The sequence below is a fragment of the Scyliorhinus torazame genome, chromosome 3, assembly GCF_047496885.1.
Source record: "Scyliorhinus torazame isolate Kashiwa2021f chromosome 3, sScyTor2.1, whole genome shotgun sequence".
NCBI classification, from domain to species: Eukaryota; Metazoa; Chordata; class Chondrichthyes; order Carcharhiniformes; family Scyliorhinidae; genus Scyliorhinus; species Scyliorhinus torazame.
This window is the reverse complement of record NC_092709.1, coordinates 350,717,356-350,845,245: the sequence shown is the minus strand read 5'-3', so window position 1 is coordinate 350,845,245 and position 127,890 is coordinate 350,717,356. Positions and strand designations below refer to the sequence as shown.

The 127,890-nt window shown below is 53.4% G+C and overlaps 2 protein-coding genes across 2 annotated transcripts; one reads left to right on the top strand and one right to left on the bottom strand.

The window, feature by feature from the left end:
• Positions 1 to 11,196: 11,196 nt before the first annotated feature.
• Positions 11,197 to 22,598, top strand: LOC140409335 (protease-associated domain-containing protein 1-like). Its single transcript, XM_072497749.1, has 5 exons — positions 11,197 to 11,334; positions 13,811 to 13,911; positions 16,517 to 16,626; positions 20,038 to 20,205; positions 21,537 to 22,598. Exons 1-5 carry the CDS (start codon positions 11,268 to 11,270, stop codon positions 21,655 to 21,657), a joined length of 567 nt encoding a protein of 188 aa, XP_072353850.1. The 5' UTR covers positions 11,197 to 11,267; the 3' UTR covers positions 21,658 to 22,598.
• A 1,034-nt stretch (positions 22,599 to 23,632) lies between these two features.
• Positions 23,633 to 119,964, bottom strand: smyd5 (SMYD family member 5). Its single transcript, XM_072497748.1, has 13 exons — positions 119,849 to 119,964; positions 103,957 to 104,065; positions 101,658 to 101,797; positions 66,598 to 66,719; positions 65,256 to 65,325; positions 63,125 to 63,229; positions 47,896 to 47,958; positions 47,457 to 47,527; positions 42,293 to 42,399; positions 41,298 to 41,354; positions 39,936 to 40,030; positions 37,994 to 38,064; positions 23,633 to 26,347 (listed from the first exon to the last, which is right to left on the bottom strand). Exons 1-13 carry the CDS (start codon positions 119,939 to 119,941, stop codon positions 26,209 to 26,211), a joined length of 1,242 nt encoding a protein of 413 aa, XP_072353849.1. The 5' UTR covers positions 119,942 to 119,964; the 3' UTR covers positions 23,633 to 26,208.
• Positions 119,965 to 127,890: the final 7,926 nt, after the last annotated feature.

The following is a 127,890-nucleotide window of genomic DNA, read 5'->3' as shown; positions in this document are numbered from 1 at the left end:
AGCACAAAAGAATTGACTTGATCGCTAAATTGCCCCTTCCCCAACACGTGTCAGCCCTCCGGTCGTTTTTAGGATTGGTTGGCTACTGCCGAAACCACATTGACGGTTTCGCCAGCAAGGCAGCACCCCTCTCAGACCTCCTAAAGAAAGGAGCCCCCTGGGAATGGCTTCCGCAGCATACGGATGCTGTGGACTCTTTAAAACAGACACTCATAGCAGCCCCCGCACTACAATTTCCTGACCCGCTTTCCCCTTTCGCCATAGAGGTAGCGACCACAGACCGCACCCTTTCGGCCGTGCTCCTGCAGGAACAGCACGACCAGCTAAGACCCGTAGCTTATGCCTCCCGAATTTTAGATGCTGTGGAGCAGGGATTCTCAGCCTGTGAGAGGCACCTGCTCGCAGTTTTCTGGGCAGTCCAGTACTTCTCATACATTACCGGACTGAACCCCATCACCATTTTGACCGAGCACACCCCCACCCAACTTTTACTAGACGGACGACTTAAAGACGGTACCATCAGCCAAATCCGCGCTGCTAGATGGACTCTTCTCTTACAAGGACGGGACATCACAGTAAAACGGACAAAGACTCACACATACTTAGCGGACAATCTACAGTACCCCGGAACCCCCCATGAGTGTGAAATCATCTTGCCCCACCATAATACAGGCCCCTTTATAGCTAAAACACCCCCCAGAAAACTAGCCACTCCACCTCAGAACCCCCCTCACCCGGACACGTGTGACCCCATTAGGATTTATGTGGATGGATCTTCCACAATCCTGGATGGGCAACGCATAACAGGTTGTGGGATTTATGTGGAGGACGCGCAGGGACGCGCCCTTGAGGAAATCACATTAAAATTAACCGGACACTTAGGCGCGCAGGCAGCAGAGCTTGCGGCCATCGCTTACATTGTAGAGCACCCAGAGTCCTTCCCCAACCCAGCAGACATATACTCAGACAGTCTGTACGTCTGCAACAGCCTCACCGAATTTTTGCCCCTCTGGGAAACAAGAGGATTCGTTTCAGCGGATGGAAAACCCCTCCCCTCAGCCCCATTACTCCGCCATATTCTGGAAAAGGCCAAGAACAGGACTTTTGGCATTATAAAAGTCCACAGCCACCATCGTTCCTCCCCCCCTGGAAATGTAAAAGCCGACGCGCTGGCTAAGGCAGGATCCAGGCATGGGTACTTTTGGAAGCCCCCCGGGAGCGCCCCAGTGAGTGCGCCAGTGAGTGCAGTTCAGGTCGCGCAGACTAGGATCGAGGATCTAGTAGTGGCCCAGAAGCAGGATAGTGCTCTCACTGAGATCGTGAAAGGGAAGTTTCCAGCCTCATACGAGAAGTTCCGGAATACCATAACCACACATGATGGTGTGGTGCTAAAAGACAGCCTTTACGTGGTTCCTGTACAAGATAGGAATCAGATGATCTGTCTATTCCATGACGGCCATGGACACCAGGGAATAGAATCCACCGCAGCCCACCTCAAGCAGCTTTGTTAGTGGCCTAATCTTAAAGAGGATGTATCCCATTACATCGAAAATTGCCTCATCTGCGCTCAGAACAACCCAGATAAATATGCCAAAAAGGCACATCTTAGCCACACCCGACCCGTTAACGGCCCCTGGACGAACCTCCAGATCGATTTTATAGGTCCATTGCCCCCTTGCAGGAATGGCTATAAATATGTTCTGGTGGTCATAGACACTTTTACAAAGTGGGTGGAAGCATTTCCAGCCCGCACCAACACCGCGAAAACCACAGCCAAAATCCTCACCACCACATCTTCACAAGATGGGGACTCCCCCGCAGTGTTGAGTCGGACCAAGGTTCTCACTTTACGGGACGGGTCATGCAGAACGTCCTCACGATATTTGGCATAACCCAAAAATTTCACATTGCGTACCACCCTCAGTCGAGTGGTATAGTGGAGCGCATGAATCGGACCCTAAAAACCACCCTTAGGAAAATGGTCCAGCAAAACAACACCACTTGGGATTCGGTCCTCCCCTTTGCGCTGATGTTTTTGCGTAACACTGTTTCCACCTCCACAGGTTTCACCCCACACACCCTCATGACCGGACGCCCCATGAAAGGGACAGAGTACTTGCTGGGTTTAGACCTAACCAGCCCCGAAGTCACGGCCCTCACCCACGAGAAGGCCGTGGAACAACTACTTGCAAATATAAAAAGGGCTCAGGGAGCAGCCGCTGTTAAACTGGGCACTAAAAGAAAACAGAGCAAGGCCTGTTTTGATAAGGCAGTACATGCTACGGAGTACAACATAGGACAGCAAGTAATGTTGTCCGTATACAACCCCAGCACGTTTCTGTCTCCGAAATACTCGGGTCCCTATTCAATTACGGACAAAATAAGCCGTCGGTATATAAAATTAAATACCAAAATGGTTAGACTGCGTGGTTTCACATAAACCAGCTCAAGGTTTATGGAGCACAGTCAAACCACTCCCACCACGTCATGCTTGACGCAGCCGACCAAACCCCGCCCACAGCCAACGTAACCACACCAACCCCTTCCACGTCCAGCCCAGACACGGACTCGCCCCCGGCTCCACCCACGAACTTTACGCTCCGCCCCGGAACGCCCACAGACTGCAGCAGCAGAGACAGCGACTGTGACTGTGACGACAGCCACAGCACGCCTCCCTACTATCCTGGTCCCACACCCAGCAACTCCGACCTCGACTCCAGTGACCCCTTCCTCATCACCTACTTAAATAAACCCCACCACCGACCACCGAACTACACGGACGACCCCGACTTTGTCCCCACCCAACTTGACACCACTCATTGGCACCGCGACAACTCCTGCAGGCTCGTCCGCAATGACGAGAGCGACCCCACTCACACCACGCAGCCCTTTCCGCCCTGATCCACTCCAGAGTTTGGCACCCGGGAGAAGGTGACGACCTCGGGTCTGACTCCCAAGCCGCCAACCCCTTTGCGACCCTGTTCGCAACAGAGAACTGAGGTGTCCACATGATGATTTAAAGGAGACACTTGGTGAAAAGTGTTGTCCTTCCTGATGGAACCTGCAGGATGTTTTCCGTTGTCTGTATGTTTGTTAAATGTTGTTCGTCCAACAGGAGAATGTTCTCACCGCCACACGCCCATTCACCTGAACTTTTTAACTTTTCCCACTGACACCCACCGCGGCCACACGCCCATTCTGCCGAAACCTCTGAGGACTTGCCTCAGACACCCACCGACACCAGACGCTTGTTCAGCGGAACTAACTTTTCAGCTGATACTTGTTCGGGTATCAGACGCCCGATCGTAACTGCCCTTCTGATTTGACGGGAGAATCACAGCAGTAACCCCACCATGATGACTACATTTTTGCCCGTTCTTGTCGGTTGCTCAGGCACTGGAGAAACGGCGTGAGACCCGCCCTGCCTGGGGACCCCCCCGTTGGTCAAAAACGCTCGGGTAGGGGAGATACGGTATTGGTAGCTGTCCTACCCGAGGACTCCACCCAAATCGTACCCGTCGCGGCCCATAAGCACCTCATTCGACCTTTTCCTTTCAAAAACAGTTTATTTATTTAGGCAACCTTTGGGTTGCTGCCGCATGCTATTTACATCCTGGAACATTTGGATGATAAAGTTAGCACTGGTCCACCATTGGGAAGTGTGCCGTGTCCAAACATTTGTTTTGAAAAAAAAAATGGGGGAGAAGTCACATATAGTGACCAATTATAAGGGTTTAATTGGCCCCAAGAAGGACAGACACACTAACACACCAGATATTAAACCAAGGTAGTTACAGATACTATGCTTGTTTTACAGAACTCCAGAAGCTCCAGGACTGGAAGAAAACAGAGAACACAGAGAAAGAAAAAGAAAGAGGACAAACATGAGGACATCTGTCATCGTGCTCAACATCTTTTTGGACATTTGGTTGCGCGGGAACGCGGACCCCATCACTCCAAACCTCCCTGCCGTTAATATTTCACTGCCCCGCAGTACCGAGGGCCCAGTCACCAGCCGCGCTGCATTATCCTGGTGTGCCAACTTCATAACCTGGTACTCCCTATCGTACGTCATTGAGGCACTGTTAGCATTGGCCATACTCTGCTGTGCAGTACAGACCATGCGCCTCCGCAAATGGAAAAGGAGAGCGTACCACGCTCGAACCCCGGTATATCGGATCCGATCCCCGATATTCGGTTATGACCAGACCCCAGACCCCCGCGACCTATGACACCAGAATAATAAAACATGCACTTGCGTTTTTCCTGTCAATAAAAAGAAATGTATGATCCTGAGCTTGACTGCCAAGCCAGGAAAGAATATATGGAATATTTTGATTGCTGTTGTATGTTTAGAGAGATAGGATTATGCAATGCTTGATGAGTGTTTTAGGTAAAATTAGAGGTTCCAAGTTTTTATTTTTTTAGATACATGCCCCTGCCTGACATAGCGCCCTCAAGAATTGTTTAGGTAAATTTTAGTGCATAGCTAGGGTCAGAGTAGTGGCCATGTAGGAGGTGTCCCCCCCCCCCCCCCCCCCCCCAGTCAGGGAACGGAAAGGACAACATTTATGTGATCCTTCACGCTTCGCGTTAGGATCACAAGGAGGACCTGTCGCCACCTAAAATGGCTGATTCCCTATTAATTTGGCCAAAACCCGATTTAAAATGGCTAACCGAAAAGGCTGATGGGAAAAGCAGCCAACAGGACACAAACGGACAGATGCAGACAGAATAGCGTATTCGGCTCTGGGGAAGTCAGCCCAGATCGATACTCAAGACCATTAGCAGCATATCAACCCAGACATCTGCAGTTTAATCGGCTATCCCCAGGAACCATTGCAACATATTAGCAATTGAATGCCGGGCCAGACCTGTCGGTGCCTGCAGTGGCCGAAACAAAGACAGGTGAGCGACCACCCCCCGATCGAGGAATCGCCCCGTTATTGGACATAGCGAACCCAGTGATTGGGAACAAGTCCAATCACTTGGGACTCAGGGTCAAGGGCCGCCCCGAGAGGCGGGAAGCCCCGGGGCCCTATAAAGTGAGGGGCCAAGTTCAGATCTCTCTCTCTCTCCCTTCTTCTCCTGCTCGAGACCGAGGCAAGAACATCAACCAGAAAATGTAAGTTTGACTCCAGCGATCGCTACCCGATAAAGACTCCTAGCCATCGACCTGTATCAGCCCTTTTGAATCCCGCGGGCCAGATCCAATTCGATAAGCCATTCGTTTCCCTGACCTGGTGGGCCCTTCCTAAAGTTAAGTATTGGTCGGTAGTGGTAGGTTTCTATATAGATAGTAGGATTATTGTGTAAGCATTACTTGTTGTATATAATAAATGACCGTTGATTTCAATCTTACTAAGCGGTGTGCTGACTTATTAATCATAACTCGAGCTTGAACCACTTGGCGGTATCAGAAAGATACCTGGCGACTCGTGAGCAAAGGTGACATAATCAGAGCTAATAGAACTAAGGCTAAAAAGAGCAACAATCTGTACACTTGGGAAATAGGGATCTGTACACTGGAGAAATAGGGATCTATACACTGGGGAAATAGGGATCTGTACTCTTGGGAAATAGGGATCTGTGCACTGGAGAAATAGGGATCTATACACTGGGGAAATAGGGATCTGTACTCTTGGGAAATAGGGATCTGTACACTGGAGAAATAGGGATCTGTACACTGGAGAAATAGGGATCTGTACACTGGAGAAATAGGGATCTGTACGCTGGGGAAATAGGGATCAATCCACTGGAGAAATAGGGATCTGTACACAGGGGAAGTAGGGATCAATACACTGGGGAAATGGGGATCTGTACACTGGAGAAATAGGGATCTGTACGCTGGAGAAATAGGGATCTGTACTCTTGGGAAATAGGGATCTGTACACTGGAGAAATAGGGATCTGTACACTGGAGAAATAGGGATCTGTACAGTGGAGAAATAGGGATCTGTACGCTGGAGAAATAGGGATCTGTACACTGGAGAAATAGGGATCTGTACGCTGGGGAAATAGGGATCAATACACTGGAGAAATAGGGATCTGTACACAGGGGAAGTAGGGATCAATACACTGGAGAAATAGGGATCTGTACACAGGGGAAGTAGGGATCAATACACTGGGGAAATGGGGATCTGTACACTGGAGAAATAGGGATCTGTACGCTGGAGAAATAGGGATCTGTACTCTTGGGAAATAGGGATCTGTACACTGGAGAAATAGGGATCTGTACACTGGAGAAATGGGGATCTGTACACTGGGGAAATAGGGATCTGTACACTGGAGAAATAGGGATCTGTACACTGGGGAAATGGGGATCTGTACACTGGAGAAATAGGGATCTGTACGCTGGGGAAATAGGGATCTGTACACTGGGGAAATGGGGATCTGTACACTGGAGAAATAGGGATCTGTACGCTGGAGAAATAGGGATCTGTACACTGGAGAAATAGGGATCTGTACGCTGGAGAAATAGGGATCTGTACACTGGAGAAATAGGGATCTGTACACTGGAGAAATAGGGATCTGTACACTGGGGAAATAGGGATCAATACACTGGAGAAATAGGGATCTGTACACAGGGGAAGTAGGGATCAATACACTGGGGAAATGGGGATCTGTACGCTGGAGAAATAGGGATCTGTACGCTGGAGAAATAGGGATCTGTACACTGGAGAAATAGGGATCTGTACGCTGGAGAAATAGGGATCTGTACGCTGGGGAAATGGGGATCTGTACACTGGGGAAATAGGGATCTGTACGCTGGAGAAATAGGGATCAATACACTGGAGAAATAGGGATCTGTACACTGGGGAAATAGGGATCTATACACTGGGGAAATAGGGATCTGTACACTGGGGAAATAGGGTTCTGTACACTGGAGAAATAGGGATCAATACACTGGGGAAATAGGGATCTGTACACTGGGGAAATAGGGATCAACACACTGGGGAAATAGGGATCTGTACACTGGGGAAATGGGGATCTGTACACTGGAGAAATAGGGATCTGTACACTGGAGAAATAGGGATCTGTACACTGTAGAAATAGGGATCTTGTACACTGGAGAAATGGGGATCTGTATACTGGAGAAATATCATAGAATTTACAGTGCAGAAGGAGGCCATTCGGCCCATCGAGTCTACACCGGCCCCCGGAAAAGTACCCTACCCAAGGTCAACACCGCCACCCTATCCCCATAACCCAGTAACCCCACCTAACACTAAGGCCAATTTTTGGACACTAAGGGGAATTTATCATGGCTAATTCACCTAACCTGCACATCTTTGGACTGTGGGAGGAAACCGGAGCACCCGGAGGAAACCCACGCACACACGGGGAGGATGTGCAGACTCCGCACAGACAGTGATCCAAGCCGGAATTGAACCTGGGACCCTGGAGCTGTGAAGCAATTGTGCTATCCACAATGCTACCGTGCTTCCCACAAATAGGGATCTATACACTGGAGAAATAGGGATCTAATCGACAGAGAACATTGACAAATGGTACATCGACAAACAGTGGTGGTTACAGTGCGGAACAAGGGCCAATAAGCAATACATGAGCAAGAGCAGCATAAGGCGTCGTGAATAGTGTTCTTACAGGGAACAGATCAGTCCGAGGGGGAGTCGTTGAGGAGTCTTGTAGCTGTGGGGAAGAAGCTGTTCCTATGTCTGGATGTGCAGTCCTTCAGACTTCTGTATCTTCTGCCTGATGGAAGGGTCTGGAAGAAGGCAAAGCCTGGGTGGGAGGGGTCTCTGCTAATGCTGTCTGCCTTCCTGAGGCAGCGGGAGAAGTAGGCAGAATCAATGGGAGGGTGGCAAGCTTGAGTGATGCGTTGGGCTGAGTTCACCAGAGTCTGCAGTTTCTTGCGATCTTGTGCCGAGCAATTGCTATACAAGCTGTGATACAGCTGGGTTTGGGGTTGGGTTGGGGTTTGGGGATGGGGTTGGGATTCGGGTTGGGTTGGGGATGGGGTTTGGGGTTGGGTTGGAGTTGAGGTTGGGAGTGGGGTTGGGGGTTGGTTTGAGATTGGGGTTGGTGTTGGGGATGGGGTTGGGGTTGTGGATGGGGTTTCGGGCTGGGATTGGGTGTTGGGGTTTGGGGGTTGGGAGTGGGGTTTGGGTTTGGGGTTGGGTTGGAGTTAAGGTTGGGGTTGGGAGTGGGGTTGGGGTTGGAGTTGGGGGTTGGGTTTGGCGTTGGGGGTTGGGTTGGGGTTGTGGTTGGGATTGGGTGTTGGAGTTGGGGATGAGGTTGGGTTTGGGATTAAGGTTTGCGGTTGGGTGTTGGGGATGGGGTTGGGTTTGGGATTAGGGGTTGGGTTTTGGTGTTGGGATTGGGGGTTGGGATGGGGTTGAATGGGGTTTGGGGAGTTGAGATTTGGGGTGGGATTGGGGATGGGGTTGGGTTTGGGATTGGGTTGGGGTTGTTTTAGGGATTGGGGGGTTGGGGTTGTTTTTGGGATTGGGGTCAGGGTGTGGGGATTGGGTGTTAGGGTTGGGGATGGGATTGGGGGTTGGGTTTGGGATTGGGGGTTGGGTCTGGGATTGGGGATAGGATTGGGGTTTGGGTTGAGGCTTGGGTTTGGGATGGGGTTGGGATTTGGGGATGGGGATCGGGTTGGGAGTGGGGTTGGAGATGGATTTGGGATTGGGGTTTGGGGCTTGGGTGTTGGGGATTGGGTTGGGGATGTGTGTTGGGGTTGGGGTTCGGGGATGGGCTGGGTTTGGTTTGGGGTTTGGGTTAGGTTTGGGGATGGCGTTGGGGATGTGGTTTGGCATTGGAATTGGGGTTTCGGGGTTGGGTTTGGGAGTGGGGTTGGGGTTGGAGTTGAGTTGGGGTTGGGGTTGAGGATGGGAGTTGAGGCTGGGGTTGGAGTTGGGGTTGGGAGTGGGGTTGGTTGGGATTGGGGGTTGGGAGTGGGGTTGGTTTGGAGTTGGGGTTTGTGGGTTGGGTTTGTGGGGTTGGGATTGGGGTTGGGTTTGGGATTTGGGTTGGGATTGGGGTTTGGGCTGGGGTTGGGGTGTTGGGATTAGGGGGTTGGGATTGGGGTTGGGTGTTGCGGTTGGGGATGGGGTTGGGATTGGGGGTTTGGTTTGGCGATGGGGTTGTTTTAGGGATTGGGTGCTGGGGTTGGATGTGGGGGTTGGGTTTTGGGGTTGGGGATGGGGTTGGGTTTGGGTTTGGGATTGATGGTTGTGTTTGGGTTTGGGTATGGGATTGGGGTTGGGATTGGGGGTTGGGTTTTGGGTTCGGGGATGTGGTTGGGGTTGAGATTGGGTTGGGTTTTGGGTTGGGATTGAGATTGGGGGTTGGGATTGGGGATGGGGTTGGTGTTGGGGATGGGGTTGGTGTTAGGTTTGGGTTGGGTTTTGGGTTCGGGGATGGGGTTGGGTTTGGGATTGAGATTGGGGGTTGGTGTTGGTTTGGGTTGGGTTTTGGGTTCGGGGATGTGGTTGGGGTTTGGGTTGGATTTGGGATTGAGATTGGGGGTTGGGATTGGGGATGAGGTTGGGGTTGGGTTTGGGTTTACGTTTGGGATTGAGGTTGGGATTGGGGATGAGGTTGGGGTTGGGATTGGGTTGGGGTTTGGGATTGAGATTGGGGGTTGGTGTTGGTTTGGGCTCGGGGATGGGGTTAGGTTTTGGGGTTGAGATTGGGGGTGGGTGTTAGGTTTGGGTTGGGTTTTGGGTTCGGGGATGGGGTGGGTTTGGGATTGGGGTTGGATTTGAGGTTGGGTTTGGGATTGGGGTTGGGTGTTAGGTTTGGGTTGGGTTTGGGGATGAGGTTGGGGTTGGGATTGGGTTGGTGTTGGTTTGGGATTTGGGGTTGGATTTGTGGTTGGGTTTGGGATTGAGGTTCGGGGTCGGGATTGGGGATTAGTTTGGGGATGGGGTTGGGATTGGAGTTGGTTTGGGATTTGGGGTTGGATTTGGGATTGAGATTGGGGGTCGGGATTGGGGATGAGGTTGGGGTTGGGATTGGAGTTGTTTGGGATTTGGGGTTGGGGTTGGATTTGGGATTGAGATTGGGGGTCGGGATTGGGGATGAGGTTGGGGTTGGGTTGGTGTTGGATTTGTGGTTGGGTTTGGGATTGAGATTGGGGGTTGGGTGTTAGGTTTGGATTCGGGGATGGGTTTGGGATTGAGATTGGGGGTCGGGATTGGGGATGAGGTTTGGGTTGGGATTGGGTTGGGGTTGGATTTGGGGTTGGCCTTGTGATTGGGGGTCAGGATTGGGGATGAGGTTGGGGTTGGGTTGGTGTTGGTTTGGGATTGGGGTTGGATTTGTGGTTGGGTTTGGGATTGAGATTGGGGGTCGGGATTGGGGATGGGGTTGGTGTTGGTTTGGGATTGGGGTTGGATTTGTGGTTGGGTTTGGGATTGAGATTGGGGGTCGGGATTGGGGATGAGGTTGGGTTTGGGATTGAGATTGGGGGTCGGGATTGGGGATGGGGTTGGGATTGGGTTGTGGTTGGGTTTGGGATTGAGATTGGGGGTCGGGATTGGGGATGGGGTTGGGTTTGGGATTGAGATTGGGGGTCGGGATTGGGGATGAGGTTGGGGTTGGGTTGGTGTTGGTTTGGGATTTGGGATTGGGGTTGGATTTGTGGTTGGGTTTGGGATTGAGATTGGGGGTTGGTGTTAGGTTGGGGTTTTGGGTTCGGGGATGGGGTTGGGTTTGGGATTGAGATTGGGGGTCGGGATTGGGGATGAGGTTGGGTTTGGGATTGAGATTGGGGGTCGGGATTGGGGATGAGGTTGGGTTTGGGATTGAGATTGGGGGTCGGGATTGGGGATGGGGTTGGGATTGGGTTGTGGTTGGGATTGAGATTGGGGATCGGGATTGGGGATGGGGTTGAGATTGGGGGTGTTGATTGGGGTTGGGTTTGGGATTGAGATTGGGGGTTGGTGTTAGGTTTGGGTTCGGGGATGGGTTTGGGATTGAGATTGGGGGTCGGGATTGGGGATGGGGTTGGGATTGGGTTGTGGTTGGGTTTGGGATTTGGGGTTGAGGCTGTATCAGGAATGGGGTGAGGGGGGCGGGGCAGTGGAGGGGCGGGTACTTCTGTGACGGACAGCGGCAGCAACCAATAGAGAGTGGGCCCTTGTTATTGACGGGCGTATTGACCAATGGGTGCAGGGTGCGCTGTGACGCGCACCCATCATGCATCAAATGGGAAGCGGGCCTGGAGGCGGGCTTTTGCCCGGGCCGGGCCGATCCCCGGGCGGCCGGCTGACAGCGGCTGCAGGGGGGGGGAGGATGAGGCGGGCGGAGGCAGCCTGCTTTGCAACGCTGCTCCTGCTCCAGCAGCCGCTGCTCATTGCAGGTGGGTTAATGCAGCGGACCCTGCTTATTGCATCGGATTGAAAGGCTGAGGCGGGGGCGCTGAGGCGGGGCTGGAGAGACCATTGCAGGCAGGTGTGTCTGACCGCCGGGCGCGCCCCTCTGAGGCCCTGAGCACCTCAATGGCAGCTCCCTGAGGCACAAGGTTGAAGTCCCACTCCCAGGGCTGACACTGCCAGTGTCTCATTGCATTTGATCATCACAGAATCAGCACAGAGTTTAGGTCAGGCTCCTGTTGGAATGAAATTCATTTCAGTATTTCATGTGGTCCAGTTAAATTTGTCAGTGGATGGCTAAACCATATCCTTGCAAGGTTTGGAAGGGGAATGTGGAGGGAGAGCGATATAAGGAAGCAATCAGAAATTGCCTTAACTGGGATTAATATCATAGACTTAACCATGTGGCAAGGTCAAGGGGCAAACTCCTGTTGGTCCATCCCAATCTAAACTGGAATACCCCATGATTATAATAGGTTGATTGATATTTAATATTTGTAATATCCTATATTCATACGTAAGGACCTGTTCTTTGCAAACAAAAGGAATCTGTTCAAGCTTTGCGCCTTTACCCAGGAGCTTGGGAAGACTATTATTCCCTGTTGCTTTCTCGATGGCAATGCCTTGGCCAATCCGAGTCAACTTGCCAACCAATCAGCGTCCTTCTCTCCTGTGGTAAACATTGTTGTGACCCTTTGAAATTTGGCATTCTTTTGTGTGTCCTGACAAGGGAGAGATGAAAAGCTTCAACAACATGTCTCAGAATTGTTACAGTGCAGAAGGAGGCCATTCGGCCCACCGAGTCTGCACCGGCTCTCCAAAAGAGCTTTATGACTTAGTGCCATTCCCCTGCCCTTCCCCCATACTCCGGGCAGCACATGTCGAGCAGCACGGTAGCACACGTGGCTAGATTGCTCTTAGTGTCCAAAAAAAGGTTAGGAGGGGTTATGGGGATAGGGTGGAAGTGAGGGCTTAAGTGGGTCGGTGCAGACTCGACGGGCCGAATGGCCTCCTGCACTGTATGTTCTATGTATCTATGTACTCCTGCACATTGTTACTTGCCTCAATTGGAAACCTCTTGGAAACCTCTTCTGCACTCTCTCCGAATGTGTTCACATACTTCCTACAGTGTGGCGACCAGAACTGTACTTCAGCTGAGGTCTAACTTCCTTTGGGCGGCACGGTAGCACAGATAGTTAGCACGACAGGGGCTGGTTTAGCACACTGGGCTAAATCGCTGGCTTTGAAAGCAGACCAAGGCAGGCCAGTAGCACGGTTCGATTCCCGTACCAGCCTCCCCGAACAGGCGCCGGAATGTGGCGACTAGGGGCTTTTCACAGTAACTTCATTGAAGCCTACTCGTGACAATAAGCGATTTTCATTTTCATTTCATTTCACTGTTGCTTCACAGCGCCAGAATCCCAGGTTCGATTCCCGGCTTGGGTGACTGGCTGTGCAGAGTCTGCACGTTCTCCCCGTGTCTGCGTTGGTTTCCTCCGGGTGCTCCGGTTTCCTCCCACAAGTCCCGAAAGACGTGCAGGTTAGGTGAATTGGACATTCTGAATTCTCCCTCAGTGTACCCGAACAGGTGCCGGAATGTGGCGACTAGGGGGCTTTTCACAGTAACTTCATTGCAGTGTTAATGTAAGCCCACTTGTGACAATAAAGCTTCTTATTACAACTCGTTCTCTGCTCCTGCACACTTTCAGAATTTTACCCCTTATTTTATATTGTCCCTCCATGTTCTTCCGACCAAAGTACATCACCTCACACTTTTCCACATTGAACTTTATCTGCTACCTATCACTTGTTTGTGTCCTATTGAAGTCCTAATCTTCACAGTTTTCAATACTTTTGTCATCTGTAAACTTTGAAATTGTCCCCTACACACCAAGATCTAAATCAGTATTATATATCTGGGCAGCACGGTAGCACAGTGGTTAGCACAATTGCTTCACAGCTCCATGGTCCCAGGTTCGATTCCGGCTTGGGTCACTGTCTGTGCGGAGTCTGCATGTTCTCCCCGTGTCTGCGTGGGTTTCCTCCGGGTGCTCCGGTTTCCTCCCACAGTCCAGAGACATTCAGGTTAGGTGGATTGGCCATGATAAATTGCCCTTAGTGTTGGGTGGGGTTACTGGGTTATGGGGATAGGGTGGAGGGGTTGACCTTGGGTAGGGTGCTCTTTCCAAGAGCCGGTGCAGACTCGATGGGCCGAATGGCCTCCTTCTGCACTGTAAATTCTATGACATCAGGAAAAGCGAGGGTCCCGATTCCGATACCTGGGGAAACCATTACAAATCTTACTCCATTGCTCTCTCTTTCCTATTACTCAACCAGTTCTGTATCCATGTTGCTACATGTTGTTAACTGTCCCTTTTCTCTCATTTCAACAATATTCAATAGATTGGTGATTGACGCCTTTCTCCTTGGTTTAACATGTATCTTTTTAAATCTTTCAAACAGGTCTGGGTGTCAACGAATATTTATATTTCCAAGTTCTGAGCCCTGGAGACATACGCTACATCTTTCAGACTAATCTGGCCAAGGACTTTGGCGGTATCTTTGTAAGTGCCGGCGAGTTTTTCAATAATGCTGTGGTTCTCCAGACCTCTGCTGACTCAGCCCCTTCCAATGTAACAAAGCGTACCGGCCACGTGAACATTCTTGGTCTTCCCATTTCTTGAACTCATTATGGAAGGACAGGAACCGTTTCCATTTATGAAATGACTTTCAAGCCCTCAGGATGTCCCAAAGCACTTTGCAACGAATGAAGTACTTTTGAAGTGTAGTCACTGTTGCAATGTTGGCAGACAGTGTGTACAAAGCAAGACTCTACAAACAGAGATAAGATAATAATCTCAATCTTTATTAGTGTCACAAATAGGCTTACATTAACACTGCAATGAAGTTACTGTGAAAATCCCCTAGTCGCCACATTCCGGCGCCTGTTTGGGTACACGGAGGGAGAATTCAGAATGTCCAATTCACCTAACCTGCACGTCTTTGGACTGTGGGAGGAAACCGGAGCAACCGGAAGAAATCCACGCAGACACGGGGAGAACGTACAGACTCCGCACAGACAGTGACCCAGGCCGGGAATCGAACCTGGGACCCTGGCGCTGTGAAGCCACAGTGCTAACCACTGTGCTACCGTGCCGCCCAGATTTTTTATGTGATATTGGTTGAGGGATAAATATTGGTCAGGATATTGGGGAGATCGCCTCTGTACTTCAAATAGAGGCTGTGGTATCATTTACACGTACCCGACACCGAGGCAGCACGGTGGCACAGTGGTTAGCACTGCTGCCTCACAGCGCCAGGGACATGGGTTCAATTCCGGCCTCGGGTGACTGTGTGGAGTCTGCACGGTTCTCCCCGTGTCTGCGTGGGTTTACTCCAGGTGCTCCGGCCTCCTCCCACAGTCCAAAGGTTTGCAGGTTAGGTGGGGTTACAGGGATAGGGGTGGGGGTTAGCCTAGGTGGGGTGCTCTTTCAGAGGGTTGGTGCAAACCCGATAAGGCCGAACGGCCTCCTCCTATACTGTAGGGATTTTGTGAAATGCAGATGGTTTGACAACACATCTGATACTCCTTCAGTACTCGTTACCTGCTTAAGTCTCTGGAGTGGACTGCACACTAAACCTGACTCGGGTGAAATCCCTGTCGCGCTGCTTTAAGGAGTGTCAGGAGTGAGCAAAGATCAGGAAGTGATTTGATTTGATTTGTTATTGTCACATGTTTTAGTATACAGTGAAAAGTATTGTTTCTTGCCTGCTGTACAAACAATGCGTACCGTACATAGGGAAGGAAGGAGAGACTGCAGAATATAATGTTACAGTTATAGCAAGGTGTAGAGAAAAGATCAACTTAATACGAGGTAGGTCCATTCAAAAGTCTGATGGCAGTAGGGGAGAAGCTGTTCTTGAGTCGGCTGGTACGTGCGTGGGGTCCTTAATTATGCTGGTTGCCTTTCCGAGGCAGTGGGAATTATAGCGGGAGTCAACGGATGGGAGGCTGGTTTGCGTGATGGACTGGGCTACATTCACAACCTTTTGTAGTTTCCTGTGGTCTTGGCAGAGCAGGATCCATAACCAAGCTGTGATACAACCAGAAAGAATGCTTTCTATGGTGCATCTGTGGAAGTTGGTGAGGGTCGTAGCTGACATGCCAAATTTCCTTAGTCTTCTGAGAAAGTAGAGTCGTTGGTGGGCTTTCTTAACTATAGTGTCGGCATGGGGGGACCAGGACAGGTTGTTGGTGATCTGGACACCTAAAAACTTGAAGCTCTCGACCCTTTCCACTTCGGGGACAAGTGAGGGGGACGAGATTGTGCCTAAGGTGCTCCCTTTGGGAGTTTATTAGAGCAGTGGGGACTGGTGGACGGGTGCCAGGGGGGGCCTGTGGGGTTGCGGATGACGATCGGGTCTGCGCGCGGCCGGCGCCATTTTGCATGGCGCGACCTCTGCTGGTCATCAGCCAGGCGCACGTGTGCCCAACGGCCCCGGCCATTTCTGGTGCGGGAGAATGTGGGCGCCTGGCTAGGAAGGCCAGTGCTTGTTGCGCAGCCCTGATCACCCTTCAACTGTGTGGCTTCCTCGGCCATTTCAGAAGCCTTTAAAAGTCAACCACATTGCTGTGGGTCTGGAGTCACGTGTAGTCCAGACCGGGTAAGGATGGCAGATTTCCCCTCCCGAAAGGACATTAGTGAACCAGACGGGTTTTTACGACAAACAACAATGGTCATCATTTGACTTCTATTTCCAGAGTCCAGTGACGGTGTCACTATGCCCCTGCCTTCCCTAGCCACTGGGCTAGTAATCCAGGGGCCCAGGCTCATGCTTTGGGGACGTGGGTTCAAATCTCACCCCGACAGGTGGTGGAATTTAAATTCAATGAATAAAACCCAGAATGGAAGATCACTGTCCGTAATGGCGACTGTGAAACTATCATTGACCAGGGGAGGTCATCTGGGGCCTGGACCTGGTCTGGCCTCTGACTCTGAGTCACAGGTTGAGTTTTAGCTGCCTTCTGAACTGGCGTAGCAAGCTACAGTTACAGAAAAGTGGGGGCAATTGTGGATGGGCAACAGACGTGGGGCTTCCGGCAATTCCCACATCCCGCAAGGACTGAGAAAAATGTTTGGAATGTTGACTGTGCATTTCTTCCCGCAGCACACGAGATATGAGCAGATCTACCTGGTCCCTGCTGACCCACCTCACGCCTGCAGTGACTTAAACAACGGAGCTTTCATTCAGGATCAGATTGGCTTGGTGGAGCGGGGGTAAGTTTTAGCAGCACGGTCCACTGCAGCAACTCGCCAAGGTTCCTCAGGCAGCACCTTCCAAACCCACGATCACTACCACCTAGAAGGACAAGAGCAGCAGACACCAGGGGACCCCACCACCTGGAGGTTCCCCTCCAAGTCACTCACCATCAATATCACCCCTCAATCTTTATTAGTGTCTCAAGTAGGCTTACATTAACGCTGCAATGAGGTTACTGTGAAAAAAAACCCTCGTCGCCTGTTCGGGTACACAGAGGGCGAGTTCAGAATGTCCAATTCACCTAACAGCACGTCTTTGGACTGTGGGAGGAAACCGGTGCGCCCGGAGGAAACCCACGCAGCCACGGGGGGAATGTTGGCCCGGCCCACTAACTTGCAATGATGTCTGTTGTTGGACCGCTAAATCTCATCTCCACAAAGATTCCTCCCTTCTAACCCTGTCGGAAATAGTCTTATCCATCTTTCTTAGGCCCAAAGTCGATGGCCCCATATGGAACTCCAACTGCCATATATTTGACAACTCACTTAATCTATCAATGTCCCGTTGCAACTTTCAGCTCCTTGTTATAATTCGTCGCTTATTCATTGCGAAAAGGGGAAACTGAAGCCAGTCTTTGCTTAACATGGGTTTATTCCCAACACCCAGAGAACGCAGGGACCAACTCCCCTTCGCTCTTTCCCCCCCCCCCCCCCTCCTTATTCTTATAGATACCCAAGAATAATGCCCTAACCATTCCTCAATTAATAACAACTGCTCTCACTTACAACTAGGGCATGAACTCTGACAGGATTGCAACATTAACACTCCTGGCTACACTATTTACAGTGTCGCTCAACATGACGTCACCAGCAAGCTGGGAGCTGTTCTGGGCCAGGGTTCGGAGAACCCCAAAGTGTATCATGGAGTTCACCTGACCCACAACCTTTAATAGATTGTGGTATGGGGAGCACACAGCCCACTCTACAGGTGTGGGACAGCAGCAATGGAAAATATTTTTAAAAGCAAAACAATGTTTATTCTATGAACTCAAGTTAACCTTTTTAAAACATACAGTGAACATCTTAGCAACCATTAATTCAAAAAACAAAGAACAAAGAACAAAGAAATGTACAGCACAGGAACAGGCCCTTCGGCCCTCCAAGCCCGTGCCGACCATACTGCCCGACTAAACTACAATCTTCTACACTTCCTGGGTCCGTATCCTTCTATTCCCATCCTATTCATATATTTGTCAAGATGCCCCTTAAATGTCCCTATCGTCCCTGCCTCCACTACCTCCTCCGGTAGTGAGTTCCAGACACCCACTACCCTCTGCGTAAAAAACTTGCCTCGTACATCTACTCTAAACTTTGCCCCTCTCACCTTAAACCTATGCCCCCTAGTAATTGACCCCTCTACCCTGGGGAAAAGCCTCTGACTATCCACTCTGTCTATGCCCCTCATAATTTTGTATACCTCTATCAGGTCGCCCCTCAACCTCCTTCGTTCCAGTGAGAACAAACCGAGTTTATTCAATCGCTCCTCATAGCTTATGCCCTCCATACCAGGCAACATTCTGGTAAATCTCTTCTGCACCCTCTCTAAAGCCTCCACATCCTTCTGGTAGTGTGGCGACCAGAATTGAACACTATACTCCAAGTGTGGCCTAACTAAGGTTCTATACAGCTGCAACATGACTTGCCAATTCTTATACTCAATGCCCCGGCCAATGAAGGCAAGCATGCCGTATGCCTTCTTGACTACCTTCTCCACCTGTGTAGCCCCTTTCAGTGATCTGTGGACCTGTACTCCTAGATCTCTTTGACTTTCAATACTCTTGAGGGTTCTACCAACCCCCAAAGAATACAACACTAAGTAATCCTTTAAGCTTTCCTTTTTAACATCCATAAGACCTGAAACACCTTTTACCAGAAGCACATCAGGTTAAAGTCACTACTGTTATTAGTTTTTAGAAACTAAAACACACCCTGCAGCAAACAGCCTAAAATGAAAGTAAAAAAGCTGACAGACAGCCCAGCTCCACCCACTCTCTGACATCACTGCAGTAATAAACACTAATTTCTTAAAAGTACTCTCACTACAGATATTTATATACACACCCATTTATAAACACCCATTTCTTAAAGGTACTCTCACTACAGATATTTATATACACACCCATTTATAAACACCCATTTCTTAAAGGAACTGTCACATGACAGAGGTGAGGGTCTACCTTTCTCCATTGAGAAATGTAGTGAAAAGCTGAGGACTTATTTACAACTGCTTGGGGGACATCCCGCCAAATAGCCCTTTTGTCTATCTTCCACCTCCCAACCAACTCCGTACTGTTGCAATGCAGGAAGTACAGCAGCCAATTTGCACACTAACATCCCATGAACATCAGTGAGATCTCAGCACCCTGGCCAACATTGCTGCCTTAACCAAACAAAGCCGACTAACTAGCTCTTTGCATATTTGCTTTTTATGTGACCTTGCTGTGCACAGACCAGCTGTGACGTTCCATTCTGGAAAAGAAAAGCATTGTCTGCGAGGACCTTTGAAACGTCATGGTGCTGCGAGGCTCCGTACAACGGGCTAGCTTCCAAATGTTTCCATTTATTTACCCCTAACTTCTGCGGCTGGAACCTAAATGGTCACCATGAACAAATTGATTAGTTTGGGTTTTATTAACTTCCATCAGATCATTTGGAAGTCTTGATCTGCTGATTGGCTAGTATTAGAATCTCTGAGTTCAGAATAATAATCCTCAGCCTAGTTCTTTGATAGATTTTGCTTCTGCACTGTCTTCCTGAGCACCTTTGAGTTGCTGCTTTGATGCCCCCCCCACGGCAGCTGAATGGGTTAACGCATGGCGGCACAGTAGCACAGTGGTTAGCACAGTTGCTTCAAAGCTCCAGGGTCCCAGGTTCGATTCCCGGCTTGGGTCACTGTCTGTGCGGAGTCTGCACATCCTCCCCGTGTCTGCGTGGGTTTCCTCCGGGTGCTCCGGTTTCCTCCCACAGTCCAAAGAGGTGCAGGTTTGGTGGATTGGCCGTGTTAAGTTGCCCTTGGGTGGAGGTGTGGACCTTGGGTAGGGTGCTCTTTCCAAGAGCCGGTGCAGACTCGATGGGCCGAATGGCCTCCTTCTGCACCGTAAATTCTGTTCCGTCACGCTCAGAAAATCGGAGCCTCAATCATGGGGCACCCATCCCTGCTGAGGGGTGGATATCGGGGCAGGCTTGGCCGCAGAGGCCGAAGGGCCAACCTGCAGATGAGGGCTTCGACCCCCTTGTCCGAGGCTGTGAAGAGAGTCAGGGACCCCGTGGAAAATGTACTCACAGCGAGAGAGAGAGAGGGCCCTTCACAAGGAGAGGGGAGGAGTTGGGAATCAGTGAAATATGTTTGTGTGTCTCTGTGTCCCACAGGGCTTGCTCGTTCTTGTCCAAAGCGCGGGTTATTCAGGAACACGGTGGCAGGGCGGTGATCATCTCGGACAACATGTACGACAACGACAGCTCGTATATTGAGATGGTGCAGGATGGTACGTCCAGGGACAGCGAGATCCCAGCTCTGTTCCTCCTCGGGAAGGATGGGTGAGTTGGGCGGCAGTGAGAACTTTTGTCCGCACTGGGGCTAACATCCCCACTAACTTCTGGAAAAGGGACGTCTAGCGGAACTGGTGTAAACTGGAAAATATTAACCAAGCAGGGAAATTACGCTGAACCTTTATAGAACTCTGGTTAGACCACAACTAGAGAGTTGCGTCCACTTCCTGTCACCATACATTAGGACTTCCAGGAAGGGTGGAGCGGAGATTTACCAGGATGGTTCCAGGAGGGAGGGATTTTAGCTCCAAGGTTAGATTGGAGAATCTGGGGTTGTTCCCCTAGGAGCAAATGTGCTGGGGAGAGATTTGATAGAGGTGTACAAAATTATGATGAGGTAGACAAATACAAGCTGTTCCCATTAACTGATAGGACAGGGACTAGGGGACACAGATTTAGGATTTTGGGAAAGAGATGCAAGGGAATGTGAGGAAGAGCGTTTACACAGTGGGGTAATGAGTTGGAACAGTACAAGGGTCCCGTTTTGGGCCCCGTATCTCAGGAAGGACGTCTTTCATTGGTTAACACAGTTGCTTCAAAGCTCCAGGGTCCCTCCAATCTGCTGGAAGTCATAAATTCTGTGTTCTTCTGCCCAAAATACAAACTTCATTACACACTATACTAGTTTGACACTTTGAGTTCCTTACTTCCTCTGCTCGAATTAATGGTATGTCTCCATTAACAATCCATGGACCAGAAATGTTAAAGACAAAGGGCAGCATGAAGGGCATGGTAGCACGCGTGGCTAGCACTGTGGCTTCACAGCGCCAGAGTCCCAGGTTCGATTCCCCGCTGGGTCACTGTCTGTGCGGAGTCTGCACGTCCTCCCCGTGTCTGCGAGGGTTTCCTCCCACAGTTCGAAGACGTGCAGGCTAGGTGGATTGGCTATGCTAAATTGCCCTTAAAAAAGGTTCGGAGGGTTTATTGGGTTACGGGGATAGGGTGGAAGTGAGGGCTTAAGTGGGTTGGTGCAGACTCGATGGGCTGAATGGTCTCCTTCTGCACATGTTCTATGTAACTACAAGAAACAGGAACTAAGGGAATCACCAGGAAGTGTCCTCACAATGGAGACAGGGCATTGAGACTAGTTGTATAGATTTTTTCAGACACAGGTATGATGGGCCAAATGGCCGCATTCACCATCAATCTATGATTAGTCCCAATGGATTTTTTGATGAAATGTTGCTCAGGTCGCCGTTAGAGCACTGGCTGCAATTTTATTATGTCCCCTTATTGAAAGGGCCTCTCCCAAACTAGTGCAAGTCCAGTTTTTACAATGTGACTGGAGACTGACACGGTTTTCTTTCCCCGCTGGGCAGGTACATGATCAGACGATCGTTGGAGTTGCATGGCCTCCCGTGGGCTGTGATCTCGATACCGGTGAACGTGAGTGGGATCCCGACATTTCAGCTCAAACAGCCACCATGGACCCTCTGGTGAACACAGATCTTGGTCTCGACCTACCCGTTTGCACTAGTCCCGTTTTCCAATAGATTCTCTCCCAATCAAATGAAGAATTTGTCATGTCAGTGGTTTCACACTTTATTTAATAAATAAATCTGCTCACTTTCACCCCCTCCCTGGTGTCTTTCTCACTGGAGAGGTGCTGACTCCTGTGGGAGCACCGGTTCATGACTATACTCACGCTCATCTTCCATCTGCTCTTCAACAAGTGGACCCAGGTGCTGACTACTCAGGGAGCATCATCAAATCCTGTACTAATTCCTCTTTGACCAGCCATAAAAAGTTTTTTTTTCTTCTTTTATTTGTTTATGGGCTGTGAGCACCTCTAGCATTCGAACCCAGGTTCCCAGTCCAGCGACAATACTACACCACTGCCTCCCCTAACTGTGGTTACAAGAGCAGGTCAGAGGCTGGGAAACCTCCAGAGAGTATCCCAACCCCCCCCAAAGCCTGTCCACCATCTACAAGGCACAAGTCAGGAATGTGACGGAATACTCTCCATTTGCCTGGATGAGCGCAGCTCCAACAACACTCAAGCTCGACATTGTGGTGATATGCATTACTATAAATACACTACGACTAAGTAAACACTAGAGGGGAGCACCAGTGACGTCATGGACATGCAGACATACAGCTAATAAACACACAGGACACGCCCAATGGGCAGTCAAGACACCCAGAGGTGACACTACCACAAGGGGGCATTACACAACCCATTTTTCAGGACGGGGCACACATGCTCTGTCTCTTTCCACAGGCAACACTCCGAGAGAAGGACAGGGGCAGATCAGAAGCATCACACCCACTGCATGGCATAGAGCAGACTGGTTAGTTAGACTGAGTTACTATAGCAAGATTAGCAGGAGAGTCGAACTCCGAGAACTGTGCTAATGGCTCAATAAATCACATTGAACTTACTTCAAAGTCTGGAGTATCTTTTGGTCAAAGCTGCATCGAGTTGCAGCCTGTGTTATCCCAGAGTACTTAACACATCAGACACCATCCAGGACAAAGCAGCCCGCATGATTGCTCCCCCTTCCATAAACATTCAAACCCTCCACCACCGATGAACAGTGTCAGCCGTGTGGACCATCTACAAGATGCACTTCAGTAACTCACCAAGGTTCCTTAGACAGCACCTTCCAAACCCACGACCACTAAGGGCAGCACGGTCGCATTGTGGATAGCACAATTGCTTCATAGCTCCAGGGTCCCAGGTTCGATTCCGGCTTAGGTCACTGTCTGTGCGGAGTCTGCACATCCTCCCCATGTCTGCGTGGGTTTCCTCCGGGTGCTCCGGTTTCCCCCCACAGTCCAAAGATGTGCAGGTTAGGTGGATTGGCCATGATAAATTATGTAGTGTTGGGTGGGGTTACTGGGTTATGGGGATTGGGTAGGGTGCTCTTTCCAAGAGCCGGTGCAGACTCGATGGGGCGAATGGCCTCCTTCTGCACTGTAAATTCTATGATTAGACAGCACCTTCCAAACCCACGCCCACTACCATCTAGAAGGACAAGAGCAGCAGATACCTGGGAACCCCACCACCTGGAGGTTCCCCTCCAAGTCACTCACCATCCTGACTTGGAATATCGTCGTTCCTTTAATCACGGGGTTAAAATCCTGGCACTCCCTCCCTAACAGCACTCTGGATGTACCTACACCATAGGGACTGCTCAAGGCGGCAACTCACCACCACCTCCTGCAGGGCAATAAATGCTGGTTAGGCCAGTGATGCCCACGCGTGAATGAATAAAAAGACGCGCACTAGCCTTTGCAGCAACACTCATCCATTGAGATGGTCTGTGACTATTTATTTACTTTTTAAACACCCCCCCCCTCCTCCCCCGGCCCCGGGAATTGTGCATGTGTGTTTTCTCACAGCTGGCCATTTGCGCAGAGCAGCAAACTGAACGAAGACAACAGCAAGACTCGGGAAAGACCGCAGACTTAATTGTGTTGTTCAAACCTTTATTGAGTACATGCAAGATCGCACCTCGAGAGCTTGGCGAGGCTGCAATGATTTGATTGGCAGCTAACACATCGCTGACCCAAGTCACAACCTATCTTAAAGCAAAGTATTTATATAGAATTTCTCTCTAGCTCATATGCCACATTTAAAAAAGGTTCCGCCAAATCGCTCCCCACCAGCAGCAGCATTTTTGACCGGGGGGGGGGGGGAGAAGCCTGTCCCCATACTCCACGTGCACCCCCCCCCCCCCCCCTCCTCTGCTCTCCCAGACCTCCATTGCAGGGCTCCTGAGCACGATCACTGCTCAAAGCCTGGCACACCCATCAGCCCTGCTCCGTGCTGTGAGAGCGACATGACAATGGATGCAGCGTCCCACTCGCTCCTGACCTCCGAGAAGTTGGCGACATCACAGACCAACCTGCCATGGGTTCATGTTGACAGGGTGAGAGCTGGAGAGAATTGGGAAAAGGCTTGTGGAGCACAAACCCAGCAGTGGGGCTGAAATGTCCATTTCTCGGCTGCAAAGCCCTATGTAAACCAAACATGTCGCTTCATATCCAGTGCCTGCTTCCATGGCCTCCCGTATCTGCACAGGCAGAAGAGGGGCCATGAGTATGGTGACAAGTAAAGAATTATCCAGGCCCTGGGTGTTGGTGGATCACAGACCATGCAGATGATAGCATTCCCTCAGATTGACGGTGACATCTCCGAAGAAGCTGCTCCGACTTACGGGGGCTTTACAATATTATGCCTTCGACCGAGTCAACAGGGTACCCCACCTCATTCCCAAGACAGAAAGTGGGATAGACACACGTGGACATAGACACCCACCCCACACCCAGAGACTCGATAGGGACCCACACGCACACAGCAAGACACGAGCAGACAAAGAGATACACACATACCCAGACATAGAGACCCACACACAGACAAGGAGAGAAACCTAGACAGAAACAGACAGCATAGCACACACACAGACCCCAACAAACAGTTAACAGACCACTAGGCACAGACAGAAACCCACACAGGCACTCACAAAGGCATGCAGACATCATGTTCACACAAGCAGACATCCTGCTCGCACACGCAAACAATCCGCTCGCACATGCAGACATGCTCACGCACGCAGACTTCATGCTCGCACACGCAGACCAGACATCATGCTAGCACACGCAGACATGTTCGCAGACGCAGACGTCATGCTCGCACATGCAGACAATCCGCTCGCAGACATGCCCGCGCACGCAGACCAGACATCATGCTAGCACACTCAGACCAGACATCATGCTAGCACACGCAGACATGCTCGCACGCGCAGACGTCATGCTCGCACGCGCAGACGTCATGCTCGCACACACAGACATCATGCTCGCACATGCAGACATCATGCTCGCACACGCAGACACATCGCACACAGACATCATGCTCGCACACGCAGACATCATGCTCGCACACGCAGGCATCATGCTCGCACACGCAGGCATCATGCTCGCACACGCATACATCATGCTCGCACACGCCGACATCATGCTCGCACACGCCGACATCATGCTCGCACACGCATACATCATGCTCGCACACGCCGACATCATGCTCGCACACGCCGACATCATGCTCGCACACGTCGACATCATGCTCGCACACACAGACATCATGCTCGCACACACCGACATCATGCTCGCACACACAGACATCATGCTCGCACACACAGACATCATGCTCGCACACACAGACATCATGCTCGCACACACAGACATCATGCTCGCACACGCAGACACATCGCACACAAGCTGAAATGGGGCTGAATGCACTTTTGATCTGTTGAAAATTCCCTTACAGCTGGAGAGTGTTACACCACAATAGAATGCAATAGTTAGCCTCACAGTGAGCGGAATCCACTCTCCGTCCTCCCCGGTTCCTCATCCCTTACTTACTCTTTGGATGCCTCATAATATCCCCAAACCTCTCCTGTGTAAGAGTCCCAGTCTGTGCTTTGATGACAGGCTATTGCACTGGGGGTGGCATCACCCTCACAGGACCGGGACAGAAACACTGGCCGCGGCTCAAATCCATCTCGCTGCTCCTCCATGCCCCACCCCCACAGTCCCCTGCCCTGCCCCGCGACCAACCAGCGACCTAAACTCAGGCCAGTGACCTCCTACGCCTGTAGGTCACAAGACCGCCACCAGCGGGCGGTCTACGGAGACAGGAAGTACCAGCACGCACCCGCAACGTTCGGAGGGGGCAATGGGGCCATCAGCAGAGGGAGCCTGTCCCTTAGCAAGAGAAGGTGGGGCGAGGGTAGAGGGGCAGCGATGGGGTGTAGCCTCCTGCTCGTGCCATCTGCAACAACAACCCCCTTCCCAAAACAGCGATTATTCTTTCCCTCTCATGAAGCAGCTGGTGTGATTAATTGACCAGCCTGCCCATGAGTTAGAGCCAGTGCTTTGTACAGAGATTGGTGTTTATTAATGGATCCTAGGTGTGGCGATTGCATTGGTGACAGAGGTGTTCCCCAACAGCCCCCTTCCAGTTGAAGTTTCCATTCTGCATCTGCCTTAGACGTCTGTCATCTCATCTTCGAGCACAGCGCTCTCTGCGTCAGCCTCGAGCTCCTCCTCTTCCTCGGAGGTCAGGTCAGGGTCATCCATCTGAGCCACGCACTTGGGACAGGAGCAGATGAATAGATAATTGTCCCTTCAAAAATAACACAGGTGTCAGCCACAACCCAGGTTAGATACAGAGTAAACTCCCTCTACACTGCCCCCTCACTCCCGGGACAGGTACAGCATGGGGTTAGATACAGAGTAAAATCCCTCTACACTGTCCCATCAAACACTCCCAGGACAGGTACAGCACGGGGTTAGATAGAGAGTAAAGCTCCCTCTACACTGTCCCATCAACACTCCCAGGACAGTACAGCACGGGGTTAGATACAGAGTAAAGCTCCCTCTACACTGTCCCCATCAAACACTCCCAGGACAGATACAGCACGGGGTTAGATACAGAGTAAAGTTCCCTCTACACTGTCCCCATCAAACACTCCCAGGACAGGTACAGCACGGGGTTAGATACAGAGTAAAGCTTCCTCTACACTGTCCCCATCAAACACTCCCAGGACTGGTACAGCACGGGGTGAGATACAGAGTAAAGCTCCCTCTACACTGTCCCCATCAAACACTCCCAGGGCAGGTACAGCACGGGGTTAGATACAGAGTAAAGCTCCCTCCACACTGTCCCCATCAAACACTCCCAGGACAGGTACAGCACGGGGTTAGATACAGAGTAAAGCTTCCTCTACACTGTCCCCATCAAACACTCCCAGGACTGGTACAGCACGGGGTGAGATACAGAGTAAAGCTCCCTCTACACTGTCCCCATCAAACACTCCCAGGACAGTACAGCACGGGGTTAGATACAGAGTAAAGCTCCCTCTACACTGTCCCCATCAAACACTCCCAGGACAGATACAGCACGGGGTTAGATACAGAGTAAAGTTCCCTCTACACTGTCCCCATCAAACACTCCCAGGACAGGTACAGCACGGGGTTAGATACAGAGTAAAGCTTCCTCTACACTGTCCCCATCAAACACTCCCAGGACTGGTACAGCACGGGGTGAGATACAGAGTAAAGCTCCCTCTACACTGTCCCCATCAAACACTCCCAGGGCAGGTACAGCACGGGGTTAGATACAGAGTAAAGCTCCCTCCACACTGTCCCCATCAAACACTCCCAGGACAGGTACAGCACGGGGTTAGATACAGAGTAAAGCTCCCTCTACACTGTCCCCATCAAACACTCCCAGGACAGGTACAGCACGGGGTTAGATACAGAGTAAAGCTCCCTCTACACTGTCCCCATCAAACACTCCCAGGATAGGTACAGCACGGGGTTAGATACAGAGTAAAGCTCCCTCTACACTGTCCCCATCAAACACTCCCAGGACAGGTACAGCACGAGGTTAGATACAGAGTAAAGCTCCCTCTACATTGTCCCCATCAAACACTCCCAGGTTAGGTACAGCACGGGGTTAGATACAGAGTAAAGCTCCCTCTACACTGTCCCCATCAAACACTCCCAGGACAGGTACAGCACGGGGTTAGATACAGAGTAATGTTCCTTCCACACTGTCCCCATCAAACACTCCCAGGACTGGTACAGCACGGGGTTAGATACAGAGTAAAGCTCCGTCTACACTGTCCCCATCAAACACTCCCAGGACAGGTACAGCACGGGGTTAGATACAGAGTAAAGCTCCCTCTACACTGTCCCCATCAAACACTCCCAGGACAGGTACAGCATGGGGTTAGATACAGAGTAAAGCTCCCTCTACACTGTCCCCATCAAACACTCCCAGGACAGGTACAGCACGGGGTAAGATACAGAGTAAAGCTCCCTCTACACTGTCCCCATCAAACACTCCCAGGGCAGGTACAGCACGGGGTTAGATACAGAGTAAAGCTCCCTCGACACTGTCTCCATCAAACACTCCCAGGACAGGTACAGCACGGGGTTAGATACAGAGTAAAGCTCCCTCTGCACTGTCCTCATCAAACACTCCCAGGACAGATACAGCACGGGGTTAGATACAGAGTAAAGCTCCCTCTACACTGTCCCCATCAAACACTTCCAGGACAGGTACAGCACGGGGTTAGATACAGAGTAAAGCTCCCTCTACACTGTCCCCATCAAACACTCCCAGGGCAGGTACAGCACGGGGTTAGATACAGAGTAAAGCTCCCTCGACACTGTCCCCATCAAACACTCCCAGGACAGGTACAGCACGGGGTTAGATACAGAGTAAAGCTCCCACTGCACTGTCCTCATCAAACACTCCCAGGACAGGTCCAGCATGGGGTTAGATACTGAGTAAAGCTCCCTCTACACTGTCCCCATCAAACACTCCCAGGACAGGCACAGCACGGGGTTAGATACAGAGTAAAGCTCCCTCTACACTGTCCCCATCAAACACTCCCAGGACAGGTACAGCACGGGGTTAGATACAGAGTAAATCTCACTCTACACTGTCCCCATCAAACACTCCCAGGACAGGTACAGCACGAGGTTAGATACAGAGTAAAGCTCCCTCTACACTGTCCCCAGCAAACACTCCCAGGACAGGTACAGCACGGGGTTAGATACAGAGTAATGTTCCTTCCACACTGTCCCCATCAAACACTCCCAGGACAGGTACAGCACGGGGTTAGATACAGAGTAAAGCTCCCTCTCCACTGTCCCCATCAAACACTCCCAGGACAGGTACAGCACAGGGTTAGATACAGAGTAAAGCTCCCTCTACACTGTCCCCATCAAACACTCCCAGGACAGGTACAGCACGGGGTTAGATACAGAGTAAAGCTCCCTCTACACTGTCCCCATCAAACACTCCCAGGACAGGTACAGCACGGGGTTAGATACAGAGTAAAGCTCCCTCTACACTGTCCCCATCAAACACTCCCAGGACAGGTACAGCACAGGGTTAGATACAGAGTAAAGCTCCCTCTACACTGTCCCCATCAAACACTCCCAGGACAGGTACAGCACGGGGTTAGATACAGAGTAAAGCTCCCTCTACACTGTCCCTATCAAACACTCCCAGGACAGGTACAACACGGGGTTAGATACAGATTAAAGCTCCCTCTACACTGCCGCCATCAAACATTCCCAGGACTGGTACAGCACGGGGTCAGATACAGAGTAAAGTTCCCTCTACACTGTCCCCATCAAACACTCCCAGGACAGGTACAGCATGGGGTTGATACAGAGTAAAGCTCCCTCTACACTGTCCCCATCAAACACTCCCAGGACAGGTACAGCACGGGGTTAGATACAGAGTAAAGCTCCCTCTACACTGTCCCCATCAAACACTCCCAGGACAGGTACAGCACGGGGTTAGATACAGAGTAATGTTCCTTCCACACTGTCCCCATCAAACACTCCCAGGACAGGTACAGCACGGGGTTAGATACAGAGTAAAGCTCCCATCACACTGTCCCCATCAAACACTCCCAGGACAGGTACAGCACGGGGTTAGATACAGAGTAAAGTTCCCTCTACACTGTCCCCATCAAACACTCACAGGACAGGTACAGCACAGGGTTAGATACAGAGTAAAGCTCCCTTTACACTGTCCCCATCAAACACTCCCAGGACAGGTACAGCATGGGGTTAGATACAGAGTAAAGCTCCGTCTACACTGTCCCCATCAAACACTCCCAGGACAGGTACAGCATGGGGTTAGATACAGAGTAAAGTTCCCTCTACACTGTCCCCATCAAACACTCACAGGACAGGTACAGCACAGGGTTAGATACAGAGTAAAGCTCCCTTTACACTGTCCCCATCAAACACTCCCAGGACAGGTACAGCATGGGGTTAGATACAGAGTAAAGCTCCGTCTACACTGTCCCCATCAAACACTCCCAGGACAGGTACAGCATGGGGTTAGATACAGAGTAAAGCTCCCTCTACACTGTCCCCATCAAACACTCCCAGGACAGGTACAGCATGGGGTTAGATACAGAGTAAAGCTCCCTCTACACTGTCCCCATCAAACACTCCCAGGACAGGTACAGCACGGGGTTAGATACAGAGTAAAGCTCCCTCTACACTGTCCCCATCAAACACTCCCAGGGCAGGTACAGCACGGGGTTAGATACAGAGTAAAGCTCTCTCTACACTGTCCCCTATCAAACACTCCCAGGACAGGCACAGCACGGGGTTAGATACAGAGTAAAGCTCCCTCTACACTGTCCCCATCAAACACTCCCAGGACAGGTACAGCATGGGGTTAGATACAGAGTAACGCTCCCTCTACACTGTCCCCATCGAACACTCCCAGGACAGGTACAGCACAGGGTTAGATACAGAGTAAAGCTCCCTCAACACTGTCCCCATCAAACACTCCCAGGACAGGTACAGCATGGGGTTAGATACAGAGTGAAGCTCCGTCTACACTGTACCCATCAAACACTCCCAGGACAGATACAGCACGGGGTTAGATACAGAGTAAAGCTCCCTCTACACTGTCCCCATCAAACACTCCCAGGACAGGTACAGCACGGGGTTAGATACAGAGTAAAGCTCCCTCTACACTGTCCCCATCAAACACTCCCAGGGCAGGTACAGCACGGGGTTAGATACAGAGTAAAGCTCCCTCGACACTGTCTCCATCAAACACTCCCAGGACAGGTACAGCACGGGGTTAGATACAGAGTAAAGCTCCCTCTACACTGTCCCCATCAAACACTCCCAGGACAGGTACAGCATGGGGTTAGATACAGAGTAACGCTCCCTCTACACTGTCCCCATCGAACACTCCCAGGACAGGTACAGCACAGGGTTAGATACAGAGTAAAGCTCCCTCAACACTGTCCCCATCAAACACTCCCAGGACAGGTACAGCATGGGGTTAGATACAGAGTGAAGCTCCGTCTACACTGTACCCATCAAACACTCCCAGGACAGATACAGCACGGGGTTAGATACAGAGTAAAGCTCCCTCTACACTGTCCCCATCAAACACTCCCAGGACAGGTACAGCACGGGGTTAGATACAGAGTAAAGCTCCCTCTACACTGTCCCCATCAAACACTCCCAGGGCAGGTACAGCACGGGGTTAGATACAGAGTAAAGCTCCCTCGACACTGTCTCCATCAAACACTCCCAGGACAGGTACAGCACGGGGTTAGATACAGAGTAAAGCTCCCTCTGCACTGTCCTCATCAAACACTCCCAGGACAGGTCCAGCATGGGGTTAGATACTGAGTAAAGCTCCCTCTACACTGTCCCCATCAAACACTCCCAGGACAGGCACAGCACGGGGTTAGATACAGAGTAAAGCTCCCTCTACACTGTCCCCATCAAACACTCCCAGGACAGGTACAGCACGGGGTTAGATACAGAGTAAATCTCACTCTACACTGTCCCCATCAAACACTCCCAGGACAGGTACAGCACGGGGTTAGATACAGAGTAATGTTCCTTCCACACTGTCCCCATCAAACACTCCCAGGACAGGTACAGCACGGGGTTAGATACAGAGTAAAGCTCCCATCACACTGTCCCCATCAAACACTCCCAGGACAGGTACAGCACGGGGTTAGATACAGAGTAAAGTTCCCTCTACACTGTCCCCATCAAACACTCACAGGACAGGTACAGCACAGGGTTAGATACAGAGTAAAGCTCCCTTTACACTGTCCCCATCAAACACTCCCAGGACAGGTACAGCATGGGGTTAGATACAGAGTAAAGCTCCGTCTACACTGTCCCCATCAAACACTCCCAGGACAGGTACAGCATGGGGTTAGATACAGAGTAAAGTTCCCTCTACACTGTCCCCATCAAACACTCACAGGACAGGTACAGCACAGGGTTAGATACAGAGTAAAGCTCCCTTTACACTGTCCCCATCAAACACTCCCAGGACAGGTACAGCATGGGGTTAGATACAGAGTAAAGCTCCGTCTACACTGTCCCCATCAAACACTCCCAGGACAGGTACAGCATGGGGTTAGATACAGAGTAAAGCTCCCTCTACACTGTCCCCATCAAACACTCCCAGGACAGGTACAGCATGGGGTTAGATACAGAGTAAAGCTCCCTCTACACTGTCCCCATCAAACACTCCCAGGACAGGTACAGCACGGGGTTAGATACAGAGTAAAGCTCCCTCTACACTGTCCCCATCAAACACTCCCAGGGCAGGTACAGCACGGGGTTAGATACAGAGTAAAGCTCTCTCTACACTGTCCCCTATCAAACACTCCCAGGACAGGCACAGCACGGGGTTAGATACAGAGTAAAGCTCCCTCTACACTGTCCCCATCAAACACTCCCAGGACAGGTACAGCATGGGGTTAGATACAGAGTAACGCTCCCTCTACACTGTCCCCATCGAACACTCCCAGGACAGGTACAGCACAGGGTTAGATACAGAGTAAAGCTCCCTCAACACTGTCCCCATCAAACACTCCCAGGACAGGTACAGCATGGGGTTAGATACAGAGTGAAGCTCCGTCTACACTGTACCCATCAAACACTCCCAGGACAGATACAGCACGGGGTTAGATACAGAGTAAAGCTCCCTCTACACTGTCCCCATCAAACACTCCCAGGACAGGTACAGCACGGGGTTAGATACAGAGTAAAGCTCCCTCTACACTGTCCCCATCAAACACTCCCAGGGCAGGTACAGCACGGGGTTAGATACAGAGTAAAGCTCCCTCGACACTGTCTCCATCAAACACTCCCAGGACAGGTACAGCACGGGGTTAGATACAGAGTAAAGCTCCCTCTGCACTGTCCTCATCAAACACTCCCAGGACAGGTCCAGCATGGGGTTAGATACTGAGTAAAGCTCCCTCTACACTGTCCCCATCAAACACTCCCAGGACAGGCACAGCACGGGGTTAGATACAGAGTAAAGCTCCCTCTACACTGTCCCCATCAAACACTCCCAGGACAGGTACAGCACGGGGTTAGATACAGAGTAAATCTCACTCTACACTGTCCCCATCAAACACTCCCTGGACAGGTACAGCACGAGGTTAGATACAGAGTAAAGCTCCCTCTACACTGTCCCCATCAAACACTCCCAGGACAGGTACAGCACGGGGTTAGATACAGAGTAAAGCTCCCTCTACACTGTCCCCATCAAACACTCCCAGGACAGGTACAGCACAGGGTTAGATACAGAGTAAAGCTCCCTCTACACTGTCCCCATCAAACACTCCCAGGACAGGTACAGCACGGGGTTAGATACAGAGTAAAGCTCCCTCTACACTGTCCCTATCAAACACTCCCAGGACAGGTACAACACGGGGTTAGATACAGATTAAAGCTCCCTCTACACTGCCGCCATCAAACATTCCCAGGACTGGTACAGCACGGGGTCAGATACAGAGTAAAGTTCCCTCTACACTGTCCCCATCAAACACTCCCAGGACAGGTACAGCATGGGGTTGATACAGAGTAAAGCTCCCTCGACACTGTCCCCATCAAACACTCCCACGACAGGTACAGCACGGGGTTAGATACAGAGTAAAGCTCCCTCTACACTGTCCCCATCAAACACTCCCAGGACAGGTACAGCATGGGGTTAGATACAAAGTAAAGCTCCCTCTACACTGTCCCCATCAAACACTCCCAGGACAGGTACAGCACGGGGTTAGATCCAGAGTAAAGCTCCCTCTACACTGTCCCCATCAAACACTCACAGGACAGGTACAGCACGGGGTTAGATACAGAGTAAAGCTCACTCTACACTGTCCCCATCAAACACTCCCAGGACAGGTACAGCACGGAGTAAGAAACAGAGTAAAACTCCCTCTACACTGTCCCCATCAAACACTCCCAGGACAGGTACAGCACGGGGTTAGATACAGAGTAAAGCTCCCTCTACACTGTCCCCATCAAACACTCCCAGGACAGGTACAGCATGGGGTTAGATATAGAGTAAAGCTCCCTCTACACGGTCCCCATCAAACACTCCCAGGACAGGTACAGCACGGGGTTAGATACAGAGTAAAGCTCCCTCTCCACTGTCCCCATCAAACACTCCCAGGACAGGTACAGCATGGGGTTAGATACAGAGTAAAGCTCCCTCTATCCTGTCCCTACAAACACACACAGGGTAGGTACAGCACGGGGTTCGATACAGAGTAATGTTCCTTCCACACTGTCCCATCAAACACTCCCAGGACAGGTACAGCATGGGGTTAGATACAGAGTAAAGCTCCCTCTACACTGTCCCCATCAAACACTCCCAGGATAGGTACAGCTCGGGGTTAGATACAGAGTAAAGCTCCCTCTACACTGTCCCCATCAAACACTCCCAGGACAGGTACAGCACGGGGTTAGATACAGAGTAATGTTCCTTCCACACTGTCCCCATCAAACACTCCCAGGACAGGTACAGCACGGGGTTAGATACAGAGTAAAGCTCCCATCACACTGTCCCCATCAAACACTCCCAGGACAGGTACAGCACGGGGTTAGATACAGAGTAAAGTTCCCTCTACACTGTCCCCATCAAACACTCACAGGACAGGTACAGCACAGGGTTAGATACAGAGTAAAGCTCCCTTTACACTGTCCCCATCAAACACTCCCAGGACAGGTACAGCATGGGGTTAGATACAGAGTAAAGCTCCGTCTACACTGTCCCCATCAAACACTCCCAGGACAGGTACAGCATGGGGTTAGATACAGAGTAAAGCTCCCTCTACACTGTCCCCATCAAACACTCCCAGGACAGGTACAGCATGGGGTTAGATACAGAGTAAAGCTCCCTCTACACTGTCCCCATCAAACACTCCCAGGACAGGTACAGCACGGGGTTAGATACAGAGTAAAGCTCCCTCTACACTGTCCCCATCAAACACTCCCAGGGCAGGTACAGCACGGGGTTAGATACAGAGTAAAGCTCTCTCTACACTGTCCCCTATCAAACACTCCCAGGACAGGCACAGCACGGGGTTAGATACAGAGTAAAGCTCCCTCTACACTGTCCCCATCAAACACTCCCAGGACAGGTACAGCATGGGGTTAGATACAGAGTAACGCTCCCTCTACACTGTCCCCATCGAACACTCCCAGGACAGGTACAGCACAGGGTTAGATACAGAGTAAAGCTCCCTCAACACTGTCCCCATCAAACACTCCCAGGACAGGTACAGCATGGGGTTAGATACAGAGTGAAGCTCCGTCTACACTGTCCCCATCAAACACTCCCAGGACAGATACAGCACGGGGTTAGATACAGAGTAAAGCTCCCTCTACACTGTCCCCATCAAACACTCCCAGGACAGGTACAGCACGGGGTTAGATACAGAGTAAAGCTCCCTCTACACTGTCCCCATCAAACACTCCCAGGGCAGGTACAGCACGGGGTTAGATACAGAGTAAAGCTCCCTCGACACTGTCTCCATCAAACACTCCCAGGACAGGTACAGCACGGGGTTAGATACAGAGTAAAGCTCCCTCTGCACTGTCCTCATCAAACACTCCCAGGACAGGTCCAGCATGGGGTTAGATACTGAGTAAAGCTCCCTCTACACTGTCCCCATCAAACACTCCCAGGACAGGCACAGCACGGGGTTAGATACAGAGTAAAGCTCCCTCTACACTGTCCCCATCAAACACTCCCAGGACAGGTACAGCACGGGGTTAGATACAGAGTAAATCTCACTCTACACTGTCCCCATCAAACACTCCCTGGACAGGTACAGCACGAGGTTAGATACAGAGTAAAGCTCCCTCTACACTGTCCCCATCAAACACTCCCAGGACAGGTACAGCACGGGGTTAGATACAGAGTAAAGCTCCCTCTACACTGTCCCCATCAAACACTCCCAGGACAGGTACAGCACAGGGTTAGATACAGAGTAAAGCTCCCTCTCCACTGTCCCCATCAAACACTCCCAGGACAGGTACAGCACAGGGTTAGATACAGAGTAAAGCTCCCTCTACACTGTCCCCATCAAACACTCCCAGGACAGGTACAGCACGGGGTTAGATACAGAGTAAAGCTCCCTCTACACTGTCCCCATCAAACACTCCCAGGACAGGTACAGCATGGGGTTAGATACAGAGTAAAGCTCCCTCTACACTGTCCCCATCAAACACTCCCAGGACAGGTACAGCACGGGGTAGATCCAGAGTAAAGCTCCCTCTACCTGTCCCCATCAAACACTCACAGGGCAGGGACAGCACGGGGTTAGATACAGAGTAAAGCTCACTCTACACTGTCCCCATCAAACACTCCCAGGACAGGTACAGCACGGAGTAAGAAACAGAGTAAAACTCCCTCTACACAGTCCCCATCAAACACTCCCAAGACAGGTACAGCACGGGGTTAGATACAGAGTAAAGCTCCCTCTCCACTGTCCCCATCAAACACTCCCAGGACAGGTACAGCATGGGGTTAGATACAGAGTAAAGCTCCCTCTATCCTGTCCCTACAAACACACTCAGGGTAGGTACAGCACGGGGTTAGATACAGAGTAATGTTCCTTCCACACTGTCCCATCAAACACTCCCAGGACAGGTACAGCACGGGGTTAGATACAGAGTAAAGCTCCCTCTACACTGTCCCCATCAAACAATCCCAGGACAGATACAGCACGGGGTTAGATGCAGAGTAAAGCTCCCTCGACACTGTCCCCATCAAACACTCCCAGGACAGGTACGGCACGTGGTTAGATACAGAGTAAAGCTCCCTCTACACTGTCCCCATCAAACACTCCCAGGATAGGTACAGCACGGGGTTAGATATAGAGTAAAGCTCCCTCTACACTGTCCCCATCAAACACTCCCAGGGCAGGTACAGCACGGGGTTAGATACAGAGTAAAGCTCCCTCTCCACTGTCCCCATCAAACACTCCCAGGACAGGTACAGCATGGGGTTAGATACAGAGTAAAGCTCCCTCTATCCTGTCCCTACAAACACACTCAGGGTAGGTACAGCACGGGGTTAGATACAGAGTAAAGCTCCCTTTACACTGTCCCCATCAAACACGCCCAGGACAGGTACAGCACGGGGTTAGATACAGAGTAAAGCTTCCTCTACACTGTCCCATCAAACACTCCCAGGATAGGTAAAACACGGGGTTAGATACAGAGTAAAGCTCCCTCTCCACTGTCCCCATCAAACACTCCCAGGACAGGTACAGCACGGGGTTAGATACAGAGTAAAGCTCCCTCTACACTGTCCCCATCAAACACTTACAGGACAGGTACAGCACGGGGTTTGATAGAGAGTAAAGCTCCCTCTACACTGTCCCATCAAACACTCCCAGGACAGATACAGCACGGCGTTAGATACAGAGTAAAGCTCCCTCTATCCTGTCCCTACAAACACACTCAGGGTAGGTACAGCACGGGGTTAGATACAGAGTAATGTTCCTTCCACACTGTCCCATCAAACACTCCCAGGACAGGTATAGCACGGGGTTAGATACAGAGTAAAGCTCCCTTTACACTGTCCCCATCAAACACGCCCAGGACAGGTACAGCACAGGGTTAGATACAGAGTAAAGCTCCCTTTACACTGTCCCCATCAAACACTCCCAGGACAGGTACAGAACGGGGTTAGATACAGAGTAAAGCTCCCTCTACACTGTCCCCATCAAACACTCCCAGGACAGGTATGGCACGGGGTTAGATACAGAGTAAAGCTCCCTCCAGACCCTGGGGGGGCAGGGACGAGGTTGAGAGGGTGTTGGGCCATGAAAAAGGGGCAGTGAGGAGGTGGTGGTGGTTGGGGCGGGGGGGGGGGGGGGGGGGAGGGGGGGGGGGGGGGAAAGAGAGAGATGGTGGGGAGATGGGGGAACAGTACCTGAGGATCCTGTGTCGTGTATGTCTGCTCCGATCACGTTGGCAGCAGTCCAGATATGTGATGCACACCTCCTGTCAAAACCCAATACATCCGCCGTCAATTCCTTGTCCTCCACCCCACTCCGCGTCATCCCTCGACACACACCGAGAAACAGGAGGCGACCATTCAGCCCTCAAGACTATGGTGTTATACAATCAGATCCCAATTGAATTTACCCACAAGAGGTTCTGTAACCCTCAGGTTTTCTGGTAAGGTCACCGTCAATCCCAGTTTTAAGATGATTTACCAGTAGTGAGGAAGGGAAATCCATGAACTACTGGGGTAATAAACAAGAACCAAGCTGGCAATGTCTGCAGAATCACCTGCTAATGGGCTGGGAGGAGATTCCAGGAACCTAAGCAACAGGTACCATATTCCCTCAGTCGGGTCCCAATTCCATTAAGATAATCCTGCGGCCCAGTGGCTATTTATTTGCTGATATTGTCACTGGACTAGAGACGCAGAGACCCAGAGCCTGGACTTGAATCCCATTCCGGCAGATGTTGAAATTTGAATTCAAGAAAATTCTGGAACTAAAAGTCCAACAACCATCATGAAATCATTGCTGATTGTCGTTAAAACCCATCTGGTTCACTGATGTCGAGGGAAAGCAATCAGCCATCGTGAGCTGGTCTGGCCTACACGTGACTCCAGACCCACAGCAAGGTGGTGGACTCTTAAAAGCCCTCCGAAATGGCAAAGCGAACCACTCACTTTGTATCAAACTGCTACAAAAAAGGAATGAAACCGGACGGACCACCCGGCTCCGACCCAGGCACCGGAAACGACAACGACAAACCCAGCCCTGCCGACCCTGCAACGTCCTCCTTACTAACATCTGGGGGCTTGTGCCAAATCTGGGAGAGCTGCTCACAGATTAGTCAAGCAACAGCCTGACATAGTCACACTCACAGAATCATAGCTTACAGGCAACGTCCCAGACACCACTATCACCATTCCTGGGTATGTCCTGTCTCACCGGCAGGACAGACCCAGCAGAGGGGCCGGCACAGTGGTATACAGTCGGGAGGGAGTTGCCCTGGGAGTCCTCAACATCGACACTGGACCTCAAGAAATCTCACGGCTTCAGGTTAAACATGAACAAGGAAACCCCCAGCTGATTACCACGTACCGGCCACCATCAGCTGATGAATCAGTTCTCCTCCATGTTGAACACCACTTGGAGGAAGCACTGAGGGTGGCAAGGGCACAGAATATACTCTGGGTGGGGACTTCACTGTCCATCACCAAGACTGGCTCGGTAACACCACCACAGACCCAGCTGGCCGGGTCCTAAAGGACAGAGCTGCTAGACTGGGACTGCAGCAGGTGGTGAGGGAACCAACAAGAGGGAAAACATTCAAATAAAAGCAACTTGCTGCGATTGCGGGAAATCTGAAATAGAAACTGAAAATGCTGGATAAACGCAGCAGGTCTGGCAGCATCTGTGGAGAGGGGAACAGAGTTAATGTTGCGAGTCCATAAGACCCAGCTGTAGAACTGAAAAGAGGTAGAAACGTGATGAGTAAAATAAAAGCCAATCACTGCGGGTGCTGGAATCTGAAACGAAAGAGAAAACGCTGGAAAATCTCAGCAAGTCTGGCAGCTTCTGCAGGGAGAGAAAAGAGCTGGCGTTTCGAGTCCGCTGCCTCTTTGTCAAAGCTCTGTCAGAGCTGAGAAGTGGACTCAAAAGGTCAGCAGTGGGTCACTGGATCGCTAAGAACCTCCTCTATTCTCTCTCCCGCTGTCACCCCCAGCACCAGCCCCTTGGCCTTGACTGTTAAATACAGCCTGGATATAGAAGCTGGGCCATTGCTGGGCAGTTTGAGTCAGTTACCTTGAACCACAAAGTAGATGTACATCATGCTTACAAAGGCAGGCACTTCCTGCAATGAGCCTTTACCTCGCCGGCTTTGATGTCTCGGAGCGCAGTCAGGTGGAGAAGGAAGTTGTTTTCCGGGAAGGAGGTTTCAGCGTTGGGGTCACAGCTGTGGTTACCTGCAACAGAGGGTCAAAGGTTACAGCCCCACACAAACCCAACATTCTCATCCCCATCTTTCACCTTCAGGAACAGGAACTGCACCAGTGAACATAAGATGGTTCTTTCAATAAAGCTCCCTCGACACTGTCTCCATCAAACTCTCCCAGGACAGGTACAGCACGGGGTTAGATACAGAGTAAAGCTCACTCTACACTGTCCCCATCGAACACTCTCAGGACAGGTACAGCACGGGGTTAGATACAGAGTAAAGCTCCCTCTACACTGTCCCCATCAAACACTCCCAGGACAGGTACAGCACGGGGTTAGATACAGAGTAAAGCTCACTCTACACTGTCCCCATCAAACACTCCCAGGACAGGTACAGCACGGGGTTAGATACAGAGTAAAGCTCACTCTACACTGTCCCCATCAAACACTCCCAGGACAGGTACAGCACGGGGTTAGATACAGAGTAAAGCTCCCGCTACACTGTCCCCATCAAACACTCCCAGGACAGGTACAGCACGCGGTTAGATACAGAGTAAAGCTCCCTCTACACTGTCCCCATCAAACACTCCCAGGACAGGTACAGCACGGGGTTAGATACAGAGTAAAGCTCCCTCTACACTGTCCCCATCAAACACTCCCAGGACAGGTACAGCACGGGGTTAGATACAGAGTAAAGCTCACTCTACACTGTCCCCATCAAACACTCCCAGGACAGGTACAGCATGGGGTTAGATACAGAGTAAAGCTCCCTCTACACTGTCCCCATCAAACACTCCCAGGACAGGTATAGCACGGAGTGTGGGCAGCATGATAGGACAGTGGTTAGCAGTGTTGCTTCACATTGCCAGGGTCCTAGGTTTGTTTTCCGTTCGGGTCACTGTCTGTGCGGAGTCTGCACGTTCTCCCCATGTCTGCGTGCGTTTCCTCCGGGTGCTCCGGTTTATAGAACATAGAACAATACAGCGCAGTACAGGCCCTTCGGCTCACGATGTTGCACCGAAACAAAAGCCATCTAACCTACACTTGTGGGTTTCCTCCCACAAGTCCCGAAAGACGTGCTGTGAGGTGAATTGGACATTCTGAATTCTCCCTCAGTGTACCCGAACAAGCGCCGGAGTGTGGCGACTGGAAGCTTTTCACAGTAACTTCATTGCAGTGTTAATGTAAGCTTACTTGTGACACGAATAAAGATTATTATTATTAAAAGATACAGAGTTAAATTGCAACAAATAAATCTGTATCGCTACTGTGTTGATTCAGACCCTAGTTACTTACAGCAACTTTGCAAAGTGTACAGGCCGGATCCCTCGCAGTTCAGGAATTCTCCGCTCTCTGTGGAGGATCAGAACTGTCAGTCCAGCAATTTACACCCCCCCACCCGCCCTTCCCCCCCTCAACTTGTTACTCAGCCTGGACATGTTGAATACGCAAAGACACAGAATTGTACAGGGGGCTGAGGGGTTTCAGACATGAGGAAACAATCGCTGGGTTATGGGGAGTGGACCTCAGTGAATTGCTCTTCCAAATGGCCAGTGGAGACTCAATGGGCCGAATGGTCCCCCTCTCTGCACTGGACAATTCCACAATTCTAGACTGGAGGGGCTAGAATTGTGCAGAGAGAGAACGTTGGATGTTCTAAATTACGCAAGGTATTGATGAAATAGTTAAGGTGGAGCTGTTTCGAATGACAGTAAGGTTGGTGATTGGGGTTCAGAGAGTTAATGTCAACCAGCGAGATGAGAAAATCTTTCTCTGCAATTTGAGTCGACGTGATCAGGAATGCACTGACTGAAAGTGTGTTGAAGCAGATTCAATAGTAACTTGCAATAGAAAATTAGCCAAATGCTGGGAGGGAAGAACATTTGCTGGGTTGTGGATAAAAGTCAGTGCGAGTGGGACTAATCAGTGCCAGCCCAAAGGAAACAAGTTCAGTCCTTTCCAATCCAATCTTACACACCCCAACCTCACCCACAAGAGAACAGAGTGGGATACAATCATTTCTCAGGATATGGGCAGCGCTGGCTAGGCCAGCATTTATGGCCCAGCCCTAATTGCATTTGAGAAGGTGGTGTTGAGCTGCTTTCGTGAAGCCCTGCAGTTAATGTGGTGTAGGTACACCCACTGTGCTGTTAGGGAGGGAGTTCCAGCATTTTAGATATATCCAGCAGCAAACACTGTACAGGCTGCATAGAAACACACGCACACAGTGCAGGAGCAGGCGGGCACTCAACAATTACAGGAACACACATATCGAAAGGGTTCGTTCCTACCTTTCTCAATGTCTTTGTACAGTTGGTCAATGAAACCATCCAGCTCTTCCCTCGTCTGTGTAGGAAGCTGGAGTGCATCACAGCCATGGACCCATTGACTCAAGGAGCTGTCAGGAAATCAAACACAACTCTCTTGTAGAACCAGAGGAGGCCATTCAGTCCGATACATACAAATAGGAGGAGGCCATTCAGCCCCTCGAGCCTGTCTCACAGGAACAGGAGGAGGCCATTCAGCCCCTCGAGCCTGTCACACAGGAACAGGAGGAGGCCATTCAGCCCCTCGAGCCTGTCTCACAGGAACAGGAGGAGGCCATTCAGCCCCTCGAGCCTGTCACACAGGAACAGTAAAAGGCCATTCAGCCCCTTGAGCTTGTTACACAGGAACAAGAATTGTGTGCAATTTTGGTGTCCAGGGCCAGGATTCTCCCCTACCAGGACCCCGGAGCCCGCCCGTGGCGCCAGTCCCGCCGGTAAGGGAGGTGGTTTAATTCACGCCAGTGGGACTGGCATGACAGCAGCGGGACTTCGGCCCATCGCGGGCCGGAGAATCGCCGGGGGGGGGGCCCTCCGACCGGCGCGGCCCGATTCCCACCCCCGCCGAATTTTCGGTGCCGGAGAATTTGGCGGCCGGCGGGGGCGGGATTCACGCCGCCCCCCGGCGATTCTCCGACCTGGCGGGGGGGTCGGAGAATCCCGCCCCTTATCTGAGGAAGGATGTTCTCGCTATGGAGGGAGTGCAGCGAAGGTTTCCCAGGCTGATTCCTGGGATGGCGGGACTGTCATATGAGGAGAGACTAAGTCGGTTCGGGTTATATTAATTGGGGTTTAGAAGAGTGAGAGGGGATCTCACAGAAACTTATAAAATTCTAGCAGGATTAGACAGGGTAGATTCAGGAAGAATGTTCCCGATGGTGGGGGAGTCCAGAACTAGGGGTCATAGTTTGAGGATAAGGGGTAAACCTTTTAGGACTGAGGTGAGGAGAAATTTCTTCACCCAGAGAGCAGTGAATCTGTGGAATTCACTACCGCAGAAAGTAGTTGAGGCCAAAATGTTGTGTAATTTCAAGGAATTAGATATCGCTCTTGGGGCTAAAGGGATCAAGGGATACGGGGGAAGGCGGGATCAGGGTATTGAACTTGATCAGCCATGATCATAATAAATGGCGGAGCAGGCTCGAAGGGCCCAATGGCCTCCTCCTGCTTCTATTTTCTACAGTAAGAAGTCTTACAACACCAGGTTAAAGTCCAACAGGTTTGTTTCAAATCACAAGCTTTCGGAGCACTGCTCCTTCCTCGAGTGAATGAAGAGGTATGTTCCAGAAACATATATATATATAGACAGATTCAAAGATGCCAAACAATGCTTGGAATGCGAGTATTAGCAGGTAATTAAATCTTTACAGATCCAGAGATCTTCATTCACCCGAGGAAGGAGCTCGTGATTTGAAACAAACCTGTTGGACTTTAACCTGGTGTTGGAAGACTTCTTACTGTGCTCATCCCAGTCCAACGCCGGCACCTCCACATCAATTTTCTATGTAAGAGGAGGCCATTCAGGCCCTTGAACCTATTCTGCCACTCTTGCAGGTCATGCTGATCTGTGTCGTAACTCCATCTACCGCCTTGGTTCTGGAACTCGAAACATGCTGACCCAACAAGAATGCATCAATCTAACATAGAACATTCCAGCGCAGTACAGGCCCTTCGGCCCTCGATGTTGCGCCGACCTGTGAAACCACTCTAAAGCCCATCTACACTATTCCCTTACCGTCCATATGTCTATCCAATGACCATTTGAATGCCCTTAGTGTTGGCGAGTCCACTACTGTTGCAGGCAGGGCATTCCACACCCTTACTACTCTCTGAGTAAAGAACCTACCTCTGACATCTGTCCTATATCTATCTCCCCTCAATTTAAAGATATGTCCCCTCGTTCTAGACATCACCATCCGAGGAAAAAGGCTCTCACTGTCCACCCTATCCAATCCTCTGATCATCTTGTATGCCTCAATTAAGTCACCTCTTAAACTTCTTCTCTCTTACGAAAACAGCCTCAAGTCCCTCAGCCTTTCCTCATAAGATCTTCCCTCCATACCAGGCAACATTCTGGTAATCTCCTCTGCACCCTTTCCAATGCTTCCACATCCTTCCTATAATGCGGCGACCAGAATTGCACGCAATACTCCAAATGCGGCTGCACCAGAGTTTTGTACAGCTGCAACATGACCTCATGGCTTCGAAACTCAATCCCTCTACCAATAAAAGCTAACACACCGTACGCCTTCTTAACAACCCTCTCAACTTGGGTGGCAACTTTCAGGGATCTATGTACATGGACACCGAGATCTCTCTGTTCATCCACACTGCCATTAGCCCAGTACTCTGCCTTCTTGTTATTCCTTCCAAAATGAATCACCTCACACTTTTCTGCATTAAACTCCATTTGCCACCTCTCAGACCAGCGCTGCAGCTTATCTATGTCCCTCTGTAACTTGTAACATCCTTCCGCACTGTCCACAACTCCACCGACTTTAGTGTCATCTGCAAATTTACTCACCCATCCTTCTACGCCCTCCTCCAGGTCATTTATAAAAATGACAAACAGCAGTGGCCCCAAAACAGATCCTTGTGGTACACCACTAGCAACTGGACTCCAGTCTGAACATTTTCCATCAACCACCACCCTTTGTCTTCTTCCAGCTAGCCAATTTCTGATCCAAACTGCTAAATCACCCTGAATCCCATGCCTCTGTATTTTCTGCAGTAGCCTACCGTGGGGAACTTTATCAAACTGTTTAGCACAGGGCTAAATCGCTGGCTTTGAAAGCAGACCAAGGCAGGCCAGCAGCACGGTTCGATTCCCGTAACAGCCTCCCTGAACAGGCGCTGGAATGTGGCGACTAGGGGCTTTTCACAGTAACTTCATTTGTAGCCTACTTGTGACAATAAGCGATTTTCATTTTTTCATTTCATTTTCAAACGCTTTACTGAAATCCATATACACCACATCAACTGCTTTACCCTCATCCACCTGTTTGGTCACCTTCTCAAAGAACTCAATAAGGTTTGTGAGGCACGACCTACCCTTCACAAAACCGTGTTGACTATCTCTAATCAAATTATTCCTTTCCAGATGATTATACATCCTCTCTCTTATAAACCTTTCCAAGATTTTGCCCACAACAGAAGTAAGGCTCACTGGTTATAGTTACCGGGGTTGTCTCTACTCCACTTCTTGAACAAGGGGACAACATTTGCTATCCTCCAGTCTTCTGGCACTATTCCTGTAGACAAAGATGACTTAAAGATCAAAGCCAAAGGCTCAGCAATCTCATCCCTAGCTTCCCAGAGAATCCTAGGATAAATCCCATCCGGCCCAGGGGACTTATCTATTTTCACACTTTCCAGAATTGCTAACACCTCCTCCTTATGAACCTCAAGCCCTTCTAATCTTGTAGCCTGAATCTCAGTATACTCCTCAACAACATTGTCTTTTTCCTGTGAGAATACTGACAAAAAATATTCATTTAGCACCTCTCCTATCTCCTCGGACTCCAAGCACAACTTCCCACTACTGTCCTTGACTGGCCCTACTCTTACCCTAGTCATTCGTTTATTCCTGACATATCTAAGTTATTTGTTTTCCATCGACCCCAGTCACCAGTCAGTTTGGGAAAGAGCCATTTCAAATGGTCACACCCCTTTGTGAGAGGGAATGCTTCCTGACACCCCCCCCCCCCCACCCACCCCCCCCTAAATGACCTGGCTCAAAATTTAAACTTCCGCCCCCTTGTTCTCGAGTTCCATGTGGGCCAGGCTGGTGAATCAGATAAAACTCCGAGGCTAAACATCAACTTTTAAAGTCCTTCTTGTTCAACAACATGCCCACTTGGGATTAGAACTCACAACACTCAGCTGTTCCCGAGAAGTGTACACGACACCACTCTCTCGCCTCGGAGTCAGAAGGCTGGACATTCAATCCCACTCCAGCGATTCGAGCCCAGAATCATGGTTCCGCTTTTTTTAAAATAAAGAGTACCCAATATTTTTTTTCCAATTAAGGGGCAATTTAGCGTGGTCAATCCACCTAACCTGCACATCTTTGGGTTGTGGGAGTGGAAGCCCACGCAGACACGGGGAGCATGTGCAAACTCCACACGGACAGTGACCCAGGGCCGGGATTCGAACCGGGGTCCTCGGCGCCGTGAGGCAATCGTGCTAACCATTGTGTCACCGTGCTGGTTTAGCACAGGGCTGGCTGGTTTAGCACAGGGCTAAATCGCTGGCTTTGAAAGCAGACCAAGGCAGGCCAGCAGCACGTTTCAATTCCTGTACCAGCCTCCCCGAACAGGCGCCGGAATGTGGCGACTAGGGGCTTTTCACAGTAACTTCATTTGAAGCCTACTTGTGACAATAAGCGATTTTTATTCATTCATTCAGAGGTTCCGCTTTTTGGATGGGACGTTCAACTAAGGTCCCGTCTTGACCTCTTGGGTCGCTGTAAAAGATCCCACAGCCATAATTTTGAAGAACAAGGCGGTTCTTCCCATTGCCCTGGTCCAATATTTATCCCTCATCACTAAACAAATCAGAGGATTGGCCCATGATCACTTGTTGTCTGCGGGAGCTTCCTGTGAGTACATTAGTTGCTGCATTTCCAAATTTACAACGCTGTGACCACACTCCAGAAAACATCTCATTGGCTGTAAAGCTGTTTTTAATTCAGTCAGGGGATGTGGGCATCCCTGCTGGACCAGAGTTTATTGCCCCGTTGCCACTTGCCCTTCAGAAGGGGAAAAGCCAAATCTGCACAGCAAGGCGATGATCCATGGACCATGAGGTGAACGGACTGATGTCAGCTGGGGATGATTCAGGAGTAGATCAGTAGGAGTTCGCACAGGCCTAATTTTCATTTTCAAGACTCTGCTGTAAGTATGGGCGAGTCAGCCAAGGGCAGGATTGAGCTCAGCAGTGGTGCCGCCACAGTCAAATAGCCGGACAAGACTTGTGATGTGGGCTCGATGAAAATGGCCAAGTTGGTTGAGATAATGACTAACCGTGCCCACGGAACAAGAACAGCAGCGAAGGATGAGAGCATTCCAGGGAAAGGGATTTGACTGTACCGGCGGCACTCGCGCCCAGTCCAAATTGGGAGACAACCCACCTGGTTCCGATGCCTTGCCCGTTCGTTCCGACCAAAGCGAAGAGCGAGCGAAATCCCTCCGGCGTGAACCACTGTGAGTGCAAGAGAGAGAGAGAGAGAAAGGCAGAGACATCGAGGGACACAGCAAGAATGGGCGAGAGACAGAACGAGGGAGAACAGGAGAGGGAAGGGGCAATGGGGAGAGATAATGGGGGGAGAAGGAGACAGGGAGGGAGAGCGAGAGAGAGAGAAAGAGACAAAGAGAGGGGGAAGAGATCAAATCACATGGTTGGGGAAATCCGTGAGATCGTTTCTTGAATTTGATCAGTTGGTTTGCCTCGCTATGTTAAGCTGGTTTGATTGCTAAGCTTACCCAGTTAGTTTATGTCGCTTATGTTACTATACTAAACCAGTTTTCAGTCACAATGCTGTGCTAACTGGGTTAAGGTTGCTAGCTTACCCGATTGAGGCTATCCTCATAGAGAGCTTTGGTGAAGAGCTGCCGTAGTGTTTCCAACTGACCCTGAAAGAGAACAGGAGAGATATGATGCAGCCTGCAAGAGATGGGAGGGTCTGACAGCAAGCAGCAGGAAAAGGAGGCGGCCAATCAGCCCTGGAAACCGACCCTCCCATCTAGGCCCACGCCCCCCCCCCCCCCCCAAGCTATCCCGTAACCCAGTAATCCCATCTAATCTTTGAGACACTAAGGGGCAATTTAGCAAGGCCAATCCACCCAACTTGCACATCTAGGGACTGGTTTAGCTTAGTGGGCTAAATAGCTGGCTTGTAACACAGAACAAGACCAGCAACGCGGGTTCAATTCCCGCTCTGGCCTCCCCGAACGGCGCCGGAATGTGGCGACTAGGGGCTTTTCACAGTAACTTCACTGAAGCCTACTTGTGACAATAAACGATTATTCAATTACATCATGACCAATATGTGCCACAACTCCATTTGCTCACCTTGATTGGGTATCCGTCAATATTTTTACATAACTTACAAAATAGCAGCAATAGGCCATTTGACTCTACGGTCCTGCATCGCTGTTCAATATGATCATGGTTGGTCCTCTATCCCAACGCGCCCTCCCCATACCCCTTTGACACCTCTAGTGTCTAGTGGGGCGGCACAGCGGTTAGCACTGTTGTTTCACAGCGCCAGGGACCCGGGTTCAATTCCGGCCTTGGGTCACTGTCTGTGGGGAGTCTGCACGTCCTCCCCGTGTCTGCGTGGGTTTCCTCCGGGTGCTCCGGCTTCCTCCCACAGTACAAAGATAATAATAATAATAATTGTTTATTGTCGCAAGTAGGCTTCAGTGAAGTTACTGTGAAAAGCCCCTAGTCGCCACATTCCGGTGCCTGTTCGGGGAGGCCGGTACGGGAATTGAACCCGCGCTGCTCCCTTGTTCTGCGTTACAAGCCAGCTGTTTAGCCCACTAAGCTAAACCAGTCCCAAGATGTGCAAGTTAGGTGGATTGGCCTTGCTAAATTGCCCCTTAGTGTCTCAAAGATTAGATGGGAATACTGGGTTATGGGATAGCTTGGGGGGGGGGGGGGGGGGGGGAGATGTAGGCCTAGATGGGAGGGTCGGTGCAGACACGATGGGCTGAATGGCCCCCTTCAGCACTGTAGCGATTCTATTAAATCTAATTTTTCCTACTTAAATATGTTCAGTGATTTGAGCTCCGCAGCCTCGTGTGGCAGGGAATTCCACAGTCAAACCCTCAAAGAGGTTTCTCCTCAGCGCAGTCCTAAATGGCCTTCCCTTATCCTGGGACTGTGAGCCCTTGTTCTAGACCCTCCAGCCAGAGGAAACAGCATCCCGTCTGCCCAGCCAGAATAGTATACTATTCTAAAAGGGATATTAGATCCCCTTTCACTCTTCTAAATTCAGTGAATGCAGGCCCCAATCTCTCCTCATACGCCAATCCTGCCACCCCAGGAATCAGTCTGGTGAACCTTCGCTGCACTCCCTCTATAACAAGTGTACCCTTTCTTCCACCAGCTGTGGTCTCACCAAGGATCTTGTACAGCTGCAGTAAGACATCCTTGCTCCTGGTCTCAAGTCCTCTTGCACTGAAGGCCAACATACCATTTCCCTTCCTAACTGCTTGTTACACCTGCATGCTTACTTTCCGTGACCGGTGTACTGGGACACCCAGGGTCCCTTTTGCATGTCAACAATTTCCCAACCTCTCGCCATTTAAATAACACTCTGCCATTTTTGTTTCTCCGTCCGAAATGAATAACTTATTTTTCTCCGACAAAACCCACGAGTGCTCAAGCTGGTGAACAGGATAGCCAACGTTTCTGAAGAGTGACATTTCTGCCGAAACTTCCAAGTCTTGAACTCATCAAGAGAAACACAGGAATACCCAATTTCAAAGGATCGCAACAATTTAAACTACAGGAGAAATTATTGATTGGCGATCGTCGTGGAGCGCGAAGAGTTTTACAGCACGGGAATAGGCCCTTCGGCCCAGCGCGTCCATGCTGACTGTCAAGTGGAACAAAGAACAAAGAAAAGTACAGCACAGGAACAGGCCCTTCGGCCCTCCAAGCCCGTGCCGACCATGCTGCCCGACTAAACTACAAGTACCTAACTAGTCTAATCCCATTTCACAGCACTTGGTCCGTAGCCTCGTGGGTTATGGCATTTCAAGTGCTTATCTAAATACTCATTGAATATTATCAGGGTTCCAGCCTCTACCACCCTTTCAGTCAGTGACCCCTCCGCTAAGGGGAAAAGTCCCTTCCGATGTCCCTCATAATTTCACACACCTCAATCAGGTCCGCCCTCAGCCTTCTCTGCTCCAGGCAAAACAACCCCAGCCGAACCAGTCTCTCTTGACAGCTGAAACTCTCCAGCCCAGGTAACATCCTGGTGAATCTCCTCTGCAAGGCGATCACCTCCTTCCTATAGTGTGGTGATCAGAACTGCACACAGCACTCCAGTTGGGAGCTAACCAGCGTTTTATACAGCTCCAGCATAACTTCCCTGCTCTAATATTCTATGCCTCGGTTAATAAAGGCAAGGATCCCCAGGCCTTCCTAGCCATCTTATCTACCTGCCCTGCTGTCTTTAGAGATCTGTGAACCTGCCCACCAAGGTCCCTTTGTTCCTCCGTACTTCCTAAGGTCCGACCATTCATTGCATATTCCCTTGCCTCATTAATCCTCCCAAAATGCATTGCCTCACACTTTGCATGGTTAAATTCCATTTGCTATTCTACTATTTGATGTAATTTCATGTTTGGCTGAACAACCCTAAGTGCGCAAATAACTAAATTAACAACCAATAGAAGATAATGAGTTGAGCTTGTACCATGACTCTCTTGCTAGAAGCAATATAACCTGGGGCGAAATTCTCCGTTATCGGCGGAAAGTCCGACGATCGGCGCAAAAAACGGCGCAAATCCGACTTGCGTCACGTTGGAAAAATGGGTCGAAAGTCTCCGGCCCGAAATGGGCTAGCAGCGACGTGACGGGATCCGCGCTTGCGCAGTGGTTCACGCCGTGCAGCGTCATACGCGCCGCACGGCGTGACGGCTCATAAGGCCGCGCAGCTCCCCCCCACCCGACCGGAACACCCGACCGCAACACCCGACTGGATGGCTGGCCGCCGCTCAGCCCCGAGGTTCGAGTCACGCGATGTGGAGGCGCTCCTGGACGCGGTGGAGCAGAGGAGGGACGCCCTGTATCCCGGGCACGGCCGCAGAGTTGCCCCACGCCACAGCCGGCGTCTGTGGAGGGAAGTGGCAGAGGCCGTCACCGCTGTGGCCCTAACACCACGGACAGGCACCCAGTGCCACAAGAAGGTGAACGACCTCGTCAGAGCAGGCAGGGTGAGCCTCCCCCATATCCCCCCCTCCCCCATATCCCCCCCTCCCCCATATCCCCCCTCCCCCCATATCCCCCCCTCCCCCCATATCCCCCCCTCCCCCCATATCCCCCCCTCCCCCATATCCCCCCCTCCACCCATATCCCCCCTTCCCCCATATCCCCCCTCCCCCATATCCCCAAGTGAATCCAGCCCTAACCTTAACCTCTGCAATGCACGCGCAACCGATGGTGTGCATTCATATACCTGCCTAACAGTGTTGCCTTTTACCCCTGCCACCCCCCCCCCCCCCCCCCCCTCCACAGGATAAGCGCACACACAACTATAGGGAGCATGTGAGGACTGGAGGAGGCCCCGCTGATGAGAGGCCACTGACCGAACACGAGGAAAGGGCCCTGGAACTGGCTGGCGGACCTGACGACCGGGAGGTTGCTGATGCAGAGGTCGGGGGCGTAGTAGCAAGTGAGCCACCGACAGCCCGTCCCCATATCCCCCCTCCCCTATATCCCCCTCCCCCATATCACCTGATCACTGCCTGATGTCTAACCATGCATGCATCATTGTGTATCGCAGGACCAAACGTCCAGGCACCCAGCCCCGCAGATGCAGACCGCCCGCAGGATGCCCCTCGGAGGCCACGGGAGACGGAGAGACACGAACCCTCCAGCATGCGACGCCCACAGGATGCCCCTCGGAGGCCACGGGAGACGGAGAGACCCGGACCCTCCAGCATGCGGCGCCCGCAGGATGCCCCTCGGAGACCACGGGAGACGGAGAGACACGGACCCTCCAGCATGCGACGCCCGCAGGATGCCCCTCGCACACCACGGGAGACGGAGAGACCCGCACCCTCCAGCATGCGACGCCCGCAGGATGCCCCTCGCACACCACGGGAGACGGAGAGACCCGCACCCTCCAGCATGCGACGCCCGCAGGATGCCCCTCGCACACCACGGGAGACGGAGAGACACAGACCCTCCAGCATGCGACGCCCGCAGGATGCCCCTCGGAGGCCACGGGAGACGGAGAGACCTGGAGCAACAGGGAGACGACACCCCAGTCACGTGCGGGAGCGACCACCCAGCGACGAGGGGGGCAGCCACAGGCCCCCGTCACATCCGAGCCGGGACACCACTACCCGGGACACCACTACCCGGGACACCACTACCCGGGTCACCATTACCCGGGGCAGCACTGCCCAGGACACCCCTACCCGGGACAGCACTACCCAGGAAGACGAAATACCGGACAGTGACTCAGAGTGGATGGGTGGAGACGAACCCCCACCCCAAAGTGCCATGGACTCAGAGTGGGACGAAGAGCACGACACAACGCCACTGCTGTCACCAACACCCTCCACCATCGCAGAAACACTCACCTCGGTTGGGCACTTTAGTGATGAGGCGTCTGGTACACTCACTGGTGCGCACAACACAGCCGTCCCGGTACAGTAGGTGGAGGTAGGAGCAGCAGAGGGGCCGGACGGTCGGAGAGCAGCCCAGCCCAAGCAAACATCTGCCGCCCAGATGGATCCCGGGTTCCTGGAGTTACCACACCCACACATAGATCCGATGCAACCACCGACCCGGAGACGAGCGAAGAGGGTGACGGGCGGCTTGCGGCGGCTGCAGTCGCAGGTGGAGGAGTCCCCCCGCGTCCAGGAGCTGGGAGTGGTGCCGGTCATACGTGCCACCCAGGCCGACACCGCACGGGTGGCGTCCGCGGTGGAGGCAATGGGTGCGACGGTGTCAGACATGGGGAACGGTTTACGAGGCTTGGGGCTTTCCGTGCAGGCGGCGTCTGTGGCCCAGGACATGGCTGCCCTCTCACAGGAGGCCATGAGCCAGTGCCAGCGGCAGATGGCAGAGGCGCTCAACGCCATGGCCCAGTCTCAGCAGGCCATGGCCCAGTCTCTGCAGGCCATGGCCCAGTCTCAGCAGGCCATGGCCCAGTCTCAGCAGGCCATCGCTGAGGGCATCGGCGCCAGTGGCCATGTGCGAGCCGGCGTCGCACTGTCACAGACAGGGTTTGCCAACCCCCTGGGCTCCATGGCTGCAAACCTGCAGACCCCTGTCAATACCAGCACGGGCCTCCAGGACTGGCAGCGCCAGATGTCGGGGGGGGCGTCGGATGGCCAGTCCGTTCGCATCCCCCACCCATGTAGAGGCCTGGGGGCCATCGGGCACCCCGAGGGAGGAGGAGGTGGTGTGGTCCGTCCCGGCTCCCCCTGTAGGGGAGGTCCCGGTACACCGCGACACCTCGGACTCCCCCCCTTCCGTCCCAGGTGCATCGGGTGGGCAACGGGCAGGACAGGCTGGCAGCTCACCATCCCAGTCGCCCGGGCCGCAGCCTGGCCCATCTAGGCCAGGAGGCCCCAGGAAACGGCCGCCAAAGGGATCCAGTGTCAGAGGGCAGGAATCACAGGAGTCCACCTCCAGTTCTGCTGTACCGTCTGGGGAACCACGTAGACGTAGTCAAAGGGCCCGTAAGGCCAAACAATTAGACACTGAGTAAGTTGGCACGGGTGCAGGGCACAGATGAGTTTTAGGGGCTAGGGCACGTGCATGAACTCCTTTGGTTATTAAAGTCAATGTTACACCTACAGAAGCTGCCTTTGTGCTCTGTCCAAAGCGTGCGGGGGTGTCATGTACGTTGAGCGCAAGTGTGTGTGTGAGGGGTGGTCTTACCTCAGCCCCAGGTGAGTCTGCCCCCGTCCCCCTGGGCCGCCATCAACATCCCCCGGGCAGAGGACGGGACCGTGCGCTGCAGTGTCACAGCCGCATGCAGGGATGGTCCGGGTGGATGGTGGTACTGTGGCCATGGGTCAGACATAGTCCAACGATGTAGAGCCAGGAGCTCACCGCAGGGCGGGTTGTCATCATCCTCCATGGCCTGCAATAGACACGCGTCCACCCGCAACTGTGTGAGCCCGGCCCGTTGTGCCGCAGGTGGATCGGCAATGGGGGGGGGGGGGGTGGTGTGCATGCGGGTGGGGTTGGGGAGGGGGGTGAGGGTGCTGGGTGGGTGGATGGATGGGGGGTGTGGGTGGTCGGCTGTTGCCATGGTCTGCGGTCTGTGGCCATACTACCCGATTCCCACGCCCATCTAGTCAGTGAAGCGGGCGGCTATCAGTCTGTCCCGTGCCCGCTGGGCCAGCCGGTAACGGTGGACAGCCACCCGCCTGTGTCTACCCCGTCTGCACTGACCATTACCCCCAACCCCCTCATCTGGGGAGGACTCCGCCGCTTCCTGCTGCTCCTCCACTCCGCCCTCCTCTGCCTGCGGCACATCGCCCCTCTGCTGGGCTATGTTGTGCAGGACGCAGCACACCACAATGATGCGGCCGACCCTATCTGACCGATACTGGAGGGCGCCCCCAGAGAGGTCCAGGCACCTGAAACGCATCTTCAGCACGCCAAAGCACCTCTCTATCACTCCCCTTGTCGCTACATGGGCATGTCATCATTGCCCATATCCCCTCCTCCCCCCAGCTAGGTGGCATGGACCGCATGGGTCCAACTGTTGGAGGCTGGCACCTGGCCAGGTGGACCAACTCACTTGCCCTCGCATCCCCCTCCCCGGCACGGACACCCCCCATCCCCCTCCCCGGCACGGACCCCCTCTCGGCACTCCCCCGGAGCCCAGCCTACTCTAACCACCCCCCCCCCGCCCTCGCCGCACACACACACAACCCTAGACACACCTCTCCTCACGCATTCAGACTGCGGCCACGCCATCGCCTGCCCAGAGCCAACCCCCCAGGCCGTCACTCACCTCCACGCTGGTCGGCGTGAACCTGGAGCACAGGGTCACGCCGATGAAAAGGAGGTTTAATTTACGTCGACGTGAACGGTCATCACGTCGACGGGACTTCGGCCCATCCGGAAGGGAGAATATCGGCAGGCCGAAAATCGGCTGCCTTGCGCAGACCCGTGCCATTCTCCGACGGCAGCGGCGACATTAACGCCCCGCCGACTTTTCTCCCTTCGGAGACTTCGGCAACCGGCGGGGGCGGGATTCACGGCGGCCAACGGCCATTCTCCGACCCTCTGGGGGGTCCGAGAATGACACCCCTGTTCTCTGCAAACAAAAGGAATAAGTTCAAGTCTTGCACCTTTTTTTGAATTACCAAGCTTGTGGAGCGTAAAGCTCCCGGTTACATTCTCCGCGGCCATGCCTTGGCCAATCAGTAGACTTGAAAACCAATCGGCACTCTTTTCACCTTTGGTATAGGTTGTTGTGATCATTAAAAATGTGGAATTCTTGCATTTATTTTATGCCTCTCTTTTCAGTAATGTTCAAGGTCTGTATCACCATGCGGCTGATAGAAAATGTTTATCTGGAATGCTGCATCAAACCTAAACTGTGACAGTGGCTCAAGGTTGTTCCGTGTTAAACTGGGAAAAGGCATGTGTGAACTGGCTGACACTGGGCGGTTTGCCAGGTCCAGCAACTCAGCCATGAGGTCGCCTCCCAGTTGTCTGGAGAGATATATCAGTGCAATGGTTGGAAGTGCAGGTCAACACCACCTTCACAATGGCAACTGGGAATGGGCAATAAACTAGCAACACTGCCCACAACCTGGCAATGGGCAATAAACTACCAACACTGCCCACAACCTGGCAATGGGCAATAAACTAGCAACACTGCCCACAACCTGGCAATGGGCAATAAACTAGCAACACTGCCCACAACCTGGCAATGGGCAATAAACTAGCAACATTGCCCACAACCTGGCAATGGGCAATAAACTAGCAACACTGCCCACAACCTGGGAATGGGCAATACACTAGCAACACTGCCCACAACCTGGCAATGGGCAATAAACTAGCAACACTGCCCACAACCTGGCAATGGGCAATAAACTAGCAACACTGCCCACAACCTGGCAATGGGCAATAAACTAGCAATACTGCCCACAACCTGGCAATGGGCAATAAACTAGCAACACTGCCCACAACCTGGCAATGGGCAATAAACTAGCAACACTGCCCACAACCTGGGAATGGGCAATAAACTAGCAACACTGCCCACAACCTGGCAATGGGCAATAAACTAGCAACACTGCCCACAACATGGCAATGGGCAATAAACTAGCAACACTGCCCACAACCTGGCAATGGGCAATAAACTAGCAACACTGCCCACAACCTGGAAATGGGCAATAAACTAGCAACACTGCCCACAACCTGGCAATGGGCAATAAACTAGCAACACTGCCCACAACCTGGCAATGGGCAATAAACTAGCAATACTGCCCACAACCTGGCAATGGGCAATAAACTAGCAACACTGCCCACAACCTGGCAATGGGCAATAAACTAGCAACACTGCCCACAACCTGGGAATGGGCAATAAACTAGCAACACTGCCCACAACCTGGCAATGGGCAATAAACTAGCAACACTGCCCACAACCTGGCAATGGGCAATAAACTAGCAACACTGCCCACAACCTGGCAATGGGCAATAAACTAGCAACACTGCCCACAACCTGGAAATGGGCAATAAACTAGCAACACTGCCCACAACCTGGAAATGGGCAATAAACTAGCAACACTGCCCACAACCTGGCAATGGGCAATAAACTAGCAACACTGCCCACAACCTGGCAATGGGCAATAAACTAGCAACACTGCCCACAACCTGGCAATGGGCAATAAACTAGCAATACTGCCCACAACCTGGCAATGGGCAATAAACTAGCAACACTGCCCACAACCTGGCAATGGGCAATAAACTAGCAACACTGCCCACAACCTGGCAATGGGCAATAAACTCGCAACACTGCCCACAACCTGGCAATGGGCAATAAACTAGCAATACTGCCCACAACCTGGCAATGGGCAATAAACTACCAACACTGCCCACAACCTGGGAATGGGCAATAAACTAGCAACACTGCCCACAACCTGGGAATGGGCAATAAACTAGCAACACTGCCCACAACCTGGCAATGGGCAATAAACTAGCAACACTGCCCACAACCTGGGAATGGGCAATAAACTACCAACACTGTCCACAACCTGGCAATGGGCAATAAACTGGCAACACTGCCCACAACCTGGCAATGGGCAATAAACTAGCAACACTGCCCACAACCTGGCAATGGGCAATAAACTACCGACACTGCCCACAACCTGGCAATGGGCAATAAACTAGCAATACTGCCCACAACCTGGCAATGGGCAATAAACTAGCAACACTGCCCACAACCTGGCAATGGGCAATAAACTAGCAACACTGCCCACAACCTGGGAATGGGCAATAAACTACCAACACTGTCCACAACCTGGCAATGGGCAATAAACTGGCAACACTGCCCACAACCTGGCAATGGGCAATAAACTAGCAACACTGCCCACAACCTGGCAATGGGCAATAAACTACCGACACTGCCCACAACCTGGCAATGGGCAATAAACTAGCAATACTGCCCACAACCTGGCAATGGGCAATAAACTAGCAACACTGCCCACAACCTGGCAATGGGCAATAAACTAGCAACACTGCCCACAACCTGGGAATGGGCAATAAACTAGCAACACTGCCCACAACCTGGCAATGGGCAATAAACTACCAACACTGCCCACAACCTGGCAATGGGCAATAAACTAGCAATACTGCCCACAACCTGGCAATGGGCAATAAACTAGCAACACTGCCCACAACCTGGCAATGGGCAATAAACTAGCAACACTGCCCACAACCTGGCAATGGGCAATAAACTAGCAACACTGCCCACAACCTGGCAATGGGCAATAAACTAGAAACACTGCCCACAACCTGGGAATGGGCAATAAACTAGCAACACTGCCCACAACCTGGCAATGGGCAATAAACTAGCAACACTGCCCACAACCTGGCAATGGGCAATAAACTAGCAACACTGCCCACAACCTGGCAATGGGCAATAAACTAGCAACACTGCCCACAACCTGGCAATGGGCAATAAACTAGCAACACTGCCCACAACCTGGCAATGGGCAATAAACTAGCAACACTGCCCACAACCTGGCAATGGGCAATAAACTAACAACACTGCCCACAACCTGGCAATGGGCAATAAACTAGCAACACTGCCCACAACCTGGCAATGGGCAATAAACTAGCAATACTGCATTTAAACCTGGCAATGGGTAATAAACTAGCAACACTGCCCATAACCTGGGAATGGGCAATAAACTAGCAACACTGCCCACAACCTGGCAATGGGCAATAAACTACCAACACTGCCCACAACCTGGCAATGGAAAATAAACTACCAACACAGCCCACAACCTGGCAATGGGCAATAAACTAGCAACACTGCCCACAACCTGGGAATGGGCAATAAACTAGCAACACTGCCCACAACCTGGCAATGGGCAATAAACTAGCAACACTGCCCACAACCTGGCAATGGGCAATAAACTAGCAACACTGCCCACAACCTGGGAATGGGCAATAAACTACCAACACTGCCCACAACCTGGCAATGGGCAATAAACTACCAACACTGCCCACAACCTGGCAATGGGCAATAAACTAGCAATACTGCCCACAACCTGGCAATGGGCAATAAACTAGCAACACTGCCCACAACCTGGCAATGGGCAATAAACTACCAACACTGCCCACAACCTGGGAATGGGCAATAAACTACCAACACTGCCCACAACCTGGCAATGGACAATAAACTGGCAACACTGCCCACAACCTGGCAATGGGCAATAAACTACCAACACTGCCGACAACCTGGGAATGGGCAATAAACTAGCAACACTGCCCACAACCTGGCAATGGGCAATAAACTAGCAACACTGTCCACAACCTGGCAATGGGCAATAAACTAGCAACACTGACGACAACCTGGGAATGGGCAATAAACTACCGACACTGCCCACAACCTGGCAATGGGCAATAAACTAGCAACACTGCCCACAACCTGGGAATGGGCAATAAACTAGCAATACTGCCCACAACCTGGCAATGGGCAATAAACTACCGACACTGCCCACAACCTGGCAATGGGCAATAAACTAGCAACACTGCCCACAACCTGGCAATGGGCAATAAACTAGCAACACTGTCCACAACCTGGCAATGGGCAATAAACTAGCAACACTGCCCACAACCTGGGAATGGGCAATAAACTACCGACACTGCCCACAACCTGGCAATGGGCAATAAACTAGCAACACTGCCCACAACCTGGCAATGGGCAATAAACTAGCAATACTGTCCACAACCTGGCAATGGGCAATAAACTACCAACACTGCCCACAACCTGGCAATGGACAATAAACTGGCAACACTGCCCACAACCTGGCAATGGGCAATAAACTACCAACACTGTCCACAACCTGGCAATGGGCGATAAACTAGCAACACTGCCCACAACCTGGCAATGGGCAATAAACTACCAACACTGTCCACAACCTGGCAATGGGCAATAAACTAGCAACACTGCCCACAACCTGGCAATGGGCAATAAACTACCAACACTGCCCACAACCTGGCAATGGGAAATAAACTACCAACACTGCCCACAACCTGGGAATGGGCAATAAACTACCAACACTGCCCACAACCTGGCAATGGGCAATAAACTAGCAACACTGCCCACAACCTGGCAATGGGCAATAAACTACCAACACTGCCCACAACCTGGCAATGGGCAATAAACTAGCAACACTGCCCACAACCTGGCAATGGGCAATAAACTACCAACACTGCCCACAACCTGGCAATGGGCAATAAACTACCAACACTGCCCACAACCTGGCAATGGGCAATAAACTACCAACACTGCCCACAACCTGGCAATGGACAATAAACTACCAACACTGCCCACAACCTGGCAATGGACAATAAACTACCAACACTGCCCACAACCTGGCAATGGACAATAAACTACCAACACTGCCCACAACCTGGCAATGGACAATAAACTACCAACACTGCCCACAACCTGGCAATGGACAATAAACTACCAACACTGCCCACAACCTGGCAATGGACAATAAACTACCAACACTGCCCACAACCTGGCAATGGACAATAAACTACCAACACTGCCCACAACCTGGGAATGGGCAATAAACTAGCAATACTGCCCACAACCTGGCAATGGGCAATAAACTAGCAACACTGCCCACAACCTGGCAATGGGCAATAAACTAGCAACACTGCCCACAACCTGGCAATGGGCAATAAACTAGCAACACTGCCCACAACCTGGCAATGGGCAATAAACTAGCAACACTGCCCACAACCTGGCAATGGGCAATAAACTAGCAACACTGCCGACAACCTGGCAATGGGCAATAAACTAGCAACACTGCCCACAACCTGGCAATGGGCAATAAACTAGCAACATTGCCCACAACCTGGCAATGGACAATAAACTACCAACACTGCCCACAACCTGGCAATGGACAATAAACTACCAACACTGCCCACAACCTGGCAATGGGCAATAAACTAGCAACACTGCCCACAACCTGGGAATGGGCAATAAACTAGCAACACTGCCCACAACCTGGGAATGGGCAATAAACTAGCAACACTGCCCACAACCTGGAAATGGGCAATAAACTACCAACACTGCCCACAACCTGGCAATGGGCAATAAACTACCAACACTGCCCACAACCTGGCAATGGGCAATAAACTAGCAACACTGCCCACAACCTGGCAATGGGCAATAAATTAGCAACGCTGCCCACAACCTGGCAATGGGCAATAAACTAGCAATACTGCTCACTACTTGGCAATGGGCAATAAACTAGCAACACTGCCCACAACCTGGGAATGGGCAATAAACTAGCAACACTGCCGACAACCTGGCAATGGGCAATAAACTAACAACACTGCCCACAACCTGGCAATGGGCAATAAACTAGCAACACTGCCCACAACCTGGGAATGGGCAATAAACTAGCAACACTGCCCACAACCTGGGAATGGGCAATAAACTAGCAACACTGCCCACAACCTGGCAATGGGCAATAAACTAGCAATACTGCCCACAACCTGGCAATGGGCAATAAACTTGCAATACTGCCCACAACCTGGCAATGGGCAATAAACTACCAACACAGCCCACAACCTGGCAATGGGCAATAAACTAGCAACACTGCCCACAACCTGGCAATGGGCAATAAACTACCGACACTGCCCACAACCTGGGAATGGGCAATAAACTAGCAACACTGCCCACAACCTGGCAATGGGCAATAAACTAGCAACACTGCCCACAACCTGGCAATGGGCAATAAACTAGCAACACTGCCCACAACCTGGGAATGGGCAATAAACTAGCAACACTGCCCACAACCTGGGAATGGGCAATAAACTAGCAACACTGTCCACAACCTGGGAATGGGCAATAAACTACCAACACTGCCCACAACCTGGCAATGGGCAATAAACTACCAACACTGCCCACAACCTGGCAATGGGCAATAAACTAGCAACACTGCCCACAACCTGGCAATGGGCAATAAACTACCGACACTGCCCACAACCTGGGAATGGGTAATAAACTACCAACACTGCCCACAACCTGGCAATGGGCAATAAACTAGCAACACTGCCCACAATCTGGCAATGGGCAATAAACTACCGACACTGCCCACAACCTGGCAATGGGCAATAAACTAGCAACACTGCCCACAACCTGGCAATGGGCAATAAACTAGCAACACTGCCCACAACCTGGCAATGGGCAATAAACTAGCAACACTGCCCACAACCTGGCAATGGGCAATAAACTACCAACACTGCCCACAACCTGGCAATGGGCAATAAACTACCAACACTGCCCACAACCTGGCAATGGGCAATAAACTAGCAATACTGCCCACAACCTGGCAATGGGCAATAATCTAGCAACACTGCCCACAACCTGGCAATGGGCAATAAACTACCAACACTGTCCACAACCTGGCAATGGGCAATAAACTACCAACACTGCCCACAACCTGGCAATGGGCAATAAACTAGCAACATTGCCCACAACCTGGCAATGGGCAATAAACTAGCAACACTGCCCACAACCTGGCAATGGGCAATAAACTAGCAATACTGCCCACAACCTGGCAATGGGCAATAAACTACCAACACTGCCCACAACCTGGCAATGGGCAATAAACTAGCAACACTGCCCACAACCTGGCAATGGGCAATAAACTAGCAACACTGCCCACAACCTGGCAATGGGCAATAAACTACCAACATTGCCCACAACCTGGCAATGGGCAATAAACTAGCAATACTGCCCACAACCTGGCAATGGGCAATAAACTACCAACACTGCCCACAACCTGGCAATGGGCAATAAACTAGCAACACTGCCCACAACCTGGCAATGGGCAATAAACTAGCAACACTGCCCACAACCTGGCAATGGGCAATAAACTAGCAACACTGCCCACAACCTGGCAATGGGCAATAAACTACCAACACTGCCCACAACCTGGCAATGGGCAATAAACTAGCAACACTGCCCACAACCTGGCAATGGGCAATAAACTAGCAACACTGCCCACAACCTGGCAATGGGCAATAAACTACCAACACTGTCCACAACCTGGCAATGGGCAATAAACTACCAACATTGCCCACAACCCCAGAGCTGCCCACAACCCCAGAGCTGGAGTTGGGTGCTTAAGGACAACAGCAGCCCTCAGTAACCCCGCAGCACTCATTAATTTGTGTTATTTATTGACCCTTTGTTGACATTGTCAGGTGGGTCATTTGGTGACCTTCAGACTGGATCTTGTTGGTTGGGTTTGATTTTCCAGACCGCTGCTGGACACACGATGATAAGATGGAGAATGAGGACAGGCCGACGGCAACACGTACCTGGAATTTGTCTCCAATCAGTTTGTGAACTATCTCCTCCTCCTCGTTGGCCGTCCTGCTGCAGAACTGGGAGAAGAGCTTCTTCCAGCGGCCCTTGTCTTTAGCCTTTGGATAGAAAGAAGAAAGCAGAAATGAGGGAAGTTTAAACCCAAACTCTGTCATTGATAACACAGCTCCAAATGTCAGACGTAGTTGGCAGGATAAGCAAACTGGCCCCAGCTACAGGCCAGCTCCCACATCGGATATCGGAAAGACGGCATAACTGAGAAATCAAGAAAAAGGATCATGACTCATAGAGCAAGACAGCACCAACATCAAACAAATTCAGAACATTTAGTGCAATACCCCCAAACGACTTGAGACATAGAAATTCCCAATTGATTAAAACCCAGGATCAACCTTGTTCACCTTGTATCATCTTGGTAGTCACATGATGAAACTATAATAGAGTTGCTGAATGTTGCTGAAAAGAGAGACACGTTGTTGAAGCTTTTCCTCTTATACTCATCAGGACAAACACAAGAATGTCAAATTTCAAACGATCACGACAATTTACACTCCAGGAGAAAAGGGTTCTGATTGGTTGGCAAGTTAACTCTCGATTGGTCAAGGCGTTGCCATGGTGAAAGCAACAGGGATCTATCGGCTCTCCAAGCTGCTGGGTAATTAACAGAAATGCTATCCATGGCAGACCAATCAGCACCCTGTTCCCCTGGAGTACAAGTTGCGATTGTTTGAAATTTGGAATTCTCGCATTTGTCCCGATGAGTGCAAGATGAAAAGCTTCGGCAATATGCCTCTTTTCAGCAGTCTGCAAATTCTGACTTGCCAGGTGACTGATTATAATGGAGTTGCTGCTTAATCGCATGAATCAATCTGTATCAATGACCCAGACATGAGGGGAGGAAACTCCCGTTGTAGAGAGCTTTCGGAGTCTTGGTCCAAAGTCACCTGTCTCTCCAAAGCAGGTTACACACCGCACACATCATGTCCCAAAATGTTATGTTCGACAGGAAATCTGTCCAATTCCTGTCTGAGTGAATTAATACTATCTGCTTCCACCGCCTCTGCTGGCACCCTGTTCTGCACAATGTTCACAGCGTGAACTATGACTAATATTTATAGTCACAGACGTTATATGGGAAACGCAGCAATCTTTAAATCAAGACACGTCTGATCCAGCCACTCTTGTTTTTTGGTGATGTTGGCTGACGGGTAAAGGACAGTGGGTAGAACTTCCCTGTTCTGCTTTGAAATAGTGCCACTGGATCCGATACAGATGGGGTTTGGGGTTAACTTCTCATCTGAAAGATGGCACCGGCGGCAGTTGCCGCACTCTCCCAGGACTGCACTGGGAATGTCAGCCTGGGTTAAGCACTCAATCCTCTGGAGCAGGGCTTGAATCTGCTGACTCATAAGGTGAGTTTTCTACATCAGAGGCACAGCTGAAAGTGTGGGGTTATTTCATACATTGAAAGGGCTAGATAAATACTGTAAGAATAGGGCAGCACGGTGGCGCAGTGGGTTAGCACTGCTGCCTCATGGCGCCGAGGACCCAGGGTCGATCCCGGCTCTGGGTCACTGTCCGTGTGGAGTTTGCACATTCTCCCCGTGTTTGCGTGGGTTTCGCCCCCACAACCCAAAAAGATGTGCAGGTTGGGTGGATTGGCCACGCTAAATTGCCCCTTAACTGGAAAAAAAATGAATTGGGTACTCTAAATTTATGAATAAATAAATAAATACTGTAAGAAGTCTCACAACATCAGGTTAAAGTCCAGCAGGTTTATTTGAAATCACAAGCTTTCGGCACGCAGCTCGTTCATCAGGTGAAGTGGAGGCAGGTTCACTAACACACCATATATAAACAGAGACACAATTGCAAGAGAATTACCGACTGGAATGTGAAGAATGTAATCTGCAATCCAATACTTCTTACTGTGCCCACCCCAGTCCAACTCCGGCATCTCTACATCATATATAAATTCAGGTAGCCAACTAACTCAGCACAGATATAGAATAACCAACCTGACTTTGTTTAACTTAATTCTCACCATTTTCTCTATCTCGTTCGGTAGAGGAAACCAATTAACCATCAGCTTAGATACAATAATCTGGGGATCTCCTTATTTACCTGTTTCACCATGGCAACCATCCTAGCCATCAGCATAATGCTGGCCGTTTCTGGAGGATAATGCATGTTCCTGTAACAAAAAGGAGATTTTGTTTAAAGTCCTGCCTCCCTCTCGCCGCATCATCCGCTTGCTGCCTTTCCCACCAGCCATGACACTGCACATGGAGCAGGGAGGTGGTGGTGTAGTGGTATTGCCGCTGGACTAGAAATCCAGAGCTCCAGAATAATGCTCGAGGGACCTGGCTTCGAATCCCACAAGAGTCGATGGCGGAATTTGAATTCAATAAAAATCTGGAATTAAAAGCGACCATTAAACTATCGTCAATTATCGTAAAAAGCCATCTGGTTCACAAATGTCCTTTCGGGAAGGAGATCTGCCGTCCTTACCCGGTCTGGCCTACCTGTGACTCCAGACCCACAGCAATGTGGTTGACTCTGAACTGCCCTCAGTTCAAGGACAATCAATAAATGGTGTCCTTGCCAGCTCCACCCACACATGAATGAACAAAAATTATATATTTTTTTTAGAGGAAACAGACCACCGTGAGAAGATATGATTCAGTCTCCATTCCAAAATCATATTATTACTGTACAAATTTCTACATGCACATTACATATGTAAACTTGTCACATTGTAGTTACACCCTCCTACCATTGGTGGCGCTGCCACCACCCGGCATAGACTTGTGTCCGTTTTTTAAAAGGTCGTTCACAGGGTGTGGGCATCACTGACAAAGCGAGCACATGCCGCTCGTCCCTAACCGCCCTCACGCAGGTTGTAATGTATCAACTCCTTGAATACAAGAGGCTTGCAAGGTCATTTCAGGGGGGCAGTTCAGAGTCATCCACATTGCTGTGCGTCTGGAGTCGCAGGTAGGCCAGACCAGGTAAGGACGGCAGTTTTCCTTCACTGCACTAGTTGCCTGCTGAATGCTGTAGTTACATTTCTGAAGAGTGCAACTCAAAGCCAGTCAGATTTCCCCCCCCCCACTACAACCAAAGCTCTGGTTACATTCCGGAAGATTTTTCTCATAAGAAAAAATACGTTGAAATGCTGTATCCTGTTTGAAAATACTGTAGATTCCTAAATTCCTGTACTGCTAAATGAAGTAACTTTAAATATAAAATAAACTTTAGAATCTAAAAGGTATGCCAACTCTTTCGACCAACCTTGCTGACCGCCTCTCCTGCTCACTAATCCCCCCTCTCGCCGCATCATCCGCTTGCTGCCTTTCCCACCAGCCCTGCCTCCCTCGCACACCCACGGATGGTCTCGCCCACACACTGACCCCCCTCCTGCTGAAACTCCTCGCTGCCGAGCTCGGGCCTCTCGGATACTCACCGCCATGCTTCCTGCAGCTGGTTCAGGGGGTGCTGAGGGTCATCTTTCGAGGGTCCGAGGCACAGAACCTGGTGGTCCAGATTCAATGCAGCCTTCCGGCACTCAACGCTGCAGTACAACTCCTAAAGGAAAACGTATCGTCACTTCGAGGGTCTACCCTACCTCGGGCACCACCCCTCCCACTGTCAAAAACATACAAATTGGGCAGAGTAGGCAACTCGGCCCCTCGAGCCTGCTACGCCATTCAATAAGATCCCGGCTGATCGGTTTGTTCCCTGAACCCCACATTCCGTCCCCCGGCAACCTTTCACCCCCACGTTAATCAAAAGCCTATCTCGCACGGCCTTCAAAATATTCGGTGACCCTGCCTCCGCCACCCTTTGACAAAGAGAGTTCCAAAGACTCGCGACTCTGAGGGAAAATCACCCCCCACCCCCCTCCCTCCTCTATCCCAAATGGGAGGCTGGTTATTTTGTAAACTGTGCCCCCCACTCTGCACAAGGGGAAACATCCTTTCAACATCCACCCTGTCCAGTTCTCTCAGTACTTTACATGTTTCAAGAAGATCACCTCTCATGGGGATAGAGCAAGCGGGGGGGGGGGGGGGGGCTCCACACTGCCTCTGACACCACCTCACTCACTGTTAGAGAATTCACACTCCCTATGACACCACCTCACTCACTGTTAGAGGATTCACACTCCCTCTGACACCACCTCACTCACTGTTAGAGGATTCACACTCGCTCTGACACCACCTCACTCACTGTTAGAGGATTCACACTCCCTCTGACACCACATCACTCACTGTTAGAGGATTCACACTCCCTCTGACACCACCTCACTCACTGTGAGAGGATTCACACTCCCTCTGACACCACCTCACTCACTGTTAGAGGATTCACACTCCCTCTGACTCCACCTCACTCACTGTTAGAGGATTCACACTGCCTCTGACACCACCTCACTCACTGTGAGAGGATTCACACTCCCTCTGACACCACCTCACTCACTGTTAGAGGATTCACACTCCCTCTGACACCACCTCACTCACTGTGAGAGGATTCACACACCCTCTCACACCACCTCATTCAGTGTTCGAGGATTCACACTCCCTCTGACACCACCTCACTCACTGTGAGAGGATTCACACTCCCTCTGACACCACCTCACTCACTGTTAGAGGATTCACACTCCCTCTGACACCACCTCACTCACTGTGAGAGGATTCACACTCCCTCTGACACCACCTCACTCACTGTTAGAGGATTCACACTCCCTCTGACACCACCTCACTCACTGTTAGAGGATTCACACTCCCTCTGACACCACCTCACTCACGGTTAGAGAATTCACACTCCCTCTGACACCACCGTACTCACTGTTAGAGGATTCACACTCCCTCTGACACCACCTTACTCACTGTTAGAGGATTCACACTGCCTCTGACACCACCTCACTCACTGTGAGAGTATTCACACTCCCTCTGACACCACCTCTCTCACTGTTAGAGAGTCCACACTCCCTCTGACACCACCTCACTCACTGTCAGAGGATTCACACTCCCTCTGACACCACCTCACTCACTGTGAGAGGATTCACACTCCCTCTGACACCACTTCACTCACTGTTGGAGGATTCACACTCCCTCTGACACCACCTCACTCACTGTGAGAGGATTCACACTCCCTCTGACACCACCTCACTCCCTCTGACACCACCTCACTCACTGTGAGAGGATTCACACTCCCTCTGACACCACCTCACTCACTGTTAGAGGATTCACACTCCCTCTGACACCACCTCACTCACTGTGAAAGGATTCACACTCCCTCTGACACCACCTCACTCACTGTTAGAGGATTCACACTCCCTCTGACACCACCTCACTCACGGTGAGAGGATTCACACTCCCTCTGACACCACCTCACTCACTTTGAGAGGATTCACACTCCCTCTGACACCATCTCACTCACTGTTAGAGGATTCACACTCCCTCTGACACCACCTCACTCACTGTTAGAGGATTCACACTCCCTCTGACACCACCTCACTCACTGTTAGAGGATTCACACTCCCTCTGACACTACCTCACTCACTGTGAGAGGATTCACACTCCCTCTGACACCATCTCACTCACTGTTAGAGGATTCACACTGCCTCTGACACCACCTCACTCACTGTTAGAGGATTCACACTCCCTCTGACACCACCTCACTCACTGTTAGAGGATTCACACTCCCTCTGACACCACCTCGCTCACTGTTAGAGAGTCCACACTCCCTCTGACAGCACCTCACTCACTGTTAGAGGATTCACACTCCCTCTGACACCACCTCACTCACTATTAGAGAATTCACACTCCCTCTGACACCACCTCACTCACTCTGACACCACCTCACTCACTGTTAGAGAGTCCACACTCCCTCTGACACCATCTCACTCACTGTTCGAGGATTCATACTCCCTCTGATACCACCTCACTCACTGTTAGAGGATTCACACTCCCTCTGACACCACATCACTCACTGTTAGAGGATTCACACTCCCTCTGACACCACCTTACTCACTGTTAGAGGATTCACCCTGCCTCTGACACCACCTCACTCACTGTTAGAGGATTCACACTCCCTCTGACTCCACCTCACTCACTGTTAGAGGATTCACACGCCCTCTGACACCACCTCACTCACTGTGAGAGGATTCACACTGCCTCTGACACCACCTCACTCACTGAGAGAGGATTCACACTCCCTCTGACACCACCTCACTCACTGTGAGAGGATTCACACTCCCTCTGACACCACCTCACTCACTGTTAGAGGATTCACACTCCCTCTGACACCACCTCACTCACTGTGAGAGGATTCACACTCCCTCTGACACCACCTCACTCACTGTTAGAGGATTCACACTCCCTCTGACACCACCTCACTCACTGTGAGGGGATTCACACTCCCTCTGACACCACCTCACTCACTGTTAGAGAATTCACACTCCCTCTGACACCACCTTACTCACTGTTAGAGGATTCACACTCCCTCTGACACCACCTTACTCACTGTCAGAGGATTCACACTGCCTCTGACACCACCTTACTCACTGTTAGAGGATTCACCCTGCCTCTGACACCACCTCACTCACTGTTAGAGGATTCACACTCCCTCTGACTCCACCTCACTCACTGTTAGAGGATTCACACGCCCTCTGACACCACCTCACTCACTGTGAGAGGATTCACACTGCCTCTGACACCACCTCACTCACTGTGAGAGGATTCACACTCCCTCTGACACCACCTCACTCACTGTGAGAGGATTCACACTCCCTCTGACACCACCTCACTCACTGTTAGAGGATTCACACTCCCTCTGACTCCACCTCACTCACTGTGAGAGGATTCACACTCCCTCTGACACCACCTCACTCACTGTTAGAGGATTCACACTCCCTCTGACACCACCTCACTCACTGTGAGGGGATTCACACTCCCTCTGACACCACCTCACTCACTGTTAGAGAATTCACACGCCCTCTGACACCACCTCACTCACTGTGAGAGGATTCACACTGCCTCTGACACCACCTCACTCACTGTGAGAGGATTCACACTCCCTCTGACACCACCTCACTCACTGTGAGAGGATTCACACTCCCTCTGACACCACCTCACTCACTGTTAAGAGGATTCACACTCCCTCTGACACCACCTCACTCACTATGAGAGGATTCACACTCCCTCTGACACCACCTCACTCACTGTTAGAGGATTCACACTCCCTCTGACACCACCTCACTCACTGTGAGGGGATTCACACTCCCTCTGACACCACCTCACTCACTGTTAGAGAATTCACACTCCCTCTGACACCACCTTACTCACTGTCAGAGGATTCACACTGCCTCTGACACCACCTTACTCACTGTTAGAGGATTCACCCTGCCTCTGACACCACCTCACTCACTGTTAGAGGATTCACACTCCCTCTGACTCCACCTCACTCACTGTTAGAGGATTCACACGCCCTCTGACACCACCTCACTCACTGTGAGAGGATTCACACTGCCTCTGACACCACCTCACTCACTGTGAGAGGATTCACACTCCCTCTGACACCACCTCACTCACTGTGAGAGGATTCACACTCCCTCTGACACCACCTCACTCACTGTTAGAGGATTCACACTCCCTCTGACACCACCTCACTCACTGTGAGAGGATTCACACTCCCTCTGACACCACCTCACTCACTGTTAGAGGATTCACACTCCCTCTGACACCACCTCACTCACTGTGAGGGGATTCACACTCCCTCTGACACCACCTCACTCACTGTTAGAGAATTCACACTCCCTCTGACACCACCTTATTCACTGTCAGAGGATTCACACTGCCTCTGACACCACCTCACTCACTGTGAGAGGATTCACACTCCCTGACACCACCTCACTCACTGTTAGAGGATTCACACTCCCTCTGACACCACCTCACTCACTGTTAGAGGATTCACACTCCCTCTGACACCACCTCACTCACTGTGAGAGGATTCACACTCCCTCTGACACCACCTCACTCACTGTTAGAGGATTCAAACTCCCTCTGACACCACCTCACTCTGTGAGAGGATTCACACGCCCTCTGACTCCACCTCACTCACTGTTAGAGGATTCACACTCCCTCTGACACCAACTCACTCACTGTTAGAGTATTCACACTCCCTCTGACACCACCTCACTCACTGTGAGAGGATTCACACTCCCTCTGACACCACCTCACTCACTCTGACACCACCTCACTCACTGTTAGAGAGTCCACACTCCCTCTGACACCATCTCACTCACTGTTCGAGGATTCATACTCCCTCTGACACCACCTCACTCACTGTTAGAGGATTCACACTCCCTCTGACACCACCTCACTCACTGTGAGAGGATTCACACTCCCTCTGACACCACCTCACTCACTGTGAGGGGATTCACACTCCCTCTGACACCACCTCACTCACTGTTAGAGAATTCACACTCCCTCTGACACCACCTTACTCACTGTTAGAGGATTCACACTCCCTCTGACACCACCTTACTCACTGTCAGAGGATTCACACTGCCTCTGACACCACCTTACTCACTGTTAGAGGATTCACCCTGCCTCTGACACCACCTCACTCACTGTTAGAGGATTCACACTCCCTCTGACTCCACCTCACTCACTGTTAGAGGATTCACACGCCCTCTGACACCACCTCACTCACTGTGAGAGGATTCACACTGCCTCTGACACCACCTCACTCACTGTGAGAGGATTCACACTCCCTCTGACACCACCTCACTCACTGTGAGAGGATTCACACTCCCTCTGACACCACCTCACTCACTGTTAGAGGATTCACACTCCCTCTGACTCCACCTCACTCACTGTGAGAGGATTCACACTCCCTCTGACACCACCTCACTCACTGTTAGAGGATTCACACTCCCTCTGACACCACCTCACTCACTGTGAGGGGATTCACACTCCCTCTGACACCACCTCACTCACTGTTAGAGAATTCACACGCCCTCTGACACCACCTCACTCACTGTGAGAGGATTCACACTGCCTCTGACACCACCTCACTCACTGTGAGAGGATTCACACTCCCTCTGACACCACCTCACTCACTGTGAGAGGATTCACACTCCCTCTGACACCACCTCACTCACTGTTAAGAGGATTCACACTCCCTCTGACACCACCTCACTCACTATGAGAGGATTCACACTCCCTCTGACACCACCTCACTCACTGTTCGAGGATTCACACTCCCTCTGACACCACCTCACTCACTGTGAGGGGATTCACACTCCCTCTGACACCACCTCACTCACTGTTAGAGAATTCACACTCCCTCTGACACCACCTTACTCACTGTCAGAGGATTCACACTGCCTCTGACACCACCTTACTCACTGTTAGAGGATTCACCCTGCCTCTGACACCACCTCACTCACTGTTAGAGGATTCACACTCCCTCTGACTCCACCTCACTCACTGTTAGAGGATTCACACGCCCTCTGACACCACCTCACTCACTGTGAGAGGATTCACACTGCCTCTGACACCACCTCACTCATTGTGAGAGGATTCACACTCCCTCTGACACCACCTCACTCACTGTGAGAGGATTCACACTCCCTCTGACACCACCTCACTCACTGTTAGAGGATTCACACTCCCTCTGACACCACCTCACTCACTGTGAGAGGATTCACACTCCCTCTGACACCACCTCACTCACTGTTAGAGGATTCACACTCCCTCTGACACCACCTCACTCACTGTGAGGGGATTCACACTCCCTCTGACACCACCTCACTCACTGTTAGAGAATTCACACTCCCTCTGACACCACCTTATTCACTGTCAGAGGATTCACACTGCCTCTGACACCACCTCACTCACTGTGAGAGGATTCACACTCCCTGACACCACCTCACTCACTGTTAGAGGATTCACACTCCCTCTGACACCACCTCACTCACTGTTAGAGGATTCACACTCCCTCTGACACCACCTCACTCACTGTGAGAGGATTCACACTCCCTCTGACACCACCTCACTCACTGTTAGAGGATTCAAACTCCCTCTGACACCACCTCACTCTGTGAGAGGATTCACACGCCCTCTGACTCCACCTCACTCACTGTTAGAGGATTCACACTCCCTCTGACACCAACTCACTCACTGTTAGAGTATTCACACTCCCTCTGACACCACCTCACTCACTGTGAGAGGATTCACACTCCCTCTGACACCACCTCACTCACTCTGACACCACCTCACTCACTGTTAGAGAGTCCACACTCCCTCTGACACCATCTCACTCACTGTTCGAGGATTCATACTCCCTCTGACACCACCTCACTCACTGTTAGAGGATTCACACTCCCTCTGACACCACCTCACTCACTGTGAGAGGATTCACACTCCCTCTGACACCACCTCACTCACTTTGAGAGGATTCACACTCCCTCTGACACCATCTCACTCACTGTTAGAGGATTCACACTCCCTTTGACACCATCTCACTCACTGTTAGAGGATTCACACTCCCTCTGACACCACCTCACTCACTGTTAGAGGATTCACACTGCCTCTGACACCACCTCACTCACTGTTAGAGGATTCACACTCCCTCTGACACCACGTCACTCACTGTTAGAGGATTCACACTCCCTCTGACACCACCTCGCTCACTGTTAGAGAGTCCACACTCCCTCTGACAGCACCTCACTCACTGTTAGAGGATTCACACTCCCTCTGACGCCACCTCACTCACTGTTAGAGAATTCACACTCCCTCTGACACCACCTCACTCACTCTGACACCACCTCACTCACTGTTAGAGAGTCCACACTCCCTCTGACACCATCTCACTCACTGTTCGAGGATTCATACTCCCTCTGACACCACCTCACTCACTGTTAGAGGATTCACACTCCCTCTGACACCACATCACTCACTGTTAGAGGATTCACACTCCCTCTGACACCACCTTTCTCACTGTTAGAGGATTCACCCTGCCTCTGACACCACCTCACTCACTGTTAGAGGATTCACACTCCCTCTGACTCCACCTCACTCATTGTTAGAGGATTCACACGCCCTCTGACACCACCTCACTCACTGTGAGAGGATTCACACTGCCTCTGACACCACCTCACTCACTGTGAGAGGATTCACACTCCCTCTGACACCACCTCACTCACTGTGAGAGGATTCACACTCCCTCTGACACCACCTCACTCACTGTTAGAGGATTCACACTCCCTCTGACACCACCTCACTCACTGAGAGGATTCACACTCCCTCTGACACCACCTCACTCACTGTTAGAGGATTCACACTCCCTCTGACACCACCTCACTCACTGTGAGGGGATTCACACTCCCTCTGACACCACCTCACTCACTGTTAGAGAATTCACACTCCCTCTGACACCACCTTACTCACTGTTAGAGGATTCACACTCCCTCTGACACCACCTCACACACTGTTAGAGGATTCACACTCCCTCTGACACCACCTCACTCACTGTTAGAGGATTCACACTCCCTCTGACACCACCTTACTCACTGTCAGAGGATTCACACTCCCTCTGACACCACCTCACTCACTGTGAGAGGATTCACACTCCCTCTGACACCACCTCACTTACTGTGAGAGGATTCACACTCCCTCTGACACCACCTCACTCACTGTTAGAGGATTCACACTCCCTCTGACACCACCTCACTCACTGTTAGAGGATTCACACTCCCTCTGACACCAACTCACTCACTGTTAGAGTATTCACACTCCCTCTGACACCACCTCACTCACTGTGAGAGGATTCACAAACTCTCTGACACCACCTCACTCCCTCTGACACCACCTCACTCACTGTGAGAGGATTCACACTCCCTCTGACACCACCTCACTCCCTCTGACACCACCTCACTCACTGTTAGAGGATTCACACTCCCTCTGACACCACCTCACTCGCTGTGAAAGGATTCACACTCCCTCTGACACCACCTCACTCACTGTTAGAGGATTCACACTCCCTCTGACACCACCTCACTCACTGTGAGAGGATTCACACTCCCTCTGACACCACCTCACTCACTTTGAGAGGATTCACACTCCCTCTGACACCACCTCACTCACTGTTAGAGGATTCACACTCCCTCTGACACCACCTCACTCACTGTTAGAGGATTCACACTCCCTCTGACACCACCTCGCTCACTGTTAGAGAGTCCACACTCCCTCTGACAGCACCTCACTCACTGTTCGAGGATTCACACTCCCTCTGACACCACCTCACTCACTGTTAGAGGATTCACACTCCCTCTGACACCACCTCACTCACTGTTAGAGAGTCCACACTCCCACTGACAGCACCTCACTCACTGTTAGAGGATTCATACTCCCTCTGACACCACCTCACTCACTGTTAGAGGATTCATACTCCCTCTGACACCACCTCACTCACTGTTAGAGGATTCACACTCCCTCTGACACCACCTCACTCACTGTTAGAGGTTTCACACTCCCTCTGACACCACCTCACTCACTGTTAGAGGATTCACACTCCCTCTGACACCATCTCACTCACTGTTAGAGGATTCACACTGCCTCTGACACCACCTCACTCACTGTTAGAGGATTCACACTCCCTCTGACACCACCTCACTCACTGTTAGAGAGTCCACACTCCCCCTGACACCACCTCACTCACTGTTAAGAGAGTCCACACTCCCCCTGACACCACCTCACTCACTGTGAGAGGATTCACACTCCCTCTGACACCACCTCACTCACTGTTAGAGGATTGACACTCCCTCTGACACCACCTCACTCACTGTTAGAGAGTCCACACTCCCCCTGACACCACCTCACTCACTGTGAGAGGATTCACACTCCCTCTGACACCACCTCACTCACTGTTAGAGGATTCACACTCCCTCTGACACCACCTCACTCACTGTTAGAGAGTCCACACTCCCTCTGACACCACCTCACTCACTGTTAGAGAGTCCACACTCCCTCTGACACCACCTCACTCACTGTTAGAGGATTCACACTCCCTCTGACACCACCTCACTCCCTGTTAGAGGATTCACACTCCCTCTGACACCACCTCACTCACTGTTAGAGGATTCACACTCCCTCTGACACCACCTCACTCACTGTTAGAGGGTCCACACTGCCTCTGACACCACCTCACTCACTGTTAGAGAGTCCACACTCCCCCTGACACCACCTCACTCACTGTGAGAGGATTCACACTCCCTCTGACACCACCTCACTCACTGTTAGAGGATTCACACTCCCTCTGACACCACCTCACTCACTGTTAGAGAGTCCACACTCCCTCTGACACCACCTCACTCACTGTTAGAGAGTCCACACTCCCTCTGACACCACCTCACTCACTGTTAGAGGATTCACACTCCCTCTGACACCACCTCACTCCCTGTTAGAGGATTCACACTCCCTCTGACACCACCTCACTCACTGTTAGAGGATTCACACTCCCTCTGACACCACCTCACTCACTGTTAGAGGGTCCACACTGCCTCTGACACCACCTCACTCACTGTTAGAGAGTCCACACTCCCTCTGACACCACCTCACTCACTGTTAGAGAGTCCACACTCCCTCTGACACCACCTCACTCACTGTTAGAGGATTCACACTCCCTCTGTCACCACCTCACTCACTGTTAGAGGATTCACACTCCCTCTGACACCACCTCACTCACTGTTAGAGGATTCACACTCCCTCTGACACCACCTCACTCACTGTTAGAGGATTCACACTCCCTGTGACACCACCTCACTCACTGTTAGAGAGTCCACACTCCCCCTGTCACCACCTCACTCACTGTTAGATGATTCACACACCCTCTGACACCACCTCACTCACTGTTAGATGATTCACACTCCCTCTGACACCACCTCACTCACTGTTAGAGGGTCCACACTGCCTCTGACACCACCTCACTCACTGTTAGAGGATTCACACTCCCTGTGACACCACCTCACTCACTGTTAGAGAGTCCACACTCCCCCTGTCACCACCTCACTCACTGTTAGATGATTCACACTCCCTCTGACACCACCTCACTCACTGTTAGATGATTCACACTCCCTCTGACACCACCTCACTCACTGTTAGAGGGTCCACACTGCCTCTGACACCACCTCACTCACTGTTAGAGGATTCACACTCCCTCTGACACCACCTCACTCACTGTTCGAGGGTCCACACTCCCTCTGACACCACCTCACTCACTGTGAGAGGATTCACACTCCCTCTGACACCACCTCACTCACTGTTAGAGGATTCACACTCCCTCTGACACCACCTCACTCCCTCAGACACCACCTCACTCACTGTGAGAGGATTCACACTCCCTCTGACACCACCTCACTCACTGTTAGAGGATTCACACTCCCTCTGACACCACCTCACTCACTGTGAGAGGTTTCACACTCCCCCTGGCACCACCTCACTCACTGTTAGAGGATTCACACTCCCCCTGACACCACCTCACTCACTGTTAGAGGATTCACACTCCCCCTGACACCACCTCACTCCCTGTTAGAGGATTCACACTCCCTCTGACACCACCTCACTCACTGTTAGAGGATTCACACTCCCTCTGACACCACCTCACTCACTGTGAGAGGATTCACACTCCCCCTGACACCACCTCACTCACTGTTAGAGGATTCACACTCCCTCTGACACCACCTCACTCACTGTGAGAGGATTCACACTCCCCCTGACACCACCTCACTCACTGTTAGAGGATTCACACTCCCTCTGACACCACCTCACTCACTGTTAGAGGATTCACACTCCCCCTGACACCACCTCACTCACTGTTAGAGAGCCACACTCCCTCGACATAGATCGGAGTATTTCCGGTTATATAGGGGAACAAGACAGGGATGCCCGCTGTCTCCATTGTTGTTCGCGTTGGCAATTGAACCTCTGGCCATGGCGTTGAGAGACTCCAGGAAATGGAGAGGGGTGATTAGAGGGGGAGAAGAACACCGAGTCTCGTTATACGCAGATGACCTATTGTAATACTTGTCGGACCCAGCGGGGGGGGGCTGATAGAGGTTATGCGAATTTTGAGGGGTTTCGTGGAATTTTCGGGGTATAGGCTAAACATGGGGAAGAGTGAATTATTTGTGATACATCCAGGGGACCAGAGTAGAGAGATAGAAGGCTTACCGCTAAGGAAAGTGGAAAGAAACTTCCGATACCTGGGGATTCAGATCGCTAGGAGCTGGGGAACCTTGCACAGACTTAATCTGACACGGTTGGTAGAACAAATGGAGGAGGACTTCAAGAGGTGGGACATGCAGCCTCTATCGCTGGCGGGCAGGGTGCAAGCAATTAAGATGATGGTCCTCCCGAGGTTCTTATTTGTATTTCAATGTCTCCCTATACTAATCACCAAGAGCTTTTTTAATAAAATAGACAGGAGCATCACGAGCTTCGTGTGGGCAGGGAAAGTTCCGAGAGTGAGGAGGGGGTTCCTTCAGCGTAGTAGGGACAGAGGAGGACTGGCACTACCGAACTTGAGCTATTGGGCCGCCAATGTGGCAATGATACGTAGATGGATGATGGAGGGTGAGGGAGCGGCGTGGGAAAGACTGGAGAGAAAGTCCTGTAAAGGGACGATTTAGAGGCGCTGGTGACGGCGCCGCTACCGTTCTCACCTAAAAAGTTTACCACGAACCCGGTGGTGGCGGCAACACTGAATATCTGGGGGCAGTGGAGGCGACAGAGAGGGGGTGCGGGGAGCCCTGGTAGGGTCCCCTATCAGGAACAACCATAGGTTCGCCCCAGGAAGAATGGATGGAGGATTTCAGAGCTGGTACCAGTTGGGAATGAGGAAGGTGGGAGATTTATTTATAGATGGGACTTTTGCGAGCTTGGGAGCATTGGAGGAAAAGTATAAGTTGCCCCGGGGAAATTTCTTGCGATATATGCAGGTGAGGGCGTTTACTAGACAACAGGTGAGGGAATTTCCGTTGCTCCCGACACAGGGGATACAGGACAGTGTGCTTTCAGGGGTGTGGGTCGGAGAGGGCAAGGTGTCAGAGATTTACCGAGAGATGAGGGAAGAGGGGGAGGAGTCGGTGGGTGAACTAAAAGGAAAGTGGGAAGAAGAATTAGGGGAGGAGATAGAGGAGGGTATGTGGGCTGATGCCCTAAGCAGGGTAAATTCCTCTTCCTCATGCGCCAGGCTTAGCCTGATTCAATTTAAGGTACTACATAGAGCACACATAACAGGGGCAAGATTGAGCAGGTTCTTTGGAGTGGAGGGCAAATGTGGGAGGTGTGGCAGGAGCCCGGCAAACCACGCACATATGTTTTGGGCGTGCCCGGCACTGGAAGGGTATTGGAAGGGAGTGACGGGAGTGATTTCGCAGGTGGTGAAGGCCCCGGGTCAAACCAGGCTGGGAGTTAGCTCTATTTGGAGTTGCGGAAGAGCCGGGAGTGCAGGAGGCGAAAGAGGCCGATGTCGTGGCCTTTGCGTCCCTCGTAGCCCGGCGCAGGATCCTACTCATGTGGAAGGAGGCGAAACCCCCCGGACTGGAGGCCAGGGTAAACGATATGGCGGGGTTCATTAAACTGGAGCAGATAAAGTTTGCCCTGAGAGGATCGGCTCAAGGGTTCACCAGGCGGTGGCAGCCATTTCTCGACTACCTAGGGGAACGTTAGAGGGAAGACAGATGCCCAGCAGCAGCAACCCGGGGGGGGGGGGGAGGGGGGTTAGTTTAGTTTAGGTCAATAGACAATGGGGTTTTGTTACCTGTATATTGTTAAAAATTTCTGTTTTGTTATTGTTTCGTTTGCTTTGTAAGAGGGGAAAATTGTTGTTTGGAAAAAATTTTCAATAAAATATATTTAAAAAAAAAAGAGAGCCACACTCCCTCTGACACCACCTCACTCACTGTTAGAGAGTCCACACTCCCTCTGACACCACCTCACTCACTGTTAGAGGATTCACACTCCCTCTGACACCACCTCACTCACTGTTAGAGAGTCCACACTCCCTCTGACACCACCTCACTCACTGTTAGAGGATTCACACTCCCTCTGACACCACCTCACTCACTGTTAGAGTATTCACACTCCCTCTGACACCACCTCACTCACTGTTAGAGTATTCACACTCCCTCTGACACCACCTCACTCACTGTTAGAGGATTCACACTCCCTCTGACACCACCTCACTCACTGTGAGAGGATTCACACTCCCTCTGACACCACCTCACTCACTGTGAGAGGATTCACACTCCCTCTGACACCACCTCACTCACTGTGAGAGGATTCACACTCCCTCTGACACCACCTCACTCACTGTGAGAGGATTCACACTCCCTCTGACACCACCTCACTCACTGTTAGAGGATTCACACTCCCTCTGACATCAACTCACTCACTGTTAGAGGATTCACACTCCCTCTGACACCACTTCATTCAGTGTTCGAGGATTCACACTCCCTCTGACACCACCTCACTCACTGTTAGAGGATTCACACTCCCTCTGACACCATCTCACTCACTGTGAGGGGATTCACACTCCCTCTGACACCACCTCACTCACTGTTAGAGGATTCACACTCCCACTGACACCACCTCACTCACTGTGAGAGGATTCACACTCCCTCTGACACCACCTCACTCACTATTAGAGGATTCACACTCCCTCTGACACCACCTCACTCACTATTAGAGGATTCACACTCCCTCTGACACCACCTCACTCACTGTTAGAGGATTCACACTCCCTCTGACAGCACCTCACTCACTGTTAGAGGATTCGCACTCCCTCTGACACCACCTCACTCACTGTTAGAGGATTCACACTCCCTCTGACACCATCTCACTCACTGTTAGAGGATTCACACTCCCTCTGACACCACCTCACTCACTGTTAGAGGATTCGCACTCCCTCTGACACCACCTCACTGACTGTTAGAGAGTCCACACTCCCTCTGACACCACCTGACTCACTGTTAGAGGATTCACACTCCATCTGGCACCAACTCACTCACTGTTAGAGGATTCACACTCCCTTTGACACCACCTCACTCACTGTTAGAGAGTCCACACTCCCTCTGACACCACCTCACTCACTGTTAGAGAGTCCACACTCCCTCTGACACCACCTCACTCACTGTTAGAGGATTCACACTCCCTCTGACACCACCTCACTCACTGTTAGAGGATTCACACTCCCTCTGACACCACCACACTCACTGTTAGAGGATTCACACTCCCTCTGACACCACCTCACTCACTGTTAGAGGATTCACACTCCCTCTGACACCACCTCACTCACTGTTAGAGGATTCACACTCCCTCTGACACCACCTCACTCACTGTTAGAGGATTCACACTCCCTCTGACACCACCTCACTCACTGTGAGAGGATTCACACTCCCTCTGACACCACCTCACTCACTGTGAGAGGATTCACACTCCCTCTGACACCACCTCACTCACTGTGAGAGGATTCACACTCCCTCTGACACCACCTCACTCACTGTTAGAGGATTCACACTCCCTCTGACACCACCTCACTCACTGTTAGAGTATTCACACTCCCTCTGACACCACCTCACTCACTGTTAGAGGATTCACACTCCCACTGACACCACCTCACTCACTGTGAGAGGATTCACACTCCCTCTGACACCACCTCACTCACTATTAGAGGATTCACACTCCCTCTGACACCACCTCACTCACTGTTAGAGGATTCACACTCCCTCTGACACCACCTCACTCACTGTTAGAGGATTCACACTCCCTCTGACAGCACCTCACTCACTGTTAGAGGATTCGCACTCCCTCTGACACCACCTCACTCACTGTTAGAGGATTCACACTCCCTCTGACACCATCTCACTCACTGTTAGAGGATTCACACTCCCTCTGACACCACCTCACTCACTGTTAGAGGATTCGCACTCCCTCTGACACCACCTCACTGACTGTTAGAGAGTCCACACTCCCTCTGACACCACCTGACTCACTGTTAGAGGATTCACACTCCATCTGGCACCAACTCACTCACTGTTAGAGGATTCACACTCCCTTTGACACCACCTCACTCACTGTTAGAGAGTCCACACTCCCTCTGACACCACCTCACTCACTGTTAGAGAGTCCACACTCCCTCTGACACCACCTCACTCACTGTTAGAGGATTCACACTCCCTCTGACACCACCTCACTCACTGTTAGAGGATTCACACTCCCTCTGACACCACCACACTCACTGTTAGAGGATTCACACTCCCTCTGACACCACCTCACTCACTGTTAGAGAGTCCACACTCCCTCTGACACCACCTCACTCACTGTGAGAGGATTCACACTCCCTCTGACACCACCTCACTCACTGTGAGAGGATTCACACTCCCTCTGACACCACCTCACTCACTGTGAGAGGATTCACACTCCCTCTGACACCACCTCACTCACTGTTAGAGGATTCACACTCCCTCTGACACCACCTCACTCACTGTTAGAGTATTCACACTCCCTCTGACACCACCTCACTCACTGTTAGAGGATTCACACTCCCTCTGACACCACCTCACTCACTGTGAGAGGATTCACACTCCCTCTGACACCACCTCACTCACTGTGAGAGGATTCACACTCCCTCTGACACCACCTCACTCACTGTGAGAGGATTCACACTCCCTCTGACACCACCTCACTCACTGTTAGAGGATTCACACTCCCTCTGACACCACCTCACTCACTGTTAGAGTATTCACACTCCCTCTGACACCACCTCACTCACTGTTAGAGGATTCACACTCCCTCTGACACCACCTCACTCACTGAGAGAGGATTCACACTCCCTCTGACACCACCTCACTCACTGTGAGAGGATTCACACTCCCTCTGACACCACCTCACTCACTGTTAGAGGATTCAGACTCCCTCTGACACCACCTCACTCACTGTGAGAGGATTCACACTCCCTCTGACACCACCTCACTCACTGTTAGAGGATTCACACTCCCTCTGACATCAACTCACTCACTGTTAGAGGATTCACACGCCCTCTGACACCATCTCACTCACTGTGAGGGGATTCACACTCCCTCTGACACCACCTCACTCACTGTTAGAGGATTCACACTCCCACTGACACCACCTCACTCACTGTGAGAGGATTCACACTCCCTCTGACACCACCTCACTCACTATTAGAGGATTCACACTCCCTCTGACACCACCTCACTCACTATTAGAGGATTCACACTCCCTCTGACACCACCTCACTCACTGTTAGAGGATTCACACTCCCTCTGACAGCACCTCACTCACTATTAGAGGATTCACACTCCCTCTGACACCACCTCACTCACTATTAGAGGATTCACACTCCCTCTGACACCACCTCACTCACTGTTAGAGGATTCACACTCCCTCTGACACCACCTCACTCACTGTTAGAGGATTCGCACTCCCTCTGACACCACCTCACTGACTGTTAGAGAGTCCACACTCCCTCTGACACCACCTCACTCACTGTTAGAGGATTCACACTCCATCTGGCACCAACTCACTCACTGTTAGAGGATTCACACTCCCTCTGACACCACCTCACTCACTGTTAGAGAGTCCACACTCCCTCTGACACCACCTCACTCACTGTTAGAGAGTCCACACTCCCTCTGACACCACCTCACTCACTGTTAGAGGATTCACACTCCCTCTGACACCACCTCACTCACTGTTAGAGGATTCACACTCCCTCTGACACCACCACACTCACTGTTAGAGGATTCACACTCCCTCTGACACCACCTCACTCACTGTTAGAGAGTCCACACTCCCTCTGACACCACCTCACACACTGTGAGAGGATTCACACTCCCTCTGACACCACCTCACTCACTGTTAGAGAGTCCACACTCCCTCTGACACCACCTCACTCACTGTTAGAGAGTCCACACTCCCTCTAACACCACCTCACTCAGTGTTAGAGGATTCACACTCCCTCTGACACCACCTCACTCACTGAGAGAGGATTCACACTCCCTCTGACACCACCTCACTCACTGTTAGAGGATTCACACTCCCTCTGACACCACCTCACTCCCTCTGACACCACCTCACTCACTGTGAGAGGATTCACACTCCCTCTGACACCACCTCACTCACTGAGAGAGGATTCACACTCCCTCTGACACCACCTCACTCACTGTTAGAGGATTCACACTCCCTCTGACACCACCTCACTCACTGTTAGAGGATTCACACTCCCTCTGACACCACCTCACTCACTGTGAGAGGATTCACACTCCCTCTGACACCACTTCACTCACTGTTAGAGGATTCACACTCCCTCTGACACCACCTCACTCACTGTGAGAGGATTCACACTCCCACTGACACCACCTCACTCACTGTGAGAGGATTCACACTCCCTCTGACACCACCTCACTCACTGTTCGAGGATTCACACTCCCTCTGACACCACCTCACTCACTGTTAGAGGATTCACACTCCCTCTGACACCACCTCACTCACTGTTAGAGGATTCACACTGCCTCTGGCACCACCTCACTCACTGTGAGAGGATTCACACTCCCTCTGACACCACCTCACTCACTGTTAGAGGATTCACACTCCCTCTGACACCACCTCACTCACTGTTAGAGGATTCACATTCCCTCTGACACCACCTCACTCACTGTGAGAGGATTCACACTCCCTCTGACACCACCTCACTCACTGTTAGAGGATTCACACTCCCTCTGACACCAACTCACTCACGGTGAGAGGATTCACACGCCCTCTGACTCCACCTCACTCACTGTTAGAGGATTCACACTCCCTCTGACACCAACTCACTCACTGTTAGAGTATTCACACTCCCTCTGACACCACCTCACTCACTGTGAGAGGATTCACACTCCCTCTGACACCACCTCACTCACTCTGACACCACCTCACTCACTGTGAGAGGATTCACACTCCCTCTGACACCACCTCACTCCCTCTGACACCACCTCACTCACTGTGAAAGGATTCACACTCCCTCTGACACCACCTCACTCACTGTGAGAGGATTCACACTCCCTCTGTCACCACCTCACTCACTGTTAGTGGATTCACACTCCCTCTGACACCAACTCACTCACTGTGAGAGGATTCACACTCCCTCTGACACCACCTCACTCACTTTGAGAGGATTCACACTCCCTCTGACACCACCTCACTCACTGTTAGAGGATTCACACTCCCTCTGACACCACCTCACTCACTGTTAGAGGATTCACACTCCCTCTGACACCACCTCACTCACTGTGAGAGGATTCACACTCCCTCTGACACCACCTCACTCACTTTGAGAGGATTCACACTCCCTCTGACACCATCTCACTCACTGTGAGAGGATTCACACGCCCTCTGACACCACCTCACTCACTGTGAGAGGATTCACACTCCCTCTGACACCACCTCACTCACTGAGAGAGGATTCACACTCCCTCTGACACCACCTCACTCACTGTTAGAGGATTCACACTCCCTCTGACACCACCTCACTCACTGTGAGAGGATTCACACTCCCTCTGACACCACCTCACTCACTGAGAGAGGATTCACACTCCCTCTGACACCACTTCACTCACTGTTAGAGGATTCACACTCCCTCTGACACCACCTCACTCACTGTGAGTGGATTCACACTCCCACTGACACCACCTCACTCACTGTGAGAGGATTCACACTCCCTCTGACACCACCTCACTCACTGTTCGAGGATTCACACTCCCTCTGACACCACCTCACTCACTGTTAGAGGATTCACACTCCCTCTGACACTACCTCACTCACTGTTAGAGGATTCACACTGCCTCTGGCACCACCTCACTCACTGTGAGAGGATTCACACTCCCTCTGACACCACCTCACTCACTGTTAGAGGATTCACACTCCCTCTGACACCACCTCACTCACTGTTAGAGGATTCACACTCCCTCTGACACCACCTCACTCACTGTGAGAGGATTCACACTCCCTCTGACACCACCTCACTCACTGTTAGAGGATTCACACTCCCTCTGACACCAACTCACTCACTGTTAGAGTATTCACACTGCCTCTGACACCACCTCACTCACTGTTAGAGGATTCACACTCCCTCTGACACCACCTCACTCACTCTGACACCACCTCACTCACTGTGAGAGGATTCACACTCCCTCTGACACCACCTCACTCCCTCTGACACCACCTCACTCACTGTGAAAGGATTCACACTCCCTCTGACACCACCTAACTCACTGTTAGAGGATTCACACTCCCTCTGACACCACCTCACTCACTGTGAGAGGATTCACACTCCCTCTGACACCACCTCACTCACTGTGAGAGGATTCACACTCCCTCTGACACCACCTCACTCACTTTGAGAGGATTCACACTCCCTCTGACACCATCTCACTCACTGTTAGAGGATTCACACTCCCTCTGACACCACCTCACTCACTGTTAGAGGATTCACACTCCCTCTGACACCACCTCACTCACTGTTAGAGGATTCACACTCCCTCTGACACCACCTCACTCACTGTGAGAGGATTAACACTCCCTCTGACACCACCTCACTCACTGTTAGAGGATTCACACTGCCTCTGACACCACCTCACTCACTGTTAGAGGATTCACACTCCCTCTGACACCACCTCGCTCACTGTTAGAGAGTCCACACTCCCTCTGACAGCACCTCACTCACTGTTAGAGGATTCACACTCTCACTGACACCACCTCACTCACTGTTAGAGGATTCACACTCCCTCTGACACCACCTCACTCACTGTTAGAGGATTCACACTCCCTCTGACATCAACTCACTCACTGTTAGAGGATTCACACTTCTTCTGACACCACCTCACTCACTGTGAGAGGGTCCACACTCCCTCTGACACCACCTCACTCACTGTTAAGAGGATTCACACTCCCTCTAACACCACCTCACTCACTGTTAGAGAGTCCACACTCCCTCTGACACCACCTCACTCACTGTGAGAGGATTCACACTCCCTCTGACACCACCTCACTCACTGTTAGAGAATTCACACGCCCTCTGACACCACCTCACTCACTGTTAGAGAGTCCACACTCCCTCTGACACCACCTCACTCACTGTTAGAGAGTCCACACTCCCACTGACAGCACCTCACTCACTGTTAGAGGATTCATACTCCCTCTGACACCACCTCACTCACTGTTAGAGGATTCACACTCCATCTGACACCACCTCACTCACTGTTAGAGAGTCCACACTCCCCCTGACACCACCTCACTCACTGTTAGAGAGTCCACACTCCCTCTGACACCACCTCACTCACTGTTAGAGAGTCCACACTCCCTCTGACACCACCTCACTCACTGTTAGAGGATTCACACTCCCTCTGACACCACCTCACTCACTGTTGGAGGATTCACACTCCCTCTGACACCATCTCACTCACTGTTAGAGGATTCACACTCCCTCTGACACCACCTCACTCACTGTTAGAGGATTCACATTCCCTCTGACGCCACCTCACTCATTGTTAGAGGGTCCACACTGCCTCTGACACCACCTCACTCACTGTTAGAGAGTCCACACTCCCTCTGACACCACCTCACTCACTGTTAAGAGTCCACACTCCCTCTGACACCACCTCACTCACTGTTAGAGGATTCACACTCCCTCTGACACCACCTCACTCACTGTTAGAGGATTCACACTGCCTCTGACACCACCTCACTCACTGTTAGAGGATTCACACTCCCTCTGACACCACCTCACTCACTGTTAGAGGATTCACACTCCCTCTGACACCACCTCACTCACTGTGAGAGGATTCACACTCCCTCTGACACCACCTCACTCACTTTGAGAGGATTCACACTCCCTCTGACACCATCTCACTCACTGTTAGAGGATTCACACTCCCTCTGACACCACCTCACTCACTGTTAGAGGATTCACACTCCCTCTGACACCACCTCACTCACTGTTAGAGGATTCACACTCCCTCTGACACCACCTCACTCACTGTGAGAGGGTCCACACTCCCTCTGACACCACCTCACTCACTGTTAGAGAGTCCACACTCCCTCTGACACCACCTCACTCACTGTTAGAGAGTCCACACTCCCTCTGACACCACCTCACTCACTGTTAGAGGATTCACACTCCCTCTGACACCACCTCACTCACTGTTGGAGGATTCACACTCCCTCTGACACCATCTCACTCACTGTTAGAGGATTCACACTCCCTCTGACACCACCTCACTCACTGTTAGAGGATTCACACTCCCTCTGACGCCACCTCACTCATTGTTAGAGGGTCCACACTGCCTCTGACACCACCTCACTCACTGTTAGAGAGTCCACACTCCCTCTGACACCACCTCACTCACTGTTAGAGGATTCACACTCCCTCTGACACCACCTCACTCACTGTGAGAGGATTAACACTCCCTCTGACACCACCTCACTCACTGTTAGAGGATTCACACTGCCTCTGACACCACCTCACTCACTGTTAGAGGATTCACACTCCCTCTGACATCAACTCACTCACTGTTAGAGGATTCACACTCCTTCTGACACCACCTCACTCACTGTGAGAGGGTCCACACTCCCTCTGACACCACCTCACTCACTGTTAGAGAGTCCACACTCCCTCTGACACCACCTCACTCACTGTTAGAGAGTCCACACTCCCTCTGACACCACCTCACTCACTGTTAGAGGATTCACACTCCCTCTGACACCACCTCACTCACTGTTGGAGGATTCACACTCCCTCTGACACCATCTCACTCACTGTTAGAGGATTCACACTCCCTCTGACACCACCTCACTCACTGTTAGAGGATTCACACTCCCTCTGACGCCACCTCACTCATTGTTAGAGGGTCCACACTGCCTCTGACACCACCTCACTCACTGTTAGAGAGTCCACACTCCCTCTGACACCACCTCACTCACTGTTAGAGGATTCACACTCCCTCTGACACCACCTCACTCACTGTTAGAGAGTCCACACTCCCTCTGACACCACCTCACTCACTGTTTGAGGATTCACACTCCCTCTGACACCACCTCACTCACTGTGAGAGGATTCATACTCCCTCTGACACCACCTCACTCACTGTTAGAGAGTCCACACTCCCTCTGACACCACCTCACTCACTGTTAGAGGATTCACACTCCCTCTGACACCACCTCACTCACTGTTAGAGGATTCACACTCCCTCTGACTCCACCTCACTCACTGTTAGAGAGTCCACACTCCCTCTGACACCACCTCACTCACTGTTAGAGGATTCACACTCCCTCTGACACCACCTCACTCACTGTTAGAGGATTCACACTCCCTCTGACACCAACTCACTCACTGTTAGAGTATTCACACTCCCTCTGACACCACCTCACTCACTGTGAGAGGATTCACACTCCCTCTGACACCACCTCACTCACTCTGACACCACCTCACTCACTGTTAGAGGATTCACACTCCCTCTGACACCACCTCACTCACTGTTAGAGGATTCACACTCCCTCTGACACCACCTCACTCACTGTTAGAGAGTCCACACTCCCTCTGACACCACCTCACTCACTGTTCGAGGATTCACACTCCCTCTGACACCACCTCACTCACTGTTAGAGAGTCCACAGTCCCTCTGACACCACCTCACTCACTGTTAGAGGATTCACACTCCCTCTGACACCACCTCACTCACTGTGAGAGGATTCACACTCCCTCTGACACCACCTCACTCACTGTTAGAGGATTCACACTCCCACTGACACCACCTAACTCACTGTTAGAGGATTCACACTCCCTCTGACACCACCTCACTCACTGTTAGAGGATTCACACTCCCTCTGACACCACCTCACTCACTGTTAGAGGATTCACACTCCCTCTGACACCACCTCACTCACTGTTGGAGGATTCACACTCCCTCTGACACCACCTCACTCACTGTTAGAGGATTCACACTCCCTCTGACACCACCTCACTCACTGTTAGAGGATTCACACTCCCTCTGACACCACCTCACTCACTGTTAGAGGATTCACACTCCCTCTGACACGACCTCACTCACTGTTAGAGGATTCACATTCCCTCTGACGCCACCTCACTCATTGTTAGAGGGTCCACACTGCCTCTGACACCACCTCACTCACTGTTAGCGAGTCCACACTCCCTCTGACACCACCTCACTCACTGTTAAGAGTCCACACTCCCTCTGACACCACCTCACTCACTGTTAGAGGATTCACACTCACTCTGACACCACCTCACTCACTGTTAGAGGATTCACACTCCCTCTGACACCACCTCACTCACTTGTGAGAGGATTCACACTCCCTCTGACACCACTTCACTCACTGTGAGAGGATTCACACTCCCTCTGACACCACCTCACTCACTGTTAGAGAGTCCCCACTCCCTCTGACACCACCTCACTCACTGTGAGAGGATTCACACTCCCTCTGACACCACCTCACTCACTGTTAGAGGATTCACACTCCCTCTGACACCACCTCACTCACTTTGAGAGGATTCACACTCCCTCTGACACCACCTCACTCACTGTTAGAGAGTCCACACTCCCTCTGACACCACCTCACTCACTGTTAGAGGATTCACACTCCCTCTGACACCACCTCACTCACTGTTAGAGGATTCACACTTCCTCTGACTCCACCTCACTCACTGTTAGAGAGTCCACACTCCCTCTGACACCACCTCACTCACTGTTAGAGAGTCCACACTCCCTCTGACACCACCTCACTCACTGTTAGAGGATTCACACTCCCTCTGACACCACCTCACTCACCGTGAGAGGATTCACACTCCCACTGACACCACCTCACTCACTGTTAGAGGATTCACACTCCCTCTGACACCACCTCACTCACTGTGAGAGGATTCACACTCCCTCTGACACCATCTCACTCACTGTTAGAGGATTCACACTCCCTCTGACACCACCTCACTCACTGTGAGAGGATTCACACACCCTCTGACTCCACCTCACTCACTGTTAGAGGATTCACACTCCCTCTGACACCAACTCACTCACTGTTAGAGTATTCACACTCCCTCTGACACCACCTCACTCACTGTGAGAGGATTCACACTCCCTCTGTCACCACCTCACTCACTGTTAGTGGATTCACACTCCCTCTGACACCAACTCACTCACTGTGAGAGGATTCACACTCCCTCTGACACCACCTCACTCACTTTGAGGGGATTCACACTCCCTCTGACACCACCTCACTCACTGTTAGAGGATTCACACTCCCTCTGACACCACCTCACTCACTGTTAGAGGATTCACACTCCCTCTGACACCACCTCACTCACTGTGAGAGGATTCACACTCCCTCTGACACCACCTCACTCACTTTGAGAGGATTCACACTCCCTCTAACACCATCTCACTCACTGTTAGAGGATTCACACTCCCTCTGACACCACCTCACTCACTGTTAGAGGATTCACACTCCCTCTGACACCACCTCACTCACTGTTAGAGGATTCACACTCCCTCTGACACCACCTCACTCACTGTGAGAGGATTAACACTCCCTCTGACACCACCTCACTCACTGTTAGAGGATTCACACTGCCTCTGACACCACCTCACTCACTGTTAGAGGATTCACACTCCCTCTGACATCAACTCACTCACTGTTAGAGGATTCACACTCCCTCTGACACCACCTCACTCACTGTTGGAGGATTCACACTCCCTCTGACACCATCTCACTCACTGTTAGAGGATTCACACTCCCTCTGACACCACCTCACTCACTGTTAGAGGATTCACACTCCCTCTGACGCCACCTCACTCATTGTTAGAGGGTCCACACTGCCTCTGACACCACCTCACTCACTGTTAGAGAGTCCACACTCCCTCTGACACCACCTCACTCACTGTTAGAGGATTCACACTCCCTCTGACACCACCTCACTCACTGTTAGAGAGTCCACACTCACTCTGACACCACCTCACTCACTGTTAGAGGATTCACACTCCCTCTGACACCACCTCACTCACTGTGAGAGGATTCATACTCCCTCTGACACCACCTCACTCACTGTTAGAGAGTCCACACTCCCTCTGACACCACCTCACTCACTGTTAGAGGATTCACACTCCCTCTGACACCACCTCACTCACTGTTAGAGGATTCACACTCCCTCTGACTCCACCTCACTCACTGTTAGAGAGTCCACACTCCCTCTGACACCACCTCACTCACTGTTAGAGGATTCACACTCCCTCTGACACCACCTCCCTCACTGTTAGAGGATTCACACTCCCTCTGACACCAACTCACTCACTGTTAGAGTATTCACACTCCCTCTGACACCACCTCACTCACTGTGAGAGGATTCACACTCCCTCTGACACCACCTCACTCACTCTGACACCACCTCACTCACTGTTAGAGGATTCACACTCCCTCTGACACCACCTCACTCACTGTTAGAGGATTCACACTCCCTCTGACACCACCTCACTCACTGTTAGAGAGTCCACACTCCCTCTGACACCACCTCACTCACTGTTCGAGGATTCACACTCCCTCTGACACCACCTCACTCACTGTGAGAGGATTCACACTCCCTCTGACACCACCTCACTCACTGTTAGAGGATTCACACTCCCACTGACACCACCTAACTCACTGTTAGAGGATTCACACTCCCTCTGACACCACCTCACTCACTGTTAGAGGATTCACACTCCCTCTGACACCACCTCACTCACTGTTAGAGGATTCACACTCCCTCTGACACCACCTCACTCACTGTTGGAGGATTCACACTCCCTCTGACACCACCTCACTCACTGTTAGAGGATTCACACTCCCTCTGACACCACCTCACTCACTGTTAGAGGATTCACACTCCCTCTGACACCACCTCACTCACTGTTGGAGGATTCACACTCCCTCTGACACCACCTCACTCACTGTTAGAGGATTCACATTCCCTCTGACACCACCTCACTCACTGTTAGAGGATTCACACTCCCTCTGACACCACCTCTCCCACTGTTCCCTACAGCACATTCTTCCCACTGTGCAGTTTCACTGGATCCTCCTGACACACGTGCTCTCTCCCAGCAGAGTCCATTACCTGGCTTGCTGCACTCTGGGGGCTAGTCCATTACCTGGCTCGCGGTACTCTGGGGGCTAGTCCATTACCTGGCTCGCGGTACTCTGGGGGCTAGTCCATTACCTGGCTCGCGGTACTCTGGGGGCTAGTCCATTACCTGGCTCGCGGTACCCTGGGGGCTAGTCCATTACCTGGCTCGCTGCACTCTGGGAGCTAGTCCATTACCTGGCTCGCGGTACTCTGGGAGCTAGTCCATTACCTGGCTCGCGGTACTCTGGGGGCTAGTCCATTACCTGGCTCGCGGTACTCTGGGGGCTAGTCCATTACCTGGCTCGGGGTTCTCTGGGGGCTAGTCCATAACCTGGCTCGCTGCACTCTGGTGGCTAGTCCATTACCTGGCTCGCTGCACTCTGGGGGCTAGTCCATTACCTGGCTCGCTGCACTCTGGGGGCTAGTCCATTACCTGGCTCGCGGTACTCTGGGGGCTAGTCCATTACCTGGCTCGCGGTACTCTGGGGGCTAGTCCATTACCTGGCTCGCGGTACTCTGGGGGCTAGTCCATTACCTGGCTCGCGGTACTCTGGGGGCTAGTCCATTACCTGGCTCGCGGTACTCTGGGGGCTAGTCCATTACCTGGCTCGCGGTACTCTGGGAGCTAGTCCATTACCTGGCTCGCTGCACTCTGGGGGCTAGTCCATTACCTGGCTCGCGGTACCCTGGGGGCTAGTCCATTACCTGGCTCGCTGCACTCTGGGGGCTAGTCCATTACCTGGCTCGCTGCACTCTGGGGGCTAGTCCATTACCTGGCTCGCTGCACTCTGGGGGCTGGTCCATTACCTGGCTCGCTGCACTCTGGGGGCTAGTCCATTACCTGGCTCGCTGCACTCTGGGGGCTAGTCCATTGCCTGGCTCGCTGCACTCTGGGGGCTAGTCCATTACCTGGCTCGCGGTATCCTGGGGGCTAGTCCATTACCTGGCTCGCGGTACCCTGGGGGCTAGTCCATTACCTGGCTCGCGGTACCCTGGGGGCTAGTCCATTACCTGGCTCGCGGTACCCTGGGGGCTAGTCCATTACCTGGCTCGCTGCACTCTGGGGGCTAGTCCATTACCTGGCTCGCTGCACTCTGGGGGCTAGTCCATTACCTGGCTCGCTGCACTCTGGGGGCTAGTCCATTACCTGGCTCGCTGCACTCTGGTGGCTAGTCCATTACCTGGCTCGCGGGATCCTGGGGGCTAGTCCATTACCTGGCTCGCTGCACTCTGGGAGCTAGTCCATTACCTGGCTCGCGGTACCCTGGGGGCTAGTCCATTACCTGGCTCGCGATACCCTGGGGGCTAGTCCATTACCTGGCTCGCGGTACTCTGGGGGCTAGTCCATTACCTGGCTCGCGGTACTCTGGGAGCTAGTCCATTACCTGGCTCGCGGTACCCTGGGGGCTAGTCCATTACCTGGCTCGCTGCACTCTGGGGGCTAGACCATTACCTGGCTCGCTGCACTCTGGGGGCTAGTCCATTACCTGGCTCGCTGCACTCTGGGGGTTAGTCCATTACCTGGCTCGCGGTATCCTGGGGGCTAGTCCATTACCTGGCTCGCGGTACCCTGGGGGCTAGTCCATTACCTGGCTCGCGGTACCCTGGGGGCTAGTCCATTACCTGGCTCGCTGCACTCTGGGGGCTAGTCCATTACCTGGCTCGCTGCACTCTGGGGGCTAGTCCATTACCTGGCTCGCGGTACCCTGGGGGCCAGTCCATTACCTGGCTCGCTGCACTCTGGGGGCTAGTCCATTACCTGGCTCGCTGCACTCTGGGGGCTAGTCCATTACCTGGCTCACTGCACTCTGGGGGCTAGTCCATTACCTGGCTCGCGGTACTCTGGGGGCTAGTCCATTACCTGGCTCGCGGTACCCTGGGGGCCAGTCCATTACCTGGCTCGCGGTACCCTGGGGGCTAGTCCATTACCTGGCTCGCTGCACTCTGGGGGCTAGTCCATTACCTGGCTCGCTGCACGCTGGGGGCTAGTCCATTACCTGGCTCGCTGCACGCTGGGGGCTAGTCCATTACCTGGCTCGCTGCACTCTGGGGGCTAGTCCATTACCTGGCTCGCTGCACTCTGGGGGCTAGTCCATTACCTGGCTCGCGGTACTCTGGGGGCTAGTCCATTACCTGCCTCGCGGTACTCTGGGGGCTAGTCCATTACCTGGCTCGCTGCACTCTGGGGGCTAGTCCATTACCTGGCTCGCGACACTCTGGGGGCTAGTCCATTACCTGGCTCGCGACACTCTGGGGGCTAGTCCATTACCTGGCTCGCGGTACTCTGGGGGCTAGTCCATTACCTGGCTCGCTGCACTCTGGGGGCTAGTCCATTACCTGGCTCGCGACACTCTGGGGGCTAGTCCATTACCTGGCTCGCTGCACTCTGGGGGATAGTCCATTACCTAGCTCACTGCACTCTGGGGGCTAGTCCATTACCTGGCTCGCGGTACTCTGGGGGCTAGTCCATTACCTGGCTCACGGTACTCCGGGGGCTAGTCCATGACCTGGCTCGCGGTACTCTGGGAGCTAGTCCATTACCTGGCTCGCGGTACTCTGGGGGCTAGTCCATTACCTGGCTCGCTGCACTCTGGGGGCTAGTCCATTACCTGGCTCGCTGCACTCTGGGGGCTAGTCCATTACCTGGCTCGCTGCACTCTGGGGGCTAGTCCATTACCTGGCTCGCGGTACTCTGGGGGCTAGTCCATTACCTGGCTCGCTGCACTCTGGGGGCTAGTCCATTACCTGGCTCGCTGCACTCTGGGGGCTAGTCCATTACCTGGCTCGCGGTACTCTGGGGGCTAGTCCATTACCTGGCTCGCTGCACTCTGGGGGCTAGTCCATTACCTGGCTCGCTGCACTCTGGGGGCTAGTCCATTACCTGGCTCGCTGCACTCTGGGGGCTAGTCCATTACCTGGCTCGCGGTACTCTGGGAGCTAGTCCATTACCTGGCTCGCGGTACTCTGGGAGCTAGTCCATTACCTGGCTCGCGGTGCTCTGGGGGCTAGTCCATTACCTGGCTCGCGGTACCCTGGGGGCCAGTCCATTAACTGGCTCGCGGTACCCTGGGGGCTAGTCCATTGCCTGGCTCGCGGTACCCTGGGGGATAGTCCATTACCTGGCTCGCGGTACTCTGGGGGCTAGTCCATTGCCTGGCTCGTGGTACTCTGGGGGCTAGTCCATTGCCTGGCTCGCGGTACCCTGGGGGCTAGTCCATTGCCTGGCTCGCGGTACCCGGGGGGCTAGTCCATTACCTGGCTCGCGGTACTCTGGGGGCTAGTCCATTACCTGGCTCGCGGTACTCTGGGGGCTAGTCCATTACCTGGCTCGCGGTACTCTGGGGGCTAGTCCATTACCTGGCTCGCGGTACTCTGGGAGCTAGTCCATTACCTGGCTCGCTGCACTCTGGGGGATAGTCCATTACCTGGCTCGCTGCACTCTGGGGGCTAGTCCATTACCTGGCTCGCTGCACTCTGGGGGCTAGTCCATTACCTGGCTCGCTGCACTCTGGGGGCTAGTCCATTACCTGGCTCGCGGTACTCTGGGAGCTAGTCCATTACCTGGCTCGCGGTACTCTGGGAGCTAGTCCATTACCTGGCTCGCGGTGCTCTGGGGGCTAGTCCATTACCTGGCTCGCGGTACCCTGGGGGCCAGTCCATTAACTGGCTCGCGGTACCCTGGGGGCTAGTCCATTGCCTGGCTCGCGGTACCCTGGGGGCTAGTCCATTACCTGGCTCGCGGTACTCTGGGGGCTAGTCCATTGCCTGGCTCGTGGTACTCTGGGGGCTAGTCCATTGCCTGGCTCGCGGTACCCTGGGGGCTAGTCCATTGCCTGGCTCGCGGTACCCGGGGGGCTAGTCCATTACCTGGCTCGCGGTACTCTGGGGGCTAGTCCATTGCCTGGCTCGGGGTACTCTGGGAGCTAGTCCATTGCCTGGCTCGCGGTACTCTGGGGGCTAGTCCATTGCCTGGCTCGCGGTACTCTGGGGGCTAGTCCATTACCTGGCTCGCTGCACTCTGGGGGCTAGTCCATTACCTGGCTCGCTGCACTCTGGGGGCTAGTCCATTACCTGGCTCGCGGTACCCTGGGGGCTAGTCCATTACCTGGCTCGCGGTACTCTGGGGGCTAGTCCATTACCTGGCTCACGGTACTCTGGGGGCTAGTCCATTACCTGGCTCGCTGTACTCTGGGGGCTAGTCCATTACCTGGCTCGCGGTACCCTGGGGGCCAGTCCATTACCTGGCTCGCTGCACTCTGGGGGCTAGTCCATTACCTGGCTCGCTGCACTCTGGTGGCTAGTCCATTACCTGGCTCGCTGCACTCTGGGGGCTAGTCCATTACCTGCCTCGCTGCACTCTGGGGGCTAGTCCATTACCTGGCTCGCGGTACTCTGGGGGCTAGTCCATTACCTGGCTCGCGGTACCCTGGGGGCTAGTCCATTACCTGGCTCGCGGTACTCTGGGGGCTAGTCCATTACCTGGCTCGCGGTACCCTGGGGGCTAGTCCATTACCTGGCTCGCGGTACCCTGGGGGCTAGTCCATTACCTGGCTCGCTGCACTCTGGGAGCTAGTCCATTACCTGGCTCGCTGCACTCTGGGGGCTAGTCCATTACCTGGCTCGCTGCACTCTGGGGGCTAGTCCATTACCTGGCTCGCTGCACTCTGGTGGCTAGTCCATTACCTGGCTCGCTGCACTCTGGGGGCTAGTCCATTACCTGGCTCGCTGCACTCTGGGGGCTAGTCCATTACCTGGCTCGCTGCACTCTGGGGGCTAGTCCATTACCTGGCTCGCTGCACTCTGGGGGCTAGTCCATTACCTAGCTCGCGGTACTCTGGGGGCTAGTCCATTACCTGCCTCGCCGCACTCTGGGGGCTAGTCCATTACCTGGCTCGCTGCACTCTGGGGGCTAGCCCATTATCTAGCTCGCGGTACTCTGGGAGCTAGTCCATTACCTGGCTCGCGGTACTCTGGGGGCTAGTCCATTACCTGGCTCGCGGTACCCTGGGAGCTAGTCCATTACCTGGCTCGCGGTACTCTGGGGGCTAGTCCATTACCTGGCTCGCGGTACTCTGGGAGCTAGTCCATTACCTGGCTCGCGGTACTCTGGGGGCTAGTCCATTACCTGGCTCGCGGTACTCTGCGGGCTAGTCCATTACCTGGCTAGCGGTTCTCTGGGGGCTAGTCCATTGCCTGGCTCGCGGTACTCTGGGGGCTAGTCCATTACCTGGCTCGCTGCACTCTGGTGGCTAGTCCATTACCTGGGTCGCTGTACCCTGGGGGCTAGTCCATTACCTGGCTCGCTGTACTCTGGGGGCTAGTCCATTACCTGGCTCGCGGTACTCTGCGGGCTAGTCCATTACCTGCCTCGCGGTACTCTGGGGGCTAGTCCATTACCTGGCTCGCGGTACTCTGGGAGCTAGTCCATTACCTGGCTCGCTGCACTCTGGGGGATAGTCCATTACCTGGCTCGCGGTACTCTGGGGGCTAGTCCATTACCTGGCTCGCTGCACTCTGGGGGCTTATCCATTACCTGCCTCGCTGCACTCTGGGGGATAGTCCATTACCTGGCTCGCTGCACTCTGGGGGCTAGTCCATTGCCTGGCTCGCGGTACCCTGGGGGCTAGTCCATTGCCTGGCTCGCGGTACTCTGGGGGCTAGTCCATTACCTGGCTCGCGGTACCCTGGGGGCTAGTCCATTACCTGGCTCGCTGTACTCTGGGGGCTAGTCCATTACCTGGCTCGCGGTACTCTGGGAGCTAGTCCATTACCTGGCTCGCTGTACTCTGGGGGCTAGTCCATTACCTGGCTCGCGGTACCCTGGGGGCTAGTCCATTACCTGGCTCGCTGTACTCTGGGGGCTAGTCCATTACCTGGCTCGCGGTACTCTGGGAGCTAGTCCATTACCTGGCTCGCGGTACTCTGGGGGCTAGTCCATTACCTGGCTCGCGGTACTCTGGGGGCTAGTCCATTACCTGGCTCGCGGTACTCTGGGGGCTAGTCCATTACCTGGCTCGCGGTACTCTGGGGGCTAGTCCATTACCTGGCTCGCTGTACTCTGGGGGTTAGTCCATTACCTGGCTCGCTGCACTCTGGGGGCTAGTCCATTACCTGGCTCGCGGTACCCTGGGGGCTAGTCCATTACCTGGCTCGCGGTACCCTGGGGGCTAGTCCATTACCTGGCTCGCTGCACTCTGGGGGCTAGTCCATTACCTGGCTCGCTGCACTCTGGGGGCTAGTCCATTACCTGGCTCGCGACACTCTGGGGGCTAGTCCATTACCTGGCTCGCGACACTCTGGGGGCTAGTCCATTACCTGGCTCGCGGCACTCTGGGGGCTAGTCCATTACCTGGCTCGCTGTACTCTGGGGGCTAGTCCATTACCTGGCTCGCGGTCTTCTGGGAGCTAGTACATTACCTGGCTCGCTGTACTCTGGGGGTTAGTCCATTACCTGGCTCGCGGTACTCTGGGGGCTAGTCCATTACCTGGCTCGCGGTCTTCTGGGAGCTAGTCCATTACCTGGCTCGCTGCACTCTGGGGGCTAGTCCATTACCTGGCTCGCGGTACTCTGGGGGCTAGTCCATTGCCTGGCTCGCGGTACCCTGGGGGCTAGTCCATTACCTGGCTCGCGGTACCCTGGGGGCTAGTCCATTACCTGGCTCGCGGTACTCTGGGGGCTAGTCCATTACCTGGCTCGCGGTACTCTGGGGGCTAGTCCATTACCTGGCTCGCTGCACTCTGGGGGCAAGTCCATTACCTGGCTCGCGGTACCCTGGGGGCTAGTCCATTACCTAACTCGCTGCACTCGGGGCTAGTCCATTACCTGGCTCGCTGCACTCTGGGGGCTAGTCCATTACCTGGCTCACTGCACTCTGGGGGCCAGTCCATTACCTGGCTCGCGACACTCTGGGGGCTAGTCCATTACCTGGCTCGCGACACTCTGGGGGCGAGTCCAATTACCTGGCTCGCGGCACTCTGGGGGCTAGTCCATTACCTGGCTCGCTGTACTCTGGGGGCTAGTCCATTACCTGGCTCGCGGTACTCTGGGGGCTAGTCCATTACCTGGCTCGCGGTACCCTGGGGGCTAGTCCATTACCTGGCTCGCGGTACCCTGGGAGCTAGTCCATTACCTGGCTCGCGGTACCCTGGGGGCTAGTCCATTACCTGGCTCGCGGTACTCTGGGGGCCAGTCCATTACCTGGCTCGCTGCACTCTGGGGGCTAGTCCATTACCTGGCTCGCTGCACTCTGGGGGCTAGTCCATTACCTGGCTCGCGGTACTCTGGGGGCTAGTCCATTACCTGGCTCGCTGCACTCTGGGGGCTAGTCCATTACCTGGCTCGCGGTACTCTGGGGGCTAGTCCATTACCTGGCTCGCTGTACTCTGGGGGCTAGTCCATTACCTGGCTCGCTGCACTCTGGGGGCTAGTCCATTACCTGGCTCGCGGTACTCTGGCGGCTAGTCCATTACCTGGCTCGCGGTACTCTGGGGGCTAGTCCATTACCTGGCTCGCGGTACTCTGGGGGCTAGTCCATTACCTGGCTCGCTGTACTCTGGGGGCTAGTCCATTACCTGGCTCGCGGTACTCTGGGGGCTAGTCCATTACCTGGCTCGCGGTACCCTGGGGGCTAGTCCATTACCTGGCTCGCGGTACCCTGGGAGCTAGTCCATTACCTGGCTCGCGGTACCCTGGGGGCTAGTCCATTACCTGGCTCGCGGTACTCTGGGGGCCAGTCCATTACCTGGCTCGCTGCACTCTGGGGGCTAGTCCATTACCTGGCTCGCTGCACTCTGGGGGCTAGTCCATTACCTGGCTCGCGGTACTCTGGGGGCTAGTCCATTACCTGGCTCGCTGCACTCTGGGGGCTAGTCCATTACCTGGCTCGCTGCACTCTGGGGGCTAGTCCATTACCTGGCTCGCGGTGCTCTGGGGGCTAGTCCATTACCTGGCTCGCTGCACTCTGGCGGCTAGTCCATTACCTGGCTCGCGGTACTCTGGGGGCTAGTCCATTACCTGGCTCGCGGCACTCTGGGGGCTAGTCCATTACCTGGCTCGCGGTACCCTGGGGGCTAGTCCATTACCTGGCTCGCGGTACTCTGGGAGCTAGTCCATTACCTGGCACGCGGTACTCTGGCGGCTAGTCCATTACCTGGCTCGCGGTACTCTGGCGGCTAGTCCATTACCTGGCTCGCGGTACTCTGGGGGCTAGTCCATTACCTGGCTCGCGGTACTCTGGGGGCTAGTCCATTACCTGGCTCGCGGTACTCTGGGGGCTAGTCCATTACCTGGCAAGCTGGACAGAAGTCCAGGAGCTCCTTTTGAACACTGCACAACTCTGGGTGTGGAAGGATCAGGCTGGGGTTTCCTGACAGTCTGCGGCTGTTCTCCTCGGCCGTTTCCAGGGACCTCAGACAATAATCACAGGCTGGAGAGACAGTCAACAAAGTGAGCACAAAGTATCCACTGCAAAGCTGTCCCCATCAATCCCGCCCAGGACAGGTACATTTCTCTGTTCTTTGTACACTGCCCCCATCAAACACTCCCAGGACAGGTACAGCACGGGGTTAGATACAGAGTAAAGCTCCCTCTACACTGTCCCCATCAAACACTCCCAGGACAGGTACAGCACCGGGTTAGATACAGAGTAAAGCTCCTGCTGCACTGTCCCATCAAACACTCCCAGGACAGGCACAGCAAGGGGTTAGATACAGAGTAAAGCTCCCTCTACACTGCTCCCATCAAACACTCCCAGGACAGGTACAGCACGGGGTTAGATACAGAGTAAAGCTCCCTCTACACTGCCCCCATCAAACATTCCCAGGACAGGTACAGCACGGGGTTCGATACAGTGCAAAGCTCCCTCTTCACTGTCCCCATCAAACACTCCCAGGACAGATACAGCACAGGGTGAGATACAGAGTAAAGCTCCCTCTACACTGTCCCATCAAACATTCCCAGGACAGGTACGGCACGGGGTTAGATACAGATTAAAGATCCCTCTATACTGTCCCCATCAAACACTCCCAGGACAGGTACAGCACGGGGTTAGATACAGAGTAAAGCTCCCTCTACACTGTCCCCATCAAACACTCCCAGGACAGGTACAGTACGGGGTTAGATACAGAGTAAAGCTCCCTCTACACTGTCCCCATCAAACACTCCCAGGACAGGTACAGTACGGGGTTAGATACAGAGTAAAGCTCCCTCGACACTGCCCCCATCAAACATTCCCAGGACAGGTACAGCACGGGGTTAGATACAGAGTAAAGCTCCCTCTACACTGTCCCCATCAAACACTCCCAGGACAGGTACAGCACGGGGTTAGATACAGAGTAAAGCTCCCTCTCCACTGTCCCCATCAAACACTCCCAGGGCAGGTACAGCACGGGGTTAGATACAGAGTAAAGCTCCCTCTACACTGTCCCCATCAAACACTCCCTGGATAGGTACAGCACGGGGTTAGATACAGAGTAAAGCTCCCTCTACACTGTCCCCATCAAACACTCCCAGGACAGGTACAGCACGGGGTTAGATACAGAGTAAAGCTCCCTCTACACTGTCCCCATCAAACACTCCCAGGACAGGTACAGCACGGGGTTAGATACAGAGTAAAGCTCCCTCTACACTGTCATATCAAACACTCCCAGGACAGATACAGCACGGGGTTAGATACAGAGTAAAGCTCCCTCTACACTGTCCCCATCAAACACTCCCAGGACAGGTACAGCATGGGGTTAGATACAGAGTAAAGCTCCCTCTACACTGTCCCCATCAAACACTCCCAGGACAGGTACAGCACGGGGTTAGATACAGAGTAAATCTCCCTCTACACTGTCCCATCAAACACTTCCAGGACAGGTACAGCACGGGGTTAGATACAGAGTAAAGCTCCCTCTACACTGTCCCATCAAACACTCCCAGGACAGGTACAGCACAGGGTTAGATACAGAAACTGCTTCTGTTTACTATCCAGAGAGGTTTCTGGAAGGTGTGCCTGCAGAAAATTGTCGCGACTCCTAAACTGTAGATACCATCAGCTTCCCCACTTGGGCTCGACCGCACGAATGACCATGGGGTCGAGGGTGATGAGAGGTACAGCAGAATGCTGGTTCCCAGTCCCGAGGCCTGGACAAACGATCAGAGGCCTGAATTGAAAACTCACGCCACAACTGTCGGGCTTTAAATTCAATTAAATAAATCTGGAATTGAAAGCCAGCCAACCTCTTGGCCAGATTCCCCAGCTCACTGCGATGCATCTATGGCGATGGGGTTCGACGAAGAAGTGTCGAGGAAAGACCAGCAGAGGCCCTTTGGGCTGAACGATCTGCTTCTGTGCAGGGATTATGCAAATCCCATGCAAATTATATGTAAAATGCAAAATCATATGTAAATCCATGTAAATGCCACACAAATGTGTGCAACCTCAATGTAAATGTATGTAAATTCTAGGTAATTCGAATACAATTTGAACACAGTGCCACATGGTTCTGTGCACTGGCCCAAGCAGACATGGGGTTGAGGGTCTTTGAGCGACGAGCACTATCGTGAGGGGTGAATCGGTGACGGCAATACTCTGGACTTCACCTTTGTACTTGTACAATGCATTCCAGAGGAACTGTGCTGAAACGATAGGCTGCTCCACAAAGATGGTCTCCCCTTTCCTGACATCCTTACTGGCAAAGAGTCCTTTCCCCTTTGAAACAAGAGAAAGCAAAAATAGATCAGTCTTGGTAGAAAAAGCAAGGCGCAGCAGGCCTGGCCCAGGAAGAGCAGACGGGAAGGGCGAATATCCTGGCGGTGTAGCCACGCCCACTGCAACAGCACAGGAGGAAGCTGTGTATCCCACTGACCCAACGCAACATAGAGCAACGTATCTCAGCTTCTCCTCTCCTTATATTTCATGCACACTGTCGCAGATAGAAACAGAATATAGGAGGTGTTCCTTTGAGTCTGCTCCGCCATTCATTATGATCATTGCTGGTCATCCAACTCAGTAACCTGTTCCCGCCTCTCTCTCGACCCCCCCCCCCCCCCCCCCCGGCCACATATCCTTGGATCCCGCTTGCCCCAAGAGCCAGATTTAACCCATTCTTGAAACATACAATGTTTTGGCCTCAACTGCTCTCTGCGTTGCGAGCATATTTCCTATACGTAGAAAATAGGAGTGGGTCAAATGTCCATCACACCTTCGACACTACCATCAGGACTGATCTCGGGTTTCATCTTCCCGCCCACTCCCCAGATCTCTTAATTCCCCGAGAGAGCAAAATTTGTCGACCCAGCCATTAAATATATTCAAAGATGGAGCATCACAATCCTCTCGGGCAGAGAATTCCAAAGATTCACAACCTTTTCAGAGAAATAGTTTCTCCTCATCTGAGCCCTAAATGATCGGCCCTTTACCCTGAGAGTATGTCCCGTGTTGTAGATTCCCCAACCCCAGCGCAAACAATCTCTCAGTCCACCCTATCGAGCCCCTTCAGAATCTCGGAAGTTTCAATGAGATTGTCTCTCGTTCTTCTGTGTGGGCAGCGTGAAATGAAATGGAAACAAAATGAAAATGGCTTATTGTCACAAGTAGACTACAAATGAAGTTACTGTGAAAAGCCCCTAGTCGCCACATTCCGGCGCCTGTTCGGGGAGGCTGGTACGGGCTGGCCTGCCTTGGTCTGCTTTAAAAGCCAGCTATTTAGCCCTGTGCTAAACCAGCCCCCATGGTAAAACAGTGGTTAGCACTGTTGATTCACAGCGCCAAGGTCCCAGGTTCGATTCCCCGCTGGGTCACTGTCTGTGCGGAGTCTGCACGTTCTCCCCGTGTCTGTGTGGGTTTCCTCCGGGTGCTCCGGTTTCCTCCCACAAGTCCCGAAAGATGTGCTGTTAGGTGAATTGGACATTCTGAATTCTCCCTCGGTGTACCCAAACAGGCGCCGGAATATGGCGACTAGGGGATTTTCACAGTAACTTCATTGCAGTGTTAATGTTAACCTACTTGTGATACCAATAAAGATTATTTAAAAAAAACTAGAGAATTTAAGGCTCTGCAAATTTTTTCTGATTTTCAAATTAATCATTCGGGGAGGTGGTGATGTCATGGTAATGTCATTAGTAATCCAGAGGCCCAGGTTAATGCTCTGGGGACATGGGTTCAAATCCCACCACAGCAGCTGGTAGAATTTGAATTCTGTAAATAAATCTGGAATTGGAAAAAAAAAAGCTGGTAACTGCTTTTTAACAACAACTGTTTTGAATGTAACAAAATATATTATATTTTATATTTGTGGCAGTAATATTATTAAAGAATCTAGGTTAAAATATTCAGACTGTGTGTCTGCTGCAGCTGCAATTAAGAGGTCATAAAAGGCAAGGTCATGATTGATTCTAACCATTTACATGTTTACCTATAGGGGTCTAATGTAACATAATGATTTCTGGCGATTCCCTTTTGAGTAGATAATTTGATACGCATTGTTCTGCCTGAGTTAAGATGGTCATGAGACAGTTAATGGGGTAGAGATGGTGTAATCAACGAAAGGAGCCAGGTCTGTAGCAAGCGGTTTTGACTGTAGGATTTTATAGTCTGACAGAGACAGGAGTATTTGCAAGCTGTTCCTGAAAAGGGTCTCTCTCTATCTCCTTTTCTGAAAAGAAAGTCTCTATACAGACAAGTAAACCTCTTCAGTTAACGTTATTTAAAAGTAGCTTTTAGTCTGTAATAGGCTTTCCTTAATTGGATCCGATAAGGTGTAAGGTGGTAGTTAAAATGTTTCCCAGTTTTTTGTTAGAACCGTTTAACTGTCAGGGCGGCACAGTGGTTAGCACTGCTGCCTCACGCCGCTGAGGACCCGGGTTCGATCGTGGCTCCAAGTCACTGTCCGTGTGGAGTTTGTACATTCTCCCCGTGTTTGCGTGGGTTTCGCCCCCACAACCCAAAAAGATGTGCAGGCTAGGTGGACTGGCCGCGCTAAATTGCCCCTTAATTGAAAAAAATAATACTCCAAATTTATTTGTTTAACTGTTGATTGTAGAACTTATACACACATTACTGTGTGGCAAGCTTCGACTCCAACTTCATCTACAAGTTTGCTGATGACACGAACGTAGTGGGTCGGATCTCAATCAACGATGAGTCACAGTACAGGAGGGAGATAGAGAACCTAGTGGAGTGGTGTAATGACAATAATCTCTCCCTCAATGTCAGCCAAACTCGGGAGCTGGTCATCGCCTTCAGGAAGTGAAGTATCCTAATCACCCCTGTCTGCATCAATGGTACCGAGGTGGAGATGGTTAACAGCTTCAAATTCCTAGGTGTGCACATCACTAACAAACTGTCCTGGTCCACCCACGTCGATGCTACGACCAAGAAAACACAACAGCACCTATACTTCCTCAGGAAACTAAGGAAATTCGGCATGTCCACATTAACCCTTACCAACTTTTACAGATGCACCATAGAAAGCATCCTATCAGGCTGCATCACAGCCTGGTATGGCAATTGCTCGGCCCAAGGACCGTATGAAGCTACAGAGAGTCGTGTACACCACCCAGTCCATCACACAAACCTGCCTCCCATCCACTGACTCCATCTACACCTCCCGCTGCCTGGGGAAAGCGGGCAGCATAATCAAAGACTCCTCCCACCCGGCTTACTCACTCTTCCAGCTTCTTCCATCGGGCAGGAGATACAAAAGTCTGAGAACACGCACGAACAGATTCAAAACAGCTTCTTCCCCACTGTTACCAGACTCCTGAATCACCCTCTTATGGACTGAACTGAACTCTCACCCATCTTCTCTACTGAGTAGTTCTACACTCCGTGTGCTTCACCCGATGTCGATGTCCATGTATTTACATTGTGTATTTATCATATAACCTATGTTTTTTCATGTATGGAACGATCTGCCTGGACTTTACGCAGAACAATACTTTCACTAATCTAGATCTAATCTAGAATATTTTTTCTGTGATGTTAATGTGGTTAATATGTGTCAATAATAATGTTCGTACTAATATAAAAGATCCCTATTTGCCAGTGGAATTACTCCTGGGTGAAGTATCCTTTCCTCAACCCCCCTCCCCTTCCCCCTCAACCCCCCTTCCCCCTTCCCCCTCAACCCCCCCTCCCCCACCAACCCCCCCCTCCCCCTTCCCTTCCCCTCAACCACCCCTTCCCCTCAAACCCCCCTCCCCTTCCCCTCAAACCCCCCTCCCCATCCTCCCCTTCCCCTCAACCCCCGCTCCTCCCCCCTCCCCTTCCCCTCAAAGCCCCCTCCCCTTCCCCTCAATCCCCTCCCTCCCATTCCCCTCAACCCCCCTCCCTCCCCATCCGCTCAACCCCCCCTCCCTCCCTCCTCCCCGCCCCCTTCCCCACAACCTCCCTCCCCTCCCCTCAACCCCCCCGCCCCTCCCCTCCCCAACCCCCCGCCCCTCCCTCCCACCTCAACCCCCCTTCCCCCCCCTCAAGCCCCCTCCCCAACCCCCTCCCCATCAACCCCCACCTCCCCTCCCCCTCAACCCCCACCTCCACTCCCCCCTCAACCACCCCAACCCCCCCTTAAATCCCCCTCCCTCTCAACTCCCCATCCCCTTCAACCCCCCCTCCGCCCTCAACTCCCCCCCCAACTCAAATCCCCTTCCCTCTCAACTCCCCATCCCCTTCAAGCCCCCCTCCACCCTCAACCCCGTCCCCTCCCCCTCAAACCCCCACAACCCCCCTCCCCTCCCCCTCAAACCCCAACGCCCCTCCCCTCCTCCAACCCCCCTCCCCCTCAATCACCCCTCCCCCTCAACCCCACTCCCCTTCAACCCCCTCCCCTCAACCACCCTCCACACACCCCTCCCCCTCAAACCCCCATGCCCCAATCCCCCTTCCCTCCCCCTCTCAACACCCCTCCCTCCCCAACCCCCTTCCCTCCCACCAACCCCCACTCCCCTCACCCCCTCCCCCTCAAACCATCCCCTCCTCAACCCCCCATCCCCCCTCAAACCCCCCTCCCCTCCCCCTCAACCCCCACTCCCCTCTCCCTCAACACCCACTCCCCCCTCAACTCCCATTCCCACCCCCCTTCAATCCCCCCTCCCCCTCACCTCCTTCTCCCCCCTCAACCCCCACTCCCCTCCCCCTCAACACCCACTCCCCTCCCCCTCAACTCCCACTCCCTCCCCCCTTCAATCCCCCCTCCCCCGCACCTCCTTCTCCCCCTCAACCCCCACTCCCCTCCCTTCCCCCCTCAACCCCCTCCCCTTCTCTCCCCCTCAACCCTCTCTCCTCTCAAACCCCCTCCCCTTCCCCCTCCCTCAAACCCTCTCCCCTTCTCAACCTACCCCACTTCAAACCCCTCCCCTCCTCAACCCCCCTCTCCTCAAAGCCCCTCCCCAACTCCTCCCCCTCAATGCCCGTACCCTCAAATCCCCTCCCCATCTCCTCCCCCGCAAAGCCCCTCCCCTTCTCTCCCCCTCAAACCCCCTCCCCAACTCCCCTCAAACCCCATCCCCACCACCACTCAAACCCCCTCCCCATCTCCCCTCAAACCCCCTCCCCATCTCTCCTCAAACCCCCTCCCCATCTCTCCTCAAACCCCCTCCCCATCTCCCCTCCTCTCCTCAAACCCCCTCTCCATCTCCCCTCCTCAATCCCCCTCTCCATCTCCCCCTCAAACCCCCTCCCCATCTCCTCCTCCCCAACTCCCCTCAAACCCCCTTCCCATCACCACTCAAACCCCCTCGCCATCTCCCCTCAAACCCCCTCCTCATCTCTCCTCAAACCCCCTCCCCATCTCCCCTCCTCTCCTCAAACACCCTCTCCATCTCCCCTCCTCCCCTCAATCCCCCTCTCCATCTCTCCCTCAAACCCCCTCCCCATCTCCCCTCCCCTCAAACCCCCCTCCATCTCCCCTCAAACCCCCTCCCCTCCCCCCTAAAACCCCCTCCCCATCTCCCCTCCCCCCTCAATCCCCCTTCCCCCCTCAAACCCCCTCCCCTCAAACCCGCTCCCCATCTCCCCTCAAACGCCCTCCCCTCAAAACTCCCCCTCAAGCCCCCTCCACATCTCCCCTCAACCCATTTCCCCTCAAAAGCCTCCCCATTTCCTGTCTTCCCCACAAACCCCCTCGCCATCTCCCCTCAAACCCCCGCCCCATCCCCCCTCAAACCCCCTCCCCATCTCCCCTCTCCCCCTCCCCCCCTCCCCCTCTACACCCTCCCCATCTCCTCCTCACGACAAGCCCCCTCCCATCTCCGTTCAAACCCACTCCCCATCTCTCCTTCTGCCCTCAAACCACCTCCCCATCTCCTCTCCTCCCCTCAAACCCCCTCCTCGCCTCAAACCCCCTCCCCATCTCCCCTCCACCCCTCAAACTCCCTCCACATCTCCCCTCCTCCCCTCAAACTCCCTCCACATCTCCCCTCCTCCCCTCAAACTCCCTCCCCATCTCCCCTCAAAGCCCCTCCCCATCTCCCCTCAAAGCCCCTCCCCATCTCCCCTCAAACCCCCTCCCTATCTCCCCTCAAACCACCTCCCTATCTCCCCTCACCTATCTCCCCTCAAACCCCCTCCCCATCTCCCCTCAAACCCGATCTCCATCTCCCCTCAAACCCCCTCCCCATCTCCCCTCAAAGCCCCTCCCCATCTCCCCTCAAACCCCTTCCCCATCTCCCCTCAAACCCCTCCCATCTCCCCTCAAACCCCCTCCATATATCCCCTCAAACCCCCTCCCCATCTCCCCTCAAACCCCCTCACCATCTCCTCTCCTCCCCTCAAACCCCCTTCCCCATCTCCCCTCAAACCCCCTCCCCATCTCCCCTCAAACCCCCTCCCCATCTCCCCTCAAACCCCCTCCCTATATCCCCTCAAACCCCCTCCCCATCTCCCCTCATCACCCTCCCATCTCCCCTCAAACCCCCTCCCTATATCCCCTCAAACCCCCTCCCCATCTCCCCTCATCAAACTCTCCATCTCCCCCCAAACCCCCTCCCCATCTCCCCTCAAACCCCCTCCCCATCTCCTCAAACCCCCTCCCCATCTCCCCTCAAACCCCCTCACCATCTCCTCTCCTCCCCTCAAACCCCCTCCCCATCTCCCCTCAAACCCCCTCCTCCCCCTCTCCATCTCCCCCTAACCCCCACCCCATCTCCCCTCCTCCCCCTAACCCCCTCCCCATCTCCCCCCAAACCCCCTCCCCATCTCCCCTGCTCCCCATCTCCCTTCCTCTCCTCAAACCCCCCGATCTCCCCTCCTCTCCTCAAACCCTCCCCTCAAACCCTTCCCCATCTCCTTTCCTCCCCATCTCCACTCCTCCCCCTCCCCTCCTCTTCTCAAACCCCTTCCCCATCTCCCCTCCCCTCAAACCCCCTCCCCATCTCCCCTCAAACGCCCTCCTCCCCCTCCCCATTTCCACTCCTCCCCCTAACCTCCACCCCATCTCCCCCTCCCCATCTCCACTCCTCCCCATCTCCACTCCTCCCCATCTCCACTCCTCCCCATCTCCACTCCTCCCCCCTAACCCCCACCCCATCTCCCCCGCCCCATCTCCCCTCCTCCCCATCTCCACTCCTCCCCTCAAACCCCCCCTCTCCCTCCCCTCCTCTCCTCAAACCCCCTCCTCCCCATCTCCCCTCCTCTCCTCAAACCCCCTCCTCCCCATCTCCCCTCCTCCCCTCAAACCCCCTCCCCACAAAACCCCTCCCCATCTCCCCTCCTCCCCTCCCCATCTCCCCTCAAACCCCCTCCCCAACTCCCCTCTAAAACCCCTCCCCAACTCCCCTCAAACCCCCTCCCCAACTCCCCTCAAACCCCCTCCTCAACTCCCACCTCCCCATCGCCCTTCAAACTCCCTCCCCATGTCCCCTCAAACCCCTCACCATCTCCGCTCAAAAAACCCTCCCCATCTGGAGTCTGCACATCCTCCCAATGTGTGCGTGGGTTTCCTCCGGGTGCTCCGGTTTTCTCCCACAGTCCAAAGATGTGCAGGTTAGGTGGATTGGCCATGATAAATTGCCCTTAGTGTCCAAAATTGCCCTTGGTGTTCGGTGGGGTTACTGGGTTATGGGGATAGGGTGGAGGTGTTGACCTTGGGTGTGGTGCTCTTTCCAAGAGCTGGTGCAGACTCGATGGGCCGAATGGCCTCCTTCTGCACTGTAAATTCTATGATTAAAAAAATCCCCTCAAACCCCCCATCTCCACTCCTCCCCTCAAACCCCCCTCCCCATCTCCCCTCCTCCCCCTAACCCCCTGCCCCCTCAAACCCCCTCCCCATCTCCCCTCCCCCCTATCCCCCTCCCCATCTCCCCTCCTCCCACCTACACGCCTCCTCTCTTTCCCCCTACGCATCTCCCCTCAAACCCCCTCCCCATCTCCTCTCCTCCCCATAAACCCCATCTCCTCTCCTCCCCATCTCCTTTTCTCCCCTCAAAGCCCCCCCATCTCCACTCCTCCCCATCTCCACTCCTCCCCTCAAACCCCCTACTCCCCCCCTCCCCATCTCCCCTCCTCCCCCTAACCCCCTCCCCATCTCCCCTCAAACCCCTTCCCCATCTCCCTTCCTCCCTCCCCATCTCCCCTCAAACCCCTCCCCATCTCCCCTCAAACCCCCTCCCCATCTCGCCTCAAACCCCCCATCTCCACTCCTCCCCATCTCCACTCCTCCCCTCAAACCCTCTCCCCATCTCCCCTCAAAACCCCTCCCCATCTCCCCCCAACCATCTCCCCTCCTCCCCCATACCCATCTCCCCTCAAAACCCCTCCCCATTTCCCCTCCTCCCCATCTCCACCTCCGCTCAAACCCCCCTCCTCATCTCCCTTCCTCCCCCTAACCGCCTCCCATCTCCCCTCAAACCCCCTCCCCATCTCCCCTCAAACACCCTCCCCATCTCCGCTCCCCCCTAACCCCGTCCCCATCTCCCCTCCTCCCCCCACCCATCTCCCCTCAAAACCCCTCCCCATCTCCCCCCTCCCCCATACCCCCTTCCCATCTCCCCTCAAACCCCCTCCCCATTTCCCCTCAAACCCCCTCCCCATCTCCCCCAAAACCCGCTCCCCATCAAACCCCCTCCCCATCTCCCCTCAAACCCCCTCCCATCTCCCCTCAAACCCCCTCCCCATCTACCCACAATCCATCTCCTCCCCTACCCTCAAACCCCATCTCATCTCCCCTCAAACCCCCTCCTCCCCATCTCCCCCCAAACGCCCACCCCATCTCCTCTCCTCCCCCTCCCCATCTCTCCCCAAACCCCCCCCATCTCCCCCCAAACCCCCTCCCCATTTCCCCTCAAACCCACTCCCCATCTCCCCTCAAACCCCCTCCCCATCTCCCCTCAAACCCCCCCCATCTCCCCCCAAACCCCCTCCCCATCTCCCCCCAAACCCCCTCCCCATCTCCCCCCAAACCCCCTCCCCATCTCCCCCCAAACCCCCTCCCCATCTCCCCCCAAACCCCCTCCCCATCTCCCCTCAAACCCCCTCCCCATCTCCCCCAAACCCCGTCCCCATCTCCCCTCAAACCCCCTCCCCATCTCCCCCTGCCCCCCATCTCCCCACAAACCCACTCCCCATCTCCCCTCAAACCCCCTCCACATCTCCCCCCAAATGCCCTCCCCATCTCCCCTCAAACCCCCTCCCCATCTCCCCTCAAACCCCCTCCCCATCTCCCCCCAAACCTCCTCCCCATCTCCCCCAAACCCCCTCCCCATCTCCCCTCAAACCCCCTCCTCCCCATCTCCCCCCTAACCCCCACCCCATCTCCCCTCCTCCCCTAACCCCCTCCCCATCTCCCCCCAAACCCTCTCCCCTCCTCCCCATCTCCCCTCCTCCCCATCTAACTTCCTCTCCTCAAACCCCCTCCCGATCTCCCCTCCTCAAACCCCCTCCCCTCAAACCCCGTCCCCATCTCCTTTCCTCCCCATCTCCACTCCTCACCCTCCCCTCAAACCCCTTCCCCATGTCCCCTCAAACCCCCTCCCCATCTCCCCTCAAACCCCCTCCTCCCCCTCCCCATCTCCACTCCTCCCCCCTAACCCCCACCCCATCTCCCCTCCTCCCCCTCCCCATCTCCCCTCCTCCCCATCTCCACTCCTCCCCTCCTCAAACCCCCTCCTCCCCATCCCCCCTCTCCCATCTGCCCTCCTCCCCTCAAACCCCCTCCTCCCCCTCCCCTGCTCCCCACAAAACCCCTCCTCAAACCCCCTCCCCAACTCCCCTCAAACCCCCTCCCCAACTCCCCTCAAACCCCCTCCCCAACTCCCCTCAAACCCCCTCCCCAACTCCCCATCTCCCCTCAAACCCCTCCCCATCTCCCCTCAAACCCCTCCCCATCTCCCCTCAAATACCCTCCCCATCTCCCCTCAAACCCCCCATCTCCACTCCTCCCGTCAAACCCCCCTCCCCATCTCCCCTCCTCCCCTCCCCATCTCTCCTCAAACCCCCTCCCCCCACCCAAATGCCTCCCCTCTTCCCCCCTACCCATCTCCACTCAAACCCCCTCCCCATCTCCTCTCCTCCCCATAAACCCCCTCCCCATCTCCTCTCCTCCCCATCTCCCTTTCTCCCCTCAAAGCCCCCCCATCTCCCCTCCTCCCCATCTCCACTCCTCCCCTCAAACTCACTACGCCCCCCCTCCCCATCTCCCCTCGTCCCCCTAACCCCCTCCCCATCTCCCCTCAAACCCCTGCCCCATCTCCCCTCCTCCCTCCCCATCTCCCCTCAAACCCCTCCCCATCTCCCCTCAAACCCCTCCCCATCTCCCCTCAAACCCTCTCCCCATCTCGCCTCAAACCCCCCATCTCCCCTCCTCCCCATCTCCACTCCTCCCCTCAAACCCCCCTCCTCATCTCCCTTCCTCCCCCTAACCCCCTCCCCATCTCCCCTCAAACCCCCTCCCCATCTCCCTTCAAACCCCCTCCCCATCTCCCCTCCCCCTAACCCCCTCCCCATCTCCCCCCTACCCATCTCCCCTCAAAACCGCTCCCCATCTCCACTCCTCCCCATCTCCACTCCTCCCCTCAAACCACCCTCCTCATCTCCCTTCCTCCCCCTAACCCCCTCAAACACCCTCCCCATCTCCCCTGCTCCCTCCCCATCTCCCCTCAAACCCCTCCCCATCTCCCCTCAAACCCACTCCCCATCTCCCCTCCTCCCCCTAACCCCCTCCCCATCTCCCCTCAAACCCCTTCCCCATCTCCCCTCCTCCCTCCCCATCTCCCCTCAAACTCCTCCCCATCTCCCCTCAAACCCCCATCTCCCCTCCTCCCCATCTCCACTCCTCCCCTCAAACCCCCCTCCTCATCTCCCTTCCTCCCCCTAACCGCCTCCCCATCTCCCCTCAAACCCCCTCCCCATCTCCCCTCAAACCCCCTCCCCATCTCCCCTCCCCCCTAACCCCCTCCCCAACCATCTGCCCTCCTCCCCCCTACCCATCTCCCCTCAAAACCCCTCCCTATCTCCCCTCCTCCCCATCTCCACTCCTCCCCTCAAACCCCCCTCCTCCCCTCAAACCCCCCTCCTCATCTCCCTTCCTCCCCCTAACCCCCTCCCCATCTCCCCTCAAACCCCCTCCCCATCTCGCCTCAAACCCCCTCCCCATCTCCCCTCCCCATCTCCACTCCTCCCCTCAAACCCCCCTCCTTATCTCCCTTCCTCCCCCTAACCCCCTCCCCATCTCCCCTCAAACCCCCTCCCCATCTCCCCTCAAACCCCCTCCCCATCTCCCCCCCCCCCTAACCCCCTCCCCAACCATCTCCCCTCCTCCCCCCTACCCATCTCCCCTCAAAATCCCTCCCCATCTCCCCCCAAACCCGCTCCCCATCAAACCCCCTCCCCATCTCCCCTCAAACTCCCTCCACATCTCCACCCTCCCCCTCTTCCCTCAAACCCCCTCCCCATCTCCCCCCTCCCCATCTCCCCCCAAACCCCCTCCCCATCTCCCCTCAAACTGCGTCCACATCTCCCCTCCCCATCTCCCCCAAATCCCCTCCCCATCTCCCCTCAAACCCTCTCCCCATCTCCCCTCAAACCCTCTCCCCATCTCCCCTCAAACCCCCTCCCCATCTTCCCTCAAACCCCCTCCTCCCCCTAACCCCCTCCCCATCTCCCTCCAAACCCCCACCCCATCTCCCCCAAACCCCCTCCCTATCTCCCCTCAAACCCCCTCCCCATCTCCCCCCTAACCCCCACCCCATCTCCCCTCCTCCCCCCAAACCCCCTCCCCATCTCCCCTCCTCACCATCTCCCCTCCTCCCCATCTCCCTTCCTCTCCTCAAACCCCCTCCCGATCTCCCCTCCTCTCCTCAAACCCCCTCCCCTCAAACACCGTCCCCATCCCCTTTTCTCCCCATCTCCACTCCTCCCCCTCCCCTCAAACCCCTTCCCCATCTCCCCTCCCCTCCCCTCAAACCCCCTCCCCATCTCCCTTCAAACCCCCTCCCCATCTCCACTCCTCCCCCTAACCTTCACCCCATCTCCCCTCCTCCCCCTCCCCATCTCCCCTCCTCCCCATCTCCCCTCTAACCCCCCCTCTCCCTCCCCTCCTCAAACCCCCCTCCTCCCCATCTCTCCTCCTCCCATCTGCCCTCCTCCCCTCAAACCCCCTCCTCCCCCTCCCCTCCTCCCCACAAAACCCCTCCTCCCCTCCCCTCCTCAAACCCCCTCCCCATCTCCCCTCAAACCCCCTCCCCAACTCCCCTCAAACCCCCTCCCCAATTCCCCTCAAACCCCCTCCCCAACTCCCACCTCCCCATCTCCCTTCAAACTCCCTCCCCATCTCCCCTCAAACACCATCCCCGTCTCCCCTCAAACCCCCCCATCTCCACTCCTCCCCTCAAACCCTCCTCCCCATCTCCCCTCCTCTCCTAACCCCCTCCCCATCGCCCCTCAAACCCCCCCCATCTCCCCTCCCATCCCCCTCCCCATCTCCCCTCCTCCCACCTACATGCCTCCCCTCTTCCCCTACCCATCTCCCCTCAAACCCCCTCCCCATCTCCTCTCCTCCCCATAAACCCCCTCCCCATCTCCTCTCCTCCCCATCTCCCTTTCTCCCCTCAAAGCCCCCCCATCTCCCCTCCTCCCCATCTCCACTCCTCCCCTCAAACCCCCTACTCCCCCCCCATCTCCCCTCGTCCAACTAACCCCCTCCCTATCTCCCCTCAAACCCCTTCCCCATCTCCCTTCCTCCCTCCCCAACTCCCCTCAAACCCCTCCCCATCTCCCCTCAAACCCCTCCCCATCTCCCCTCAAACCCCCTCCCCACCTCGCCTCAAACCCCCCATCTCCCCTCCTCCCCATCTCCCCTCAAACCCCCCTCCTCATCTCCCTTCCTCCCCTAACCCCCTCCCCATCTCCCCTCAAACCCCCTCCCCATCTCCCCTCAAACCCCCTCCCCATCTCCCCAACCATCTCCCCATCTCCCCAATACCCATCTCCCCTCAAAACCCCTCCCCATCTCCCCTCCTCCCCTCAAACCCCCCTCCTCATCTCCCTTCCTCCCCCAACCCCCTCCCCATCTCCCCTCGCCCCTAAACCCCTCCCCCCTAACCCCCTCCCCATCTCCCCCCAACCATCTCCCCTCCACCCCCTTACCCATCTCCCTCCTGCCTCCCCATCTCCCCTCAAACCCCTCCCTTCAAACCCCCTCCCCATCTCCCCTCTCCCTCAAACCCCTTCCCCATCTCCCCTCAAACCCCCTCCCCATCTCCCCTCCCCCCAACCCCCTTCCCATCTCCCCTCCCCAACCATCTCCCCTCCTCCCCCCTACCCATCTCCCCTCCTCCCCATCTCCCCTCCTCCCCCCTACCCATCTCCCCTCCTCCCCATCTCCCCTCCTCCCCATCTCCCTCCTCCCCATCTCCACTCCTCCCCTCATCTCCCTTCCTCCCCCTAACCCCCTCCCCATCTCCCCTCAAACCCCCCTCCCCCTAACCCCCTCCCCATCTCAACCACATCTCCCCTCAAACCCTCCCCATCTCCCCTCCTCCCTCCCCATCTCCCCTCAAACTCCTCCCCATCTCCCCTCAAACCCCCCCATCTCCCCTCCTCCCCATCTCCACTCCTCCCCTCAAACCCCCCTCATCTCCTTCCTCCCCCTAACCCCCTCCCCATCTCCCCTCAAACCCCCTCCCCATCTCCCCTCAAACCCCCTCCCCATCTCCCCTCCCCCCTAACCCCCTCCCCAACCATCTCCCCTCCTCCCCCCTACCATCTCCCCTCAAAACCCCTCCCCATCTCCCCTCAAAACCCCTCCCCATCTCCCCTCAAAACCCCTCCCCATCTCCCTCCCCATCTCCCCTCCTCCCCTCCTCCCCTCCCCATCTCCCCTCCTCCCCATCTCCACTCCTCCCCATCTCCACTCCTCCCCTCAAACCCCCCTCCTCCCCTCCTCCTCATCTCCCTTCCTCCCCCTAACCCCTCCCATCTCCCCTCAAACCCCCTCCCCCATCTCCCTCAAACCCCCTCCCATCTCCCCTCAAACCCCCCATCTCCCCTCCTCCCCATCTCCACTCCTCCCCTCAAACCCCCCTCCTCATCTCCCTTCCTCCCCCTAACCCCCTCCCCATCTCCCTCAAACCCCCCTCCCCATCTCCCTCAAAACACCTCCCCATCCCCCATACCCCCTTCCCATCTCCCCTCAAACCCCCTCCCCATTTCCCCTCAAACTCCCTCCCCATCTCCCCCAAACCCGCTCCCCATCGAACCCCCTCCCCATCTCCCCTCAAACCCCCTCCACATCTCCCCCCTCCCCATCTCCCCTCAAATCACCTCCCCATCTCCCCCTCCCCATCTCCCCCCAAACCCCTCCACATCTCCCCCCCTCCCCATCTCCCCTCAAACCCCCTCCCCATCTCCCCCTCCCTATCTCCCCCCAAACCCCCTCCCATCTCCCCTCAAACCGCCTCCACATCTCCCCTCCCCATCTCCCCCAAATCCCCTCCCCATCTCCCCTCAAACCCTCTCCCCATCTTCCCTCAAACCCCCTCCTCCCCAACCCCCTCCCCATCTCCCCCCAAACCCCCTCCCCATCTCCCCCAAACCCCCTCCCCATCTCCCCCCAAACCCCTCCCCATCTCCCCCCAAACCCCCTCCCCATCTCCCCTCAAACCCCCTCCTCCTCCTCCCATCCTAACCCTCACCCCATCTCCCCTCCTCCCCCAAACCCCCTCCCCATCTCCCCTCCTCACCATCTCCCCTCCTCCCCATCTCCCTTCCTCTCCTCAAACCCCCTCCGATCTCCCCTCCTCTCCTCAAACCCCCTCCCCTCAAACCCCGTCCCCATCTCCTTTTCTCCCCATCTCCACTCCTCCCCCTCCCCTCAAACACCTTCCCCATCTCCCCTCCCCTCAAACTCCCTCCCCATCTCCACTCCTCACCTCAAACCCCCCTCTCCCTCCCCTCCTCTCCTCAAACCCCCTCCTCCCCATCTCTCCTCCTCCCATCTGCCCTCCTCCCCACAAACCCCCTCCTCCTCCTCCCCTCCCCTCCTCAAACCCCCCTCCCCATCTCCCTCAAACCCCCTCCCCAACTCCCTCCAACCCCCTCCCCAACTCCCACCTCCCAATCTCCCCTCAAACCCCTCCCCATCTTCCCTCAAACACCCTCCCCGTCTCCCCTCATACCCCCCATCTCCACTCCTCCCCTCAAACCCTCCTCCCCATCTCCCCTCCTCTCCTAACCCCCCTCCCCATCTCCCCTCAAACCCCCTCCCCATCTCCCCTCAAACCCCCTCCCCCCACCTACATGCCTCCCCTCTTCCCCTACCCATCTCCCCTCAAACCCCCTCCCCATCTCCCCTCCTCCCCATCTCCACTCCTCCCCTCAACCCCCCTACTCCCCCCCTCCCCATCTCCCCTCGTCCCCCTAACCCCCTCCCATCTCCCCTCAAACCCCCTCCCCATCTCCCCTCGTCCCCCTAACCCCCTCCCATCTCCCTCAAACCCCCTCCCATCTCCCCTCCTCCCCCTAACCCCCCTCCCATCTCCCCTCAAACCCCCTCCCCATCTCCCCTCCTCCCCCTAACCCCCTCCCATCTCCCTCAAACCCCTCCCCATCTCCCCTCGTCCCCCTAACCCCCTCCCATCTCCCCTCAAACCCCCTCCCCATCTCCCCTCCTCCCCCTAACCCCCTCCCATCTCCCCTCAAACCCCCCTCCCCCATCTCCCCTCCTCCCCCTAACCCCCTCCCATCTCCCCTACAAACCCCCTTCCCCATCTCCCCTCCTCCCCTAACCCCCTCCCATCTCCCCTCAAACCCCCTCCTCATCTCCCCTCCTCCCCCTAACCCCCTCCCATCTCCCCTCAAACCCCTCCTCATCTCCCTTCCTCCCCCTAACCCCCTCCCATCTCCCCTCAAACCCCCTCCCCATCTCCCCACCTCCCCGCTCAGTTTTCCTGTCCTCCCCCCTCGGGCCTGGCAGTCAGCTGCAGCCCGGGAGCTGGGTTCCGTTGGGCGGCTGCTGCTGAGCGGCTGCTGCTGAGCCTGTCCACCCCGGGCCCCGCTCACCTTCAGGTTGTTTATGAAGCGAACCTCGACCCGGGAGCCGCTGGCGGCGGGATCCCGACACAGGGAGAAGACTTCACACATGGGAGCCGCCATCTTCCTCACCTCTCAACTCTGACCCCTGACCCAGTACAGCCTGGGAGCCAATCAGCGCAGAGCGTCCCTCAGCCCTGCACTGGCAACAAATGTGGATAAATAATCAAAATAGAATCTAAACACCATAAACAATCTATAGAAACCACAAACATACAATCTAAATATCATCAATAATCTATATCATAGAATCATAGAATTTACAGTGCAGAAGGAGGCCATTCGGCCCATCAAGTCTGCACCGGCTCTTGGAAAGAGCACCCTACCCAACACCTCCACCCTATCCCCAGTAACCCCACCCAACACTCAGGGCAATTTTGGTCACTAAGGGCAATTGATCATGGCCAATCCACCTAACCTGCACATCTTTGGACTGTGGGAGGAAACCGGAGCACCCGGAGGAAACCCACGCAGACACGGGGAGGATGTGCAGACTCCGCACAGACAGTGACCCAGCGGGGAATCGAACCTGGGACCCTGGAGCTGTGAAGCAATTGTGCTAACCACTGTGCTACCGTGCTGCCCACTATAGAAACCGTAAACATAGAAACACCATAAATAATCTATAGAAACCATAAACATAGAATCTAAACACCATCAACAATCTATAGAAACCATGTAACATAAAATCTAAACACCATGAATAATCTAGAGAAACCATCAGCATAGAATCTAAACACCATAAATAATCTATAGAAACCATAAACATAGAATCTAAACATAGAAACCGGGCAGCACGATAGCCTAGTGGTAAGCTTCACAGCTCCAGGGTCCCAGGTTCGATTCTCGGCTGGGTCACTGTCTGTGCGGAGTCTGCACGTTCTCCCCGTGTCTGCGTGGGTTTCCTCCGGGTGCTCCGATTTCCTCCCACAGTCCAAAGATGTGCGGGTTAGGTGGATTGGCTATGGTAAATTGCCCTTAGTGTCCAAGTAAGGTAAGGTGGGGTTACGGGGATAGGGTGGAAGTGTTGGGACAGGGTGGAGGTGTGAGTTTAGGTAGGGTGCTCTTTCCAAGGGCCGGTGCAGACTTGATGGGCCGAATGGCCTCCTTCTGCACTGTAAATTCTGTGATCATAAATAATCTATAGAAACTATAAACATTGGATCTAAACACCATACATAATCCACAAAAACCATAAACATTGAATCTAAACATCATAAATAATCTATAGAAACCACAAACATAGAATTTAAACATCATAAAAAAGTCTGTAGAATCCATAAACATTATAGGCAGAATTCTCCTTTTGGGAGATTATTTTCTCCTGTTGGAGCTGAACTGTACCTGTTGCAATCAACAAGTGATTTCCAATTCTCAGCCATGCAAATGTATGGATGCAAATGGCGAGGATTGTGAGGGATTCCCTCTGGAATCCCGCTATTGCGCCTCCATTTTGAGTGGACGGCCCGATAACAAGTTCACATGACTGGTCGCCCCCCCCCCCCCCCCTCCCCCGCACTGCAATTCAGCCCCCCACCCCCTGAATACCTGGGTCCATCCCTTCCCCCCAGTACAAAGGTAACCCGCCCCGCCCCACAGAGACCCTCTACAGAGACCCCCCACAGAGACCACTACATAAGGAGACCCCTTCACAGACTCCCCAGAAAGGAGACCCTGGCGTAAATTCAGAGCGAGCGTTATTAGCGCTGGGGACAGAGTTAACGCTCAGGAGCCTGGCAGCAGGAGCTGTATTTTAAAATAAATTTAGGTTACCCAATTATTTTTTTTCCAATTAAGAGGCAATTTAGCGTGGCCAATCCACCTAACCTGCACATCTCTGGGTTGTGGGGGTGAGACCCATACAGACACGTGAAGAATGTGCAAACCCCACACGAACAGTGACCCAGAGCCAGGATCGAACTTGGGACTTCGGCGCAATGAGGCAGCAGTGCTAACCACTGTGCCATGTGCCATCCTTGGCTGGAGCTGTTTTTAAGTGTCCCATTTGCCACACATTCACTGCAGACACCAAGCTGGCTCAGAGATGACCTGCCCCAACCCCCGAGTTCGGGAGTCAGAGATGGGCCCACAGCTCCGTGCCAGTGAGGAGCACCCTCTTCACCAGGGAGAGCCACAGACTCAAGCCTGTCCTACTGAACCCTGCCTGGGAAGTTGTGGTAGAGGTAGTCAGCTGGTAATCCCAAGGGGCGGGGGTCCCTGGTGAGGCCTCTGCCCTGAGAGGGGCAGAGAACCAGGGAGCGTTCCTGATGTACCGTCAATTACCACAAGACGACAATGGTGAAACAATCGAGGCTTTATTGCCTCCTGCAGCTGGAACCAGAATGGGAGCAGCGCAGGAGAGCACACACTTTTATTCGCCGCCTGCTGGGAGGAGCCAGCAGGCAGGGATTTACTGTGGTACCTGTAATACAGTATCAGTACCGTAACACATGCAATGTGTTACTAGTGGTGTTTACCACATTCACCCCCTGTTTAAAAAATAGTGTGGCGGGGGTGAAGAAAAACATTACAAATTGAGTCTGTCGGAGGCTCTGACCCTCTGCTGTGATCGCCTCGGGTCCTGGTGGTGATGTGGGCACCGACGTGGTCACCTGCGAGTCCGGGAGCCTGTTGTCCTCGTCTTCGTCAACCCCGCGTGGATTCAGTAAGGGGACGGATCCTGCTGGGGTGGGGGCTGCGGTGAGGTTCGCTGGTGGGAGGGTGGGTGGCGCAGTGGTGAATGAGGCAACCCGGGAGGGAAGGAGCGGTGTCAGGCCGGGGGTTATGGGTGGGGACCCAGCGGGTGCCAGGTCCCAGAGGGAGACTGTGTCCTGTCGCCCGTCGGGCTGTGCCACGTAGGCGTCCTGCGGGTTTGCGTGGAGGAGGTGGACTTTCTCAACCAAGGGATCCGATTTATGGCTCCGCACATGCTTCCGGAGAAGGACGGGTCCAGGAACTGTCAGCCATGTTGGGAGCGAAACCCCGGAGGTGGACTTCCTGGGGAAGGCAAACACACGTTCGCGAGGGATCTCATTAGTAGCGGTGCACGCGGTTGACGAGACCCTCCCCTTCCAAGTTGAGAGTGATGCATCAGACGTCGCTCTGGCTGCCACCCTCAACCAGGCAGGCAGGCCCATGCATTCTTTTCCCACAGCCTCCATGCCTCCGAAATTCGGCACTCCTCCGTCAAAAAGGAGGCCCAGGCTATCATTGAAGCTGTGCAGCATTGGAGGCATTACCTGGCAGGCAGGAGATCCACTCTCCTCACTGACCAATGGTCGGTTACCTTCATGTTTAACAACACACAGCGGGGCAAGATCAAAAATGATAAAATCTTGCGGTGGAGGATCAAGCTCTCCACCTTTAATTACGAGATTTAGTATCGCCCCGGTAGGCTCACGAGCCCTCCATTGCCCTGTCCCGAGGTACATGTGCCAGCGCACAAGTGGACCGACTCCGGACCCTGCACGACGATCACTGTCACCCAGGGGTCACCCACGTTTATCACTTGATTAAGGCCCGCAGTCTGCCCTACTCCATCGAGGAAGTCAGGGCTATCACCAGAGACTGCCAGGTCTACGCGGAGTGTAAACCGCACTTCTACTGGCCAGACCGTGTTGAAGGCCTCCCGCCCCTTTGAACGCCTCAGCGTGGACTTAAAAGGGCCCCTCCCCTCCACCGACTGCAACACGTACTTTCTTAATGTGGTCGACGAATATTCCAGATTCCCCTACGCCGCCCCATGTCCCGATATGAAGTCTGCCACCGTCATCAAAGCCGTCAACACCATCTTCGCTCTGTTCGGTTTCCCCGCCTACTTCCACAGCGACCGGGGATCCTCATTTATGAGCGATGAGCTGCGCCAGTCCCTGCTCAACAGGGGGTCTCAAGCAGGACGACCAGCTACAACCCCCGGGGAAACGGGCAGGTGGAGAGGGAGAATGGGACGGTCAGGAGGGCCGTCCAGCTGGCCCTACGGTCCAAAAATCCCCGGCCTCCCGCTGGCAGGGGGTCCTCCCCAACGCCCTTCACTCCATTCGGTCGCTCCTGTGCACGGCGACTAACGAAACCCCCCATGAACGTCTCCTTGCCTTCCCCAGGAAGTCCACCTCCGGGGTTTCGCTCCCAAAGTGGCTGGCAGCTCCAGGACTCGTTCTCCTCCGCAAGCACGTGGGGCTCCACAAGGCGGACCCGTTGGTTGAGAGCGTACAGCTACTCCACACAAACCCGCAGTACGCCTACATAGCGTACCCCGACGGCCGCCCAGACACAGTCTCCCTCAGGGACCTGGCACCAGCTGGGTCCCCACACACACCCCCACTCTGCCGCGGCGCCACCCTCCCTTCCCCCAGCGCACTCCACCACAGCCCGCGCTCCAGGACAATTCATCCTCCCCTTGGTCCCACCCGGGGATGAAGAGGATGTCGACACGCTCCCGGAGTCACCGACGACCGAGCTGATGCCTGAGTCGCCACCAGCGCTGGGGCGCCCTCAACGACGGATCAAGGCGCTCGACCGTCTAAATTTGTAACCTTCTCTGAAATGAATGCGGTAGTCACCACTGTTGTATTATATTGTATACCCGCCACCCGTCGGGCTGTGCCACGTAGCCGTACTGCAGGTTTGCATGGAGGAGGTGGACATTCTCAACCAAGGGATCCTCCTTCATGAGTGATGAGCTGTGTCAGTTCCTGCTCAGCAAGGGCATCGCCTCGAGCAGGATGACCAGCTACAACCCCGGGGAAACGGGCAGGTGGAGAGGGAGAACGGGACGGTCTGGAAGGCCGTCCAGCTGGCCCTTCAGTCCAGAAATCTCCCGGTCTCCCGCTGGCAGGAGGTCCTCCCTGACGCGCTCCACTCATCTGGTCGCTCCTGTGCACCGCTAATGAGGTCCCTCGCGAACGTGTGTTTGCCTTCCCTAGGAGGTCCACCTCCGGGGTCTCGCTCCCTACATGGCTGACAGTTCCTGGACCCGTCCTCCTCCGGAAGCATGTGCGGAGCCATAAATCGGATCCCTTGGTTGAGAATGTCCACCTCCTACACGCAAACCCGCAGGACGCCTACGTGGCACACCCCAACGGCCGACAGGACACAGTCTCCCTCCGGGACCTGGCACCCGCTGGGTCCCCACCCACAACCCATAACCTGATACCGCTCCTTCCCCCCCCCCCGGTTGCCTCATTCACCCCTGTGCCACCTACTCTCCCACCAGCGAACCTCACCGCAGCCCCCATCCCAGCAGGATCCCTCCCCGCACTGAATCCACGTGGGGTTGACGAAGACGAGGACAACAGGCTCCTGGAGTCGCAGGTGACCACGTCGGTGCCCACATCACCACCAGGACCCGAGGCAATCACAGCGGAGGGTCAGAGCCCCCGACAGACTCAATCTGTAATGTTTTTCTTTTTTAAACAGGGGGTGAATGTGATAAACACCACTAGTAACACATTGCATGTATTACGGTACTGCCCCTGTATTACAGGTACCACAGTAAATCCCAGCCTGCTGGCTCCTCCCAGCAGGCGACGTGGAGTATAAAAGTGTGTGCTCTCCTGCGCTGCTCCCATTCTGGTTCCAGCTGCAGGAGGCACAACATCTTGCGCAATAAAGCCTCAATTGTTTCACCATTCTCGTCTCGTGGTAATTGACGGTACATCAGGGAGGAAACCGGAGCACCCGGAGGAAACCCACGCAGACACGGGGGGAACGTGCAGACTCCGCACAGACAGTGACCCAAGCTGGCAATCGAACCTGGGACCCTGGAGCTGTGAAGCAACTGTGCTAACCACTGTGCTACCGTGCTGCCCACATTGGAGACTTGTTGGGCCCCAGGCCTGGAGAGAACCTTTTTAAATAAATGAGAACGATACCACATCCACCACGATAACAGTGTGTGGATTGAGTGGGGCGTGGGGGGGGGGGGAGCTGCATATCTGAATCACAGTCACTGCTGTATTGAGGGCTCAGGCTAAAGTTAGCACTGAGCCAGGACTCTCTAATCTGACGCAGAGATGAAAGTGCTAGCCACTGAGGTAAAGAAAGAATTGCCATAGCATGAAATGGCCAGAGGCTGCTTTCCCCTTTGAGGGGGGAGAGCTGACTGGTGGTGATTTAATCGGAGGGTCACCACACCTCAGGGCGAGGGGCAAGGTGGAGAAGACGGGGCCTTCATGAATAACCTCAGCCGGTACGAGGGCCGGTTTAGCTCACTTTGCCCGGCAGCTGGTTCGTGATGCAGGGCAAGGCCTCCAGCCGCTGACATAAAGCTGACATCTCAACTGATGTAGCCAAAAACAGATTAACTGGCCGCTCATCTTGTTACAGTCAAATTTCAAGGCCTAAAATTAGTTCTGTGTATTATCTCAGTTTTAATATATATTTATCTTCTTCCCAGGTTCTGCAATGCCTCAGTTTGCCTTGAGAGGACGCTGGTGTCCTGTTGATGAACTTTCTCCGAGAGTACCACTATGATCCCGATATGCCCCCACTGTCCCCGCCCTCTGGTAGAGCTGTCATCTTACTGTCAATGCCACCCTCAGAACAGAAATATCAGTGGGGAATTGGGGAAGAGGAGATTGAGTGGGAGCAGGGAATTCAGTGGCTTCAGGTCTAAATGACTGAAAATCATCCAAAAATTGAAATGAAAATGAAAATCGCCACGAGTCGGCTTCAAATGAAGTTACTGTGAAAAGCCCCTAGTCGCCACATTCCAGCACCTGTTCGGGGAGGCTGGTATGGGAATTGAACCGTGCTGTTGGCCTAGTCTGCTTTAAAAGCCAGCAATTTAGCCCAGTGAGCTAAACCAGTCCCTACTGCTCAATCACAGTGGACTGGTCATCAGACCAGCCCTATTTCCCAGACAAAACCAGGCAGTGGATGTGTTGGGTGACGGACTGAATTTGACAGCCAAGGGGATGGGTTGAGCAGTCAGATTGATGGGTGATGGGGGTCACAGATTTAAAAAAAAAATATTTTTATTCAAATTTTCTACATATTTTCCCTTACAGAAATAAGAGAAAACAAAGAACACATAACTAAACATCGTATAGCTATCTCACGTATTCCCCCAATATACAAGCCCCCCATTAAATGACAATAAACACAGTAGTAAACACAAAGCACCCCTCCCCCCTCGGTTGCTGCTGCTGTTGTCCACCTCCTAACGCTCCGCTAGAAAGTCAAGGAACGGTTTCCACCGCCTGAAGAACCCTTGCACAGACCCTCTCAAGGCAAACTTTATCCTCTCCAATTGAATAAACCCCGCCATATCGCTGATCCAGGATTCCACGCTCGGGGGCCTCGCATCCTTCCACTGTAGCAGAATCCTCCGCCGGGATACCAGGGGCGCAAAGGCCAGAATACCGGCCTCTTTCGCCTCCTGCACTCCCGGCTCGCCGATACCCCAAATAGTGCTAACCCCCAGCTCGGCTTAACCCGGGTGTTCACCACCTTAGACAGCGTCCTCGCAACGCCCCTCCAGAACCCATCCAGCGCTGGGCACGCCCAGAACATATGGGTATGATTTGCTGGGCTCCCCGAACACCTCACACACCTGTCCTCCACTCCAAAAAAACGACTCAGCCTCGCCCCTGTCATGTGCAGAAACTTAAATTGTATCAGGCTAAGCCTGGCACAAGAGGAGGAAGAATTAACCCTACCCAGGCGTCCGCCCACGTATCCTCGTCTATCTTCTCCCCCAGCTCCTCCTCCCATTTACCTTTCAGCTCCTCCACCGAGGCCTCCTCCTCCTCCTGCATCTCCTGGTAGATCGCCGAGACCTTGCCTTCTCCAACCCACAACCCCAGGAGCACCCTATCCTGGATCCTACGTGCTGGCAGCAGCGGAATTCCCTCACCGGCCGTCTTACAAACGCCCTTACCTGCATGTACCTGAAGGCATTTCCAGGGGGGAGCCCGAATATTTTCTCCAACGCCCCAAGGCTCGCAAACGTCCCATCTATAAACAGGTCCCCCATCCTTCTAATACCTGCCCTGCGCCAGCTCAGGAACCCC

Excerpts from the sequence above, each read along its gene's own strand:
- smyd5 (XM_072497748.1), bottom strand. The coding sequence starts at position 119,941 with ATGGCGGCTCCCATGTGTGAAGTCTTCTCCCTGTGTCGGGATCCCGCC. Across the intron at positions 47,959-63,124 it reads TGATTGGAGACAAATTCCAG|GGTCAGTTGGAAACACTACG; the intron begins GTACGTGTTGCC and ends GTTCTCTTTCAG. Across the intron at positions 26,348-37,993 it reads ACACGACACAGGATCCTCAG|GGACAATTATCTATTCATCT; the intron begins GTACTGTTCCCC and ends TTATTTTTGAAG.
- LOC140409335 (XM_072497749.1), top strand. The coding sequence starts at position 11,268 with ATGAGGCGGGCGGAGGCAGCCTGCTTTGCAACGCTGCTCCTGCTCCAG. Across the intron at positions 13,912-16,516 it reads AGGACTTTGGCGGTATCTTT|CACACGAGATATGAGCAGAT; the intron begins GTAAGTGCCGGC and ends TTCTTCCCGCAG. Across the intron at positions 20,206-21,536 it reads TTCCTCCTCGGGAAGGATGG|GTACATGATCAGACGATCGT; the intron begins GTGAGTTGGGCG and ends CCCGCTGGGCAG.